The sequence below is a fragment of the Colius striatus genome, chromosome 25, assembly GCF_028858725.1.
Source record: "Colius striatus isolate bColStr4 chromosome 25, bColStr4.1.hap1, whole genome shotgun sequence".
Lineage (NCBI taxonomy): Eukaryota > Metazoa > Chordata > Aves > Coliiformes > Coliidae > Colius > Colius striatus.
In genome coordinates, this window is record NC_084783.1 from 1,869,817 (window position 1) to 1,988,051 (window position 118,235).

Below are 118,235 nucleotides of genomic sequence, written 5' to 3' on the forward strand. Positions count from 1 at the left end.
CCTCCGCCCCTCACTGCACAGCGTGAGCACATAACCACGGAGATTTGTTCATAGAAACCAAAGCAGAATTCAGCACTGAGGCTCACAGGGAAGGGGCCTGGCCCATCCCAACAGCTCAGAGCCTTACTAATCACTCTCACAAACAGCATCTGCCGGGGTTTCCAGACCTGCTGCTGCTCAGAGGGATCAGGCAGTGGGCAGCAGGGTCTCAGCACTCCGTCACCTCCAGCCCTGTGGTCACTTCTCTGCTCCTGCTTTGCAGCCCTGTGGCAATGGGACTGCAGTGAGTCCAGCACATGGAGACCTCATTCTGGGGACATTCCCCACAATTTGCTTTCATTGCATGGCATGACAGTCTCAATTAAGCTCAAAGCCACAGTGTGCAAGGTGCTGAACATCCTGCCCTGATGAAAGATTGGGTCCACTTCCCTCATCAGAAAAGATAAGGATCGAGAGGGCACAGAGCTACTGGTGTGATTGTCAAAGTCAGGAGCATACATCAGCTCTCCTGGATTCCATTAGCTCTCCTCCATCTCTCTATTAGTGCTACTGGAGTGACTGCAGAGCAACTGGAGGAAGGCCTCCCCTCATTGCCATGGAACAGCAAGCTCTGGGGCCACAGTAGCAGGGTTTCACTCTATGAGCTCCCCAAAAGTCCAGTCTGATTTTAAGCAGCTCAAACACTGAGGTTTCTTTACTTCCTTTAGGAAACTTTAAGGCCACATCTACATGATAGATTTTATAGTGCTTCTCATCCACTTGGGCTTTGACCTAGCTGAGACCACCTGGTGCCAATGGTTATCCTGAGGTTCCTGTTTCAGTTGACAGATCTGAGGTTTGCTCAGCCTCAACCATCCAGTGAGGCTGCAGTAGTTCAACCAACCAACCAAGGCCAGGATGAGATTGCATGGTGGACCCCTGAGCCCAAGCTTTTATCCATGAAAGCCTCAAGCAGACTTCATGGTGGTTCCCTTTCTTGAGGGTTGGACCCTTTATCATTTGGCCAAAATCAGAGGCTGCTTGCACAAGGGATCAACCTCTCCTCAGCTCTGCATTCCCTCTCCAGTCTTCTGTCCTTCTTCCATACCCAGAAGCTACTATGAATGTAACATGTCAACATCTCATCTGGTTTCTGGAGCACACAGCTGCCCAACTGAGGGGCAGAGCTGTTACCTGAGCAGTGCAAGAGCAGCCAGGTGACCTAGGGCCAGAGCCTTTGTGCAGATCTGTGCATCCAAGGCCTGTTTCCTAGCAGGGAGGCAAGGATCTAGCATTTATTCCCCATGGATGAATGAAATCTGCCTTGAATTTAAACACAATAATCTCAGCTCAGCCTTATAAACCACAACTGAAATTTTGCAGTGAAAGCCAGTGTGTTTTGAATAAGGCACTGCTAAAGGTTTCCCAGCTCACAGCACTCCCAAGCCAGTGCAAGATGCACAGACATTTGTGAGAGAGAAACACTGGGGAAGTGGAAGCACTGCTGAGACTGATTTGTAGTTACAGCCAGGCTGCAATGTCTGCAGAACAGGGCTGGAAGCATCTGCATCGTTTTTATCATCTCCCAGGACAACAGCAGAGATCCTCAGCAGGTATAAATTGCCAGAGGTTAGTTCCAGGGAAGAATCTGTGATTTATCTCACACTGAGGACTCAGTTTCATTGCTAGGACAGAAATGTCTACCTTAGAGCTACCTGTCCAGCTAGACTAACAGCAAACACAGTGCAGTGATGTTACTGGAGAGCTAACATCATCTCCAGGGAGATCTTTCTTGGTTCCAGTCATTCCTACCTGTTCCCAGACCAGGGTCATGGAGCTGTCATCCCAGGTCAATGTTTTCCCCACTTATGCACAGCACAAGAGAGGATCTTCAGCAGCATGGTGACAACCATGGACCTCCCAGTCAGGCTGCAAGGGTGGTGGGGAAATCTGGGACTGGAAAACTTTCTTCCACTTCCAATCAGCAGGGATAAATCTTTCCTCCAATCTTCACACATCTTGAAACCTTGTGCCTGGGCAGAAACAAATGGAGAGTGTTATGTTTTAGGCAACAGGCAATGAGAGGGAAAGGGAAGCAGGCAGCTCTGCAATGGCCAGATTCAGACCAGTACCCAGAGAAATGCCTCTGAGCTGCCTGAAAACATAGCTCTGTTGGCTTTGTTATGGGTTGGAGCCCATTAGCCATGCATCAGGTCCTATTGCTGTGATGGGGCTGTGTATGAGATGTTTTTCTCTCATAAACTGAACCACCAGAGCGAGGTCAAAGTCCCTGAGTGTTGAGCAGCACCTGGTCCAGGGCATCCCTCTGATCCCTGCTAAAAGTGGCACCCAGGAGCTTTGGAGCTACCTCTTCCTGGTTAAAACCACAGAACCTCCCTCTCCATCAGGAATGCTGCCTTCTTCACTACTCAATAGGGATGGAAGCTGGTTTCCTTCACCATGCAACTCACAAGAATGAGGTCATTTTATTTCCTGAGCAAGACAGTGGCCAAAGCCCCCCCAGCAGCTCACAAACACCCACTTAATGAAAACTTATATTCAAAATCTAAGTCACAGCTAATATCTGGCATGAAATACTCAAAAGAGAATGTGCAGATCCCAGCCCTGAGCAACAGAATATGAGTTGATTCCATTTGAGTCTATACACACACATGCACATCTATATAAAACATAAATATATGGATGTGAGGAGGTGTATTCATATATACAGAGAGCAAGAAGGCTTTTTACAGACCTGCTTGGATTCCTTAGATGTACAAAAGTCACAAACCAGCAGGCATTCATTGTAAAACTTCACCTCAGCCACGTGTAGGAAGATGAAGTGCTTCAAGAAGAGAAAGGAAGACCCCAGAGTTTGCTGGCACCGCCAGAGAGAACGGGCAAAGACATCAATCTTCCTTCTCATTAGTGCTGGAAAGAGTGACTAACTGCATTTCTGATGGAGAGCAGCATCTCACAAGTTATGGGTTGTTTCCTTGATAATAAATCTAACATCACACTCTAAGGTATCTTGGATGTTTGCCTTTGCTGAGCCGTGCTTAAGAGATATTTTTGTAAGGCCAAACGTGGTTAATCCAAACAGAGGTGCCTCTGTTGATTTCCACTTGTTCCAGACAGGCCTGAAAGCAGATTTCAACATCCTAAACTGAGGGAAGAAAGGAGTAAATCAATACAGGGTGCTGTGAAAGAGAGGAGGATTAGCTCTGTACATAGGGAGGGACAGATGGAGAGCAACTGGGCACTAACAGGGTGCTGAGCCCCTTTTCTTCAGTGCAATGATTCCTGATGGGTAACACAGTGAGGGATGCTGGTGCCAGGGCCTGGCAAAGCTCATGGGGACACAGCAGTGCTGGGGCCACGTCACACTACCAGCTCCTTTGCTCCACAAATGCTCTCCCACACCAGAAAGAGGCTCTTTGACACGTTGCAGTGAGCTGTGCTGGGGCAGCTTCACTTCCAGCCCTGGGGACAGCTCCCAGCACACTGTGCCCTCAGCTCATGAAACAGATGAAATGTCTGGCTGAAAAAAAAGTATTCATCATAATAATAACAATAACAACCATCATCATCATCAGGCCTCTTTCTAACCTTGGGTGGCTTTGCCTTCTGCTTTTGCCATTCTCCTCTTAATGACTCCCAGAGCTGAGGTGCCAAGAGAAGGATTGATATCCAGCCTTGCTCCTTCAGGGATATTGAGTTGATTTTTTTATTGGAGCCAGGAGTAAAGATTTCTATTTTTCCAAGACCAGAGAAAGCCATGTTCAGGCTGATAAATACCTGTCAGCAAAAACCATTAGCTGATTAAGTGAACTACACAGGGAAAATAAAAACCAAAAGCCCTGTGGTTCCCAGGGGAACAGCTCCATGGCTTTTGCTTCCATGCAGGATTTCTAAGACATTTCTTAGAGTGTTTTCTGCACATGTGTTGGTCTATTAAAGGGATGTAAAATGAACCCCATTCTCAGAGATCACAATTAAGTAGTTGCTCTGCCATCAGCTTCTCCTTTTGGTTCTTCCTAGCACCAAGTATGGGCTCACCTTTGCTGTCAGTCCTGCAGCAGGAACTGTCAGCATCCCCTCCAACACTGGTCAGATTAGGGTCAGACCTTATGGGCCAAACATCACATGAAGCCCCAGAAATCCTCACTTCTGGCAGGAAGGAACATCATTCTTCTGTGCCCCAGTTTCCTCCTCTGTAAGTCAAAAATGAAGGCAACTCTGTCCAAAGTAAATCCTTCAAGCCCTGCAATGGAGAGTCCATGGTGGTAGGTCTCGTGGCCTGTAGGTCTCCTGAGTTTGAGTGCCAATCTCAGAGGCTCAGTTCCTAGAGTGACCACACACCTCTAGATGTTCAGACACCTTGGGGTCAGAGAAAAACCTCAGAAACATCACCTCAAAAACCCCAGAATGAGAAAGCAATGAAAGAGGATGCTTGTTATTTCCTCTTTAACCTGCTTGAGCTTTAGTCCAACGCAGCAGTTTATGACAGATCAGGGAGAGCTGGTGGTTTATCACTTGGAAATAATTGGGGTCAGCAATGCTGCCCTGGGGAACACCAGGCTACACTGTCTCTCCTCTCTGCATAGTTGGCAGCAGTGAAAACCATGATTTACAGCAGCAGCAAAGGTTTGTATCTAATCCTCTCTGTAACCTCTTACTCTAGGAAACTTCAGGATACTGTGGGTGGGAAGCAGGCTCAACCTTAATCTCAGGACTTGCAGGAGAGCAACAGGTCATGGCAGGACTGATCCTCCATTGCATCAGAGCTCGTGGGGGATTACTTGGGTTCTGTGCAGGCACAAGGCACAGAGCAGCAATGAGCACCAAGGAGAAGGGTGGATGCAAAGCTCAACTCAGCACCCTCGGGCCTTCCCTCCTTCCTTCCCAGATGTGGCTGGAGAACCAGCACAGCCCCACGGTGCCACACTCAATGAGCAAAGCCAGGCATGTCAGCAAACAGGAAACTAATTGCCCCCAGATGTCTCATTAAGGCCACGAGAAAATCCTTACAGGGTCAGGAAAGCACTTGTGGAAAGCACCAGGAGGTCACACTGCCAAAACCTTCCCTGGGGCTACAAACAATCTACAGCTTGGTGACACCTGAGCACAGAACCCTGAACACAGCAGAAGCCTGGCAAGCAGGATCAGCCTCCCATCAAGCAAAGCAGCAGCTCTGCCTGCTTCCTAGCAGCAGTATGCTTACTTTTACAGAGAAGAAGGCTCACAGATCTCAGGGTGGCTTGGGCTGCCCCTGCTGCCTTTTGCACTGCTGAAAGCAGGGCAGAGATTACAGCAGGAGAGCTACAACAACACTCCCCTGACCACCCTCTGGCATCTCTTTAACAGCTCACCAAGCCTGCATGTCCAATCTCTGCTAAAGCTGCTGTCACCAAAGCCAGCCTTCCAATACCCTGTCCCTGTGATACTAGGCAGGTTTCACTTCCACCCAATCAGTTCTGCTAAACGAGAGGCCACTGTGCACCCTGCAGCAGCCATTATCCCACGGGACAATGGCCTCACGTCCTGCTCGAGCAGCAGCAGGAAGCCTTGGGGTGACTGAGGTAACATTGCTCATGGAGGCTGCTCCATCTGCAACTTGTCCTGTGCCAGAACAGCAGCAGAGAGATAAGGAGTCTCAAAGGTCTCATGGAAAACTCCAAGAAGCAGGCTATTTTGAGCTGGTCTGGCTTGCTTTTCCTGCTGGCCCCGTGTGCAGGCATGGGATGAGCTGGACCTCGTGTCTCTGGAGGACAGGACAGGGGAGCAAGCTGCCTCCTTCAATAGGAGGCAAGTGAAGCCAGCAGCAGTGGGCTCTGATGTGTGTGGGAACATTTCCACAGAGGAAAAGCATCCAGAGCTGATGAGCAGCCGTGCACTGATGGCTCTGTGGCCTTCACCTGCACTTCAGGCTGCCTTTGAGTCACAGGTTCCCACTAGATCCACCCTGGCTGGACAGAAAGGGCTTCAAATGATGCAGTGTCCTGGTCTCCATCTGCAGAATTATTTCAGTTCAGATGCTTTTGCTTGGGGAAGGGGAGGAGGACTGAGTCACAGGCAGGCAAAGCACAGCAGTCAGGAAATTGAAACTCTGGGTGTACCTCTCTGGAGAGGAACAAACGGGCCTGAGCTCACTCAACCCACGCTCCACCTTGGTAGCAGAGATGCTCTCATCCAGAGCCCACCCAGAGCAAGAGGAGAGCTGTTCTCACCTCCCTGGACCTGTTTGGGTCCCATCACAGTGCCACCACCAAGGAGGGCTTCACTGCAGTGAGCCACCCCATCAGCCTCCCACCCCAGCCCCTGCCTCGCTGTTTGCACGCTCGCTGCTCCCTGCCCTTTGGCTGGCCTCGCTCCTGCTCCAGAGGCTTGGCACATACTGCATCCCTGGCTCCTTCCAGCCCCAGCCCTGCTCCATAGGGCTGGCCACATGACTCTCCTGCCTCTCCTCTCCACAAGTCCTGACTCGAGGCTGTGGGTCTGTCTCCCCGACATCCAGGCTCTGAGATTTGCTCTGACTCAGACCAAAGCACCTGAACGTCGGTTTCACTTCGCTTGTTGGGACACAAGAAAAAGAGGCCTGAAGCTTGAGTTCACTTAAAAACTAACATAAAGAACCTGGTGCAGGAGCTCTTGGAGGGGAACAGAGCTGGGATGTGGCCAGCACTTGTTCCTCACCACACCCTTGCAAAGATGGGAAGGGGCCATTTGTGCCTGAGGGCAGACCAGCCTATTTTGGGAAGAGACGAAGGGAAACCATGAGAAAAGCTGATATGGAGAAGTGGACACAGAGCAAGCTGATGACATTTACTCGGTGCCAAGGAGATAAGCCCAGTGCCAGCACGTGCCAGCCAGCACCAACTCAGCAGTTTCCAAAGCAGGTGGGGATGCTCTGAGCAACATTCATCCATCCTGCACAATGCCCCAGCCGTTGGGAGAGAGAAACTCTGCTCGAGGCATTTCCTAGCTCAGGAGGCTCCTGAGAGAGGCAAAGACATCTGCTGCTGACTCCAGAGAAAGCAAGTTTTAAGGGATGAGAAAGAGAAGGACTTTGTGACTGAACTGCTGCAGTGTCTGGGAACAGGGTTCCTGGGATATGGGAACTATGCAGCAGACAGCTGGGGACAGGGACTGTGATTCATCCTGGATACTCTGGAAGCAGAGAAAGGGAACAGGGAGCCAAGGCAGTTAAGCAGGGATATAAGGAGAATAAGCAATGGGCCCAAGGCTTTATGTATACTATAAACACTGCCATGGAGGAGCTTTGTATTCAAAATAAGCAAAGACAAATTAAAGGAGGGAATGAAGGGAAGGGAAAGACAGCAGAGAGGGGAAAGAAGACTGAGCAGAGATTTGCAACCAATGCCAGGTGAAGAGAAAGCTCTTCCCAGGTTCCTGATGGAGATGCAATAGCCTGAGCAAGTGTGGGGAAATGAATGAAGAACAGCAGAGCTGGTGTCAAAAAGAGGGGTCCTCAAGAGAGTCCTGGGATTCCTTTCAGAGCTTCCAAGCAGAAGTGAAAGAACAGATTTAAAGTAAGACAGGGATGAAGGCCCTGGAGCAAATTTGAGCCTGCCCCCAGGAGCCAATTTGAGAAGCTGGGTCTCGACTCCTGCCTGAGTTTATGTCAAAGGTCAGCTGGAACATGGCACTGAGATGAAATGACTCAATTACCACAAAGTCCTCACCACATTGATCCCAGTAGGCATGGAGGAAGGACAGAACCCCTTCCCTCAGAGGCTAGGAGCCTCAGGAATCCAGGCAAAGCAAGACAGAGAGCAGCCCTGCAGGGAAAGGATCCAATAGCCCTGTCCTGCTGGTAGAGGACAAGCCAGTTGTGTCAGCGGCCATGCTAGAACCAGGCTGCTGAAGCAAAGTTCCCAACCCCACAACATGTGCTGATGGGTGACCTGAGAGACTTGTCTTCTTTGACTCCAGGAAGACAACATGGATGCCCACAAGCCCCATCACAAGCACATATTCCCCTTTAGTGTATGAGGGTAAGAAAAGGAGGCAGCAGCTGGCCCAGCATCCAGGACAAAGGTCACTCGCATGGTATCGCTTGAGGTGCAGAGAAACCCGCTCTCATACGACCTGTTTTCCACTCTCTTGGCAACCTCAAGTGTGTTAGATGGCTTGGAGAAGTTTCCAAACTTTGCATCCCATACCAAACAGCAGCAGTCCATTTGCCTCTTTCCTCCAGGTCCCAGCTCCATCCAGAGCCCTCCTCAGACATTCCACCTATCACAATTCACCTCTTGGAGGGGAGAAGAGCACAAATAACATCAGATGCAGGAGGCACCAGCAATTCTTTGCAGTGCTGTGAAGCCTGGGAAAGTTTCATATAGTAAAGATATTAATCAGTGCCACAGTAATCTGCTGAGTCAGAAAAACAGCAGCTCAGGATTGATTTACAGGAAGCAAAGTGCCAGATGCCTTCACAAGTGCTGCACTCTCACCCAGCCCAACAGGTTTCATGACTGTTGGGACACATCCTTCTGGGGTCCTTGAGCTCTGGCACCTTCCCATGGCAGCCTCCTTCCCCCCAAGGCTTGGGTCTCTTTTATTAGTCAGTCCCACAAGCTCTCTGCAAGTCTTCATGATGGACCTGTATTGATCCACCCCAGCTCTTAGGTTTCTGTCTCCATTTATCAGGCCTTCACGTTCATTTAATCCCACTTCAGCCCTCCCCAAAGTAACGAGATAAGAAGCAGGCTGGAAAGGCTGATAAAAGAGAACTGAACAAATCCATTAATGCTGTTTCTGTGCCAGGAATTACAAACCCCAGCCCTTGCTAATTAAGCTTGCCAGCCAGAGTCCCAAGACAGCAAAGCCAAAGAAAGTCAGGCTCACTAATAACTTGTCCTGAGGAAAAAAGCAGCACCTGGAAGACCACGACTCTTTGGTTCTTACACCACGTGTGACATTGATTTGTTGTTTGGGCACAGAGGTAGGTCAAAGCAGGATGCTCAGAGCTGAGCAGCTACAACATTGATTCCACAGGAGCTCAAACCAGTGCAAGTGCTGGCTGCCCCAGCTCTGCTCCCTTGGCTGGACACCCGCCCCGGCCCACACACTCACACCCTGTGACGAACCATTTCAGCAGCTTCAACCTGCAAAACAATTCCCTTCAGCTTCTGTGCAGCTCAACACAAGCTTGATTCCCAAAAAGTACATTCTGCAGAGCCTGTATGGATCTGCTGACCTGCTCAGGGCTAACAGTGGTAGGAGCCTTGGCCAAGAGCTGATGAACAAGAGCAGAAAGATGTAGGAGAAGGTGGAGAGACCCTATCAGTACTGAGCTACCACATTTCCACTGTGATGGATACAATTGCCACCCTGAAAGATGTTTCAAGGTCTCTATAAAATCAAACCAACTCACCAAGCTTCAAATCACAATCAAAGTCATGAAAATCACCTTCTGCTTTAGCTCTCCCACATATGGGAGCAAGCTCCTGTGGGCAAACAAGGACTGAGCTCCTCCCTGCCAAATGCACTGCTGGCTCACCCTTTGCCTTGAGGCAGGTGCCACAGCTCCTGCTAAACACCACCTCACCGAACTATCCATCAGCATTTATCACATCTTAATCCACTGTCATCCCATCCTTCACAGGGAAAATGTGATGAGGCTGCAGAAAGCCTGCGGGAGGGAGATAAAGGTGCCTTCTGCAACCCCTGCCCAGGGCAAAGCCACATGCCAGGGTGGCCTCAGCAGGCTGAAACACACCACAAAGCTGCTGGATGCAGCTGGAGAGTGATGATGGTGAGAATGATGATGCTGATTCCTGACAGGACCTGTTCAGGCCACCCTGCCCTGAGCCACAGCACCCTCAGCACCCACTCCTCCTGGGCTCCTGCAGGCGCATAACCCCCTCTCGTGGCAAACTCACAGCCCGCTGCTCCCTGACCCCACACAGGAAGGAATTTTCCAGCATTGGATGCTGCTCCAGGCTCCCAGAGCCCTTTAGATGCAGCACATGAATATTGATGATTTGCAGAGATGCAGCAGCAAAAGCAGCTGCAGGGAGACAGAGTTGGGCAAAGGCTGCCTGGTGCAGAACGTCTCCTGGGGCAGGAGAAAGGAGGGACAAACGTGGAGGTTTGGTAAGGAGAAACAGATCAAGCTTTTTAACAGCACTGAAGGGACCACAATCCTACCTTCAACCTGGAAAGGGCACCTCCTTCCTTAAATTAAAGCTTTGGGAATAAAATCTTCACCTGTTCTGAAAGGAATGGCTCTGAGGGATGGCAGTTCACAGCTGCACAGATGGCGAGCCTGCCGTGGAAGTCAAGGCATGGACAGAGCATGAGCAGGCTCTGCCTCCCGACCCCTGACTCACTTCAGAGTGGTTTGGGGGCATTTATTTAAAGCAAGGTTATATCTTAGTGTTTCCACAGAGCCATTTGCATATTTTAACATGGAACTTGTCCTCTGCTGCTTTGCTGAGCAAGAGCTGTGGGAGGAGCCCTTATGGACTGATGTCCTACAGCTTCTGTATCTCTCCTCTCACATCAATAATCACAGCTCTGCCTGTGATTGTAGCCCCTGATGCCAGATCTCACACCTGTATATCTCCAACATATACACTCCCCTACTCTTCCCTTTGGTGCCTCCCATCACCCTATACCTGCTCCCCACTTTGCCATGCAGGGACTGGACTACTTTGCAGCTGGTTTTGGAGCTTTACATGCCAAGTGGCCACTGAGCCCCCACTCTGACAACTGGCCAAGTGCCCCAGACTTCCCTTTGAGGGGGCACAAACTTGGGTACTAAAACCAAACCCCTCACCCCTATGAACCTTGTAGGGATTAAATGCTTTTGAGATGGTTCCTCTATGCCAAACACTGCTGAAATTAGCTAAAGGGTTGAGCTGTTGTGAGCAGAGGGTAGGAGCACATACCAATACAGACATGCAAGCTCATGTCAGTACTAAGCCAGCCTAGAAAGCAAATGTGTCAGTCCCTGCTGGGATGAGATGTGGGGGCAGAGGGGAGAGAAACAAATGGGAAGGAAGTTTTCCAGTCCAAGAAGGGGACTGTCAAGGCTCACTGTAAGTATTGCAATCTCCTTGCTTCCCCACCAGTACAGAGAGTTCTGGTAGTGCAGCTCACATTCAGGCTCCAAGACCACAGCCAAAGCCCAATTGCTTTCTTCTGGACTTTTCACATCCCAGGGATTGCCAAGGTCTACTTGGAAAAGGCTAATGGCTGCTCACAGTGCTGCTATTCCCTCACCCTCCAACAGCAGCCAGAGCTGCCAGCAGCTGTATGAGTGCAGCAAAAAGCCAGAAGGGACAGTTTGTCCTGTATTAGCACCCTAAAGCTCACATGTGATGTTTATTAGGAGCTGGTTCACTTGTGCTGTGGGAGGGAAAGGGAAGTGACATCTTTCCATCTCTAAAGCAATACAATTTTCTGGGGACAACACAGCCTGTTTCTTTGCCTCTTTTCCCACTCATTTGCATGGGATCACATCCATGGTATAGGGATGGCTGCCTCTCTCTCACAAAAGTGCTGAGCTGGCCTTTAAGTTACAGTGATGCTGGCCAAGCACAGGCTCTGTGGCTGAGCTGAACACAGGAACACTGCAGTCACTGCACTCGTGGGATCCCTCTGAGCAGCCTGCAGTGGCACAGCTGTGCCACAGAATGAAACCACCTGGCTACAAATCCAGTCTGGACCAGGGCAGGGATTGTCCCCCTGTGCTGGGCCCTGGGGAGGCTGCAGCTCCAGGGCTGTGTCACTTGCTGGGCCCCTCACTCACTGCCACAGGGACACTGAGGGGCTGCAGCGTGGCCAGAGCCAGGCACAGAGCTGGGGAAGGGGCTGGAGCACAAGGGGCTGGGGAGGGGCTGAGGGAATGGGGGTGTTGAGGCTGGAGCAGAGGAGGCTGAGAGGAGACAGCAGCACTCTCTGACACTCCCTGGCAGGAGGCTGCAGGGAGCTGGGGGTTGGGCTCTGCTCCCCAGTAACAAGTGACAGGACAAGAGGAAAGGGGCTGGAGCTGCCCCAGGGGAGGTTGAGGTTGGAGCTGAGGCAGAACTGTTTCCCTGAGAGGGGTGTCAGCCCCTGTGCCAGGCTGCCCAGGGAGCTGGGGGAGTGCCCAGCCCTGGAGGGATCCCAAAGCCCTGGAGCTGAGGTGCTGAGGCTGTGGGTCAGTGCTGGGCTGGGCAGGGTGAGGGCAGGGCTGGGACTGCAGCAGCTTCAAGGGCTTTGCCAACCCAAATGATTCTAGGATTCTAAAGCAAAGAGGGGCTTCCCATCAGCTGGGCAAGGTCCTTGACACACACAGGAGATGCCTCACTCAAGGCAGGCAAAAAGCAACCACCTCCAACACTAATTTTTTAAGGTGTACAGAACACAGGGCAAAGGACTGGCACACCATCATCCCAGAGAAGAGAACCTGCTTTAGCCTTCTGTTTCTGAGCCTCAGTACCCACCACTGAAAGCAGCCATGTGTCAGTCACAGGCCATGCTATCACCATTAACACGCTAAACAAAGCCATCTGTGACCCTGGAGAAAAAAATCAGCAGATGTTGTTCCTCTCTGACTCATGCAGGCAGAGCAGGCACGAGGACAAACAGAGGCAACAGCAAAGATCTCAGCTTGCTCCCCATTCTTGGGTCTGCAAGTTCCCCAGCTCATTTCCAGGCCTGCTGCTGAGCTGCAGAGGCAACAGCCAGCTCCTGGGGAGAAAAACATCACTCACCTGGAATCCAACAAGTGTGTTGTGCCAGCAGCTGGGAAGAACTTGGCACAGAGGATCAGCCCAGGTAGCTCACAGCTTAGCATGGGGTTGGTCTTGCAAAAAAACCAACCATCTCCACGTAAAAGACACACAGATGTGCAACAGTTCTGTGGGCTGAGCATGCAACAGCACCCAACGTGCACACACGTGCGCTCTGACATCCCTCCAGCGTGGGAAATGGGGAGAGGCAGCCCCAGTCTGGCTGGGAGAAGGCAGGAAGCTGTGCAGGAGTCATGGTGCTGGGCTGCCAATGCAGGTGCCAGCAGCAAACCTGAAAGGAAAGCACCTGGGAGGGGAGTAGGAACACACAGGGCACTGGCAGGCAAAGAGGAGATCAAACCATTATTGACAGGAAAAAGGCACCAAAAAAAGGATTTCTGGAAGGTTCCAAAACTATTTGTGAAGTGGGGCCAAATTTGACTGATGGCTTCAGCCAGAGTGGAGAGAATAATTAGAAAAACATTGAAACATGTCCTTTTTAGTTCTTCATTTCTTTCTCTCTCTCTTTTTGGGGCATTATTTTTTCCTAACTGAATCATTTTGCTTGGGAAATGATGAAACATCTGAAGTCGCAGCAGGATCCTGGAGCCTTTGTCCCAGGGAAGCAGGAATGTTTGTTGGGCTTGTCACTTACTGACTGAGTTAAATGTCAGGAGGAAATCTCAGTGTTGCTTTTTCATGTGAAAATATAAAGTTAAAACGTACCAAAGATGTTGATCTGGTGGTACAGGGCGTTAGGAGAGGCCAGAGAAAGGGCTGAAGGCAAGTAGCTTTCCTGTCCTGGTTCCTCAACTCCCTTGAAGCCTCATCAGAGGACTGAGCCACAGAAGATTGGCCAGTCTGTGTGGCAACATGATGGGGTGATCTCAGGTGATAGGGGAGGTCAGAAGAGAAGGATGTCTCTCAGGAGCCTCTTCCCCTACAATGTTCTGGAGGTGCCACAAAATGGCCTAAGAAACAGCAGGATTGAGGGTGATAAAGGCAGGAAGGGGAATGACCTCAGCTGGTGTTAAAAGCCTCCCAAAGCTCCCAGAATGGGAAAATGGGGGTTGTCCCCCACTCCTGTGCCCAGGGGCACTGGGGAAAGCCACATCCTGCTGCTTCTGTCACACAGAGCTGCCTCTGCCAAGAAATCAGCCTCTCCCGTGACTGCTGCCTTGCTTTTGTCTTATTTTAAGGTCTGATGAAAAGACTTGGGGTCTTCTCCAAGCTTTGCTAATGCAGGGCTGAGTGCCACAGTCAAGAGACTTGGGATTCCACACTGCTCCCTCGCTCCCCTGTGAGCCCAGATGTCCTGTGTGGTCCCTTCCCTCACTCTCTCCTCCGTTATCCAAATCCCTGCCCACACACCACAGAGGATTTGCAGATCCCAGGGCTCACCACCACGGTTCACAGCTCCAGGAGCAATCGCTTCTGCCATAGGTGCTACAATATCCACCCCATATTTGATGATCTTAAAGGTCTTTTCCAACTTCAGAACCATTAGATGATTCTAACAGACCCTGAACTCCAGTCCACTGAGAGCTTGTCCCAAAACCACACAGGCCTTGCCCAGACAATGACCTTTAACTACTCCCTCCGTGGGCCAAAGGCTAACTCAGCGCTCTGAGCAGCTCTTAAACTAGTCAAGGACCACAGCAAGAGCTGTTTTTCTAAATGCCATTACACAGTTGCCTGCCCAAAGCCTGGCTCAGCCATTTTACAAGCACTGGAGAAGCACATCCCATTTCCAAGTTGTCCTACCACTGCTCTTCTTGGGGCAGACATGGCACAGTGGCTTTGGGGGGGTCTTGGTGTGGGGTATAGAAACCCCAATGTGTGTTTGTGTGAACCATCAGCTGCTTGGAGATGGAAACCTGATGATTACAGCAGGGAGGGAACTGGGAGCTGGGGCATGAAACTAGAGAGGGGAAACATTTAAGCTTTAATCTTGGAAACAGCTTCCTGATAGTAGATTTATGAGCAATGGGAATAGTCTCCTTTGCAGAAGGCTGGAAGTTCCTTTGCACGGGACTTTAAAAACAAGCCTGGATAAAAGAGGAGACAATAGACATGAGGAATGGATTTTGCTTTGACCAGAAGATGAATAGGACCCAGCAGTTCCCTTTCAGCTCTGGCTGCTGTGGCCATACATCAGCAGCAAATCTCACACCTGCCATTTGCCCATTTACACAATTCAGCAGCAAAGGCTGTCAGAACATCACTGCATTGCTATGTGACCAGCCTCAGTTTCTGCCCCTGCCCTCACCCCCCTGCAGCTGTGGAGGTAATTTCTTGGGGCTGCTCCAGAACCTCATTTTTCAGCTGATGCCTGGGTGTAGTAGCCAGAACCAGCGGCTTGACACATCTGACTTTCATGCAGGAGCCCATGGAAGAGGCAATCTCATTAATACATGTGTCTCGTTTAACTTGGACATTGAGGAAGCTGAACTTTTCCCCCTGTATATACATCACACTTCCCTGTAATCAACCTTTCCTCTTTTTTTTACCTCCTGACTTGGCCTTTCCCAGTTGAGTTCTTGGGTATTGCTTTTCCCCAAAGCTGCTTTTGTGCTGCTGAAAGATGCTGAAGTGACAGCTCTGGCAATCCAAGCACTATACTCACCCACAAAATCCATCCAGCTCAGGCAGCCACAATACAGGCTTCACAACTCCTCGCTCCCCTGGCCCCACTTCCAACCTCACGATGACCCAATTACAGTAAAAGAGTGAAAAAGCTAAAGCAGCCAACAAGAGCAGCAAAGGTTCAACTGACTTCTTACCCATCCTCTAGCCACCATGGGTGAACACTGAGCTGCTCAGCTAAGTCCCTATCACATCAGGCAGGAGCAGCACTGCTGACGCATGGCACAGCCTGCAGCTGGCTCCCATTCAGTGCCCAAGAGGCTGTGGCAGAGCTGCCAACCTCAGGGCCTTCGTGCTCCACTCTCAGAGCCTTCACCTGGGTTCTGTTGGGAAGCTCCCCTGAGGCTCAGCCTCATAAAACCACCGAGACAATGCCCTGAGAAGGGATTAGATGTGGAAGTCTGTGACCTCAGCTGAGTACACCGAGTCAAAAGCACTTTGACTTCAGGCTTATTGCCCCACAAAAACAACAGTGAAATCATTTCATTAATCCCCAGGGCCTCATTTCCTTCCTTCCTTCCCACAGCCAAGATGAAGCTTAAAATAGTATTTTGCATTCCTTGTATTTCACTCCAAAACTAATTAACACCCAATCAGCCAAAAGCTCTTCTCACAGCAGCCCATCTCGATCATGCAACCTGCCCACCCTTGGCAAAGGCAAAAGCACCCTGCCAAGCTCTCAGCTCCTCCCAAAAGACATTTCTGATGGAGCATCTGGAGACAGCTGCACTAAGGCAAGAGAAAACAGGAAAACACTGACATTCAGGTCCCACTTTCAATCTTACCTCTGTCCCACGTGCACACACGACTCTCACGTGCCCAGAAACAAACAACGCTGTAGAATTCCCCGATGCCACAGGCACTGTTGGTCTGCACCAGCTTCTAGCAGCCCCTGAAGGCAGAAACCACAAGTTACCTTCTGCCTCCCCTTATTGGTACCTGCATTACACTGCAGGGCTGAAAGCATCCTCCAGCCTGCCTTCCTGAGCTCATGGAAACAGCTAAAGAGTGCCAGCAAGGCCATGAGATTCACTGCAGAGTGGGGCACAGGAAAGAAGATGGAGCACAGGTTTTCTTCATCTGGATTTCACAGCTGTTCCTCACCCTCAGTAGCCCTGGCCAAGCATGAGTCAAACAACAAGGCTGTGCAGATGACAGTGTAACTATAAAGGAAGGGACCTAAGCTGGAAAAGAAACTTTATCCAGGAGAGCTCTGAACACGTCACCCCATGAGACACCAGTTTCCCCACTACTGCAATCAGAGACTCACAAACTGTTTGTGGCAAGCAGGGACTGGGGACCAGAAGTTGTCATCAGCATCCCAAACACATGGGGAAGACGTGGCAGCTACAGAGGAGAGCTCAGAACTTGGCATGTGCTGTCTCACACCAAATACCCCACGTGACATGCCAGTTTGCTTTTCAGCCCCTACTTCCACCACAGACCAAACACAAAAGCAGACAGTATGCTCCAGCCAGCTTCACATGCACCAGTCCTTGCTCACTGCACCACCAGCACAGTCTCATTAACAACCATCAGCAGCATGGGGCAACACCTCAGATCTGGAGTCAGAGAATAACCCCAGGAACAAGGTGAGCTTGTCTCATGGCCACACCATCCCATTCTGCACCCTGTCCACGGCAGGAGGAAGGCACAATGGCACACAGCCCACTGTGAGGAACAGACCAGTTCATCCCATGGGCCGTCAATGGTGCAAAGACAAAGCTCTCCTGTACCTCAGCTGGGTCGAGCTCAGAAGTGTTTCTAAAGGGTAATATGGAAAATCTTGTTGCTGGAGCAGCTTCACTGAAACTCTGCCTGTGGGACATCGTCAAGGCAGGTTTACAGCCCTGTGTGACAGGAGACGCTGCATCCCCTCAGCTTAGGTGAAGCTTTGTATTTACTGTCAACAGAAGTCCCAGATGTAAAACAAAACCCACACCTATTCCCCTGCCATCTCTGCAGAGGTCCGTTTATTCCAGCTGACAGCCACAAAGAGCCAGAAGAGTCAAAATCTCGTCCCCAAAGCAGAGAAATCCTCAGACCTCGAGATAAAACCCCTGAGGTGTTTGTTCCCGGTCCTTCAAGCCATAACTTTGGCCTGCTCAGGAGCACTGGGACTGCAGCTGGTGTTAACCCCTGCTCACCCCGCAGCCTCTCACAGGATAACATCCAGGAGATGCCTGAAGAGAGAGAGAGAAAGCCCTGAAAAGCCCCAACAAGGCCGGATCCGTCTCCCAGGTGCCCGGGCCGCGCTCTGACCTCCTCTCCCCTCAGGCAGCCCCTCAGGCGGCTCAGAGCTCCAGCACTCCCTGTGGCAGCGGAACTGGGGACAGACCTTTTCCGAGGGGCTCCCCCAGCGCAAGCGAGCCCGGAGAGCTCAGGGGGTGGCACTGCCGGTGGGCACAGCCCTCAGCAGCAGCCGGAGCTCGGACACCCGCAGTATAACCTCCCACCTCCATTCCCCTCCGCCCGCCACTGAGAGACTCGGCTCCCGCCGCCCCTTTTATCCCCGCCCCGCCCAGCCTCGCGCGCCGCCGGTCACGTGTTTCCGTCGCGGCCGCGTGCCGCAGTATGGCGGCTGCCGCGGGGGTGGCTCCGGTCCGCGCCCGGTGAGTGCGGGACCGCCCCGGCCCCTCCGTAACCCCCTCCACCCCCCTCCGGTACGTGCCCAGCTCCTCCTTCCCCCGCCCTGGTACGTGCTGGGATCCACCATCCCGTGCCCCGACTCCCTTCCCCGGTGTGTGCCCAGCTCCGCCCCGGGACGTGTCCGGCCCCATCGTTCCCTCCCGTTCGTTCCCAGTTATGCCACAACCCTCGTACGTGTCCGGAGCCTCCGTAACTCCCGGTGCGCCGCCCCCGTCCCCGGCAGCCCCCAGCACCCCCGTCCCCGGGGTCACCCGGCTGCTGTGTCTCCACAGGTTCCTCACCTCCAAGGAGCAGTTCCATGCCTACCTGCGGGCCAAGGGCGAGCCCGGCGCACAGGATGGTGCCAAGGGAGAGGAGGAGGAGGAGAGGGAGGACATCAAGGAAGAGAAAGAGGAGGCTGGCAGCTGCCAAAGCGAACCCCCAGCCAAACGGGTGAGGTCAGAGGATGTCACACAGGATGGGGAAAGCCAAGAGGATGCTGAGGCGGAGGAGAAGGAGCCTGTGGAGCGTAAACGGGCCCGTGGGCAGAACAAGAGCAGGCCCTGTATGAAACCCAACCACTACGAGCAGAGCAGGCTGTGCCCCTCCGTGACACAGGTTGGGAGCTTCAGGCTGCGGCAGGCAGGAAATTTGGGAGCCTGGTTATGGGCTCAAGTTGCCCCAGGGGAGGCTGAGGCTGGAGCTGAGGCAGAACTGTTTCCCTGAGAGGGGTGTCAGCCCCTGTGCCAGGCTGCCCAGGGAGCTGGGGCAGTGCCCAGCCCTGGAGGGATCCCAAAGCCCTGGAGCTGAGGTGCTGAGGGCTGTGGGTCAGTGCTGGGCTGGGCAGGGTGAGGGCAGGGCTGGGACTGCAGCAGCCTCAAGGGCTTTGCCAACCCAAATGATTCCATGATTCTATCTTTAAGGCTTGGAAAGCACATTGAAGATAGAGCCACAGAGGAAATTTCCAGCTGAGTGGGAATATTTGTGTGCTGATAAAAGCACCTCTGTGAGCTGGCTGGGAGAGGGTGAAGTGGGATGAGCTGGGTAAGGCAAAAACTTCCCTGAAGTGCTAGTGCTGAAATGCCCCCTTGGGTGAGTACATTGCTGCCCTGCTCTGGCATATTCTGGCAGTTGGCTTCCTGGGAGGGGTTTATGGCACCTGGAGAACAAAATGTGCTCAGGTCAGCTCTGACCTCTCTCTGGAAGGTCCAGGCATGCCTGGGTAGGCAAGTGGAGGGCAGAGGTTTCCACCTTCTCTTTGTTGCTTCAAGGGGTGTGCAGAGAAGTGCTACTTCGGGCCTCGGTGCCGCTTCCTTCACGACGTGGGCGAGTACCTGGCGCTGAAGCCGCCCGACCTGGGACGCAGCTGTGTGCTCTTCCAGACCTTTGGCAAGTGCCTTTACGGGGTCACTTGCCGCTTTGCCCAGGCCCACCTCGGGGATGGCTTCCAGAACATCACCAACCCTGACCTGGCCAAGCAGTGGGAAGGGAAGTTGCTGGTGAGGAACAACCTCTCCAAGGAGCTCCAGCAGCGGCTGCGCAAGAGGAAGTTTGACTTTAAGAAGGCTGAGGAGTATCTCCGTGGGCTGGGGAAGCCCCATGGCAGTGGTGGGAAGGGAGGCAAAGCCATGGGGCACTCTGCAGAGGAGCAAGAGGTGTCCAATTGCACAACAGTCCAGGAGGGTCTGGGAGACAGCTCTGAATGTCCTGTAATGGCAGAGCAGGCAGAAGATCCCAAAACAGATGCTCTGCAGGGTCCTGACCTCACGGGTGGTGAGGAGGCTTCCTCCATCAAAACAGTGGGCCCAGTGACAGATGAAGATGTTATAAAGCCAAGGTTGTGTGAGAAGAAGAAGGTGAGAGTTTGGTTAAGGGCTGCTGTCTCTCATGTCTGTCAAGTGGTTGAGATTTTGTGCTGGGGAAGACAGAGGAGACCTTTTAGCTGAGTGAGAGGCAGGCAGAGGACAGAGCTGCTGGGGAAGAATGCAGGAAGGTGAGCTCTTGGAGTTGTGCTGTTGACCTTGGGTTAGAACCCAAGTGAAGCTGCAGCACGTGGAGGAGGGCAGGCACTGAGCTGTCATTGAGGGTGGGAATGATCTGCAAGGAGAGCCAAGGCTGGGGCTGGTTGGTTTGTCTGTACTGCACAGTGGGTGCTTTCCTGGGGTGAGAGCTTTGTCTCCCTCCTCTCCTCCTCCTCACCTCTGCCTTTGCCTCCATTAGCCAGTCTGGCCAGCCTCTCTGTCTAGAACTGCTTTGAGTTTTCTCCAAGCTGAGCACTGAAAGCAAATTGAATGGTTCAAGTTTCTGGTTCTTTTATCCAAACAATATGTTCTTAGGAGGTAGCTGAGGTTCTTGTACAAAACCAGTGCTTTCCTGGCTTTCCCACTGAGTTTTGCCCAGGGCAAGTGACAGAATTCCCAACTGGAATATATTCCTGCTTAACCCCTTCTTGTTCATCTCTACTGATGTGCTCCTCCATCCTTGCTTTCCAGTTGGCAATCCAAGGCAAGCTCTACTTGGCTCCACTGACCACAGTAGGTAGATAATTTTGTCCTTTTGTCAATATTTGCCTTTGCCACGTTCACACCAGGGGAAATCCCCTGACAAACAGCCTCTGCTGTCTCTTCCAGTGTGGTAACCTCCCTTTCCGAAGGATATGCAAACGTTTTGGGGCAGATGTCACCTGTGGAGAGATGGCTGTGTGCACAAACCTGCTCCAGGGCCAGTCCTCCGAGTGGGCTCTCCTCAAACGGCACCACACCGAAGATCTTTTTGGGGTGCAGGTGAGTTGCTCTTGTCTTGATAAACTCCCTCCTGAGGGGAAAAGGTGCTTCTTGGACTCAGGCAACCTGTCTCCCTTTGGTAGCTGGAAGGAGCCTTTCCAGACACCATGACTAAATGTGCAGAGCTCCTGAATCAGACAATCGAAGTGGACTTTGTAGACATCAATGTTGGGTGTCCCATCGACCTGGTCTACAAGAAGGTGAGATGATGTTCTGCAGTGTGTTTTGCTTCCTTCAGTAGATCTTTTGTCTTTTGCCTCACCTCCTGCTACCTGATCTGCTCCTGTCAGTCTGATCCAGAGGTCCCAGGGGAGCTCCTGTGCCCCCTGAGCGAGGGGAACCTGCTTTAGCAGGGGCTTGGGCTGGAGCAGCTCTGCAGGGCCCTTCCAGCCCCAGCATTCGGGAATTCTCTGCCCCAAGTCTTACCTCCATTCCCTGAGTTAGAGGGGCTGCTGTTGAGCAGCTCCAGAAAGATTCTTCACTGTGCAAGGAAGCAGAAAGCCTTCACCATGCCACTCTTTCTCTCCCAGGGAGGTGGTTGTGCTCTGATGACTCGATCCAACAAGTTCGAACAGATCGTCCGAGGGATGAACTCGGTGAGTCAAAGCTCCTACTGGCAGTGGGAGGTGGGCTGATGGAGCTCCCTCCTGCCTCAGCATGGCCTCCCTCTCCCATTTGTGCAGGTGCTGGATGTCCCACTGACTGTGAAGATACGAACAGGGGTGCAAGAAAAGATTAACGTGGCTCACAAAATAATCCCCAGGATCCGGGAGTGGGGAGTGTCCATGGTCACGGTACAGAGATGTGGGATTGTTGGCTGGTGTCTGGGGAACTCTGCTTGCCTGTCAGCCTAGAGCATGATGGGGTTTGGTCTGACCCTTCACCACATCTGAGTAACTCTTTCAAACACCTTTGACTGCCTGTGTACTACACCTGCTTGTCTTTTCTGCTAAGAGCATAGAAAAACTCAACTGCAGAGAACATTTTCCTCGGTGCTCCTGAGCCTTGTATCCACTATAAAGGGAGAAAGTTCTTGCAGTGCTCTGGTATAAGATGTTACAGCTTATTAAGCCACATTCTAGCAGGGCTGGGAAAGCAATGAAATAATCTCATCTCACAGAATCCCTGAGTGCTGGGGCTGGAAGGGCCCTGCAGAGCTGCTGCAGCCCCAGCCCCTGCTCAAGCAGGTTCCCCTGGTTCAGGGGGCACAGGAACGTGTCCAGGTGGGGTTGGAAACCTCCTGAGAAGGAGCCTCCACACCCTCCCTGGGCAGCCTGGGCCATGGTCCCTCACCTCAGCACCAAAGGACTTTCTCCTCCTGTGCCAGGGGCATTGCCTGTGATCCAGAGGGATCCTTTAGCCCACTGGGCTCGTTGCCTTTGCTGCAGCCCTCGTTGTGCTCTGTCTCAGTTGCACTCAGGGAGGTCTCACAGCTGTTTCCTTCCTCAGCTTCACGGCAGATCCAGGGAGCAGCGCTACACGAGGAGTGCTGACTGGGACTACATAGCAGAGTGTGCCAAAATAGCAAGCCCCATGCCTCTTTTTGGTAAGGTGTTTCTGTTGGTTTGTCCTGTGGATTCAAAGTGTCACACCTGGGATTTGAAATACGTTCAAGAAAAGTTAACAGGCTCCCAAGGACAGAAAGAAAATGGGCTGCTAAGGACATGCAGTGTGAGAGAGGGCTTGGAGCATCCCTGCTGCTGCTGCTGAGGTGATGGAGTGAGTTACCAGCAGCTCCTGGGCAGCCCTAGATCTGCCTGTGTGCTTAGGGCCAGGAGTACTGGGATCTGAGAGGAGTAGGAGAGGAAGGGACAGGAAACACAAAACACTTGGGTTTTAGCAGGTGATTTCCCCCTTGGGCACTGTGGCTAAACCTTCAGGGTAAGAGGTGGAGGCAAAGAAGATTCCTTTTCCTTTTAAGAGGAACATTAATCAGCAACATCCCTGGGAGTCTAAACAGCAGCCCCAGGAGCCTCTTTGGACAAACTGTCTCTTGCAGCCTCTGTCCAGTTAGAATTTTATCCCATGTCTGGATTAACTCATTTTGACTTGCCCTTGTGTATCACTTTGACCTCTGGCTTCTCCCTTCCTCCTGGGCAGGAAATGGTGACATTTTGTCTTATGAAGATGCAAATCGAGCCATGCAGATGGGTGTGTCAGGAGTTATGGTTGCAAGGCAAGTGCTTCTGTTTCCCCCTTTGCTTCCAAACTCTGTGGGTGCCAGAGTGGGGGGAAAAAAGGGAATGAAAAAGCAAACTAAAGAAACCCAAACCATGAAAAGTTTGCTCTTGGTGAAACTGTTGTTTGAAAGTTGTTACAATCAGTTGGGGTCTGAGGGAAGTGACAGGAGCTTCCTGTTGAAACTGGGGAAAGAAACCCCATTGAAAGCAGAGCTGTGCTGGCAGATGGGTGCTGGGAAGCCTCTGAAGTTGTTTGGCATCTACAGAAGACTCAGTCATAGCAATAACACCACACATCTTGTTCTTGGCTGCAGAGGGGCACTCATCAAACCATGGCTTTTCACTGAAATCAAGGAACAGAGACACTGGGATATCTCCTCCAGTGAGAGGTTTGATATCCTCAAAGACTTCACCAACTATGGCCTTGAGCACTGGGGGTCAGATACTCAGGGAGTGGAGAAAACCAGGAAGTTCCTGCTGGAATGGCTCTCGTTCCTCTGCAGGTAATTCTTCCCCTCTGAGAAGATCCTGAAGGCAGTGAGCCTGTACCATTGGAAGGTCAGCACTCACACTACCATTCCATTGCATTGCAGGTATATTCCAGTTGGGTTATTGGAACAGCTACCTCAAAAGATTAATGAGCGGCCTCCCTACTACATGGGGAGGGACTATCTGGAGACACTGATGGCGAGTCAGAACGTGGATGATTGGATTAAAATAAGGTAAGAAAGCACTGAATCTCACTTCAATTGCTAGGAAGGGAAATCAGAGAGCCCCAGAAAGTCACTGTGCCTGCAGACGTCCTCCAGAGAGAGGGTGAAGACTCTTTCCTGTTAGACTGTGAGAAAGCAAGGGTTAACCAGTGCTTTGCTTTGAGGTTTTAGCTGAGTTTGAACTTGCTATATAGAGCTCTCAATCCTTGTAGGTCCTTCAGGAGATCATCCAAGACCTGCTGCAAATAGCTGACCTCTCTCATAGAATGGTTTTGTTTTGCAAAGCTCTTGAAGCTGCTGCAGTCCCAGCCCTGCCCTCACCCTGCCCAGCCCAGCACTGACCCCCGGCCCTCAGCACCTCAGCTCCAGGGCTTTGGGATCCCTCCAGGGCTGGGCACTCCCCCAGCTCCCTGGGCAGCCTGGCACAGGGGCTGACACCCCTCTCAGGGAAACAGTTCTTCCTGAACATGGCACTCAAGTTGCAGCCTCACTAGGGCTAAGCACAGGAGACAATCCTTGCTGCCACACCAGTGCTGATCCAAGCTGTGGCCCAAGGGCAGGACCCAGCCCTTTCCCTTGTTAAACCCCATCTCACTGGCCTCAGCTCATCACTCTATGACACACTGTTCATCCCACGACAGCCCCAGGAGCCAACAGAGAAAAGCAGCAAAGGGATGTCTCAGGTTTTCAGTATCAGATCCTTCCATGCTCTGCCCAGACAGTCCCACACTGCCAGGCCCATCCAGACACCAAGCAGGAAGAAAGATCCCAGCCCCAGGTGAAGAGAGCTGAGCGTTTTCCCCATTTTTCATTGCCTGATTTCTGAGTTCATGCAACAAAGTGCAGGGAACTGTTCCCCCCCCACACCTACAAGTCCACAGGCAGTGACTTGGAATGACTTTGCAAGCTCAGAGCCAGCTAAAACGAGAGCTGGAGCAGCCAGCTGCTGTTTCCCATCTCACAGAAACAGAGATTAGCAAAAAATAGAGCACAGCTACAGGCTTCTCTGGTTTTGCTAATCCTCCTCCCAGTTGTTAGTACTGGGAACAGCTGCCTCAAACCACGTTACAAGTACAGCAAGTTTGGATCAGTTTTTAGATGCAGTTTTTTTCCAGCAGCATTGTCCCACATGAGGCTGCACAGTGCTTTGTAACCTCTTCTCTTTTTGCAGTGCCATGTAAGAGATTTATAGCCATAAGAACTCAACATTTTAAAGCAATTAGGTTTCTTCATTAAAGCTCATTTTAAGGAGACATTAACCAGAAGCAGAGTTCTCTGAGCACATTCTATTTCTCCTTTGGTGCTGTAGATTCAGGCTCTTGCTCTGCAATTTATGCCCTGCTGGGATGCTCTCTCTGATATGTCTTCTGGAAAGTTTTAGTGATGCTGTATTGAACCAGCATCCAGGAAATAAGTTAAAACCTCTTTGTAAAGAAAATTACTCTGCACTGAAAATACAATGTGTGTGAAAATATGGAGTGTGAAACAGTTGAAGTCTTAAGTGAGGATCAATCTGCTCAGTGGAACTGGTTTACATCACTTTAGGGTCTGACCTTTTGACTCTGCACAAGCACAGCAAGGGGTGGGAAGGAGCATTTCAGAGGCTCATGAGGCATGTCATGGTCAGTGCTGAGCCTGCTATTCAGGTCACCAATGTAGGAACCCATTTTGGGGTTGGCTCTGGTTGTCTCCCCAGCAAGCATGGCATTGCCCAGATCTGGAGAGCTGCTTCACTCCTGTGCTATGGTTCAGAGTTAGATGAGATGGTTTACTGGGCAGGTAAAGGCTTATTTGGCACATCTGACTGCAGTCACCATCACTGCAGAGCCACAGGGCCATGGAAGACGTGGCTACAGGTGACTTGTAACTGAACACAAACCTCTTCATGGGTTTTGCTTTTCTTCTTTTCATTCTTTCTTCCAGTGAGCTGCTGCTGGGACCTGTACCTACCAGCTTCACCTTCCTGCCTAAACACAAGGCAAATTCCTACAGATAGTGCTGAGGGGGCCATTTCCAGTGGCACTGGGTCCAGAGGAGGTGGGAGGATGGGGGGGGTGTGTGTGTTGCTCAGCTGTGCTCTGAAATGAAATAAAAGTGGTATGTTTTTAGAAGCCTTCACACCCTCAGTCCCTGTCACAAGTTACACCACAAATGGCCTTGCACAATCCTGCAGCCAGAGCTGCCTCACTGACAGACAGTAACTCGCTTAATTAACAGGATAGAAGCCAGGAGGGATCTTTGGCCTCCAGTTCACAGCAGGAGTTGTCCCAACTCCTCCACGTTCACATGGCAGAAGAGAGAAGCCTCTGTTCCTACCAAGATATCCTTGGTAGTGCCAAAACCTCTCAAGTATGAGGAGAGGATGTACTAACCCAGTCCCTGAGGTCCCTTAGAGCGCAAACAGCCCCAGCAGCTCAGCATCAGATGTTTTGCAGAACCCAGTCCTTTCTGGGAGCACACAGCAGTGGGTTCCATCACCTCCTGGGGTGCCTCTTCCCCAATCAGGATCCTGCAAGACCTCACAGCACTATTTGAGAGAGGGCTAGGGGAAAAACATGCCACCAAGTCACCTTGAGGCCCTTTTTCCACTCTCTTCCGTGCCCCAGTCAATACAGTGAATAAGCACAGGCAAGAGTCACTCCCTTAACAGCACCTGATGAGTCCCAAAGGCTAGAAAACACCAAAAACCCAACCACAGAAAATAAAAGAGGCTTACATTTTTGGTGCTGTAGATTCAGGCTCAGAAAGTGTTCAAAGCCACCTAATTGACACCTCAGTAGTTAGAACACAAACTGCAAAACACAACAAAACAATACCCCAGGAGATATGTCAGTTAAAATAGATACAGGCTGTCCCCTTCTCTGAAGGAGTCAAGGGGAGACCTGAGCTGAGAATTGATGTGTTTGAGTGACCTGAAAACAATCAGAAACATGAGGTGGAAAACCAAAAGACTCCTCTGGAGCACAAAAATGGCTTTGGAAAAGGTTCCAGAGCATGAGAGTGGTCCTGAGGGCACCAGAGAGACCAGAGAAGTCCTGGGGGTGCAATGAGCTCCAAGGGGTGTGAACAAAGGAGAAAAGGGAGCAAACAGAGGCGTGTGGAGCGGGTGGGAGGACACAGAGGGACCTGGGTCATGGGCAAGGTCTGGGCGGGTTCTGAGGGGAAAAAGAGTTCAGAGTGCCCTCTTGAGCTAAAATGGAGCTCTAGAGTGTCGGGATGTGTCGTGACAGCCCAGCACAGGGAGCAGAGATGTTGTGAGAAGGTCGGAGAGACCAGAAAACGCCTCAGAGGCGGCAGCGAGGAGCGGGAGGGCTCCGGCCCGCGGGCGCCTCGGCACGGCGCATGCGCGGAACGGCGCCCCCGGCCGCCAGGGGCAGCAGCCGAGCCTGGAGGCGGGAGCGAGACACCGACACCGAGGGGCGGGAGCAGCAGAGGGCTGGGGAGGGGCTGGGGAACGGGGGGTCAGCCCGCAGGAGAGGAGGCTGAGAGGACACGGGAGCACTCTCTGACACTCCCTGACAGGAGGCTGCAGGGAGCTGAGGGCTGGTCTCTGCTCCCCAGTAACCAGTGACAGGACAAGAGGAAACAGCCTCAAGTTGCCCCAGGAGAGGCTGAGGCTGGAGCTGAGGCAGAACTGTTTCCCTGAGAGGGGTGTCAGCCCCTGTGCCAGGCTGCCCAGGGAGCTGGGGGAGTGCCCAGCCTTGGAGAGATCCCAAAGCCCTGGAGCTGAGGTGCTGAGGGCTGTGGGTCAGTGCTGGGCTGGGCAGGGTGAGGCCAGGGCTGGGACTGCAGCAGCTTCAAGGGCTTTGCCAACCAAAACCATTCTGTGATTATATGACAATAACACTTGGGGAGATGGTGAGAAGCACACAGATGGCCTCAGGGGACCAGGGCCTGAAGGAGAGATTTGGGTTCCACCAGACCTTCCAAGGCCTGAGGAGGCATCTGCTGCCCATGCTCCTGGGCCTTGTCTGGCTGCCCATCTCTCCCCCACAACATGACGGCCAGGGTAGAGGGACAGGAATAAAGAGGGATCAGGAGTAAGCTGTGATAGAGCAGTGAAGGGCACAGACTACAAAAGGCAGAGGCATTTAGACCAAGTTTCACTTTCAAGTGAACGCAAGACACGTGCATGGTTAGAAACTAAATTCACCTAAGGCATCATACCAGCACCATGAGGATCCAGCAGCTCTTTGGCTTGGGACAGCAGTGCTTCCTGCTTGTACTAACAGATAAGTGAGCAAACACGTTGATCTCTCCTGTGCAGGGAAGGACAGGGCCATCCACACAGCCACAGCTTCATCTCATCCTTTACAACCTCACCCTGCTGCACCGGGCCTGTCTCTCTCCTTTCCTGCCTTTCAGACCCTGCTGAGGGCGTGTTGCCAAAGACTCTAGAAACAAGAAATCAGCAGGCGTAAACTGACCTTTATTCTCTGAGAAATGGAATGTTCCACGGACAGAAACGCTGATGTTTGACCAAGAACACGTTTATTAAAAAACAAAAACGGAAGAAACCAAACCGACAAGTTGAATATTTGGCTACAATGCAGCAGCAGCCTCGCTGTTAATCACAAATTCAAAGTGACCCTTGGTTAATAAAATTCACCACCATTGTCATCTGGCATTAAAAAATAGTAATATATATATCTCTCTGTATGTCTCTAGTGCTTCAGTAACGGCGGGTGAAACGGGGCTCGGGCGCTCGGCTCGGCCGCTCCGGGCCTGCAAACACTCCTTGGATCCCGCTGCTCTGCAGCACCTGGCTCTGGTTTCCAACTTGGGTGAAGCCTCCACGCCTGAAAACAAGAGACAAAATGAGAACTGCCCAGAAGAGTTACTATTACTGCAACACAATGTTTGTGGAGGGCTTTTTCTCCCATCTGTAGTTCAGCACAAGCTCAAAGTACTATTTTTTGTATAACTGACACAGGAATTGCTTCTTTTACACAGATCAACTATTATAAAACCATGGTAAGCACCCTGACAAAGCCTCTTACCCTGACATCCCTCCTCGATTCATCACATGGCCTGGTCCTGACTGACCAGGCATGCTTCTATCACCACCTGATGGAAGAAAAACAGAAGAAAAAACAAAAAGCACATTCTTTTGTGGTTTCTATGCCAAAAGCCACCTTGTTCCCAGCATTTTATTGGCCTTCTCAGTAAGGCTGTTAAAGCTCCACAGGAATTTTAACTACTGTAGAAGTTCAGCAGCAGCAATGATAGAAAAAACCACGATCACACTGGTAAGCAGCAAGTGTACCTTGCCATCTCTCATGATCCCGTCCCATCATTCCTCCAGCCACATTTCCCTGCCATGAACGATCTTGATGCCCCTCTAACTTTCGACCATGATCTCCCCAGTCACGTCCATCTCTTAAAAAAATAAAAGAACATCTTCTAGGTGTGTCCCTTCTCCATTTAGCAGCACAGGGTAAAGCCAAGCACCGTACCCCATACAGAAAGAGTCTATTCAGTTGTTAATCAAGCTGTGCCTAATTGCCACCCAGTCACTGCAACCAAAACTGGCCAAAGAGAAGTGATGAGAACCTCGCTGAAGGGCGTCCTTCACACAACAAAGCTCCTCTCTTGCTCATCTACAGAGGCAAGAATCACTATTGCAGTGTACTGAAACACTTAAAAATGGAACAGTTCATTGACTGCTGTTCCTCTGGCTGGTGCAGTTTCGTCAGAACTGAACATGATGCAGCTGGAAGACAACCAGCTGGTTTAAAGAGGAATTGCTACGCTTCCAGAGGAGTCTCAGTTCCCCACCACCACTGAGACAGAGATGCTGACTCCATCTCCTTACAACCTGACCACTAGCCACAAATGAGACTTTTTTAGGTGTTACTGGAGCATCTGGTCCAGGACTGGATCTCATCTGTGGAAAAGAAAGTTATTTACAAGAGAACCACAGTTAGGAGCTGAGCTTGCTGAGCAGCATGTCTTTACTCACTACAACACTCCATTCTCCTGAGGCCAGGGGAGCTAGGTGTGTGAATTCCTTGCTTCTCCAGATGCTCGAAGAAACTATCTGGAGAGAGGATTCACACTTTTGTCAAACTGCTTCCTCTCTCACCCTTCAAAATGTTTACTGAGTGTTACAATTGTTAAGTACCAACAAATCACTTCCCTTATTCCAGGTGCACTAACCGGGTTTGTGGGGGTATCCCTCTCCCTTCACTCATTCTTCTGTCAGACCCGTAGCCACCCCAACTATCCCGGGAGTGACGATCGGGCCCTCCGTGCCGTTCCTCTGGGTAATGCTGCAAGGCAAATGGGACAGTGTTATGCTAACAACCAGTACAGCTTTTCTGCAGAAGTTTGGCTCTTTGGAGGCTGTGTTTCCATTAGCTGTCAGAGGACACAACAGTCCCTGTCTCGTGTGTTACTGGTTCCATTGTTGCTACTGTGTGTGGTTCGCTCTGGTTTCACAGCACCGATTCCACTCTGCTGGTTGGTGGCAGAAGGCTTTTCCTTGGGGTAAGGTGTTTTTAATGCTTACATTCTGGCTTCAGATGGCCAGCTTTTACAGAAAATATCTGCCTACTTCCTGTCTTTCTTGAGAAAGGGCTTGTGTAACACTGTGGTCTTCACACCTGTCCTGTTACAGTTAACTGCCTTGTTCCATTATGACAAGTTATTTTCTACAAAGCATTTAGATAAAGGTCAGAGAAGGGATCTCTCACCAGCTAAAGGCAAGACGCTACAGTAGCTACCTCTTAACATAACAGATACCTCAAATGAGTAACCAGAAGACTTTTACCACTATGTACCAGCCCTGATCTGTGACCACCACCCTGGCAAGTGGCCAACTTAGTAACTTACATTCTGCAAGTCAGTGCATAACATCAGTTGCCACTTGAACATCTACTCAGGTTAAACCAGTGGTGTTTAAGGACAAGGCAGCACATGCACTAGGTTCCTTCCATTTTAGGGTTGGTTGGCTTGGGTTTTTTTTAGTGGCAGAGTTCTCTGGGTACAACCCACCTGCCCATCTCGATCTGGTATTCCTCTCGAACCGTCTCTTCTGTAACAAGAGAGAGAAGTTTTAGCTGGCTCAACACAGTAATCACAGTTCCAATGTCAGCATGAAACAGTGCATGGAAGTTTTACCTTCTTCACGTTGTGAATCTGAATGCCAATGTTTTGTTTAGTGGTAAAATACTCAAATGAGGTTGTGTTTCACAGCACAGAAATGTATCAAAGCAGCATCTGTTACTGCAATGTGGGTAGGTAATGAAACACTGATGCACGGTCAGGTGCCCAGTGGTACCACGGAGAACACTGAGTGAGCCTACCAACATCAGAAATGAGTTACAGCAAATGCAGAGCAGTAGAGCTTTTGCCAAAGATCCCTCAAGATCAAAAGTGATGTCTCTATAGCACTATGCAGAAAGGATTTCTGCAGAACTAAGAAAACCTGTTAGGTTACAAAGATGAAAGTAGGGAAGTTTGAAAGCAAGAGGGAATGGCAAAATCTTAGGCTAACAAACAGACTAGTAAATCATATTTCCATACATCTTGGGACAAGCTGTAGGATCTCCCTTGGCATCACAGCAAGACTGCATTAGGACTTGGCTTAGAATATTTATGTGGCCTCTTTCAACTATCTCCATAAACAACGGAAACACAGGGTTGTGTTAGGTAAGAAATGCAGAATTCCCCCTTGACACCCTTCAAGCCATTTAATTTCCACAAATGCACAGCAGAAGACCACTCCTTGCTGACCTGTCCAAACAGTGATCTTGGTACCGGCCACGATCCCTGTGGTCGAAGTCGTGGAAGCGGTCTTGACGACTGAATTCAGAATGATACCTGTCATCCATGGCCATTCGCTTGGCCTCTGGCCAGTACGGGTCATCCCGCCTGCAAACGAGGTCAAGGTGAGTAGTGATCTCAAAACAAGCTTCCTCTCCTGCTCTCTTGCTATCAAACCTCATTCAATCCAGTTGTAAGTGAAAAATAATCATTTGGATAAGTGAAAACCCACATGACATTGTGCTTACAGGTACACGAGTGGGATGGGCTCTCTCGACATGTAAAAACTCTTCCAGCTGTGAGCTCCCACGACTACTTTAACAATCATGCTCACAATTCACATAGGCTTTAGAATGCTCTGTCTGTAACTGGATGTGGCCAAAAAGTCTGGAATGCTGCTGTGGTTACACTTACCTGCCATCAGGATCATAAGGCCTCCTCATGGCAGAGCGTCGCTCCTGTTCATAGCGCAGCTGCTCCTGCTGACGCCGCAGCTCTTCCCTCTCCCGCTGGATTCGCTCCTGCTCTCGTCTCCTCTCCTGCTCTATGTGCATTCTTTCTCTCTCCAGCCTCTCCCTCTCCAAACGCTCTCTGTCAAGACGCTGCCTTTGAAATTCAAGGCGCTCTCTCTCCCTCTGGAGCCTCTGTCTTTCGTCCCTCTCATGAATAGCTTGAAGGCGTTGTTCTCGCTCACGCCTCTCTCTCTCTCTAGTGGAATAAAAGATATTTTGTTGTCAAATTGAGAATCTGAAGTCTAAGCTCTGTTGCTTCTTTGTTTTGGGTGGTTTCCTCCTTGCTTCTTTGAAAACAGTCCACACAGATGAAAGAAATAAGGATAAGCATTCTGCAGAAGTAACACTGCATCTACTCTGAAAAAGCTTTCACAGAGCGCTGTGTGTCCTGTGACAGGAACCTGACACACGAACTTTAATGTCAGGAACCTGACACATGAACTTTAACGTCAGGAACCTGACAGGTGAAGTTCTAGGGTAAAACTAAGTACAGAAATTCAGATCTGATCAAGTGGAACACGAGACCTGAAGGCACTTACAGAACTTATTATTTAACAAGAACCTGCCGAAAAGCATAAGCTTCAAATGTGAAAACCTTTGTAATTTGGCATTAGGACATTGTACCAATCAATCTGAGGTACCAATGTTGGAAGGCCAGCATGACACTACTTTGCAACCTGCTCAAAACACAGAGAAGGGAAGTAAAACCAAGTGCAGAGCCGAGCTGGGCAGACTCACCGGCGTCTTTCCGTTTCCCTGATTTCTCGCTCCCTCTGTCGCTGTCGTTCCCGTTCCCGCTGCTCTTTGATTTTATCAAATGATAAGATGTCTTGCTTTTCTTTGCTCTCTGATTTACGATCCTGGCTTTTTGTACTCTTGAGTTAAATCAAAACAATACATTAGCAGCTAAAATTCCTAGGCCTACCTCATGCCAACCTGAACAACAGACTATCGTACTTTCCCAGAGGTAAATAAAGGTGCAGTTCCAGAGATAAGTAGGTCAGGGAAAAGTTCTCTGACTTTGGCTCCAGCTTCTAAGCAGTTTAAATATATTTAACTGCTAGGGGCACATGATCTGACTTGCACCAGTGGCAAATGATACACTGCTTTAAAGGTCACTGGTCACCACACTCCACACTTAGGGCAACACATCATCACCTTCACAACATGTTCATATTGCAACTCCAAGTAGGTCAGTAGTGATCAAAACTATAAAGAAGGTGAGTAAAAGCACTTAGAGTATCACTACCACCATGATGCTTTCTACTAAGTGATAAAAGGATAACTGCTTCAAATACTCATGTTGAAAAGACCCTTCAACTATAGACATATCAATCTATTTGACACCTATTTTTACACAGAGACTTCTCTGAAAGTTGTACTTACCCTCTCTTTTGATGTAGAAGTCTTCACGCTAATCACTGGTTCCCCTTTAGATTTATCCATCACCACTGTCCTTTCGGTCCCTCGACTCGCTACAAAACAAAATACATTTGAGAATAAACACAATTAAAGGCCTTCAAAAAGTCTTGCAAGATTTAAAGCCATGGAGACACTAAGCAGTAAATGTTATTTTATTGAGGTTTGGAATAAATCAGGGAAGAAAACATTTCAGATTTCAATAGCTAGCAAGATTTAGCCATGTTGGGGATGGGGTCAGTAAAGCTACTGCAAAATTAGTGTTTTCTGGCAGGGATGAGCTAGAAGAAAGCAAATTTAATGTCTTTCCTCTGCAAGATACATCCCTTTGGCACAGCTTAAACCAAAAGAAAAGACAAGCAGACTCACACTGTGTCAGGTCTTAACCCAGCAATACTTCCATAAAATTCAGAGCTGCCACTTGATGTATTTCAAGTCCAGTAATTACAAAAACTCTGTTGCTAACTCATTGGCATTCTAAGTCAGGAAAAAGTTTGCAAGGTATTTTGTGGTGGTGGGTTTTGTTCACTAGGAAAAGCTCCATGTTACTCATTACACTTCACAGTCTTTTCTACTGAATTATGAATCACATCCAATACCAACACTGAGGTTTGCAGAAGCTGAAGTCTTCTAACCACCCTTGATTCTGAAGTTTATGCTTGTTTTTCCATTTTCTACTTAGCTGATAAAGCAAATGTCTTTGTGTGCAAAGCAGAAGCTTTATCACAGTTGCTTTTATTCTCTGTACCATTTTTTAAATTAGTTTAAAACAAGTACTGGTGAAAACATTTCTGAAAGGCAGCTAGAATTACCTGATTTGCTTGCCCTAGATCTATCAGAGGATCCAGCTTTTTGGTCATCTTTGTCTTTTCCTTCTTTGTCATCTCTTCCATCTTTTTCTGATTTCTTAGCATCATCTTTTTTGTCACTCTTCTCCTCCTTCTTAATACCTGAAGACCTACAGGTAAACTTTGTTTTAATAGAGAATCTAATAACCAGTGTTGTGTAGCCACTCTGACAAAGTCAACCACATAAAAAACCCACCTCAAAAGAAAACAGAACCACCACAAACCACCCCAAAAACTCTCAAAACAAAGCTCTCAAAAACCTCACTCAATTGGCTCAAGACGATGCATACTTGTATGCAAACAATACTAATCTAAAGCTGACCAAAAGTGAGAAACACAATCCTCCTGAGTATTTGGAGACTACCAAGTCTTCTCTCTAAGTCAAGTTTGTGCTTAGGACAGGGGTAAAAAGGCTCACCCAGGTAGAGCTCTAATTTCTCTTCCAAAAGCAATAAACCACTTGAAAAACAAATGCTGAAATACCACTCACTAACTGTGCAAACAGGCTAAATCCTACAAACACTTGTCAGTTAGAGCAGACCAAGTCAGAGAAGGAATGGTTCTGATAACAATGGTTTAATCTAGAAACAAGTTGCTTGGGTATCTCCTGTTACAACTGACAAGTTTTGACAGTAAAACAAGAGCCCTGTATTTCTAAATAGGACAAATTAAGATGCACTTAAGGCTTTAGATGACCAATTTCAATTTTTCAAGCATCACTCCTACTTGAGATGCAGGATGAAGCAGCAAATTGAGAGTTATTAGTTAATGTTCACTCTGGTCCCGTGGTTGCATTTCAAAATAGTGGCCTCTAGACATATAAAAATAAGAAAAGACACTTTACTTCTCAGATTTGGACTCTGAAGAATGGTGCCTGTCTTTTTCCTTCCTTGCTTCACCTTCCTTTTTGTCTGAAGGCTTCTTCCCAGCTGGTTCATTCTTTGCCTGTAATTTTAGCCAGAAATATTTTTATAACAAGGAGACAGGCATTCAACTTGCAGACTTTTATTTCCCTTACACTGTCATGGAACAGCTGCTACTTACCTTTTCCACAGAAATCATTTTTCCATGCAGCTCTGTTCTGTGGAGATGATTAATGCACTTAGTGGCTTCTTCAGACGTTGACATAGTAACGAAGCCGTAGCAGCGAGAACCAGGACTGCGAGCATTTGTCACAACTTTCGCACCGACAACCTTTAGGGGACAGCAAGAAAACCAACCCCATTAAAACATGCCTGTGTTTGTGAATCTGTTGCCAAATAAATCCTAACTTCAGACAATCTTCTTTATGAAGTATTCTGCTTTCAAATACAGAGTTTCTGTATGAAATCTCCATGAAGCTGTCTCCTTTCTTCTGTATCCAGTAACTAATCTTCACATTTTAATGCCCTACAATACCTCTTTACTGCTTTCACTGCTCTGTACTTAGTAAGAGTTAAGGTGTGGGTGATATCACAAGATCTCTTTACAAGTAGGATCTTTGGCTTCTAAACTGGGATTAACCTCTCTAGATCCATTTATGTAGTTTAACAGGTTTTTAAACCATTCAACTTTCTTGTGTTGCTGGTGAAATGAAGTGCTCAGCACACTCAGTTACTCATCAGGAAAAATGTGAGCTAAAGCTAAGGTCACCCTTTTAAATGAGAAAGTGCCTTTACACATCCACTACATACCTTTCCATACTTGCTGAAAAGATTCTTCAAGTCTGTAGCCCTAGTAGAGGATGAAAGTCCACTAACCCACAGATTTCTGCCAGAACCACTACCAGCACGGCCTAAGGAACAGAGCAAAAACACCACCAAGATCCATAAAAGACTGTGCAGCACAAGAATGCAACACTGAAAGGAAATCAACTGCTCTAGAAACACTGTATTTATTCATAAACCTCCTCAAATGCAGTTTCAGTTCTGCCTCTTCCAATCACTCAAACTCAGACACACTGCAGTCTGTAAAATATGAACTTATGAACTCCACACGATGTGCATGAGTAGAGTCTTCCTAAGTTTTCATCTACATGTTGTCTCCCTACACTTCAATCACATTTTTGAGAATTACAAAGTATTAAAAGTCAATTCACAAGAGATTTCCCTTCTCTTAAATGTGGCTGGTTAATAAGGTTACAGAAGTTACACAAAATGAGATTTCCAACAACTGATTTTCACCAAATTACCACAGTGTAAACCTGCAGATTTAGGGACTGTTGGGATTTTGTAGATAAATCCTGGTCTTGCTGGTACTTATCACCATCCATGAAGCCAGTGGGACTCCAATGGAACTACTACAGTGAAGATATACATTTGCTTGCAAATTAAGTCATAAATGATATGGAATGCAAGAAAAGCAGGTTAAAAAGGGAGTAAACTATTACACCATTCACTCCTTTGTATGTTACTAAAACTGACTCACAAGTAATGATTGTATTTGCCCCAGTAACAATTTCTTTTTAAAAGAAACATACCTTTCTCATCTTTTGAAATGGTCTTTGCATCTCTGTCCTCCTCAACAGGGCTAAAGACAAAACACCACGTTATTCAACCGAGCACGTGCAAGAATGTTAATTCTAGATTGTGCACTAACATGGGAATACCTACCAGAAAATTAGTTCTGAAATAAACACTATCTTTGCAAATTTATAGAAGAGTGACAGGAAATATGGGATTCACATCCCTAAACGGACAATTCTGGTTTGCAGATGACAGAAATAAGAGTAATTTTAGAAAACAACCTTTGAAGGTTGAGGAAGGAAAGAAATGAAACCCTCTGTGGTTAAAAAAAAAAAGACAAAAAGAAAACAACTTATCTGCACATGGAGAAATAAAACAGGCTCTTTAGGAACAGGCTACAATTTCATCAGTCTCGGTGGCCAATTGAAGGAAACAGCTTATTCGCATCACTTAACGACCCATGAAAACAAGATAGCATCTGGTCTATAACGGAGAAAAAACAAACCTCTTTTTCTGATCAGCGCCCTCACTGGCTGAGGACTCTTTAGTGGCAGGGGATTCCTCTGAAATAGCTTTGTCTTCTGTTTGCTTGCCATCTTCTTTGCTATCTTGGCCTTCGGGACCCGCGCCTTTTTCCGCCGGTTCCCCACTAGAGGCTTCCAGGCCTTGGGAGCGTTTGCTACTCTGATCGCTTGGGCTCTCTACTACTAAAGAGTCAGAGTCCGGCTTCTCTTCCTCTATTGTCTGTTCACTTGTCTCCCCTCCTTTTGCTACAACTAAACGCTTTGCTTCCTTCCTTGCCATAGCTTGTGCCGATTTGCTGTCCAAATCTAAAGCCTCTTCCTCCAACTGAGCGGCAGCAAGAGCGTCCTCTTCCTCCGCCAGCCTCTTGCCTGGCACCACGTTACTTGCTTCCTGTGCATGCGGCCGCTCCGCTTCGGAAGTTTCTTCGTTAAGTACTTCAGATTTACAAGTTTCCCCCAAAATGTCGAGTATTTTCTCATTTTCTACGGATTTAACAGGAATAGAATGGCACAAGATTTAATCACCAGGGAAATACAGCAATCACAAATGTGGAACTGGCATGGCTGCCACACTAACACCAAGAGAACTTCTAAGCTACACAGAGATTGGAAAACCCTAGTGTACATCGTGTGAAAACTTTCACTACGCTAACTGCTGTCTCACAAACTACCAAACCAGCCCTACAATGGTAACAGGGAAGAAAAAGGGACCCCACAGATTTAACAACAACCTTCTGGCTGATCCTTCACATTCTTCATCAAATGGTTCAGCTCTGTTTCTTCTCTAGTTAGCTTCCAGAGTCCGAGATGCTTAACTGAACGTATCAAGGCATTGAGAGTTCATTTCCAAATTTCTGTGAAGTTCTTTTAGCAGACAGTCCAACATGAGAACTGGGCATCTTCTGATGGTGCACAAGTCTGTTTGCAGTCCAGAAAGTGAGTAAATTCTGTAGAACATTCCTGTGGTGACAGTGTGCTCCTTCTTCTGCAATCCAGCCGCTCTTTCTTTTCTGTACTGTACCAAAGCTTTGTATTACCTACGCTCCTGTATTTATATTCATACAACTAGGGTACAGTGTGATATCACAAGATCTGTTTTCAGAACCTTTACATCTTTAAGGCTCATTTCCTTACCTCCACTGTAGGCAATGGTTCTATGGAACCATTTCATCACATGAAATTCATGTTTTCAAAAAGCAGTTAATGACAGATCTGGTGATATGACTGGGTTTCCAATCTCTATGACCCTGCATGACCTGGACTGTGCACCATAAGAATGTACACTACAGTAATGCATTTAAAAAAACTAACAACCAGGGACACAAAAAAAATTCAGAAGTGTTTCAGCACACAGGACTTTTTCTTTTTCTTCAAACAAAATAAAAGCAACAAAACAAAAAAAGAACAAAAAGAACCAACAAAACCACAAAACAAAAAAACCTCAGTACCTGGCTCCAAAGGTAACTCTTCAAGTTCCTGCGGTGAAAAAGATGAAAAAAAGGAGAAATGTCAGTATTTATCAAGTCATGACACTATTCTGAATTACACTTCTCACCCCCCAAGCCCAAGAGGGGAGAATCTACAGGAAGAATTAATATACTCCAGCCTGCTTCAGCTTTTAAAACGTTGAATTTTAAGTATGTTTCTCCCAAGGTTTAACATTAATCTTCATGTTGCCCCATCTCTAGAGTTGAGTTTACACAGTCTGTTTTCTGAAAGTAGAATCAGAAACACCAGCTTCCCCTGGAGCTACAAGTGTCCTTAACTTACAACAAGTGATCTGGAAACAAGGCCAATACCTCAGGAATAGATCAGTTTCAGCTTTCTTGTCAACATGGGATACCTACACTTTCAATGGAAGTTAAATACAATGTAAGGCACTGAGTTGCTTTGTACAAAAGACATCCATTCTACCACCCAAAATCAGTTAGATGCATACAGATGACCAGACAGGTATCATTGTCCATATGATTAAATCAGAAAGGCTTATTATTTGCTGAATAAGAATGCAACTGTGTGCTACCTGTACATATACATCATACAGTTCAGATGGCATATATTATGCTCTTCTGTTTGAAAAGAAAAATTGGTTACCATTTACCTTTATTACAGTTAAATCAGATGAAGAAGCATCTAAACTGTTTCCAACATCTTCAACCTCCACCTTCAAAGTGTAAACAGAAGAGATTTTGTTATCTCTACAAGAATTGTCTTGTTAATGATACCTGAATGAGAAATCAAAGTTTTTATTACCACTAGCAACTGATATTAAGCAAAGAAATCTAGCATCCAAAAGAACCAGTAAGGGTGAAAACTGAACAGTGCTCCCCACGCCTCTTCCTGATCCCCACCAAGCAAATAAGCTTTTCCATTGCCTCTCAAAGGGCCAGCTCCAACAGCAAACTTTCCCTTACTCTTTCCCTCTCATTTATAGCAACAACACAGAGCCTAAAAGGCTTGTCAACTGTTTACCGATAAAACAAGATGACCTGGTCTCTGGATGTTCACTCACTGAAAGACACTGCTTTATGGGTATTTATATTTGACTTGTGGGAGGCTGTGACACGCTTAGGTTCAGGGAGTTAAGCTTAATTCTGCATCTCTAAGATTTGATGAGGCGAAACACCCAACTTTAGAAGTTTGTATCATCAATCTGGACTAAAACATGCACACAAAACAAAGAGCTGTACTTCCCTATTAAATGGGGAAGAAATAACTATCTTCATATGCTTTGTTGCACATTTCAGGAGATAAACACTTGACTCAGGGGAAAAAAAACATCTTCTGGCCCAAATGGACAATGTTATATAAGCAGTGAAACAGCCAGAGGAACACAGAAAGCCAACATACAAATACTTTCAACAACTGAGTAACTAAGAGATTCTATCTTAACAGGAAAATAATCTAGAATATAGTTCCCAGAAAGCTACTGCTCAACTGCAGAGAAGCAAATAAGGCTACAGCATTTACACACCTCACGTGTCCTCCTGAATAAAGATATGAGAATGGGAGTGTGAACATGAGATGAAGTAGAGAGTTCCAAGCATGATTAAAACAAGAGCTTTCTGAATTACTATTAACTAATGATGTGTGTACAAACAACATCTAAGCATTTCAAAATCAAGACTGCTATTTCCACAAACGTGTAAAAGAAAAAGCAATGACCATGAGAATTGGTAGAGCCCCAAGTTGATTCAAATGTTCTTTAGCTACTGTTTTGCTATTTAATTTAAAAAAAAAAGAATAAAGGAAAACTGCATCTGATGCCACACACGAGAGATGCATACCATCACTACTGGTATTTCTCTTGATTCTTCTTTAATTTCAGAAAATTGTGGGGATGCCTTCAAGTTACCTACAGCATATTCTGTAGGCTGATCTGGAAGTTCTTTCACTTCTGCATCAGCATTTTCTTTACTATCAGACAGTGAGTCAAGAATATTATCAGCACTGTAATCCTCTGTGCAATCTACCGCATTGCCATTATCTATTTCAGCTTCATCTAACACACTAATATCCATCATGTCAATATCTTGCAAGTTATCCAAACTTGCTTCAATATCCTCCTGTAAAAAGAAAAAAAGTATATATAATAGTCATTGTAACTTGGAGGCAATGCTATCATTACTTTGCTTCAAACACACAGTGTCATGTACCTGTCCATCTCCCGAATCCTCTTCCAGGCCGTTATCTTCTACTCCCTCTTCATCTGCTCTACGTCCTAACAACATTATGATCATTAGAATGAAAATGTAACCTTCAAGTTGTATGTTTTTTCATCAGAGCTGGTATTCCATTCAGTTTAGTTATCTGCTTCTTCCTTATTTTTTACAACTGAGTGTTCAAATACCATCCCAGTTTAGTAACTGACAAACATTGTTCAAGTAACATTGTGCCCAGAACACTTGGCTCAGCTGTGACTGCAGTAATTTATCATCTCAACCTTCCATTTTCCAGACATTTAGTAGAAGGAAAAAGAAAGAAAAATAGCAACCAGACAGAAAACCCAACACAAAACAATGAAAAATGCCCACTCTGCACATAAGCTCAGTGCTGCCTTCACCAGCTGCATTTACTGACAACTCACAGAGCTAAGTAGTTGCTTCATCTTTTATGAATGTTATTAACTCAAAAACTACAAAGGCATTACAATAAAAAAAAGGAGAAAGGGGTTCTAGAGCTAAAGGAATGTCTCATCTATTTCCATCTCAACATTAGAAGTGCTACGACACACAGAAGGTACTTTTCCAAGCCTTGAAAATGAGTGTGGCCACCAGAGCCCTCTTTTACCCACAGCTGTGACTTTTGTTCTCTTCCCAGTGAGGATCTCATATTTTAGTTTGCAAGGAAATGTAGTATCACTCCAAATTGGATGAAAGGACAAAAATCCGGGTCAAATGAATTAGTTGGAGAAATATTTGAGCTTCATCTCACAAATTTACATTTTAGGTAAATAAATCTTAATAATTTAAACCCTTTATCTAAACTAGTCATCCTGTTAATGAATAGAGAAGTATGTGTCAATGATATTTGATTACTAGACGATCAAACTGTGCTAATTAAGCAGTTTACTTTTCAAAAATAAGGATTATGTAAGATATCAGATATTCACCATTAGGAAAATCATGCACTGGGAAAGCCTTAAAAACATACTGACAGCTGGTCTTCAGGAGAGAAAATGGAAACTATGAGCTATGAAGCATAAGCCTAAAACACTACAGAGGTTACTCTGAATTTGCTAAAAACTCTGCACTTCTACCTCCATAAATCCCACTGTATTTTTCAAAAGTAAAGGTAGAGTCATGCAAAAACCCAACTATCTATTTTGAAAACAGGGCTTCAGCATTCCTTAGTAATTCCTGCTCCAAAACTCAGGGAACTCTGAGAACAAACCAACAGATCCTTTGAATAGACCAAACTCTGCCTTATTAATTCTTAATAGTTCTGTGAGTGGCTGGTAAGATTAATACTGTATCAACCACCCCTAGAAACCTGAGCATGAATGTGGGAAGAGTACGGCATTCAAATTCAGAACCACTGAACAGAAGATCCAAGTACACTTAATTTCTCCCAGAGAACCAGTTTTAGCCAAATCTGGCTCAGGGAAGTAATACCAGCTGTAGCTTTGGGACTAGAAAACTGTCAGCAACAGTTCCAAAATTAAACCAAGCATTTTTCTAAAAGGAAAAGCAGACTTCCTAAAAAAAGATTAGCAAGGTTCCATTTCATGGGTAGAAGTTGCTAGACAATGCAAGGGGGACAGGATGGAGATCCTCTCTAACCGCCCTGTACCTTTGCTGCTTCTTTTTGGAGTTTTCTTCATGATATTTTCTGAAATCACTGGAATTTCATCAGGATTCCCCCCTTCCTCCTCAATAGCCTATTAAAGGGAAAAGATAGACAGATATCAAGACAGACATAAATATTCCATTTGTGCATTTCTGATGAGTTTAAGGGCTAGACATCAGAGGCAGAAACGAGATTCTAGCACTTTGAATTAGACAGCAGCAACTTGAATACACCAATCAAATACCATCTGATCAAAGCAATAAGCACATAGGAAACATTAACACGTTGGTGTAAAGTTTCTGGAAAGCAGTCAGCAGCATAATCTAGACAAAGAAAGAAACCCAAACAAATAAAGTCGATCCTACAGCGTTTGCAACAATGCACGGATACCCGGGGCGCTGCAAGACTAAGAACCTCGGCTCTAGGACACAGCAAGGACCAGTTCAACTAAGGCGCTTCACATGCTACTAACATACCACACCTTTTGAGGAGGATGCAGTGCACAGGCTACCAGCTAGAAAGCCAGAATAAAAACATCAGTACGCAGCGAGAAGCCTCGTAGACAGTGTATAGAACCGTAAATCCAGGAGCTCAGTGCGTGGCGGAAAGCCCAGCGACGCATGAGCCCAGCGCATGAGACACTTCGGCCGAGTGCCACGGCGGACAGGCTGTGCCGGGCAAGGCTGGGAAACCCGAGCGGGGCTCGCTGCGTACATGGAATCGCCAAGCACTCACAAATACACGCCAGGGCTACTACATGAGACTGGCTACGTTACGGGCGAGCCAAGTGACGGCCAAATACGGGGCTGCTCTCGCCAGGCACCACGGAACGCTGGCGCCGGGCCCGGCGGGCTCCGCGGGACCCCTCTCAGCGCCCGGCCCCTGCTCCCCACAGCCCCGGCCCCTGCTCCCCACAGCCCCCGGCCCCTGCTCCCCACAGCCCCCGGCCCCTGCTCCCCACAGCCCCCGGCCCCTCCGCTCCACGGCCGTTTGGCGCCATTTTCCTCAGCGCTGCCTGAGGGGAGCTGGAACGGGGGGAGGGTGGCGGGGTCGCACACGCGACAGTTACAGCACCCCCTCAGGGCAGCCCCAGCGCGTCTCCCCGCTCACCTTCCTCAGCCGCTCCATCAGAACGCTCTTGTTGCCGCCGCTGTCTAAGTTACGGCGTTTGAGCTCGGCCCGCAGGTCGATGACTCGCAGCTCGCTCAGCCGCCGCCGGTTTTCTGACGACTCCGACCCGGACGCTCCCGCCGCAGCCAGAGACGCAGATTCTCCCTGCCCTGCCACCGACGGACTCTCAGCCATGGGGGCCGTCGCTTCGGCTGGCGAGCAAGGTTAAACAAACAACAGCGGAAAACCCGCAGCTGCAGTACAAAATGGTGGCAAACCCGAGACGCACTAAAGAGAACAGGGGGGAGGGGGGGGAAAGGCAAAGCCCCGCAGCCCGCACGCGCGCTGACCCCGCGTCCCGCAGCGCTCCCGCGCACGCGCACACCGACGGCCTCGCGCGGGGACGGGCCGGAGCCGCTGCGCACTCGCACTAAAATCCCTCCGCCCGCCTGAGGGAGGGACGGCTCCGCCGCACTCAGTCCCTTCGGCCGGACGCATGCGCCGGAGTCCGCGAGCCGTCCCCAGGCGCGGGACACGCCGCGTGCGCCTGCGCAGAACTTGTCATCCCCGGTCGGGTCCAGGCACCGCCTTCCCCCTCCCTCCTGCTCGTCGTCGCTTCTCTCTCCGAGCCTGCGCGTAGCTGGGTTTTATTTTGTTCCCCCCCCCTTCCCCTCGGTGCGTCTTGGCCTCCCCACCATTTTGTGCCGTGATCGCAAGGTTAGCTGCCTGATCGTGCCGCGTTCTTCCCGTGCGTCCGGGTTTGAGGCGGAATACCGAAGGGGCCTTGATGGCGGAGAGTCAATCAGCGGCCGGGCTGGGGGACTTCACATCCCTTGGTGGAGCCGCGGCTCTCGGCTTAGAACCCGAAACGCGGCGGCTGAGCGAGCTGCGAGTCATCGACCTGCGGGCCGAGCTCAAACGCCGTAACTTAGACAGCGGCGGCAACAAGAGCGTTCTGATGGAGCGGCTGAGGAAGGTGAGGCGCAAACCCGGCGGGAGAGGGGGCGGGGGAGGTGTCATACGGGTCCTTTGTCACCGGCCTCAGGGCCCTTGGCGCATGCGCGCTCGGCGCCCGGCCCGGCGGAGGCCCTGAGGGGAGCGCGGGCAGCGCGGCGCCGGCCCCTCACCGCTCCGCTCCTCAGCGCCGGCCCCGGGCAGCCGCCGCTCTCCGTCAGCACCAGCGCTCCCCGCTCCTCGCTCTGCGGTTGAGCCGTTGCCTTTGCGGGCCTCGCCGCTGCGCTGGGTCCTGCCGCCGCCCCGAAGCCTCCAGCGGAGAGCCGCGCCGCCGCCCGCACCTCAGCCGTTCTTTTGGAGTGCTCTGATTTTACCTGTTGATACACACCCGTCCTTACCCGATTGCCTCTCCCAGTCCTAAGCATATACACACACACTCCCCTCTCTCTTCTCTTGCCTCCTTTGTGTGCACTTTACCTGATTACATCTCTCCCGCTTGTCTGGGACATATTTTCACTGACTTCCCAGAGACCAGAACAGCATAGTCAGTCCTGAACCTTTTATGAGTTCTAATAGGACTGCACGGTGTTAAAAAAACAGTAGGATGTGCTTCCTATAGCAGTCTCATTTTTGTACAGTTATAGTGGGTCTCTCTCAGTTTTATCCAGTTAAAGTACTTACCCAATGTGTAGGGAGCCTTGTTCACAGATGAAGGGAACTTTGCTCCTCAATCATAGCTTCATTTGGGGTTGTGTTACAACACTGTGCCATGCAGTGTTTCTAAGAGCTGATGTGGCTGCCTGGCTGTATGACCTGAATTAAGGTGAGACACTAATGTTTCCATCTGACAGTTTAACCCTAGTAGGCAGCTAAGTGCCATGTGGCTGCTCACCTGCCTCCTTACACTCATCAGGATGTGAAGGGTAAAAATGAGAGAATACTCATGGATCAAGATTAAGACAGTTTAATACTTCTTTTAAAATAAAAGGGGAAAAAAAACCCAGACCAACAGAGAGGAGGGAAAGAGGAAAAAAACACCTAAGAAAAGCAAGTAATGTAAAAGAAAATAATTTCTCTCTGTCGACCAACTAATGCTCAGCCAGTCCCCATGGAATGTCAGCTCACCCCAAGTAATGTCAGCCCCACCAGCTTCAAGCCTCACTAGTTTTGTCGCTAGGCACAGCATCATATGGTAGAGAATATTCCTTTGGTCATTGGGGGTCAGCTGTCCCTGATGTGTCTTCTCCCAGCTTGTTGTACATCCCCAGCCTGCTCGCAGGCAGGCCTGGATGAGAAGCAGAAAAGACTTTGATGCTATGTAAGCTCTGCTCAGCAATAACTTGACAAAAAACCTAACACATCCTTATGTTATCAGTGCTGTTCTCAGCACAAATCCAAAACAAAACCCCATACAAGCTACTGTGAAGATATTTAATTCTGTCCCATCTAAACCCAGTACAAATGCCCAGCAAGCAACAGTGCAATAGATGTCATACTGCTGTCTCTGACAGGCCATTGAGGATGAAGGAGGAGATCCCGATGAAATTCCTGTGGCCTCAGAACTGACCAACAAGAGAACACCAAAAAGAACAGGCAAAGGTATGGAGTCTAGAAAAATACAGATAATTTGTTTCCATGTAGCTAGAACTTAGTATACAGTGTTGATTTCTTCTGTTTCTTTGGTTTAAAAAGAAGTGCTTTTTCACTCATGGAAAACAGTGAAACTGTTGCATTAGGGAATGATAACAAGTTTAAATAGTATGATGCCTTCAGTTAGCAAGTCTTGCATAGGAACCCTTGAACATCCATCATCATTGGGGTACCTTTTTAGACAGGAGAAGTTAGAGTGGGAATAACCAGAGCCATTGTTGTACAAATAACAAATGTGTATAACTTTTGTTAGTGTCCATTTTCATTTTATAACTGTTGTTTTGAAAATAAACCATTCTAAAGTAGTTCATTAGTGATTTAAGTCTATTTTGTTTCAAAACCATTAAATATTGTGAGGGCCCTGTTACATGTGGTTTATTTGAATTGCTCATAGCCAGTTCTTAAAAGATACTTTCTGAAACTTACTCTTAAGCTGCTTCCTTTAAAGTAATGGGGTAAAAATAGAGAAAGAGCAGTTGGGTTTGGGCAGTGATACAAGCTTGCTGGTAACAGATGGGCCTAAATGTGATCTGTGCGTCCAAGGTCTTAAAGATTAAATCAGTTTAATTGTTTCATTATTTAAAAGGTAAGAGGGGGGGTTTTTTGTAACAATGATAGAGTGTTTCTTTTGCACAGCACTCCTTCCTAGATAGTGTTATCTTTTTAGGTATTGAAGTGTTGTGCAATGAGAGGACTGTAGCTGTGCTACTTCTTGTTCATGCTCATTCTCTTTGCTTGTATGGAGTGGCCAGTTGTCCTCTGTTCAGACTTAGACTTCTGAATCAGGGTCTTAATGATTATTAGTTGGAACGAACTCAATGTTAAAGAGATAATTCAGCAAAGAATAGATGTGTTATGAAATTCACTTCCATTACAATATTTTTAGGAAGGAAACCAGAAGAAGAAGGTATTGAAGACAATGGACTAGAAGAAAACTCTAGGGATGGACAAGTGAGTGAAATTGTTTGCTGTTAGTAGGAATATGCATCATTTAAGCCAGAATAAATACACATCTGCCCTTTCTCTTTCTGTAGGAGGATATTGAGGCAAGTCTGGATACCTTGCAAGATATTGACATGATGGATATTAGTGTTTTAGATGAAGCTGAAATAGACAACGGCAGTGCTGTAGACTGTGGAGAAGACTATAGTCCAGATAATATTCTCGACTCTCTATCTGATAATAAAGACAGTGTTGAAGCAGAAATGAAAGAACTTCCAGATCAGCTAACAGAAAATGAGGTAAGCAGTGTTTGCACATTTTCAGAAGCTGTTTCATGAGTATACAGGCATGCAAACAGGTTTTATTTCAGTGTAACAGAGTCTAGGACATGAACGTGATATGGATTCTGTTTCACATTAACAGCTGTCCTGTCCTGCTCTTTAAGTGGTAAATGTTTTTGAACCAGTGAGAGTCTTGAAATGTTCACAGTGGACAGGTCACAGTTGTCTTTCCCTTGCAGTAACATTTTTGTTTGCTGTGAAGAAGCCTGAAATTCAAAGTAATGTATTAACAGCAGTGTTCTCCCTTCCCATTGATATGTGGTTTTTGTAATATACACCCAACTATGGAGAGAGAAAGAGAGAGAAAGAAACATATTTTCAACTTGCAGATAACTTGGAAATCTTTTCTGCAGAAATAAAGCTCTGGTTTAAAGAATTTACAACATTCAGTTTTCTCATAGAGACTAGTAAAACAAGAAAATCTTTACATATTGTGTATTGCCCTGCTCTGACATTGCCAGGCTGATTTAGTTTTGAGAACAACTTGCAATGTCTTTTACAGACAGAACAGTCGCCTGCTACTCAATGAACAGGGTAATTGATTATATTCCCTCCCCAAATATTATCCTTCCTTGGATCCTTGTGGTGGGGTTTTTTTTATGTTAGGCTTTTCACTCCCCAAACTGAATGTATTCTCCTTCCTTGCCTCTTTATGTGGTTTCTTTATTTTAGGCCTGTGGTGTCTGTCTCAACTTTTTATCATTTACTTTGTGAAAACAGAGGTATTGCAACAACATGCAGTTAACCTGAAAGGCAATTTTCTGGTGTTCTGTAAATTAGAGCTGTTATGAATCGTGTAACCAACTGAGCTTTGGTTGAGTCTTACCATCAGCTCTTAAGGAAGGAAGACTTTGTGGATATATTTTGGTTTTGGAAAAGTAGAAGCTTAAGTCAGCTTCATTTCTAACTCCTGTTTTTTCCAGTTAGAAACTAAAGTAGTTAATAAGTAGTAAAATTGAAAGGCATGTACTACAGAAATGTGAAATAAATTTCCTCTCTAAATAAGAGTAACTTTGAAAAAGAAAATGCATGTTGGAAGGAAAATGAAAGGTAACTGGAGAAGGATGCTTAACCATCAAGAATATTTCTGTGTTGCCCCTCGTTCTTGGGTCACAAGCTGAAGTAACAATTGAGATCTGTCAAAATACCAGGAAACATTTGTCATATCATTGCTAGGGGAAATGGAATACAGTTGTACTTGTCCATGAGCTGACATTACTTTTTGTAAGAAATGCTGTAATACCTTTTTTACTCTTTTAGGAAGATTATGATGAAATTGAAAACAGTTTAGATGCCTCTTCTTCTGATTTAATTGAAATGAAGGTAAATTGAAAATGTGGCTCTCTTTCAGACTGTTATTATTGGTATTTGCTCTGTGCTCATGCTACAGAAAGGAAAACATGACCATAATATTAAATTGAAACAGAATCCAACACATAAGTGATCTTGCTCAGAATACAGTCTGTCAAATGAGAATACCTTGTGTTTCTTCCCTGCTTTCCAGTCATCTGTCAAGACTTCATTTGCTTTTGTGGCAAATAAAAATTGCCTTGTAGTGTTGATTTCTTCTTTCTCCTGCTGATTATATCAAGTAGTAGCTGGGTTTGGATTTCACTTTGCAGTTGGTGTAGTACTCAAAGATACTCTTTAACATTCCAAGTTAGATACAAGAATGCAATTGAGGCTGATAATTTTGTTTGGCTTTAATGTGCCAGAAAAATTGCTTCTATGAAATACTCATTTCCAGTGGGGGGAAAAAAGTGCTAAATGTAGCAAATGAATTTGTGCAGTTTTCAGTCATGGGATGGGGTGGGGGGTTGCTGTTTTCTCTGCTCCAAAACTTTATAAAATCCTCATTTTGTGTTTATTTTCCCCAACAGAAAATGGAGAAGCTACACTTGGATCCAGGTACTGTTAAAGAAAAACATATTCTTGTCTTTTCAACTAATACTTTTTAAACCATTAACTATTAAAAAAGCCCAAGCAAACAAACATAATTTACATTATTTTGATGATGGAAAATCCAGATCATGCAGGGTCATAGAGATTGGAAACCCAATCATATCCCCAGATCTGTGAAGTGATGCTTGTCATCTTTGAAATATTTCCAGTGAAATGAAATGGTTTAAAAACCTGTTAAACAACATAAATGGATCTAGAGAAGTTAATCCCAGTTTAAAAACTAAAGATTCTACTTGTAAACAGATCTTGTGATATCACACACACCTTAACTCTGTTACAAAGAGAGAGCAGTGAAAGCAGTAAAGAGGTATTGTAGGGCATTAAGATGTAAAGATTAGTTACTGGATACAGAAGAAAGAAGACAGTTTCTTCATGGAAATTTCATACAGATACTTTTCACTTTCTGGACTGCAAAACACACTCATGCACCATCAGAAGATGCCCAGTTCTCATGTTGGACTGTCTGCTAAAAGAATTTCACAGAAAGTTAAAAATTGAACTCTCAGTGCCTTGATACGTTCAGTTAAGCATCTCGGACTCTGGAAGCTAACTAGAGAAGAAACAGAGCTGAACCATTTGATGAAGAATGTGAAGGATCAGCCAGAAGGTTGTTGTTAAATCTGTGGGGTCCCTTTTCTTCCCTGTTACCATTGTAGGGCTGGTTTGGTAGTTTGTGAGACAGCAGTTAGCGTAGTGAAAGTTTTCACACGGTGTACACTAGGGTTTTCCAATCTCTGTGTAGCTTAGAAGTTCTCTTGGTGTTAGTGTGGCAGCCATGCCAGTTCCACATTTGTGATTGCTGTATTTCCCTGGTGATTAAATCTTGTGCCATTCTATTCCTGTTAAATCCGTAGAAAATGAGAAAATACTCGACATTTTGGGGGAAACTTGTAAATCTGAAGTACTTAACGAAGAAACTTCCGAAGCGGAGCGGCCGCATGCACAGGAAGCAAGTAACGTGGTGCCAGGCAAGAGGCTGGCGGAGGAAGAGGACGCTCTTGCTGCCGCTCAGTTGGAGGAAGAGGCTTTAGATTTGGACAGCAAATCGGCACAAGCTATGGCAAGGAAGGAAGCAAAGCGTTTAGTTGTAGCAAAAGGAGGGGAGACAAGTGAACAGACAATAGAGGAAGAGAAGCCGGACTCTGACTCTTTAGTAGTAGAGAGCCCAAGCGATCAGAGTAGCAAACGCTCCCAAGGCCTGGAAGCCTCTAGTGGGGAACCGGCGGAAAAAGGCGCGGGTCCCGAAGGCCAAGATAGCAAAGAAGATGGCAAGCAAACAGAAGACAAAGCTAATTCAGAGGAATCCCCTGCCACTAAAGAGTCCTCAGCCAGTGAGGGCGCTGATCAGAAAAAGAGGTTTGTTTTTTCTCCGTTATAGACCAGATGCTATCTTGTTTTCATGGGTCGTTAAGTGATGCGAATAAGCTGTTTCCTTCAATTGGCCACCGAGACTGATGAAATTGTAGCCTGTTCCTAAAGAGCCTGTTTTATTTCTCCATGTGCAGATAAGTTGTTTTCTTTTTGTCTTTTTTTTTTAACCACAGAGGGTTTCATTTCTTTCCTTCCTCAACCTTCAAAGGTTGTTTTCTAAAATTACTCTTATTTGTAAACATCTTCCTACTATAAGTCTGTTTAAGAATCTGACTTCATTATTTCTTGTCAGATTTCTTAAATCAAGCATACAAAGGTGTGTTTTCATTTGCAACATATTTTCTGGTAGGTATTTCATTTTAGCATTTTTCATCATTTATAGTTTTGTCACTTTTCTTTCTGACTTGAATAACGTGGTGTTTTGTCTTTAGCCCTGTTGAGGAGGACAGAGATGCAAAGATAATCTCAAAGGATGAGAAAGGTATGTTTCTTTTAAAAAATACAACTTTAGTGAGTGATTGGAGAAAGTGCTTTTGTATTGGATGGATGGTATTTCAATGGAAAAGCATTGGAATCCCTGCAGATGTTCACATTTGTTTAAATTGTTTTCTGGCTTAGTGAACAACACAGGGGAGAGGCAGCTACTTGGTTATGTCACTTTCTGCATGCAGAGCAAAGCACTTGAGCCAGAAGAAAAGTACAGAACTATATACAAGTCACTTCTGACTCATACATTGCTATTTCTACACCTGTATGAAAGGGTGTTATTTAGGATGAGGAGTTTTCCATGTTCCATGCATTCATTACGAGAGCTGTATTAGTAAGAGTATACAAAAATAAATTGATGAGCTCTTGAGTCTGGTGGGTTTGACAGTAGATGTTTGCAGATCTGAAAGATGTCTCCATGTTGAGGGTTGACTCTCAACACCTCTATCACCTTAGTTTATAAGGTAGTGAAGATTTGATAGTCCCAGTCTTGGAAGTGCAGTACCACTGCAGAAGCAGGGAAGGCCAAAACTGGAGATGTTAAGATGGATCAAACTTTATTCAAAAAAGACATGAACATAGTTTAAATAATAAAAACATTGTCAGTAAAAGAGAAGAAAGTGCTCATTTTCCCCTTTCTCCAAGATGCTAGTGCCTGTGTAACTGCAGGCAGCTGTTTAAAAATCCTTGTGTGGAGCAAAAGCATCAAAGCTTATGGCTCAGCTCTTTGAAACACCAAGACAATGGTGTTCTCTCTTGTATCTCTCTTGTGTTTATACTTATGACACACCTTTGTCCATGCAGTTCTTGAGAGATGACAGGTACACATAGTCTGCTTCATACAAAAGACCTCTTTCTTTTTTAGAGATTGGCACAAATGATTGCAGGCTTCCCTAGGGAACTTGTAGAAATACTAACAACAACATTTGCAGTGCTAAGCTCATGGTTGAGACAATGACAAGAATCATCATCAAGTAAGAAATGGAAAGACACCCAGTTAAAGTAGCATTTTGTAAAGGTTCTAGAAGAAATAGCTCCTCTCAGTGAAAGCAGTTCTGAGAAATTCCATATAGTACCAAAAAACCCACCCTAAACCAAGGCAGATGGTTTGGAAACAGATATTTAAAATGAAAGCTGCATCAGTCCTTTCATTTAAGCCTTGGAATTGAACACTATGAATACTGGCAAAAAGGATGGTAAAAACATTTCAAAGGAGACTGGAAACAGTATCCCTGTGTAAGTTCTTCAGGCTGAAATGCAAACACTAAACCTTGGAGTTCGACTCAGACACTTTTTAATTAGAAATGTGGGGTTTTCAGACTTTATCATAGTCTGAAGACATTCATTTACAACATTACCTGTCCAGTTTAGATGCCATATCGGATGTGTGTGTTCTGTAGTACTGTATAGTTAAAGAGCACTAGTTTTTTCCTGACTTCTGTAACTGAAGTCACATGTTTTACACCTCAACTGTGGAATCTGTGTGGGCAGAAATAAGAGAGACATTTTTTGCTTTCTTTATGGTAAATGTCTTTCCTTGAGAGGTGCAGTTCATCTGCATGTCATCATCATTCCTGTAGAGTCAAGGAGATAAGGAGGGCAAGACATAAGCATACATGGGTACTAACAGTTCCCGCAGCTCTAGCAGGTCGTCTTTCTTCTCCTGTAAGTGCAGAGTCACTGGGATCTGTCCAGGCACATTCTGAAGAGCCACAGTTACTTCAGAGAGTCCCGAGTCCAGTCACTTTCTTGAAGAATGACATAACAGACCTGTTGCATGTATTAAAGCTTGTAGTTCCATCTGAAAGTTCTTAGACTTGTAATACTACTTGCCTTCAGAAATATCAGTTGTGTGGGGAGAGTGTTACACATTGCAATTTATTTGCTCTATGATTTAAGGAGATAAAAGATGTGTGTAAGTGCTCCTTCTAAATTCAAAAACAGTTGTTGAAATGATGAGGATTTGGGGTATGTTTTGGTTTTGTTTGTTTGTTTTCCTAATTAGGTCGCACAGCTAGCGGTTCTGGTAGGAACTTTTGGGTGAGTGGGCTGGCTTCCACTACCAGAGCTACAGATCTGAAGAATCTGTTCAGCAAATATGGGAAGGTAAGGGTTTGGTTGGGTTGGGCTGGGGTTTTTTTCACTTGAAACTCTCTTAATAAGATTTCTTAAGCTCCTGGCACTGAAAATACCAATGAAAGGAATCAAATTATCAAAAATATTGTGGCTTATCGAGGACAAAAATTGCTGAAGTACACGTTGAGTGATTACTGTTTTATCTGCCACTTGCTTCCAAACAAATAGACAAATCCTGTGCTGTGTTCACTCACTAGAAACCCACAGTCAGCAGTGAATTTAACACCATTTGGCTCCCATCTATTGATTCAGCTTTTGTAGTGCTGCATTAGCTACAGAAGCTTGGCTGGCTCCAAGCTATGCTCCTTTTTGATTTCTTAACCTTTTAAAAATAGAAGTTTCCTGAATGATGATGGACAGAAATAAAACAGGGTAGAAACAGAGCTTGTACTTTTTGCTGCTAGATGTCAGGCACTTGTTACAGTGAGTGTGATACCTCTTTGTTTTGGAAAGGTGGTGGGTGCAAAAGTGGTCACCAACGCTCGCAGTCCTGGTGCTCGCTGTTACGGCTTTGTGACAATGTCTACAGCTGAGGAAGCAACCAAATGTATTACTCATCTCCACAAAACAGAGTTGCATGGGAAAATAATCTCTGTTGAAAAAGTGAGTACTGATCCTCAAAGATATTCCATTACCACGACATTGTACAAAATGATTGAGACCACATTCTCAGCTGATGATGTGCAAAACAAATTTCAGGCAAAAAATGAACCTGCTGGGAAGAAGCCGGGGGAAAAAAAAGAGAACGAAGCAAGGAAAGAAACAGCCAGTGAGAGGTACTGTTCTCAAAGTGCTCTGTGCAAAGGTGTTTTGCTGTTCTTCAGTCTGTGTTGATTTGTCAGGAAAAACAAAATGGCAGAAAGGAATTCTTTAGCAAACATTCAGGAGTGATAGATGCATTTCCCCAACTCCCACTACAGATAAACTGCTGCTGATGTTGAGGTTCTGTTGTGTGCTTTAAGGGAGGCACTGGAACGTTGCATTTTCAAGCATACCTTTTAATTGAACTACACTTGGTTTTTAGTAAAGATTGTGGTGCTTTCAGGTCATAAATCTACAGAAAGGCCATTTGAGAATTTTCATCAGTGTGCCACTGTTTTGTTGTTCATTTTTTCTGTCATTGGCATAGGCCTTTCTCAGGTGGCTGTGGTCACAGACAGTTAAAGATCAGTTGTCCAAGCAGCTGTTTCCAGCACAGATTCCTCTTCAGCGCTGTGGCTTTCCTCTAGCATTACTGAAAGTAGCTGAAAAAGTCACTTAAGAGAATGAATAAGACACTAAGTCCTTTGCTTTTATTATGTTCTTGAGGCCTAACTCCTATTAGGTGCTATTTGCTGAGAAGTTTTTTGCCTTTATCTCACCTAATTGCCTAACAAAAATAGTTCACTTCATAATTGTCTCGTTGGGTAAGAAACTCAGTGGGCATTATGAGCATGGTGGTGTGAATTTTCTTTTTGCCTCCAGTTGAGATACCTGAATCATGGCCAAGTTTTTATAACAACTGCACAGAATGGTCTGATTGTCTTATTTTATGGTGTAGGAAGTTCTAGAAGGAAATCTAATTATGACTGTCTTACCACACCAGAATTGTACTTTGTTGCTGTGTTGCTAGCATTCTCCTTTACATTTTCTTCTCTCTTACTCTATATTAGTCTAATCTATGTCACTATCTACCTATAGATCTGGCAGTGCTAAAAGGGATGAGAAATCTGACCAAAAAGATGATCCTAAAAAGACAGAAGACAAAGATGAAAAGGAAAAAAAGGATAAAGATGAACTGAAGTCTGGTTCATCAGATCAATCTAAAACTAAGTCAGGTAACTTGGCTACTTTGCTTTTCAGAGAGTACAAGATATGGTGAAGTGTGAATAATTAATTGTAGGTAGTTCTTTCCAAAATAACTGCCAGTGTTCTGGAATTATTTCCAGTTCTAAGTTGAAACTCCAGAAGGTATAAAAAGGCAGAGGGGAGGGTGTTTAACACAACTGGGAAATGAGGGTTAAATGCCTGATGCCATGTTTTAGAGAATACAGCTTCTGGCACAGCAATGAATGATGGTATCTGCTTGGTTTTTACATCTCTTTCCGTCCAACCTCTAATTTGTTTAGGAAGTAAAGGATCAGAGAGAACAGTAGTAATGGATAAATCCAAAGGAGAACCCGTTATCAGCGTGAAAACATCAACTACATCAAAAGACAGAGTAAGTAATGTTTTCTGCATGGGGAACACAATGTGTTGTTTTTCCTCAGAAACAAAGACTGCATCCTGCCAAGCTACACATACCCCACCCATGTCTTGATTAGTAAAATACCTTTCACATGTTTGATACCACATTCAGCAATGAAATCTGCCACACAGCTGCAGCAGTGAAGTGTTGCTGTGGTCATGTGTTGTGTCTGTAACGTTCAAAATCAAACAGCTCTTCTGAACAGTACTGACACCAACCTTTGAGATGTGATCTGTTGGAATGGAAAGGGAGCTTACAGTATTGCTTGTGACAGTTGTCCTTTTATAAATGTACTCCATGAAGTTTCTCTATTTCAATGTTTAATACAGAGCATTAAGAGCCAGGACCGTAAATCAGAGAGCAGAGAGAGACAAGGCATTGTGCCCTTTGACAAAATTAAAGCGCAGCGCAAGCTGAGGGAGGCAGAGCAGCGCCGGTAAGAGCAGCAGTGACGTGCTTTGAATTGACTGTGGTTTTCCACGTTGACTATCATTTCCTTTTAACTAACATGAGTAAGATAAAGCAGAGTTTTGACTTGTTTTTTACTCGTTATTTCTTCTGTGTTTGTGGGTTGCATACCTGCTGAACTGGGAAAGCTCCAATGATTGATCTGTTAATACTAAGGTTGAAATTGTGTTTGAGGGGGAAAAAAAAGCAGTTTGGGATGGGTTTTATTGTTCCATTTTTGTGGTTTAGATGGATAGAAGTATGCTGCTGTGCTTAGCTGAGCATGCATTATAGTAGAGGTGAAATGATAAATCCAAATTTGCCACACGAAGACCAAGAGAAAAGTTGCCTTTTCTGAGATTAAGACCTTGTCCTTCTTGTCCTAGTATTCAAAGTCTCCATAGTCTTTGAAACAAAGCATGAATAGTATTGCTTTAAAATACATTGTGTCATAGAGAAACTTGAGGGGTTTCCAGCAACCCTTCAACGTTTCCACAATCCACCTTTTTAGTTAAGAACCTAATTCAAATATTAAATTGATACATGATAAAGGTAGTAATGGTCATCCTTCAAATGCCTTGTGAAAAATATGACCTGAATTCCATGTTAAAACATTTTCCACACATTACAAAACTTGTGGTGCTTATCTAAACTAGGCTGAATTGGACCTGAACCTTAGTGGGATCCTATTACCCAACAAACTGTTCTGGCTTCTTCAGAGCTGAGTGTTTTGTTTTGAGTTAGAAGAAATGAGCTTGAGGCATTTGGATTCAGATTCTCCTGAGCATACAGGGTTATTTGCCCCAAGAGGTGGGTTTTATGACAGTAGAATTAGCAGTCTCTAAACACAAGTAATTGATGTGCACCCTGAGTGTCTTCCCTCTGTGCCCTCCCTCCCATCTCACTCTTGGCTATAACTCCAAGGAGCCAATGCAAGTTGGCAGTCCCTGTGGTTTTAATTTGCAATACTTCTTTCTCATCTTCATTTTTTTTTCCTTTTTAACTTCCTTTCTTTGCTGAAGTCTTGGATTAATAACCTTTTGTGGCTGTTGCAATAGCACACGCGAGCGGCGGGAGAGACAGCAGCACCTGCAGACTATCCGGGAACGGGAAGAAAGGGAGAGGCTCGAGATTGCTCGGGAGAGGCTGGAAATCGAAAGGCAGCGTCTGGAAAGAGAACGGATGGAAAGAGAGAGGCTAGAAAGGGAACGAATGCACATAGAGCACGAGAGGAGAAGAGAACAGGATCGCATCCAGCGGGAGAGGGAAGAGCTGCGGCGTCAGCACGAGCAGCTGCGCTACGAGCAGGAGCGGCGCTCGGCGTTGAGAAGACCGTATGACATAGATGGCAGGTAAAGGCAGTTCCTGCACCCCCTGAGTGAGGGGAACCTGCTTTAGCAGGGGGTTGGGCTGGAGGAGCTCTGCAGGGCCCTTCCAACCCCCACCTTTCAGGGATTGTGTGATCATGTTTAGTAGCCCCAGTCAAACTAGCCTCTCCAATTTTTCAACTCCCTTTTGAACTTAATTACCCCTCTTCTGGTATGCACAGTTTGGAAGGAGGAAACAATAACAGAACTAACATTTTTTACTAAATTGGACTAAAATGAGTACGTTGTTTCTCCCAGGAGAGATGACCCTTACTGGCCAGAGGCAAAACGAATGGCAATGAACGACAGGTACCATTCAGATTTCAGTCGCCAGGATCGCTTCCATGACTTTGATCACAGAGACCGTGGCCGCTACCAAGACCATTCAATAGACAGGTTGGTATCTTACCTCCACTATCCTGCCTGAAATGGGAAGAGAAGAATGTGTCTGATGCCACCTTTTGCTAACTTCACCGTGTGCTTAGTTTGCATTTTGTGTTTTAAGTGTGGTTCAGTGGCTGTGGACTTTTCTCATGTACAACCATGAAGAGATGTGTACTGTGTTGTGAGTTAAACCTTCTGGCAGGCTTGTTCATACATTTATAGGATTCTGAGAAATCTCTGAATAATATGGTAGGCAACTTAGCATCTTAATGAGAAAATTCTGGCTTATACCTTAGGACTAACTGGGTTTTCCAGGAATCCAAACTATGTCATGGTTTCCATATGTTCCAGCTCTTTGTGCCTTTTGTATTCAATGTTGGCACTAGATGGATGTAGGACTTGTCATCTGTGTTGTTAAGTAAATGGATTTTTATTGACTGCTGTACATTTTACTACCACAGTCTGATTGTTAATTGTCTGCTTGTAGGAGAGATGGATCAAGGACAATGATGGGAGATCGGGATGGACAAGTGAGTTGCTTTGCAAAGCTACAGAAACACTTGAACTTCTTAAAACTTGTTTCTCTGTAAAATTTCAGTAGTTCAAAATGAAATGATGCCTCCCAAAATATGTATTGAAAACCAGACTGGAGTTCTCTTTAAGGTCTGGGCAGTTAAGTGTCCTTTGCCTTTCAGCACTACCCAGATGAACGCCATGGAGGCCCAGACCGTCACTCACGAGACTCTCGGGAAAGCTGGGGCAGCTATGGATCTGACAGAAGAATGAGTGAAAGCAGAGGGATCCCCCCCCAGTCACGGTCAGTGTGGTCACTGGAAATAGGGGTTTTCCTGTGTATCTAAGGAGTGTTTCCCCATGTGCAAGTGGGATGCAGCTTCTGGAAATACAACCCTTTTTTTATATCCAGCGTTCACCTATGAGTCTGTTCTCTGTTGGATGGACTATAAATAGCACTTTCACTTTGCTTTGTGCACCAAAACATGCATCTTGGCATGATTAATTTTTGTTAATGTCTCCATGTTTTCAATTAATTTTACCTGACATTACTATGAAAGCTTGATATTTTCCACTTAGTGTTTCTTCCCCACTTTGTAGTCATTGCAAACATTATCCTGTCAGTCCCTTGAAAGGAAAACAGGTTGCAGATTGGGGGTGTGGAGGAGGTGTGCTGAGGTTTTGTGTTGTGTTTTTGGTTTTTCCTAAGTCCTATGAGTAAGCCAGCCTACAGAAAACACCAAAAATAAATTGACTGGTCAAAACAACCAGCTGGGATGTTCAGAGTAAACCAGGATACCAATGTAGCATCAACCAGATTAAGAAAATATTCTTTTCTCATTTGTTGTGTTAGTTGAAAAGAAGGCTTACTGAAAAAACGCCCTGTGCTGGGCCCTGGGGAGGCTGCAGCTCCAGAGCTGTGTTCTGTGTTGGGCCCCTCACTGCCAGAGAGACACTGAGGGGCTGCAGCATGGCCAGAGCCAGGCAGTGGAGCTGGGGAAGGGGCTGGAGCACAAGGGGGCTGGGGAGGGGCTGAGGGAATGAGGGTGTTGAGCCTGGAGAAGAGGAGGCTGAGGGGAGCCAGCAGCACTCTCTGACACTCCCTCACAGGAGGTTGTAGCAAGTAAAAAATGACAGGACAAGAGGAAACGGGCTGGAGTTGCCTCAAGGGAGGCTGAGATTGGAGCTGAGGCAGAACTGTTTCCCTGAGAGGGGTGTCAGCCCCTGTGCCAGGCTGCCCAGGGAGCTGGGGGAGTGCCCAGCCCTGGAGGGATCCCAAAGCCCTGGAGCTGAGGTGCTGAGGCTGTGGGTCAGTGCTGGGCTGGGCAGGGTGAGGGGACTTGTTTCACTTGAACCTATTTTGTGTGCCCTAATGTGAGAAGGTCTGAATTTCATCTTTCTGCAGGGACGGACGTGACTGGGGAGACCACGGCCGGAAGTTTGAAGGGCATCAGGATCGCTCCTGGCAGAGCAGTGTGGATGGAGGAATGATGGGACGGGATCACGAGCGGTGGCAAGGTACACTTCTTGCACAGCAGTTCCTTGGTTGTGCTATGTAAAGCATAAAATACAGTCACCATCATCCTTGAAGATGAAGTAAAACTATTACTGTGGGTATAAAGAAAGCATTTGACCTTTTTTAGGTGGAGGTAGAGGCAGACCTGGCCACGTGATGCATCGGGGAGGCATGTCAGGGTAAGAACATGAAAAAGAGCAAAGTGTGTTTGTTTCCCTTTGAAGAGGCATCTCTTCTATTTAAATTGGCCAAAGAAACATTTTAAGGGAGCATCAGTTACCAGATTTGTTCTTTAAATGTCAATGAATAAAAGGTTGTGCATCTTACTGACGGGTGAAAAATCACCCCAAAAGCTTTAGAAGAACATCCATCGTATCACCCTGACACCAGAGTCACGAGAGACACTAATTAAACTGTCTGAATCACTTTCTAGGCGTGGAGGTTTCATACAAGGTGGCAACCAAAGTCAGATGATGCATGGAGGAGGAATGCAAGGAGAAGGATTTGCTGGCCAAGAGAGAGCAAACAGACCTAATGACCCTCGTTTTAACCGTCGTTACTGAATGGGGTTTAATTTTTAATGCAAGGTGGCAACTGAAATGAATCTGTTCCCCAGGGTTTGCCATTCATTGGAACTTACAGGCTACTGTAAGTCTAACTTTCTTTTTTTAAGCTGCTGCCATATTATGTCACTCAATCCAATGTGAACTCATTTGTTTTTGTAATGTGTTGTTCATATCCCACTGAAAATGTTTGTTAACGAAGCATTCCATTTTCCATAAATAAAAGCCAGTTTACAGTTAATTGCTTTGTTCCAGCACTTCCTGGAAAACTTCAGCTACCTGTTAAACCATGTCTCTTTCAAAGATGAAGTGTCAAAGTGCCTTACAGGAGTCCCTTTGCACAGCTCCCTGAAATACTGTGTTACTTCAGATATATCAAAGTTAACTACCAAAACGAGCCAGCAGGAGAGAATCACAGAATCTTAAGGGTTGGAAGGGACCACCTAGATCATGAAGTCCAGAGCAGGACCACCTAGAACAGGTCACACAGGAACTCATCCAGGTGGGTTTGGAATGTTTCCAGGGAAGGAGGATGTTAGTAGATTGCTGTTGTCAAAGTCTGAACACCTCCTACTGCAAAACTGCCTTAAGATCCTGTAGGACGAGTGGGTTTTTTTCATCTTGTCCATGTTGGTAGGGTCCAAGCAACAGGATACTGTTTAGTTTAAAAAACCAAAAGATGCTTTGTCTCCAATGGAATTTCCTGTGTTTCAGTCTCTCTTGCCCCTCTCTCTGGGCTCTGCTGAGCACAGCCTGGCTCCATCTTCTCCATCCTCTCCCTACAGACTGAGTTACCAGCAGACTCTGTGACAGAAAACGTGCAGGTACTTGAGACAGTGATGACTTCCAATCACTTTTGCTTAGCTTCTGATACATAAGGTTAGTCCAAACCTCCACCAGTTTCAGGTCAGTAATTATACCTGGCAATCCCAACTTCCCTGAAGTAGATTAGAACCAGCCATTGCCTGTCCTTTGGCATAATTTAGAATGTGAGAAGTAACACAATGAAGATTTGTACAAAGATTTGTCTCTTTGTTCTATCCAAATTATAGTTTGTGCATCTCTGGAACAACGTGGCCTTAAGAGTTACCCACCAGAGATGGCTTATGTGATGCCAAGAAGGATGAAAATGTGTTCTTTTTATTAGTAGGTCACTGTTGGGTTCGTCCCATCATCAGAGATGATTTTTTTCCCACAGTTGCCTGATTTTCATTCATTTCCTACAGCCTGCATTGTTACTGGAAGTGAAACTCCAGATCTTTTTCATCAGGGTTGAGACTTCCCACATTGGAAGAGGATCCCTGTGGACAAACCCTTTAAATTCTAAGAAGCTGCTGTGATTTACAGCAGGGGGTTGCCTCAGGCTGTCTGGATCACACAGACAACAGTGTAAAAGATTATTTTTTTGCTTTAATGGTGAATCTGAGGCCCAGAATGGTTTGAGTCATTTGTTCAAGAACACAGACTGGGAATGCAAACAGAACAAAGAGATTTTCAGATTGCTACACTCAGTAACTAGTAATTCTGTGGGTCTGGCTAGAATCCAGTGCCTTCTTGTGTTTAATCCTTTAGATGTTCACCTCTGATACAGAGAAAGAAAATACAAGAGTGGTGATACACCCAGACCTGCTCTGCTTTGTCTTTCCCACTTGAGATCATTGCCCTTTCAGCAGGAGGACAAGTAAATCATTCCCAGTAGATAGAGCCTGTTCCTGTCCCTGTTCCCTCTCTGCAGGAAAGGCATGGAAACATAAAGCTGCAGCACAACTGACCTACACAGATGCAGGCATCAGTCTTGATGCCAAAAGGAGAGGATTTTAACATGAGAGGAGATAATTAATTAAAGAACCTTTTCGACCACCTTGAGGTGGGGTAAAAAAAAACCCAACAAACCAAACCGGAGCCTCTTACCTCAGTGTTTACTGCATCTCAAAGTCGTCCTTCCTGCAGGCTGAAGGCTTTTTCCCCACCCACCCACCCCATCAGGTTTTAACCGAACTGCATTTCCTTCTAACCCCGCTAGATGGGAACACCGACTACAGGCCTCTGACACCGCGGCAGCCGATGGCTCGGACCAGACACCCACAGTGGCTGTGAGATCCACCCAGCCTTGAATGAACCCCGTGGGCGGAAATAATGGGACCAACTCAGGTTTGGGGGGTTTCTGGTTTCATTTGCTTTTTGCCTGGTGCAAAATGGGCTATCAAAAACCAATTTAAATCCACACAGCACGGGTGAAGACAAAGCTGAAGAGCTGCCTTCTGTTCCCTAATGCCACAGAAACTCCCATCTCCCTTTTCTTTTTTCTCCTCCCCTTGTGTAGTCCCAAACATTAAGGGCTTGAAAAGATAACAGTTAACTTCACAGGTGGGATGGGAGCATCCCAGAATCCTGCTCAGTGCCACAATGCTGGCATGTGTAAACTTTCTATCCTCCTGTAGGACATTGACTAGAGACAGCCAGAGTGCTTCACAACTGGTGACAGAAGAGGTAGCCTCTGAGTCATCATTACAAAACATCTGTGAGGTAAAAAGGCAAAAACTGGAAAGGAGGAATGGATATTTCTGTGAAAAGAAGACACAACTACCAAATGCACTGGGGATTTTTTAGAGCTACTAATGCCAGCTCATTTTATGATTGAGGAATTCCAGAACCATTTGGAGCAGTGACACCAGGCTGCTATGGCAGAATCACTGTGTTCAGAAAGAGAAAAGCTACTGGGGGAGCTGAACAAAAAAACCCAGTTTAGTCTGGCAGTCAAACATGGGTATAGGTCATCTAGAGAGATGGTGGAATCTGCATCCTTTAAGATGTTCAAAACATGGCTGGACTTGGTCCTGGGCAACTTGGTTTAACTGACCTTGCTTGAACATGGATGCTGAACTAGATTATCTTGAAATGTCCCTTCCAAACCCAACAATTCTATGAGTTGCAGCACAGGCACTATTTTAACAAGCCTGTTTCTGCACTGCCACTGAAGTCTGCTCAGCAAAGGAACCTGCTTTGCACCCTGTCTTACCTACAACTATTTCTAAAGGTCACAAACTAGACTTGGCAAAACAATTTGACTGAAATCCAGCAACTGTATGAAAGGAAGCAGCCCCTTAGTGAATGTACACATTACCATCGAGATGTAATTAGAGAACAGATGTGCTGGGTCAGATGAAAGTATCCTTCCCACTCTCTTCTTTAGAGGCAAGTGTGTAAAGAAAAATATGGTGGAACAGGGTGCATGTAGAGCTGATAAACTCCCAGTGTCTGGCACTCCAAGTTGTAGCTTCCATCTGGACCATTAGGTTTAAGAGTCACTGATGGACCCATCCTCCAGGAATTAACTTAATCTCTTTTTGAGGCTATTTATACCTTTGCCAAATCCTCTGAAATCTCTCAGCGTAAAGTTTCATCACAGAACTATTTGTTAAAAAAGGAAACAAAACCCCCACAAATCCTTCTGCCTCCTTGTGTTTTAAATCTGCTTCCTAATCTGAGTAAGCACTCATCCTACTCTCCCAACCTACCCCTGCCTAGTTCCTAGTGCCTCTTGGCTCATTCTGTAACTAGCACAGACTACAACTCCCATCAGTGTGGGAGAAACTTGCAACACAGACTTCAAAAATTGCCTTCTACTGCACACTCTCATCAAGTATTGCAACCCCAACTGGCTACTCCCAGCTGTGTGACAAGTCTCAGGGCACCTGGAAGCAGCTTTCACATCAATAATGTGCTCTTTGTCTGACAGAGGCACTCCTAGTGATAGTTGGCAGGTAATTGCTTTGCCTCTGCAAAACATCTACTGTTACCTTGGGTTTTTGTATTAAACTGTTGGCTTGTTTGGAATTAGATGGGATTCTCCTTCAAGGTTAATGCAGCTTCAGAATCATCTGTTTAATTAGCAAGCTTATCACAGAATCATTTTGGTTGGCAAAGCCCTTGAAGCTGCTCCCAGCCCTCCCCTCACCCTGCCCAGCCCAGCACTAACCCCTGGCCCTCAGCACCTCAGCTCCAGGGCTTTGGGATCCCTCCAGGGCTGGGCACTCCCCCAGCTCCCTGGGCAGCCTGGCACAGGGGCTGACACCCCTCTCAGGGAAACAGTTCTGCCCCAGCTCCAGCCTCAACCTCCCCTGGGGAAACTTGAGGCCGTTTCCTCTTGTCCTGTCACTTGTTACTTGGAACCAGAGCCCAACCCCCAACTCCCTGCAGCCTCCTGTCAGGGAGTGTCAGAGAGTGCTCCTGTCTCCCCTCAGCCTTCTTCAGACTAAACAGCTCCAGGTCCCTCAGCTTGAAGGGCTACACCTCTGCATACAGCTGATCTCTCTGAAGCCTCTGATCACTGCTAAGTCAGAGAGCAGTTACTGCAGCCTGTGTGCTAAAACCAACCCAAATACAAATGGAAGTTCCAAAGTCTTTTATTGTAGCCCTTGCCCGGCTGAGCTGCCCTGTGGAGGGACGGACTATGCATCATCCCACGGACAACACAGGATGGAGAACCATCAACCCTGGAGAACATGTTCATTTGACAAGATCCTTCACATACTTCCAGCCTTCCTCAGTGTATTCACAGGCCCTGGTGGGAGCTACAGACAAGGCAGACATGACTGTCTGCACTCCTGCAAGGAAAGCAGAGAAGAATTACCCCAAGAAGAGCATCATTCAAGCCAACTTTCCCACTGTTATTCTAGCACTGCAGATCCCTTTACACATGGAGAGAAAAATTTATCTCTAACAGAAGCTTTCAAACATAACTGAGGCCTGAATGATCCTTGGTTCAAGTACAGCTTTATTGTCTCAGCAGCATGTGTGACACGAAGGAATTCCAACTTCAGGACCAGTGTAAGGGACAGACAATTACAAGACTGAAACAAACAGCTCAGCTATGTTCCATTTTATTTCTGGTTCTGACACAGACTCCATGGCTGATGTTGGACATGCCACAATGTTTGTGGACTGTGTTTCCTCACTTTTGCACCATATAAACCCCTTCTGAATTAACTTACTAGGCTTCTACAACGTGCTTTGGCCTTCAAACAAGATCTCTACAATCCTAAAAATAATGGGAATGCTCATCCCTTCTGAAAAGTCAGAGGCTGAGCTCACACCTACCACCATCTTTAACCAAAGGTTCAGCTTTCTCAAGCTGTCATTTCTTTTTATGCTCTAGTTTCCCTGATGTGATGAACTCACTGGTGCTTAAACTCTGCTTATTTCTTGTGGGGGACACAGGACTCCCCAAACACTCCACTGACATACTCAGCCTTATTCTAGGCTAGTGTAGGCACAGCCTGTCTTGGGGCACAGGTAGACAGCAAGCTTTGTAGGTAAAAGAAACACCATCTCTTCCTGTTAGAAAAGGCAGACAGGTTTATGGCCACACACTCTTCTCCTCATTTCAGTTGGAACAAGAAGAAATTCAGTCAAAAGTCCCTCAGTTTGATAGTGGTAAAACCTGGAACTGAATACACTTCCTTAGTCCCAGTCCCAATGCTCCCTCTACCAGACTGTAACATCTACCACCTCCTTCTCCATCATGCAGTTTAAGAGGCTTTATTGAAACAAAATTGGTATAAGCTACAGTACTCTTGGCCCTTTGCTCCTTCCACAGTTTGCTGACAAGTTATTTTACCTTTATTCCAGGAATCAGAGAGAGAAAAGTCAAATTTTGGGGTGGGTGGGAGCTGGGAAGAGAGAGAGAGAAAACATCAGCATTTGAGGGGTTTCACTTACAACAAGATTCACATCACCTGGCCTCAGATCACCAAACCTCTTGACCACAGATCTCAAAGCACTTGGGTACCTGCTCTCTACAATTCTCAAAAGGGATCAGATATGGGGCTCAAAGTCTGGGCTTTGCTCCTTCCCCCAGTACAAAGCAGGGGCAGAAGGCAGTATTGATCATTTGGGTGCTCCTGAAGAATCATCTTCAGGCTGTTTCCTTACACTAATTAGTTTAGTCTCTAACACAAAACCTGCTTTTCAACCTTTCAGCAAAAGCTTCTCCTTTTCTGAAGAGTTTAAAACCTACAACTTACAGAGAATTCCACTTGACAAACTGTTGGCAGCTTCAGAAATCAGGAGGAGAATCTTTTCATTCACTTCTCAAAAGCACAGAGGAAAGCTTAGGAACACCACTACACAGGGACACATCTCTCAGAGCATGCTTGCCATCCCCCCTTCACCCTGCATGGCCTAGTTACTCCTTCTCCTTTGAAACAACATCTGTGAGCAACATCTCTCCCCTAAATATGAAATTTTATCCTCCTTCCATTTCAATCCTCTTCAAAACATTACCAATGCCAAGTCCAGTTTCAACAGCAAAACTCCTGTGAGCATCACTAGAACCACAATATCACCCCAGTGTTTTCTCCTCCTCATGCACACAGTGTGTTTGTTTTGCTGTGTTTCATCTGCACAGTCCTTACCTCCCAGCCTATGTAACTTGTCCACTCTTGGATAGCTGGAGGCAGTGCTTCTTGAGCTTTTTTGAGGGCTTCAGCACCTTGTGTGCCGCTGCCCAGCAGCCCCTGGTCGTATGCCACGTAGACAGCAGCTCCAGCCAGGCTGCCTTTGATGACAAACCTGCAAGAATCAAAAGAAGCAACAGTTCAGTTCATGTTATGATTACCAGTGTACCTCTCTTGGTAAGTTGGGACCCTGAAAGGGGTTCAGGTGAGGGAGTCCTGGCCCAGGCTGCCCAGGGAGGATGTGGAGGCTCCTTCTTGGGTTTCCAAACCCACCTGGACACGTTCCTGTACCCCTGAGCGAGGGGAACCTGCTTTAGCAGGGGGTTGGGCTGGAGCAGCTCCGCAGGACCCTTCCCACCCCCAGCATTCTGGGACTCTTGTGAAAATATCTGGCTACCTTTTCTTCTCAGGCCAACTATTCCCCATCCACCCCCTCAAAACATTCCCATTTCATCAGTCCCAGTTTTCAGGACACAATGTCAAACCCCTCAGAGGATCTGCCTCTTCTTAAAGTCTGGGAATTCCTGGCATATACCTTTGATAAAAAGAACTAAAGGATTTTGCAGTAGGTAAGACATCCATGTCAATGACGTGGCTCTTGCTGTCTTGTAATCTGCTTAGTTTGACAGGCTCCACCTTGTTAAGGTCATTACAGACCAGTTAGCATCTGGCCATGCCTGCTCCTGCATCCTCAGAAAGGGGATGAAAAATCCACCAGCAACCAACCAACCAAAACCTGCCAGAGAGCAGTACTGCAGTAGCAGAACATATGACAAGCAGAGCCCTTGAGAGGCAGGAGAATTAGTATCTAAACCCATCTATTCACAACTGTTTTGGCAAAAAGGGATTTCTATGTTACAGATTTATTACTGGGTCCCAAAAGCATCCTTCCACATCTTTTCCCTTCAAGTGGGCTTTATGTCCAGGTTTGAAAGTGTTATAGAATCACTGAATGGGTTTAATTCTCCACTGGTGCAACTTGAGGCCATTTCTTCACGTCCCATCATTTACTACTGGGGAACAGACACTGATCCCCAGCTCCCTGCAGCCTCCTGTCAGGGGAGTGCCAGAGAGTGCTCCTGCCTCCCCTCAGCCTCCTCTTCTCCAGGCTGAACACTGCCAGGTCCCTCAGGCCTCCCCCTGCACCCTTGTGCTTCTGGGGCTGTTGTGGCCCAGCTGCAGCACCTGGCACTTGGCCTTGTTGAACCTCATCCCATGGCTCCAGCCTGGCCAGGGCCCTCTGCAGAGCCTTCCTGCCCTCACGCAGAGCTTCGTGCCAGCAGCAAACTGCCTGAGATGCCCTCACCCAGATCATTGACAACGACGTTAACCAGAACGGGCCCAGCACCGAGCCCCGGGGAACACACCCGCGTTCCCTCAGCATACGAGCCCCCGGGGCAGCGTTCCCCGTTCCGCCACGAGCACACCGGCCGCCTCCCGCCTGTCCCGAGCAGGAGACGCCGGCCAGGCCCGGCGCGGGTGCGGACGAGGTCAAGGGCGCAGCGCTGCGAGGCCAGGAGCCGGCAGGACGGGCCGCAACGAGCTCGGGAGAGGCGGCGGCGGCGGCATGAGCGCGGGTGGGGTGGGGGGAATGGCGTCGGGGCGAAGGCGAATGGCTGCGGGCAGAGGGAGCGCGGCCGCGGGGACTCACTTGACGACGGGGAAGAGGCGGGCGGCCATGGCTCCAGCCGCGGGGAGCGCCGGGAGCCGCTGGCGTCAGCAGCGCCGCTCCGCCTCCCGCCTCCCGCCTCCCCGGTAACGCCGGCGGCGGCGCCGCGGCAACGCGCGGCCGGGGCGGGACGCGCGCGCCCCCTCAGCGCCCCTCAGCCCCCCTCAGCCCCCCTCAGCGCCCCTCAGCCCCCCTCAGCGCCCCTCAGCGCCCCCTCAGCCCCCCTCAGCGCCCCTCAGCCCCCCTCAGCCCCCCTCAGCGCCCCTCAGCGCCCCCTCAGCCCCTCTCAGCGCCCCCTCAGCCCCCCTCAGCGCCCCTCAGTGCCCCCTCAGACCCCCTCAGCGCCCCTCAGCGCCCCTCAGCGCCCCCTCAGCCCCCCTTCAGCGCCCCTCAGCGCCCCTCAGCGCCCCCTCAGCGCCCCCTCAGCCCCCCTCAGCGCCCCTCAGCGCCCCTCAGCGCCCCCTCAGCGCCCCTCAGCCCCCCTCAGCGCCCCTCAGCCCCCCTGAGCGCCCCTCAGCCCGTCCCGAGCTCCCAGCAACGCGGCTCCTGCGTCCTGCGGGGAGAGGTGCGGCTGACCCCCAGGTACCGCTGCTCGTGGTTGGTGTGGTGAGCTGTAGCTGTGTGCTGTAACCGTGTCAGCATCGTGGCTCTGGAGTGGATGGTGAAATAAACGTTCTGTGAGTGGAATCGTGAGGGGGTTTCTGTAGGCTGAGGGAGAAGTCTCGCTGTAGAGAGGCTGGTTTGGAGTTCGTAGAGCTGTGGGAGCCACCTTTGTCTTAGAATCGGACGTCAGATGTGTTCCCTTTGTCTCCTCAGCCTGGAGGAGGCTGAGGGGACACCTACTCGCGCTCCGCAGTTGCCTGGCAGGGGACTGTCGCCAGAGGTGCGAGTCTCTTCTCCCAAGTAATGAGCGATGGGACAAGAGGGAATGGCCTCAAGTTGCCCCAGGAGAGGTTGAGGTTGGAGCTGAGGCAGAACTGTTTCCCTGAGAGGGGTGTCAGCCCCTGTGCCAGGCTGCCCAGGGAGCTGGGGGAGTGCCCAGCCCTGGAGGGATCCCAGAGCCCTGGAGCTGAGGTGCTGAGGGCTGTGGGTCAGTGCTGGGCTGGGCAGGGTGAGGGCAGGGCTGGGACTGCAGCAGCTTCAAGGGCTTTGCCAACCCAGATGTCTGATTCTCTGGACCTTCCCTGCACAGACAGAGGAGAGCCCTTCCTCCCCATCTTTGCCTGATGCCAGCACCACCCTGCTACCAGTCAGACCAGTACCTGGGACTCCAGAACTTACAAGGCCAACCAATACATTTCTCTGATTCTTTTATTTCGCTGCCCTCTTCTTTTTTGTTTGTTTGTTTATTAATAGAGCTCTCAACCATTTTAGTCTTTGTATATGCTTCCACAAAATGTGGCCAAAAGAAGGACAAGCCCCTGCTGTGGCTTCCTACAGTGTGGCAACTGCTGCAATTCTCAGTGCAGGCATCTTTTTCTCACCTTTCTATTTTTCCTTAATCCTAAGTAAATCCTGACAGGTTGAAGACAGAATGTATTTGTTGGTTTATCCACCTTTAAGCAAATAGCAGCTGACCTGAAGTGCTGACAGACAGCTGACCTGGTTCCCCTGTTTGTAATAGGAGTGTAGAAATAGACACAGTGAACAGAAATAGAAAGTACCTGTGCTGTTGTCAAATCACATTATGCTGTTAACTTCAAATGCTCGAGCTCTAAGTCTGCCTGCTGCTTCCTCACCTTCAGGAATATCCAGTATATTATCTCAAAACCTTCCAGCTTCTTCCCATTTTACCTTCTCCAGGCCCCAATCCTGCCAAGACTTCTGTCCGTGATCACCTCTGTACCTTAGGTAAGACTCTTAATTTCATTACCTCTGTGAGTATCAGCATATCCTGACCTGCTGCCCCACCAAGAAAAATGAGACTTTCAGGTCATGGTTTAAATGGGAAATTGGTGCTGACTCCACAGGTTTCTGTGGAGTTTTCCTTCAGGGACAGACATTTAAAAACCATCTCTCCCTGAATGCCAGACTGGCTGTCCTGGAGCAAATGAAAGGCTGAGAAAAGGCAGGAAGATAGATGAGGGGACTTGTAGAACTTTCTCCAGAGCTGTTTTCTGCCCTCTTTGGATCTCTTCCTCTCATACAAGAGCAGGTTTCATTGTCTTCAGGCCTGCAGCTTTATAGTTTTCATCCTGCCAGAGTGAATTCCTCCAAACAGGGAGTTGCAGCCCTCACCAAAGCATTTGCAGGACCAACATTTTCCCTCCAACGGGGAAACAGAACTTCTCTGCAGCTTCTTATCAAAGTGTTGATTGTCCATGTCCTCCCTCTCTTTTATTCTCGACAAAGGTGACTTTGACTCCCCCTGGAGACACTTCTCAGGTGGTGCCTCAGTTCTACACAGCATTGCTGCATATGCAGGACAGAAAAGGACTTTACACACCTCTTGCAGGTTGGCTTCCAGCACCAGAGGAAGGAGATTACAGGGTTTTGGCTGCAGTACTCAGCATCAGAACTTCACTTTTCTTCTTCACAACTTGGAGAAATATGAAGCCAATTGGAAAAGTGCTTTGTGTTGCAGTGCTCATAGCTGGGCTCATAGATTTCTTCTGGAAAGACCCTTTTAACCCAGGTAGGCTCATTGGAGGGTCATTCCAAACTGGAACATAAGTCACTTAAGAGGTTGCATTTCAAAACTCTTGACTGGTGATCTCATTGCTGCCCAGAGTCCTCCCAGAGTTGGAGGCCCCAAAGCAATGCCTCATTCCCATATTTGGAATGACCAATGACCAGCTTGAAACAGAGGGAGAGAAACATTTACAAGGGATCCTGCTGTCTGTGTGCCATGTACTTCACCACTTCATCTGGTTTTGTTTTGATTTTAAATCCTTGGGGTCAGGAAGTTTGAAAAGCCATGAGGCTGTGGTGCTGAGGGACACGATTTAACGGTGCCCTTGGCAGTGTGAGGTGAGTGGTTGGACTTGATGAGCTTAAAGGTCTTTTGCAGCTGACACAATTCTCTGAACCCTGTCTATAGATGTGCAGTGCACAAGGGGGCTGACATGTCTCCAAAGTGATGGCAAAGAATAAATGGCATGCAGAAGGCAGGAGGCCTAAAGCTTGCTTTATGTTGTACAGCTTTTTATAATGTGAAAACCAGCTTCATCCTTGGAAGATATTGGTCTAGGAACTCAGACTTTTGAGCACTTGCACAAGTCTTTCGACTTCAGAGCCCTGCTGATAGTTAAGGGCAGTTCCTCCTCTGCATCCTTCACTTCTGTTCTCTTTCCCATACACAGAGAGCTTGTCTGGTGCCCGTGTTCTTCTGACTGGAGCCAGTGCTGGGATTGGAGAGCAGATGGCATATCATTATGCCAGATTTGGTGCTGAAATTGTTTTGACTGCCAGGAGGGAAGCTGTGCTGCAGAAGGTAAGAACCTCCTTGTATGAGGGAAGACATTCACCAAAAAACAACCACCATGAGGAATTAGCTGTCAGCATGAGAAGTTTTCCCTCAGAGCAACAGTTCTAATTGTAGCTGTTTTGTTAAAGACTCAAACTGGTTTGTAAGTCAAATAATTTTTGACCAGCTCAAATAGCTGACACAGCTCTCAGACTGTGGGGATGGGCAACTCACAAGGAAAGTTCTTCACTGTGAGGTGGCACAAAGAAGAGCTAATGACAGTGAGCATGAGACTGGTTCCTAGTGCCTGGAAAGCCTTATTTCATCAAACAACTAAGCTGCAGGTCATTACTGATCACCTTCACATACTCAACAGGGCAAAGGCATTGTAAAAGATGGATTCTGCTACAACATTGCCAGGTGTTTTAGAACAAAAAGGAATTTAAAGCATAACCCTTATTCTAAAAGAGTTGTCCTGAAGAAGATTGTCTTCTTCAGGTGAATCTTGATCCTTTTCCAAGATAGATTTAATCTGCAACCTGCTAAGAGTTACCTCAATTTAACTGTGTGCTTAAACAAACTCTGACAGCAAAATGGGCTGAATGGAATGAAGTTGTGTCCCTGCCCTGAATTGACTCTCACTGACTGTAGTAGGGGGAAAAAAATCATGCCTTACAGTGACCTTATTTCTATCCTTCCCCCCACACACCATATTGTTTCATCTTTGGGGGTGTGCTGTTTTTCAAGGTGATGGAGAAATGTCTGACACTTGGAGCAAAGAAGATCTTTTATATCCCTGCAGATATGTCCTCCCCTTCAGAGCCTGAAAAAGTGGTTCAGTTTGCTGTCCAAAAGCTGGGTAAGCATCTTGGGCATCTCTTTAGCTTTCAGGTACATAGACAGTTCTCATTCCAGTGGAGTTCTCATTCAGTTCCCCCATGTTCCTTAATGAGGGGAATGTTTAGGAGGGGAAAGTTAAGGAGGGGTTTGTAAGCACCAATCTGGATGTGGCCATCTTTTCAGCTGCCTTCCACAGGGAGGGAATGTCTTTTGCTAGAGGAGAAAAGTATGCAGGAAGCACTTGCTGGCAGTACTTCACCAAACCACAGCCCATAGCAACAGCATTTCAGAGTTCCTTGGTTACTGGGGAGGGGCTGGCCACTTTGGCTGACTGGCTTTTCTCCTGCCCTCAGGGGGACTGGATTACCTGGTGCTGAACCACATCGGCCTCACCCGTTTCCAGATGTGGGCTGGGGATGTGGAATACACCCGCTGGCTCATGCAGGTGAGGCTTCCCAGCAGGAAGAGCTCACCTGGAGCTGGGTGAGTCTGGCTTCTCTTGGGACAGCTTTGGGAAGCTCAAAGGCAAATTCAAGTCTATGGCAATGGTTGAGAACAAACCTTTAACTCATGGTTCAAGTCAGTTTGGAGGCTTTGTTACTAGACGGGTGTTTTACTCTGCTGTTGTCCATGTGGGCAGAGGAGTGTCTGGGAAGAACTTCACTTCTCTGTCTGCCTTAGCTCCCATTATCCCAGGACTGTTAGGGATTGATGAGTAGTTACCAGCAGTTGTGCAATCTATGTCTAGTTTAGGAAGGCCAATAGGTGGGGAGCAAGCACTCCTTAGTTCCATTTCAGAAGAGATGCTCAGTGTTGTGTTTTGCTGTAGCCTGAGCTCACTCAAGAGAAACTTTCAAAGGGGAGCAAATCGATTTACTCCTGGTGTCCTTGTTGCTGGGTAGGGACTGTGAGTGAAGAGTAGCACACAGAGAACCAGGGACAGCTAATTATCTCTTGTTGAGAAATCTGTATGTTAATTAAAGCCCAGCAATAACCTTTGCTCTGACTCTGTTGCTTTTGCTGGAATCTGAGACTCAGAGCTGCAATGTTTGTTCCCATCTTCACAGAGATGTTTCTTTTCACTTGATGTTTGAAAGGCAAGTCTAAGCCATGCTCCTTCCCATTTCTGACCACTGCATTGGCTTGCTGGCTCATGCTGACCTTCCCTCCAAGTCCTTTTGCTTCTTCAATGTCTACTTGTCTCATTCCAGGTGAATTTCTTCAGTTATGTGTCACTTGCAACAGCAGCTCTTCCCACCCTGGAGAAGAACACAGGCTCTCTGGTGGTTGTTTCCTCCCTCACAGGTGAGTGTCTTTAACTGGCATAAGTGCTGGCCTTGTACAAACAATGGTTCCCAGAAGATTGTGTTTCTCTGTGTCCTTAACACCTCTACACATTTTCAAGCTGTGCATTTTGTAGCAGTAAGCAGGGTGGTGTCTGGCTGGCCACAAATTCAGCCTCTGGCTCATCCCTGTCCTGTGACTCCACTCCTTGGTGTCAGGGACGTGTCATGGCTGGGTGCAGCAGCACTGAGCCAGGCTCTGTGTGTGCCTGGGATGGGGAGGAGGCTGCAGGTACACCATCACACTGGGCTTTTTATCCCAGCAGGTGACTTGATTATTGGTTAAGTTAAAAGCAATTTCCTCCCTTTATCAGTGTGTGTGGTGGCTCTCGTGCTGGGATGTGCTCACACAATGGGGGAGCACTTCCTAAGTGTCTGTGTCTGATAGAAACTCACCTGGACACCACTTGGGTTGAGGCAGGATGGGAAAGCAGAGATTCCTTCTCCATGGCTCCACCTTCCTTACAGCCACTTGTGTTTTCCATTCTCTCCTTTCCAGGGAAAGTACCAACTCCCTTCACCACTTCCTATTCTGCCACCAAGTTTGCACTGGATGGATTCTTCACCTCGCTGCGCCATGAACTGATCATGCAGAAGAGAAATGTCTCTGTCACCCTCTGCATCCTGGGCCTGATTGATACTGAAACAGCACTGGAGAATACCAGGTGTGTGTTTGAAGGAAGAGGAAGTAGAGTCTGGGAGGGAATGTGTCTGCAGGAAGCTCCTTGTTGAAAGCATGCACAAAATGCACCACAGCTGTGTTCAGCCTGGAGAAGAGAAGCCTGAGCTCAGGGGCACCTCAGCAATGCTGATCAATCCCTACAGGGTGGGTGTCAGGGGGATGGGGCCAGTGGTTGGTGTGTGGTGGCCAGTGGCAGGACAAGGACTAACAGGCACAGGCTGGCACACAGGCAGTGCCCCTGGCACAGGAGGAGAAAGTCCTTTGGTGCTGAGCTGAGGGAGCCCTGGCCCAGGCTGCCCAGGGAGGGTGTGGAGGCTCCTTCTCAGGAGGTTTCCAACCCCACCTGGACACATCCCTGTGCCCCCTGAGCCAGGGGAACCTGCTGTAGCAGGGGCTGGGGCTGGAGCAGCTCTGCAGGGCCCTTCCAGCCCTATTCTGAGGTTCTGTACGGGAAGAGTTCATCAGCTCGGGCCCACGATGGGGTTGTCCATGCAGCAGCAGACAGTCTGCACAGTTAAACCACACCAAGGGCTGCCTGGCTTTGAGTGATCCTCTGTTTCCTTTCAGGGGCAAAGTGTACCTGACAGCTTCTCCTGCAGCTGGAGCTGCCCTTGCCATCATCCAGGGCGGTGCCACACGGGCGCAGGAGATTTTCTACCCGTGGTGGCTGCAGCCCGTTTGCTGCCTCTGGGTTTTGTTCCCCTACAGCCGGAACCAGGTTTTACAGAGCTACTATAACTACAGCAGTCCTTAAGGGATGCCCAGCCTCCTCTCCCCTCCTTCTAACCACATTCCCATATCCCACTAAGAATCCCATTCAGCTCTTGCTGTTAAGCAGAGCTGGGCAGTGGTGGCAAAGCTCTTCATAAGACTCTTCCTGGCCATCCTTTTTTCCTGCTTCAGCCACTTCATTCTCCCCATCAGAGATTCTTCCCACTGTTCACACTGGTTTAGCCCTCCACCTCTCTCCCCTCCTTCACCTCTCTGCCTCCAGTCCAGCTTTAACCCCTCTGTACAGGATGTCCTGGAATGTCTGTCCATTCCTGTGGCATCCTGCTCCACTTTTTCACTGGTTTTTGGGATTCTGTGAACCTTCTTGCTCCCTATAAATAGAATTTTAATCTCTACTTTAATTAAACTACAGGTTTTTTTAAACAGTCTCTGCTTGAATCTTCCAGGGCTGGCGATGGAGAAAAGATCCTGTGTGGGCTCCTTGGTGTCTGAGAGGATGGTTGCTTCCTGTGTTGTTCCTATATGCAGTGCATGAGTCACAAAGTCATTTTAAGTAGCTTTGAAAGCTGAAACTGTTTGTCAGGTTTGGAGTTTATAGGAACAGCCAGGTGTTGCTTAAACCCCCCAAGTTTTTCTAGGGGATACAGAACCAGAGTGGAGTGTGCAGAGCCTTGTCAATCCCAATCTTTCTTCAAGCATAGCTGGTCCTATCAAAGGAGAGAAGAAAAAGCAAGATGTGGGGAACATTCCAGCCAGAGAGAGGCATCTTCCTGGGAAAGGGTCACTGCATCTTCTTTCCTCTGTTGACTAAGGTGCCAGACTAAGTGCACTCTTCTTCTGCACTAAATATAAACACTTGTGTGCCTGTGAGAACTGTCAGGGCAGCTCCAGCTCCTCTTCTGGTTACTGGGAATGATGTGTGAGAGTTGCAAGTCCATTTTATTCACATCAGAGGAACAGGCACCAGCTGAGTGGGTTTCTTCTTCTCTCTTTGCCATTGGCTGGATTTTTGATGTGACAAAGCTTTCTACAGAACTGTGTGGCAATAAGAACTCGCAGTTCCTGATGTTCTGCTCCCCCTCTGCTCTGCCCTGCTGAGGCCTCAGCTGGAGTCCTGTGTCCAGCTCTGGGCTCCCCAGCTCCAGAGAGACAGGGAACTGCTGGAGAGAGGCCAGTGCAGGGACAGCAAGATGCTGAGGGGATGGAACATGTGTGTGAGGAGGAAAGGCTGCAGCCCTGGGGCTGTTCAGCCTGGGGAAGAGAAGCCTGAGTTCAGGGGGCCCTTCTCAGTGCTGACAAATACCTGCAGGCTGCAAATACAGGCTGCCCAGGGAGGGTGTGGAGGCTCCTTCTCAGGAGGTTTCCAACCCCCCCTGGACACGTTCCTATGCCCCCTGAGCCAGGGGAAGCTGCTTGAGCAGGGGCTGGATGAGCTCTGCAGGGCCCTTCCAGCCCACACCATTCTGGATGAACTCTGGAATCCAAACTCATCCCTTCTAACACACCCCCCCCACCTGCCCACTCCTCATGGCAGTGTGAGCACACACCTTGGCTCAGCCCCTGCAGAATCCTTGGTGCAGGAACAAGGAGGCATCACATGTGGAAGTATTCTGAGACTTCATGCTCTGCTCATATTCTGCTGTTCTCTGGCACCACTAAACAGAGGTTTTGAAGCAGAAGAAAGGTCCCAGGGAAGCTGCTGCTCTTTGAGAAGAGGGGACTGAACCATGGGCATGCCAGAAGGAATTGGTTCTCTACCAACCCCAGGCATGTTCCTTACCTTCAGGGCAGAGGTGAGGAGTCTGCAGATTTGCTTTCCCTTTGGTTCTCTGCACAGCAGAGGGCTCTGCTTCTCGCTTGCTTTCCATCAAGGTGCTGTTGAAAGAGCCAGTTTTGTCCTCTCAGGGGTGAGCAGAGCACACAGGAGTCCTTTACTGGTGTCCAGCATTTGCCCCCACAAGCTGGGGCTGGTTTGTGCTGAGCTCTGGGGGAGCTGCACTCACTGGCTGCAGCTGGGCTGACACAACACTTGCATTTTGGAGCTCACACGCTGAAGAAGGCTGCAAGGAAAATGCCCAGAGAGCATTGAGAGACCCCAGGGACACTGTGTGGTGTTCAGAGGCAGGGCTGTGCTGGCCTGGAGCACTCAGGTTCTGAAATGCCTTTCACCTGCCTGCACACACCATTTGCTGAATGGAAACAGACTTGCCTTGCCCCAGGCCTCTGGTGACTGTCTCCAGGCACCAGCATTCCCCAGCAGCAGCTGCAGGTCACACAGGGAGCCAGAGCCCAGAGTACTCAGCAAGTAAAACTTTTATTAAATAAATTTAAGACTTCTTTTGTTTCTTTTTGAAACCAGAGGGAGGAGTTTGACACAGATGACTCTTGTATCACACCTTGTACCATTGCACAGTCACAGCAGCAACTGTGATGGCAGAAACTGCAAGTGCTTTGTTTTTAAACCAACCTCTAGTTCCCAAAGTCCCTTTGCTGCTGTTGGTGGTGTTGCTGTTGCTGCTGTTGTTGCTGTTGCTGTTTTTGTTGTTGCTGTTGTTGTTTTTCTTCCCATTTTGGCATTTCTTGGTCTTTTTTTTGGGCTTTTTTTTTTGTTTGTTTGTTTCCTTTTGTTCAAAATTAGATGAAGCTTCAACTTCAGGAAATTACTCGTAGCAGAAATAAAGTACATTATACAAATCACGTACAGAATAGATGTTAAGTATAAAAATGGTATTTACAATAAGTAAACATGGACTCTAGAAACAGCCAAACTCACACGGCTCCATCCACCGCTCAGCAGCTCTCAGCGCCAGGTACAGAGGGGTGGCCGAGGAGAGGGGGAGGTTGAAGGAGAAGGTGAAGGACTGTGCCACAAACATCTGAACAAAGGGAAACTGGAGGAGGGGGGGAAGAATTGGCTGAGGTTCTCTGAAGTCCCCCTGTAACTCCCTTCAGTAGCAATTGCATCAACCTTTCTCCGCCAGCCCTCTGTTCGTGTCTGAACGTCCACACACACACACACACACACACAGGAATGTTCTTGGTACTTATTGAACTCTGAAATACTGAAACTAATCCTTCAGAAGGTTTGTGGGGTTGGTTGGGTTTGTTTTGCTTCCCTTCCCTTATTTTGGCAGAAACATAAAGGTGTTTGGAGTTGCTCAAGAGCTTTGTCTTATCAGCATGACACCCCCAGGGCTCTTGGTCCAATCAAGCTCTGCCCTGTGGCCTGTGCTTACATGGATGTGGATGGAGCTGGGTCTAGATCTGCTGCATAATGGATAATCTGTTCCTTGGAAGGGGGTGGGGTGGGGGGGATAAACCCCCACCAGAATGGCAACCCATCTTTGATGATCCCATCCTTGTGTGAGAGCTTTGCAGAGGGTGTGAGGTGAGTCCTCTTGATCAGCTCGGGTGGAGAAAACGTCCTGTTTGGTGAGGGGATGGGAACTGCTCACTGACAGCATCAGGTGCCTTCCCATGGGGACAGGAGGCTCCTGTCACTCTGCTCTGCTCACACTCTCTCAGCTTCTCTTGCCTTGAGGTGTTGCCATGGAGCGCTGCGGCAGCGGGCTGTGCCGCGGGGCGGGGAGGCAGTAACGGTTCCTGTCCTAAAGGGACTCTTCTGTGCTTTCAGCCTAATGGAGGAGTAGCTCAGGACAGGCTTTGGCACCAAGTTCTGGGAGTTGGTTTTTTTTTCTGCAGAAGCCCTTGGAAAGATAAGACTGAGAGCTCTTGAGATGCTTCAGCAGGCTGGTGCTAAGGTCAGTGGATGAGTGACTGGAGCTGCGCAGCCGGCTGGGCCCTAATCCTGGAGGTATGTAGTTCTCCTTCTCCTTGCTAATGCTGAGCAGAGAGATGTGCTCTCTCTCTCTCTCTCTTTTTCTCTCTCTCTCTCTATCCAAACATCCTCTCAAAACGTTCAGGCCTATCTGAGAAGACACTGTTGCAAAGGTAAAAGCCTTCCTCTCCAGCCCCTCTGGCAAGGAGTCAGTCTCTGAATGGGAAAGTTTGGTCCTGTGAGCCACTTTAAAAAAAAATAGAGACTGTATATATATATATATATTTATATTTATCTATGAAAGGGCCAGGGGTCGAGGCAGGAGGGAGGGAGGAGGGGAGCTAAGTATCCATATATCACTGCAGTAACCTAGAGACACACCAGTGGGTTTTCTTGGTCCATGTACTCCAGGCACACCCCAAGAGGAAGAGCTTGGGGTCCCCTGGGGCTGCTGGTTTTCTGGTCCCTTTGCTATGCACCACATTAGCAGCAAATATGCAAGTCCATCCTGGCAAGAATCTTCCTGCTGGGCAGATCCTGAGCCTTTCTCTTGAATTGCATGTTTTGGGGAGGACAGGAGGAGGATGGGGTGGGGAGGTGGGGAGCAGAGGAGGGAAAGGGGTGGTGTCAAAAGAGTTGATACATTTACTGGCCTCTCTGTAAATCAACCTGAAGCAGAAATTCTTCCTCTGGACTTTCCTTTCACCTGAATAGAAAGGGAGGAGGGAGGGAATTGGGAGATTAGGAGGACACCTGTGCAAACCTCAGGCTTTGAGTTGCTGTTGCTTAAACGTGGAGGAAGATGATCCCAGGTAGAAGGGACCAACATCAGCCCTCCCTTGCTCCCAGCCTGGGGGCTGGCCAGGAGCCAGCTCTTGGACAGGCAGCTCTGGCTGGGAGTGGTCAGAAAGCAGATGGAAACCTTGCTGAGAGCACAGGCTGCCCTTGGCACCCATCTGCCTGCCAGAGCCCTGAGAGCACTAACGGGTCTTGACCTCCCCTGTGGCTCCATCCACAGTGTGCCCGTGGGCCCAGGAGCCTCCCTCCAGCCCAGACCTGGGCCTTCAGCCTTTGATCTGTGCCACAGAAGTGCCAGTCCCCACCTCTCCATGGATTTGGTGACCTGCACCCCCACCACTGTGAGATCTGGTTATTCTCTCAGTGCAGACCCACCTGGCAATCACTGCACTGTGTCTGACCCTCTTACCTTCACCAGACCCCATCCTGACCTTGGCCTGCAGACTGACCCCCTGACTTGGCCTTTGGGCCTCCCCTCATTGCCACAAACCTGGCTGATGATCTTGGCTGAATGTGGCTGCCCTCCCTCTCCAGGCCTGCCTGGGTGCCCTTCCTCAGGTGCTGGGGCTGTGTTACTGCATCCAGCTCCTGGCTCCCACCCCAGAGGGAGCAGCCAGCCCCTGCTGCCCCCTGCCCCTGGCCAGCACTCTGCAGGAGCTGTGCCACCTTTACCTGTGCTGCAGAAGTGCCTCCTGCTCTCTCACTGCTCTCAGTAGGGATGGGTTCCATCCTTGGGTCGTTTTAACTGGACCTTCAAACGTTTCATGCCAATCTGGAAGCCATTCATGGCCTGGATAGCAGTCTGTGCACTGGATGGGTTGTCAAAGCTTACAAAACCTGCAGGTGTGGATAACAACGTTGGTGCCATGCCCAGGGCATGAGTGTCCTCCTTAAACATCCTGCCTCCCTCACCCCCTGGCACCAGCACTCACCAAAACACTTGCTCTGGTTGGTGGCACGATCCATGAACACCTTGGAGGAAATGATGTTGCCAAAGGGCAGGAACATCTGCATCAACTCATTGTCCCCAAACTCCTGAGGGAGATGGTAGATGAAGAGATTGCAGCCTTCAGGACCTGTAGGCATGAGGGCAATGGGGAGGGACAAAACAGCCCCCAAAGGGAAGGGGAAGAAAAATGGGCTCAACTCAGAGCACAGCACTGAAGGAGAAGCCCAGCACTGCTCTGACCCCTCCCCTTGCAGACTGACTTTCACAGCTTGCCCAGTTTCCACGTGGACACAACTCTTGGAGTGTCTGGGTGCTGTTTGCTGGAAGGAAGTTGGCTGAGCCCCTTGTCCAAAGCTCCCCCAGTCCCAGGAGGGCAGCCGGCACTGCTGCTCTGGCAGCCCTTGCCCACAGCTGTGCAGTGGTTGTGTCCAGCCCATGAGCCACAGCCCCAGCTGGGAATCTCCTGGATTGCCACACATCCAATTCAGGGCTTGCCCTGGCTCTGCCAACTGCTTCACTTGCTCCCTGTGAGCCCCACGAGCACCAGCTGCTCCCTCACTGGCACTTGCTGTAGGAAGCAGGAGCAGACAGAGGATGCCTTTGCCTCCATACTCTGCCCAGGCCACTTTTGAAATATACTGAAAACAGAAAGCTCCAGGGCTTTGGGATCCCTCCAGGGCTGGGCACTGCCCCAGCTCCCTGGGCAGCCTGGCACAGGGGCTGACACCCCTCTCAGGGAAACAGTTCTGCCTCAGCTCCAACCTCAACCTCCCCTGGGGCAGCTGCAGCCCACTGACTCCATATCCTTTGGTGTACAAGCTTGGTTCTAGTGCTTGCCATCCCCTTTGTACTTGGCAACACCTGGCCAGGGATGAGCTCCAAAGTCTGCATGACAAACATCCTCTAAACCCTTCCAGTCCCCTCACTGCAGAGACATGGCTTGTTCCATAACCCAGATCCACTCCTAAAGATCTGAGAGGACAAGGATTAGTTCTGTCTCACTTCCCTGTGTTCTGTGGTGCAAAAGAGCTACACAAACCCCCCTCCCCACCCTGATCCTCACCTTCTCGCTGCTGCTGCTGCAGGATGGGAGGTGGCTGAGGGATGCTCTGAGCAATGGGGGTGATGGTGGTGGTTGGATACACGGCTGTATTCCAAGGAGACAGAACAAACTGTTTACCTGAGGGTCTGGGCAGCCCCAGGGGCCTGAGGGAGACAAGGGAAGCTGGTACCTGCATACTGCTGCACTCCTGTGAAGGCTGGGTGTAGAGTCTCTGCTACCGAAGGGCTCTGGGCTGCAGAGAACAACATCATCAGAAGCACAGCAAAGGGAATCACTCCTGTGTTCCCTCTGTCCCTCCTCCCCAACCCCCTCATCTCAGTGCCTGCCCACTACAGAGCTAGAGAAAGCATTCTGTGTGGGGAATCCCTGAATGCTGGGGCTGGAAGGGCCCTGCAGAGCTGCTGCAGCCCCAGCCCCTGCTCCAGCAGCTTCCCCTGGCTCAGGGGGCACAGGAACGGGTCCAGGTGGGGTTGGAAACCTCCTGAGAAGGAGCCTCCACACCCTCCCTGGGCAGCCTGTATTTGCAGCCTGCAGGTCCTGAGGCCTCTGGGTGGGTTTTGGGGTTTATTTCCCTGCTCTCTGTACCTGAGTATGGCACAAGGCCGTTGGTGTAAACTGTCTCCAAGGCTGGATGCCCATTTGGGAATGGCACCACCCCAGTGAATCCATTGGAAACGGGGGTCACCAGGCCCGGCATGGCAGCTGTTCCCAGCAGAGGTGGGGAGTGGAGCCCTGTGGAGCAAGAACAGAGGTCACCCCCTGAGAGTCCAGGTCCCACGAGGTCCCTTCCTTCCATGGGTGATGCTCCTGGCTCTTCTAGTTGGCACATGGAGGTGACAGAGCAGTGCTGGAGCCTTCAGATGAGGCAGCAGTAGGGGGAAGGGCTGTGTGCAGCGTGGCTGCTTCTGGCTCCTCTCACACCTTTGGGCTGGGACTTTTTCAGCCGGGTTTGTCCAGCACTTGCACCAACCAGCCCCATCCCTGCCTGGTGCTCAGCCCCCTGTGCACTGCTGCTGTGGGGTGCCGAGTGAGTGCTGTGCTCAGAGCCCAGCCCTGGCAACCCCACTCCACTCCATCAAAGGGGAAAAGCCCAGCAGCAGAGGGGAGCAGCAGCAGGATGTGTGTGAGGTGGCAGAACCAGGGAGAGAACGCCCCGAGCCAGCTGCTGAGCCCTGGGGGCCGTGGGCAGGGGCAGGGGGTCGCTGGCAGCCACAGCCCGCCGTGCTCTCACCTGACGCCGGTGCCATGGGGGCGGCTGGGAGCCCGTTGAGGCTGACGGCACCGATCTGCTGGATGTGGCAGGGGGAGAAGGCGACGCTGGGGCTCAGGTAGCTGCCGTGGGACGTGGACAGAACCGTCGTCTGCTGCTGCATCAGCTGCAAGGCACCAGAGGGGCTGTCAGGGCCCCGGCGGCTCACGGCCCCTTCCCATCGCTCTGCACCCTGAGCCTGCGGGAGGAGCTCGGAGGGGAGGGGGAAGGGGAAGGGGGAGGGGAAGGGGAAGGGGAAGGGGAAGGGGAAGGGGAAGGGGAAGGGGAAGGGGAGCTGTGGCCTCGTCACCTTCCCCGGTTGCCAGCGGGGGTTGCTGCTGCACCTCAGCCCCGCAGCGCCCTCCCCAGGCTGGGTGAGCATCCTCCACAGCCCCCACCAGCCCCCTCCCAGCCCCTCACCCGGCCTCAGGGGGGCTCTGGGCTCCCTCAGCACCGGCCCATCGTGCTCAGGGAGCTCCCGTGGTGGGGAAAGGGGCTGGGTAAGTGAGCCACAGCCCCTTCCCTCGCACAGCCGCAGCCCGGGCACTGCCAGCCATTGCCGTGGGGAACTGAGTCCGAATCCCTCCTGTTGCCCGGCCTCACCAAGGACACTGTGCTGTTGGAGCAAGTGTCCAGCCAAGCCTGGCTCTTACTCCCTTGGCCACCTGAGGTCTGCCCCCTGGCCTGTCCTCTGGCAGTGGTTTACACCCTGGGGCTGGGGGCTGGCAGCTCCTCTTGGTCCCAGAACACACCTGACTGAGCAGAGATGCACAATGCAAAGAAGAAGGGATGGGGAAGGGGGGACACAAGGCTGGGAGAAGGGTGAGGAGGAGGAGGAGGAGGAAGAAGAAGAAAACGATGCTTCTGGTCCTGTTTGGCCATCAGTCCGTGCTCTGGAGCACGAGATGAGACCAGACTCAGGGCAGTGGCAACCAAGACTCAGCTCTAGATACAGTTATCTGTCTCCTTTAGAAGCCCTGACTTCACCATCAAGCAAGAAGAGCAGGAGAGGCACAGGCACGGGGCTCTGGAAGCTCCAGTTGCACAGGAGGAGCTGGGAAGTGGCAGATGGCAAAGCCCAAGAAAAGCACAGTTCCTCCTCACATGAACTGCACCCAAATGGCACTGCCTGCAGCAGGAACCCTCCAGCACCACCCCACCTCATCCACAAACGGCTGAGGCAGCGAGCCCAGGTCACTGCAGGATGGGGTCACTCCACAGTTCATGGCTGCCTAAACCTTCTCTTAGTTTCTTCCACACAGAAGGTGTAAAAGAAGAGGAACTGCCTGATGTCCTTGGCCTTGTCTGTCAGCTGCCACGAGCAAAGCAACTGGGGTGGGACTGACCCTGCAGGCAGCACTGGGATGGGGAACAAGCTCTTTTTGGGGCAGAGGTAGATCACAAAGTCCCTGCAGACAGGCAGGACTGACAGACACCACAAGTGTTCATTACCACCTGGCTCCAGAAAGCAAGTGCCCTGAACTCACCTCATCTCTTCATCACCAGGTTGTGATTCCCCCCAGGCAGGACTCACACACACATGTGCTGGGCCCTGGGGCAGCACCTACAGCCAAACGGGGCTTTCCTGAGAGCACAAAACTCTGCTGAGGGCTGTGGCAAAGCAGCCTGCACCAGCTCTGCTCCTGTCCCCACACTGTGCCCACTTCAAGGGGTCAGAATCAATGCACTTCTGAATATTCATCTTCCTTTTGGCCTCCTTCCTGCCAGGCTGTGGCTGGACCCAGCTGCTCAGACACCAACCCTGAGCCTGGAATGGTTTTCATCACCTCACTACAACCCCCACCCTGAACCATAAGAGGAGAAAGAAAACTGTGTGTGTGTGTGTGAACAAACTATGGTTTGTGTTTAGAACTGACCTGTGAACTGCCAGAGAGGTTCAGGCACCAGCAGCAGTTACTACATGGCACTGGCTGCTGCTTTGAAGCCTCCAGGTCTCTTTTGTGTTGATAATGATTCTCTTTGTTCATCTCTCAATCAGTTCCCTGATTCCACCTCAGCTAATCGCTGAATTCAACTGGCTGAATGAAGGAAATTGGCACTTTTCACTTGCAGAAGAGGCACCTGGGATGAAAACCTGCTCGAAGCACTGGAAACACCCGCTTCCAGATGCCTCCCATTGCCCAGGTGGGCATGGGAATCCTCCTTAGGAACTGCAGCTGGTTTTCATGCCTTGTTCTGGATATTTGAGTAGATCAGAACAACTTCAGAGCCAACACAGTTTGTGCTTCTATTTGAGAGAGGTTTTCAAGGCAATTGCAATTAGTATCAATTTAAAACATCCCACTGAAAAGAACAAACCCTCCTCCAACCCCAGCCACAGCCAGACTCCAAACCTCCTCCCAGGCCAAGGCCTCTGGGATCAGATCCCATGGGGCCAGGGCCAGGAGGCTGGTGGTGGATCAGAGGATGCCCCAGTTCCCCACAGCAGCACTTGCTCCCCCCTCACTCGAGCACATCTGTAAGGGCTGGCTGCATCTCCTGAGCCTGTGAGGAACCTCAGGTGCAGCATCTCCTACTCCAAGCTCTGCCCCACAGGAACATGAATGATGATGAAGTTCCCCTGGGCTCAGAGGTCCCAGCTCCCATGGGAGGACATCTGGAGGTGCTGGAAGGAGGCTCAGCAAGGAAATCTCTCCCGTCTCTCCCCCCATTTCCAGGGATATTAGATGGCATTTCAAAGGGCTGGTGCCCTCTCCCTCTGATGGGGACACTGTGTGCATATGAGGCTAAGATCTCTGCTCCAGGCCGAGGGAGATCAAAGACTGAGGTGACAGCAAGAGAAGAAACAATGATGAGTGAGGTCAGTGCCTCAGAAAGAAGGGAGAGAGAGAGAACCAAGCCCATGGAAAAGGCAAGGAAGAAAAAACCTGAAGGGGTGGGAGACAGGCTGAGTCAAAGTCACAGAGCAGGGAGGCCAGTGGGGAATCAAAGGCAAAGCAACAAATTGAATCCACAGCTGAGGAGAAAGGAGATGCAGCTAAGAGAGCAGCACAGGCCTGACTGGCTGCTTGCCATCAGCAGGAGCCTCTGAAGACTGAAGTGAACTTAAGGACTAAGAAGCCTCACTGCCCTCCTTCCTTACACATCCTGGGCCAGAAGCTAACACAGTACTTTGTGTCATCACAGCCTCACTGTGTGGTCCATTCCTGCCTCCCTCCCCACCATACCATGACCAAGTGAACACCACCTCCACGCCAGCAGATGATACATCAGCATCATCACCTCAGGGTTCTCCTGGGGCTCCAAAACCACACACAACTGTGCCATCAACCTGGAGGAAGAGTTCACAAGTTGGCAGGCTGCCAGACATCACCCAGGCACGTGGCTCTGAGCTGTCCTCAAAACAAGACAGAAAGACACTGGGGCATGCTTGACCTGTTCCCAGACACCTCCCCCAGGCTCCAGCACATGAGGGAGACTCGGCTTTGCTTTGAGAAGGTCGCAGAGCTCTCTCCCGTTCCCCATCCACCACTCCAGGAGAGAAACAACGCCAAGCCTAAGCTGTTGCTTGCAGGAACTGAAGCCAGGAAGGAGTGTCAGGTGCTGGAAAGCTTTCAGGTGTTTGTTTAGAGTCCCCTTTGGTGGTGTCCCAGCGGCGCCCCCCGGCCCAGGGCAGCGTCTCCCCGCAGCCCCCGCGCGATACTCACAGCCTGCGCATAGGCGCTGTATGGGCTGAACGGGAAGGTGAGAGATGGAGTGAGTATCCCCAGCTGCCCCACCATTTGCTGCATACGGCGGAGGGTCCTCTCCTTATCTGTGTCAGCAAACTTCACCACTAGACTGGAGGAGGCACCCTAGGCACAGAGAGAAAGGAGACAGAGAGAGGAGGCAGGGGGGAGGAGAGGCCGTGGGACAGCCGGAGAGTCAGCAGTCAGGCAAGGTGGGACGGGGCAGAGCAGGCAGCAGAGAGGAGTGGGAAGAGGAGCAGAAGAGCAAATATTGGTGTGAAAGTGTTGAGGAGCTGCCTGGAACCTGGGGCTGTGCTGTTCTCCACACAGCCAACCCTTCCCCACACTGTCCCTGGGCCTTGCAAGGCTGCCCAGGTGGGTGCACACGTGCCTGGCTGCACTGGGGGTGAGGGTGCAGCCAGCGACACCCGGGACATCGACAGCCACAAGCACCATCTTCCCACCACTGTGAGCTTGGCTGGATGGGCAGAGCAGCTCCCAGCAGCTAGAAATACCCCTGCTGCAGTGATGCACTGTCCTGCTGATGAAGGTGCCCCAATCCAGGCTGGAGGTGGAGAGAGAGAGGAGGTCACGGCTGCAACTCCACTTGCACGAGAAGGCAAAGCTGCAGCTGCACAACCCCACACGCCAGCCAAAGTGTTCCCATCCACACCCAGACCAGCCCAGAGGCCTCCTCTGCTGCCTAAACAACAAAAGGTGGGGAGTGTGCTCAGTTCTGACTGCTCAGGTTGCTCAGCTGTCAGCTTTCACACCCTGCTTGGGTTTGAACTGCTCCAGGTAGCTGTCTCCAAGCCAAAGGCACGGGCTGGCTCTTGGCTCGCTGTTATTGAACCTTTATAGCTACTAAATGCTGTCACTGCCAGTCTGGAGAGACATTGATCCACACACACACACACTACAGCCCCCCACCAACAACCACACGAGCTGGAAGCTGCAGCTGAACCTGTTGTGGTTTTGGACAGTGAGGGGAAGTCCCTGTAGGAGGGTGATGGGAAGAGGATTTGGAGGGTGGGTCCCCTGGCCGCATACTCACGGGCATGGTCTGGCTGCCGTGGAGGGCGTGGATGGCTGCCTGAGCCTCTGTGTGAGATGAGAACTTTACAAAAGCACAGCCTGGAAAGGGACAGAAAGAGCACAGGAGATTGCAGTGACAGGACTGCTGCCAAAGTGCACACACAGCATCTGCATCTCAGGCAGGGTAAAGGAAAGCCACCCCAAGAAAGCAGGGAACAACAAGGATGACTCATCCCAAGCCTTCCATCCTGGATGAAACCCAGGAGGGGTCTCCAACTGTTACCTCATGACACACTCCAGAGATGATGTCACCACCTCCACCCTCACCCCTCATCACCTCTACCCCAACTGTGGGGTAGAAACATTTCCCAGTGCAGCCCCAGCTTGAGCCACTGGTGATGCTGAGTGATAACTCAGCTCCTCAGCATCCTCCTGTCCCTGCCTCCTTGCCCCTCTGTCTCTGCCCATCTTCCCCCAGCCTGTCCCTGCAGCAGCCAACTCCCTCTGCCTGCCTGTCACGGGGCTTCCCATGAAGATGGAGGAGGGGGAAGGAACAAGTGCCCCCCAGGAGGAAGGAGGCAGCGGTGGTGAGGCAGGTGAGCACTCCCTGAGGAGCAGGGGAGGAAGGACAGGACACACAGAGGGGTTCACACCTTTGCTGTTACCATCAGGTCCACGGAGCACTGTACATTCATCAATGACCCCAAAGGGTTCAAAGAGCCGGAGCACGTCGTCCTCAGACTGCTGCTTATTTAACATGCCCACAAAGAGCTTCCTGTCCCCTAAGGGCAAACACAGAGACATCAACCTTCTATGAGGCTTGCAGTCCAAAGCAGGAGGACAGGGACACTCAAAGCACAGAACAGCTCAGTGTTGAAAACATGCCTGGCATGGCAATGATTTGTTGTTGGCTGAAATGCTTCAAGGGGTGAGGATGCAGCTCCCACCGAGCTCCTCACACCTGCAAAGGTTTCTGTGGCTTCCCCTGTCCTGTCCTCCCCAAAGGAAAACAAAAGGTGAATCATTCCCTTCTATTCATCAGCCCTTTCCTTTCAGTGATGCAATACAACAAAACACCTGCCTGAGCATTTACACCCCTCTTGAACAACCTGTGAAGGCCAAGAGGTACCTGAGGAAACACAGCAGCTCAACCCAGGCAGGGTGGAGAGACTCCAGGACCTTTGGCTTCTGTTTCCTTCTCTCCACTGTTTCCACAGCTGCTATGGAACCAATCATCTTAGCTTCAATTTGTCCTCCCAGCCTAACCAGCCTGTCCTCTGAGGCCTGGAACAAGCCCTGGGATCCTGTGTCTCAATTTGCCCCACTGTAGGATCAGCCAAATGCAAGACAGTTGGGTGAGGATCAACAAAACAGCTCCATGGTCTCCACTCCTCTCTCTCCAGGGGCATTTTGTCACACTGCTGGGGGTGCTGGAAGGTTGATCAACACAGAGACATGGAGATCAGGGTCCCTCTGGGTTCTTCCATCACAGGGGAGAAGTGAGGATTTTGTTGGGATGGCCAAGGGTGGAGGTGGGAAGAAAAGTGCACAGTGCTTTCTGCCTCTCTCTACCCCCATCAGTACACACAGGAGCCCTTCACACAGCCTGATGCCATCCAGCCAAGCACAAACCCAGCAGTGGCTGGGGCAGCATCCTCCCCAGCTTGCTGTGAACAGCTGATAGTAAAGTCCCAGCCTAAACACCAGCCCCATCTCCATTGCTTTGCAAAGAGACAGTTAATGGTGGAGTTAACCCTCCCCTAGTGACCCAAACATGCAGGAGGAGACATGACCCACAGGACAGAAACGTGTCAGGATGGGCCTTGGCAGGAGCAGGGAGAGGATTCCTTATTGTCAGTGGCAGGAGCAGAGGGGCTGCCTGCAAACACAACCAGTGACACGTGATGCCCATCAGGGCTGATGGCAAAGGAGCTGAGAGCTGCCTGAGAGTGCAGTGACCTGGAAAACAACAGGTCTAGGGGCTACAGCAGCAGAGCAGGCTGCAGGGCTGCTGGGGGGTGTGTCAGGAGTGGATGACACATTGCACACACTGCTGGCAAAGCCCCTCACCAAGCCCCTTCCTTGTTCCCCGTGGCTCAGAGGATGGTCTCATCCAGGCAGGCAACCAAACTGCCTCCCCCCACACTGCTCTGCCACACACATCCTTTGCTGTGAGGGTGAGGGGGTCCTCGGAGGCTGTGGAGGCTCCTTCTCAGGAGGTTTCCAACCCCACCTGGACATGTTCCTGTGCCCCCTGAGCCAGGGGAACCTGCTTTAGCAGGGGCTGGGGCTGGAGCAGCTCTGCAGGGCCCTTCCAGCCCCAGCATGCTGGTTCTGTGACACAGCCACACATGCAGGAAAACATCTCCACATGCCATCTGTCCCTTGCAGAAAGGCTGAGGCAGGCACACAACATGAATGCACCAGCACACAGGCCCACACATGCACAGCAACATGCTTGACCAGAAGCAAACATCCTCAGTGAGCAAGAGGGATGTGCAGACAGATGCTCTCACCCCCCACCCTGACCCTCCAGAGAGCCTCTGTATGGCTGCACTCCCCCAGAGCCCCAGCACAGCCCATGCAGGCACAGCTCTGCACCACACACAGGTAACATGCAAGATCCACCACAGAGAGAGGCTTAAAAGTGCTGCAGCTAAGGCTCTTACCCAGTCCCAAAGAGACACTCCTGATTTATAGCACTGGAAATGGCTGAAACATATGGCCTTGTGTATTTTTTAAAGGCCAAATTCCCTGGCTTCCCTGTTTGCCTGATCCCCTGGACAACTAAACCTGGGGGAATTTCACCCATTCTCCTTGTGATTCTCCCTGCACCTGCACTTGGGAGCCACTCAATCAGCTGACTGACTCCATCCCAAATGTAGTGCTCTGGCAGTGCCCAATAATCCCCAGGCAAGGCAGAGGAGCTAATGGAACAGATGCTGTACAGATGCAAGGCAGCATTTGCCCCCACCCAAGGGCCAGCTCAGAAATGCTGGTGGGCAAAGCAGCCAAAAAATAGCACAGGGAGTGTGGGAAAAGGAATGGGATGGGTCAGGAACATACTCCCTGAGAATGGAAACTGAAGGAGCAAGAGCTTTGTGCTCCCATTAACATCATCTGGTGTCACATGTGATCCCAGTTTGGCTATGGGAGGGGACACTTGAGCTTTGTTGTGTCCCCCCTTCCTCTGCCCTGAGTCTCTACTGCAGCTGCAGCCAGGGAGGTGCATTGCAAACACCTCAGGAGCTCCCCAGACCCCACATCCACACAGTGGGAGGAGGGGAAACACACTGGGCAGTGCTTGTGCTGATTTGAGAAGCTGTAAATGAATCCTCTGCTCTTTGAACTGGTTAGAATTGTGGGCAGCAAATGCACTTGATGGCCTTGCCTTGCTCTTTGAGGAGCTGAGCAGGTCCTCTGGCTGTTGGGGTCAGGGTGGGAAAGAGCTGGGACTCTAGGTGGGAGGAACAAGCAGCTACCCAGATACAATGCTGCTTGTGTAACATCAGCCTTTTGCTTCTGGAGCTGATTTAGTGGAAAGGGAGGTCTGTGTAACAGAGCAGTGGGGAAGTGGTTCCAGTTTTGGCTGATGACTAATCCAGTGCAAAGACCTGCTGGTTACCACAGCTCCCCCCAAAGCTTAAAGCTCTGCCAAACAACAGCCTAATGAAGCAAGAGGCCACAGCTCTACAATGGAGACACTGAGTGAAAAGGAAGCTTGGACTTTACAGAGTCACAGAGTCATTTTTGTTGGAAAAGACCTTTAAGTCCATGAAGGCCCAGCCCAGCACTGACCCCTGGCCCTCAGCACCTCAGCTCCAGGGCTTTGGGATCCCTCAAGGGCTGGGGACTGCCCCACCACAGCCCTGGAGCTGCAGCCTCCCCAGGGCCCAGCACAGGGGACAATCCCTACCCTGCTCCTGCTGCCACCCCAGTGCTGAGCCCAGCCAGGGTGCCCTTGGCCTTCTTGCTCCCCTGGGCACGCTGCTGGCTCCAGTTCAGCCACTGACACCAACTCCCCCAGGCCCTTTCCCTCCAGCAGCTTCCCAGCCCCTCTGCCCCAGCCTGGAGCTGCCTGGGGTTGCTGTGGCCCAAGGGCTCACAGCTCCATACCCTCTTCTAGCTCTTTTTCCTTCACTTTCTCTCCTGCTCTTGTTTGTCACCCCCTGACTGGCAATTCCCCATGCTGTCCAGCAACTAGGAGAATTGTCTCTGATCTCTGACTGTTGAGTTCCCATGGAAACATGCTCTGGGCACAGTCAGTCACTCAGGCAGCAGGAGCAGTGCTGATAAAGACACCACAGGAACATGTGAGGGGTTAAGGCTGAATGCTTTGGCCATGAGAGGAAAGCACACAGGCACTGGACACTGCTCTGCTTTAAACCCAGTGGATTTAGGTCATCTGGCTAACAGCTGTCAGCAGCAAGGAGCAGGGAGAGGGAGGCAGCTCACTCCAGCAGTTGGCTGTGGGAGGGATGCAGGGAACCTCCCTGGGTACACACAGAGCTTCCCTGTCTCTAAGGCAGCACTAATGGGCTTGGGCTGGCTGTCCTAGCACATCAGTGCTACACAGTGCTCCAGGTCTCAAAAGCAGCACAGGCAAGCTCCTCTTCCCCCTCATTCCATCTCCTCCTGGCACTCCCAGGCTCCCAGAAGAGGCATGAGGGAAAGAGCTGACAAAGCCTGTGCCAGAGTCACAGGGCCCCCTCTGAGCTAACACAGGCAGCAGCATTTTCCCAGTGAATTCCTTCTGCAGGGTGCAGTAACACTGAACACCCAGATATCCCCATCCAGCCCCTGCAGGGCTTGGGCAAAACTGCCCCTGTGGCACAAAGAACGAGCATCTCTCAGACCAAGAAGCTTCATTTGTGAGATGTCATTCCCTGGAGAGGATAAAAGAGGTTCCCTCCAAGGATAATGTAGAGCAGAGCCTCACTGATGCAGGCAGCTGCTCCCTTGACAAATTCCTAGTGCAAGCAGCTCTTGCCTTGCCCCAAACCCTTCTTTTATCCCTGCTGCTACAGGGAATGGTCCTTTCCACATCTGCAAACTTGCTCATGCACTTCTGTGGCAGGTGGAGCCTCAGGACAGAAACCTTTGGGAAGAGGAACCTGATTCAGACAAAGTTCAGGGGCTGAAGTCAGGTGAGATGAAGTCAGCCCTGGCTGTCTCAGCCATGCTGGTTGCTTTGGAGCCTTTAAGCCATGGTTCATTGCAAAAGGAACATGTCCATAGGTGTCCCAGCTGGGATTCTCACTACAGCCCAAGGGAATAAAACTGTCCAGACTTCAGCTAAAGTCAGGTGTCTTAACCCTCAATAATGAAAGGTCAGAGATTCTCCTTGGAAAGATAATCTTAGGTAAAGATGGGGGCTGATAAAGGGAAGATCACACAAGCACAAATACAGAGCCCTAGAAAACGTATCTCATCTTCCTGCCAGCAACCAAAACTCACTACACACTGCTTGGAAGCGATCCCTTAACACTGAAACCAAAAGCCTTCCAAATCTAAACCCAGCATGCAGGAGCTGCTGCCCTGCAGCCCAGGCTCACACAGAGCCTCCCCTCCCCACCACAAATCTGCTTTCAGAGGCAGCAGCAACAGCACAAGGCATGGAGAGGCAGATGCAGGAATGGAGAGGGAAAGAAATGCATCAGCAAGACAAGGAAAAGCAGCAAAACCATTTCATGTATTTGGAAAGGGCTGGAGTTGCAAACTCTCTTCATCTGGAGAAGGCACCTGAGCTGCTGTGAGCTCCCCAGTAAATTAACAGAGATACTCCTGTTCCCAACCCCTCAGCTCTCAACTACTCAGTCTATGCTGCCCTCAGGGAGCTGCCTCCCTGCAGCCTGACAGCACCTCCATCTCAAGCCTGAGCCTGGGATCCTTTCTCTCCAGACACTCTTTCCCCATCACATGCTATTTTCTGCAACAGTGCTTAGGCCCTGGCAGCGTGGTGGGGGCTGCTGCAGGCCTGAGACAGTCCAACAGCCATGGGGGAGGCAGAGGAGGGAGCTGCAGGAAGAATCAGCTGCAGAGCAGTGAGCTGAGCAGGTTAAAAAGCCAGTGCTGCTGCAGGGGGCTGGCTGTTATTGGGCTGATTGAGTGTAAGGATGAAGAAACCTCTTCCCAAAGCTCTTACATGCTCCAGAACCTCTGGTGCCACACACCAAAGTGCACATCTGCTCCAGGAACCTGCTGGGGCAGACACTGGCAAGCTAAAAAGACTTTCCAAGGGCTGGGAAAGACAGTGGAGTGAGCAGCCCCATCGTTACCCCCAGCACTCGGGGCGCTGCCGGCTGTGCCACGCTGAAGGCTGCCCATCAACGTCCATCCCTACGCTCTCCTCCCACCTCCCCTCCCCAGATCACACACCAACATCCCTTTGTACAGACTGCAGGGAGAGGAAGGGCCAGGTGAGGACCCTGTCACTCTGTTTGGTTTCCCCCTGCCAAGCACAAAGCCACCAAAGGAGAAACAAGGAGAGATGACAACTACCTCCACGGCTCTCGCTGTCTGCGGGTTTCACTTGGATCGGACGCGCCATCTGCAACGACACAAACACACAGGGTTAGAGTTTGGCCCATCTCCCTGGCACACAGGGCTGATGCCAGTGGCACCAGGGTGCTCCCTTCTGCCTGCTGTGCAGAGGAGGAGAGAGGCAGAAGGAAAACAAGACGCTCTGATGGCAACCAGAACCCTCAGAGGAGGCACCACGTGGATTTCACACTCCCCAAAAAGGGAACTTGGGGTTTTTCTCTGCTCAGCTGCTCGTCTGCAGAGAAGCTGTCCTGGAAACAGCCACCATGCACAGAGCTTCACCTCCCCTGATACAGCAAGTGGCAAAGAAAGGACTCCAAGGAAGCAGCTCATCCAAGGAAGCAGCTCATCACTGTGAGGCTGGAGCCTGAACCGTGGTCAGTGTGGCCCGAGGTGAGGCTCTGCCTGGAAGCTCTTCCTCTGCCCACCCTGACTCAGTGCAGGTCACCTCACCTGACTCAGCCACTTACTCTCCTTGCAGAAGGGAAGAACAACTGGCTCTGCACTTGGCTAGGAGCAGTGCAGCAAGCAGGCATCTTGTGTTTCCCCTTCCCTATCCATCATGCAGTCAGAGCTCTGTGCCCCAGCGTGGCTCAGGGAGAAGGGCTGTGCTCCAGCAACATCCCCCGTCCACAAAGGCAATGCTCAGGTTGGCAGTGACAAAACTCCTCTCACTTGCTGTGGAGAAGAGCTGTTTACCTCTTTTGCAGCCATTTAATGTCACCAGCAATAACCCAACCACAAGCAACAAAGCCAGGGAGGCAGCTGAGCTCATGAGCTATGGGGATGCTCCAGGTAAGGCAGAACAGCTCTGCCCAGGAGCTGCACTGAGAACCCACAGCTTGAACTGCACAAAGCTGCAGAGGAAGGCAAAACTCTCATCTCTGCAAGGTCCAACTGAGGAATCTCCTCTGAGGAGCTGGTGTACAGGGCAGGTTTCCACATCACAGCACATCTCACTCCATGTGTCTCAGAATCGTTCACAGAGGCTGACGGTGACTTGAATCAGTGACATCCACAATAAAAACCAACCAGATATCACAGGTGAGACCTGCACACAAGCTGCAGGTCCAGGCAGAGCCTTCCCTGTCTCTCTCTAAGGAAACAGCCTCAGGAAAAGCAGCAACAATGACACTGAAGATGAAACCATGTCATAGAAGTCAGCTAAAATGTGTTTAGAAGCCAGGATGTGAAACGGGGGCTGAGCCAGACTGGCCAGAAAGCAGAGGTAGAGCCCATATAGGGCCCAGAGGTAGAGCCCAACAGCTGGAGAAAACCTGGGAAGGAACTTTGCAGTTCACAGTACAGAGATACCAAGCAGAAGGTGCCAGGCTGTCATAGCAAGGCAGGGGGAGAGTGCTTGTGGCAGCTCAGGGCTGTGGGGTAGATGGAAGGTCCCTGAATGGTGGGGCTGGAAGGGCCCTGCAGAGCTGCTCCAGCCCAAGCCCCTGCTCCAGCAGCTTCCCCTGGCTCAGGGGCACAGGAACGTGTCCAGCTGGGGTTGGAAACCTCCTGAGCAGGAGCCTCCACACCCTCCCTGGGCAGCCTGGGCCAGGGCTCCCTCAGCTCAGCACCAAAGGACTTGCTCCTCCTGTGCCAGGGGCACTGCCTGTGTGCCAGCCTGTGCCTGTTACCCCTTGTCCTGCCACTGGCCACCACACACCAACCACTGGCCTCATCCTCCTGACACCCACCCTGCAGGGATTGATCAGCACTGGGAAGGGCCCCCTGAGCTCAGGCTTCTCTCTCCAGGCTGAACAGCCCCAGGTCCTGCACCCCCTCACCACAGAGATGTTCCAGGCCTGGGCTGCTGCTCCCCCCAGGAGCTGCCAAGGACCAGACATCTGTCATCCTGCCAGCTGAGTGGGATGTGGGGCAGAGCTTCAGAAGGCTGCAGCCAGAGATTGCTCCAGAAAGCCTGATTTCCTCTTTGAGTGGCAGTGGCTGCTCACAGCCTTTGGCAACATGCCTGCACAAGCCAAAGCTACAGGGGGGTTTGGGCAGCATGCTGAGGGGGAGAGGACAGACACCCCAGATGTGTGCTCAGAAGTGAGGGCTCAGTGCAGAGCCAAAAAGGGCAGCTGGTCACCTCACTCCCCACTGCTCCCACAGCACTGAGAAATAGCTTTGTTTCTACCCAGGATGCAAAACCAGGATTAAGCTTAAACAGATGGGGAGGGAGATGGAGGGAGAGACTCAGATCTCAGCTTCTATGAGGAGCAAATCCATTTAGGGGAAAGAAGGGAGGGGGGAAGGAAGGGAGGGAGGGATGCTGTGGAAGCCAAAGGCATCACACCCCCGTGTGAGCACAGCCCCACGCAGGGATGCTGGGGCTGAGGCCTTGGGGTGAGGAGGGAAAGGAAGGAGGGGGAGTGAGGGAGGGGGTTAAGTACCTGAGGACATCTCCCTGTCCCCTCCCCCAACAAGGGCTGTCACTCCAGCTCCCAGCACCTAGGGTAAGGGAGGTGTTGTCATGGAAACAGTTATTCACCACATGGAACCTGACATTTGTGGTTGCCATGGAAACCAGCTCTTGGGGGCATTCCCTCTGCTTTGCACAAAAGAGACATTTTGATATCATCTCTGGGGAGGGGGCCCCCTCTCCCCATCTGTCCACCCCTTTCCTTCCCCCCATCCCAGGGGCTGGGACAAAGCTGAAGGTGGACCCTGAGCCATGGCTGCCCCTCTGTGATCTGCCCCATGGGGGGAGCACCCCCAGGGTGAGGCACCCACTGGCAGAGGTGTCAGCACCAGCACCCTGACACAGGTGAGCACTGGTGCACCACTGCAAATTGCATCTGGTCACAGTGACAAGAGGACTTGGGGCTGCTGAGGGGGAGATGAGGCTGCTCTGTACCCCACAGCTTCTCCTTTGCCTGGTAGAATCATAGAATCACAAAAGTGTTTTGGTTGGAAAAGACCTTTAGGAGCAGCAGGTCAACCCAGTCCCCTGCCCAGCCCAGCACTGACCCACAGCCTCAGCACCTCAGCTCCAGGGCTTTGGGATCCCTCCAGGGCTGGGCACTCCCCCAGCTCCCTGGGCAGCCTGGCACAGGGGCTGACACCCCTCTCAGGGAAAGAGTTCTGCCCCAGCTCCAACCTCAACCTCTCCTGGGGCAACTCCAGCCCATTCCCTCTTGTCCTGTCACTCCTTACCTGGGAGATGTGCCCTGAAGCACAGCAGCCACATCTCCTGCCCAGCCCTGGGGAGCTGCAAGGAGATCCCCAGCAGTTAGGAGTCACTGCAGCCCAGGGCAGTCAAGGTTAATAGGGCAGAGGCAGAGCTGACAGGCCTTGGTGGTGAGGGTCTAAACCACATCCCAACCCATCCCCAGCACCTGGTCAGCACAGAGAGAAGGGGAACTGTGCTGTGCCCTGCTTTCAGGGTGATGCTCCCTCACCCTGGTAACACAGATCTCAGGAAATCTCCTGGCCCTGCTAAAGTCAGAGAAAGCTTTGCCATTGCATCACCATTTCTCTCACCACACCCCAAAAATAACCCTTCTAGAGGTGAACTAGCTCCTCACATTGCCACAGGTGCCCAGCACAAGCCATCCTCCCTGCAGCCTGGCAGCCACATGTCCAAGGAGCAGCAGTGACCTCACAACACTTCCTCAGCTTTCAACCTGCAAAAGCTGGATGGAGGGAGAAAGTCCCCTGGGATGGCAGAGTGAGCCTTGCTATTAATTAGGAGTAAGTGATGTAAAATAGCCCCTCAGGTGCAATGCAGGAGAACCTCAGAGTGTTAAGAGGGTCAGAGGCAGACAGCATGAAACACACAAGGCAGGCTGGCTCCTCTGGCATGGGAGGAACCAAAAGGCATCCAGCTTTGCTTGGGGGCTGGTTCTCCTCTGGCCAGTTTAACATGCCCTGTGTGAAGGATCACAAGCCCCTGTAGCTGTATTCAAATGCTCATTTGTTCACTTGGACTGTGTTTCTGGCTGGGAACATGAGCAGTGAGGGATCAGGACCAGGCTCAGTGCTCAGCCTCCTGCTTGGCCACTGATGTCTCAGTGCACCTCAGTCCCATCCAGAAGCATCTTCCCCTGAGAAAGAGGAGTTGTCTCACACAGAAACATGAGCTATGTTACCACCAAGCACCATCCCAGCACAGCTCTGAAAGCTGCTTATGGAGTCACCCTCCATCCAAACCCAACATGAAAGGGAGAAGGATAATTATCAGCACTCTGCTGGTGGAGGAATTGAGGGATGTGACCACGAGGGTCCTGCTGGAAGTCTGGGCCAGAATGAAGTCCAGAGCCCAAACCTGCCCAGCTGAGGCCATTGCTTCTTGCATGAGCAAGGAAGATTGTAGGAAGATTTCACTCAACTCCTTTGCATCACCAAGATGAGGACTCATAACCCCAACTCCTCTTACAAGTTGCTTTGGGAGATATTTTCCCTACCCTCAGCACAGAGGGCAAGTCAGGCAGAGCAGGGAAGTTATTCCCCATGCCCCAGGGAAGCTGAGTGCATGCAGGGATCAGGAAACAGACCTGATCTTATGAATCCCTACAGGGTGGGTGTCAGGGGGATGGGGCCAGTGGCAGGACAAGGGGTAACAGGCACAGGCTGGCACACAGGCAGTGCCCCTGGCACAGGAGGAGAAAGAACTTTGGTGCTGAGGTGGGGGAGCCCTGGCCCAGGCTGCCCAGGGAGGGTGTGGAGGCTCCTTCTCAGGAGGTTTCCAACCCCACCTGGACACGTTCCTGTGCCCCCTGAGCCAGGGGAAGCTGCTGGAGCAGGGGCTGAGCAGTTCTACAAAGCCCTTCCCACCCCCAGCATTCAGGGATTGTGTGATTGTGGGGTCCCAGCAGTGTGCAGACCACAACACAGAGCTGGCTGCTTTGCCTCTTGGCCTCTCCGCTGCTCTGTGGTCTGTAACACAGTCAGACATCCCTGTCCCCACTGCAAAGCATGGCAAAGCAACTTATCTCCATGACTCAAAAAGCCTTTGGATGTCCCTGGTACCTCTGGGGAAGTGACAGCACCATGACAGTGCATTAAGATCAGAGCAGCAGCAGGAAAACCAACCCAACATACAAGCACAGCCCCGACCACGCCGGTGACTGCTCGGTGCACACACAGCTCGGTCCCTCAGGACTCCACGGCCACTCTGGCCTCAGGGGGCTCCTTCCAGCATGGTTCAGTGCACTACAGGGCCCTGCATCGAGGACATTAGATCATCTCCCTGGTACCTTCATCTCTTCTTGTCACTTGTGGTTAGTGGCACTGAAGGGCAAAGGAGCTTTTAGGTGAGAAGAGGAAAGTGGCAGCTTTCCCAATCCTCCTCCAGAGGTTTCCCACAGAGGCAACAGGAACCCCAAAGGTTCAAGCTGCAGAGGCTGCCTCCAGCTTCAACAGTTGGAGCCCTCAAGCAAACATTCAGGCCCCCTCCTCCACTCCTGCTGTGCCAGCTGCAATATCCTGTAGTGCTCATGTGAAGAAACTTTGAGCAGCACTGGTTCAGGCTGGCTTCAGGTGAGCAACAACAGGAGGGGAGGGGAGAAGGAGAAGCTTTGATGTCTCCACCAAAACCCTTCCAGTCACCTGAGTTCCTTTGTATCATCACAGGCTGTGGCTCCTGACAGATGGCCCACAGTGAGCCCTTGCTCCTGGCAGCACAGGACACAGCCTGCCCACAGGGATGCCCTCTGCTCCAGCTCAGCTGGGTCTCTGCATTAATCCTTGTGTCCAGCCATCTGAGTTAGTGCTGCAGCATCTCAACCCCTGGTGCATTCCCAGAGCCTCTCTCTGCTCTAATGCTGCTGCTCTCTGTAATTTTCCATTCCTGTGTCCCTGCCTTCCCAAGCCACCACTGCATCCATGAGTTCTCCCCCTGATGGAGCCACATTTCAGTACCCTCATCACTGCTCTTAAACTGCCCATATTCCCAGCTTGGATCAATACCAATTTCTGCCACTTACTTGCCTACCTTTCAGCAGGCCCTTCTTTGTTCTGCATAGAAATAAAACTCAAACTGTACCTTGCCAGAAGAATGACTTTTTTAAACCTTCATCCCCACCCCCCTCTGCTTCCTCCCTCTATTCTTCTTCCCCTTCTTCTTCAGGAGCAATTTGATGTAATTTGCAACTGTCTGGCTGCAAATGAAGAGAGACACAAAGCTTTTCTGTGCAACATTGAAAAGCTGGCTGCTTTTCCCTCCAATTTCACTTAGCAAGAGGCTTTAACTTGGTGTGTGATCACTGTGTGTCATTAATAACCCCTCCAATTCCTTTCAGAACTCAGCAAAGTGGAGGCACAATCAGGAATCAAAGGCAATGGGTTATTGAGATATAATATCGTTTCAGGGAGCGAGGGATGAGCGTGCCAGGGAGTGGGGAGAAGGTGAAGCACTGCAGTGTTGGGCTGGCTGACAAGGGACACTGAAGAGGACATGAGGTTTAAGAAGAAGCCTAGAGGCTTGATTCCTTCTCTGCTTTTCAGATCCAAAGATTTTTGCCTTCATGGGTTGTCTTTCCCCAAGCCCTGTGGACTCAGGTCACCAAGAGAGCTGGTTCTGTCATCCAGGGCCAGGACAAGGGGTAACAGGCACAGGCTGGCACACAGGCAGTGCTCCTGGCACAGGAGGAGCAAGTCCTTTGGTGCTGAGGTGAGGGAGCCCTGGCCCAGGCTGCCCAGGGAGGGTGTGGAGGCTCCTTCTCAGGAGGTTTCCAACCCCACCTGGACACGTTCCTGTGCCCCCTGAGCCAGGGGAACCTGCTTGAGCAGGGGCTGGAGCAGCTCTGCAGGGCCCTTCCAGCCCCAGCATTCAGGGATTCAGTGTGATTCTGAGTCTGATTTAATTGTGCAGCTCCCCAGCCTGTCCTCAGGGAGCAGAACTGAAGAGGAAACAGGATCTTCACACATGCAGGATGCAGAAAGCTCTGTGAAGGGCTGGGAGTGGGAGTGTGTCAGCCTGGCTCGGAGGTGGTGCTGGGCATGATGCTGGTTCTGGCTGGATGCCACACACCCAGTCACTGTGAGCAAGGTGTGATGTGCTTCCCACTTCTCACGTGTGAGCAGCCAGGATGTGAGGGACAAACCCACCTCACTGTGTGCCAGCCCTTGGGCTGTGCTGAGGTTCACAGGGTGCTGCCCACATCCGAGGGCTCACACCACAGTGTGTGGAAACAGACTCCCTGCCCACACAGCCACAAGGCAAAGCTTTCCTCCTCTTTACCCCAGCTGACAGCAAGGGCAGAGAGACTTGGCATCCTTTTCATCTCTTTAGTAAGCCTGGTTGATCAGACACTTCTGCTAGTTCACCAAGGGGGGACTTTACCTCCCTGTTCTAGCAAGCTCCATCTTTCCTTCCCTGAAGGAAGACTCATGTATGTGTTACCTCCAGACTGCTCTGAGAGTAATTCACCAGCTTTGAAGGCAACACAGGTCTTTTAATACCACAGTACACAGCTGCCAGCTGTCTCACTTTGCACCCTGAGCACTCTAGTCCTTACAAAGGAGGGTGAAAGGCACAACTCTATTCACCTCTGGCAAAAGATGCTAAGACAGACTGTCAAAAACCAAGCTTTCTTGAGTTTAAATCCTATTTAGCTGCCATCCCCCAAGGAAAACTTGTCAGAAATGCCATAAAAGCCACTAGAGACCAGGGTGATTCCTACTGACTGGTGTAGACAACCCAAAATATACCAAGAAACATAAAACCTCAGGAAAGCTACACTGCAGACATGGTCATGCAGGAACTGTGTGGCAACATTCTGAAGACAGGCTGACATTGGAGGGCATACCCAGTGACAGACTTGGAAGAGAAGTCCTGCTCCAGCTGTGTGACACACCACATCAAAGCATCCCCATCAATGTGTCCTTATGAAATCCCCAGTCTGGACTAAACAAAGTCATTTGTCTCTATTCAGGTTCTTGAAGTCTGGTCTCTGTGTTGAGATCAACAAAGGAAGGTAGTTGGGGCATCTGGGGTTGCTTTGCAGCACACTGGCCAGTGCAGGATTACCAACAGGATCCTTTCTGTGCCAGTTTGATCCCTTGCTGTCCCTAAACATGCTGATGCTTGGTCATGCATTCAGGTGACAGTTTGTGTCACTTTACACTGGTGTCACACACCCTTAAACTTTCTTCCTGCTATTGCTGTGTGCAATAAAGAGACAGTAAACAGGCAGAATGGGCAAAAATCCACTTGTTTACCTGATTATGGCCCATTTACTCAAATCCCAGTGGTGTGGGCCAGCACATTGTGTTCTCTGCCCTATGCTAGGCTCCTCACTGTATTCCTGGTGAGAGGCTTTGCCACAGAATTCATCAGAAGATGATCTAGACATGAATGCACACAGACAAAACTTCATGGCCTTGTTCCCAAAACAGAGGAACAATCAGTTACCTGTTACTCCTGCCTGAGACTCATTGCCAGAGTATTCTCTGTGAGCAGCTGGGTCAGAGAGGTGGGAGGTACTATACAGACACAAGCAAAGCAAGCTAGGGAAACAGAGCTGAAGGCTACCTCAGGTGACCTGGCCCATGGCCATGCATCAGGATAGAGGTTTGTTCCATTCTGGGAGTAACCACCTCTAACTGACTACTAAAATGACCAAAGAGAGAGAATCCTGCCTTCTTGGTCATTGAGAGGCTTTACAAAAGAGAAACTAAATGTGATGAAGTGGTGTATTGCCAGCCTGAAAATAGAGAGCTCCAAATGCAGCACAGCTCATCTTCATCTTAATCCTGAAGCTTAATTACACCACATTGCTCATTAACTGTCTCCAGACAAACATGTTCGAAAGTACTCAGCTAGCACAGACTTCTCAGTGTTCCCAAGCAGCTTCTTACACCTCCCTTCACATAAAAAGCCTTTGAATCACCACATCACAGATCAATTGCTGCTTTAAATACTACTCCGTGCAGCACTCCACAGCCACTGAAAGCACCAACAGCGAGAGCAGAGCCCAACACACCAAATCCCCAACCCAGAACTGCAGCAAAACCCAGGCTGTTTTGTATCCACTGAGCCTCACATGGCACTTCAGAGTCCCTCTACAGGTCCTAGGTACAGACAAGTCTGTCTTCTCCACTGTGTTGCAGCACTGCACTGTGGCTCCTCACAAGTGCTCCTCCATCCTCTGCCTTGTTCTTAGAGATGCTGTCAATACCCTGCCTTGGCCCCTTACACAGAGATGACTCCATTGCTCTCAGCCTGGAAGGCTGACTTTCCCCCTTCTCACACAAAACTGAACACCTGGTTATCTGCACTCCTTCCCCTTGCTGCCCCTGAGTTCACAGCATCTTTATTGTTTCAGGGTTAAGTGGCATTTCCCAGCCCTCGAATCCCAACACAGGCCCACGCAGACACAAAGGGGCACAGCTAAAGCAACATGGACAAGGATGTGTGCACAGGGAGGTCTCGAGGTGAGCTGCAAGAGGTGAGGGAAGCTGTTTGGATCTGTATGGGTTAAAGAGGAAATTTATGGTTAAGAATTCCTAACTCCTCTCCAGAGACCCCTGGTTTACATTAATTATTCTGTTGCCTTGAGCACTCAGGGCCTCCTGTGAGCTTCTGTCTATAAGTACCCAACTCCTCCGCCCACTCACCTCCAAATGAATCCTTTCAACGTGCTTGATCAACCCCCTCAGCACAGCAAGGGAACTGCCCAGCCAGAGCTCTCAAATCACACCAAAATGGGAACAGCAACACTTCAGAGCCCCTTTTTTCAGCTCACCAGCAGGTCCTGGGGAGGCAGAGCACTTCTCTGCAAGGAGGGACCTGTCCCACACAGCTTGGCCTCCTGTGATCTCCACTGCCCTTTGTTCCCCAAACCAGCTGCGGAGCCAGCAGGACCCAGGAACAGATCACAGCTCAGCAGTCTTGGTCTCAACCATGTAACCCATTTCTCTTCCAAACAATGGGATGTGGCAAGTGTGTGTGTTTGTTTTCTTTCCTTCTGAGAAGCTGAAGTCATTTCTGGGTCCTGCACAGAGCCACTCAGCACACTGCCCAGGCACCCTGCAGGGCAGTGGCAGACCAGGACCAGATGCACCAGAAGTTCTGCATGCCTGGAGGAAAAGGCTCTGGTGTCTTGTCTCCTGTCAGCTTTCCAGCATGCCCACTGTGCAGGCTGGGCCCACATGCTTCACCCCAAAGCCCACAACTCCTCAGTGACAGATAGCTGGAGATGTCACACCACAGAGACAGGCTTGGCTGGAGTTACATGGGGCAGCTTTGGCAAGGTGGAGAAAAGAGGAGTAGCTCTGAGAAGAGCAGAGCTGTGCTTTGGCTCTCATGTCCCAACCTCAGGCCACACTTCTCTTTCACAAGCAGGAAAATGAATCTAAGCCACTTCTCACCCTCCCTCCCTCCCCTGACAATCCCCCACAGCACCATTCCCTGGGACTTACCCCTGGCAAAGTCTTCTGCTCGTGCAGTGCTGTCTGGGCTTTGATGGCAGAGTCTCTGGCACAGTATGTGAGGAATGCACAACCTGCAGTGGATACAGCAAGTGACAAGTCAGACATGGCATTACAAGTGCACATGGGCACAATCTTCCTCTTGGGTAACAGCAGGTGACCAAAGCACAAGAAGTACAGGTGCTGTCCTGTTCCAGCAGATCTCTGCCCCAACCTTTCTGCTCTGGTACAGAGGAAGAGCACAGGACAGCCTTTGTGCAAGACCTGAATTTCTTAGGGAGGGGTGGGAGGGGACAGAGGGAGAGGTTTGCTAATCAAAGGTACAAATGTTCACTTGGATGTACCAAAGTCTCTAGGGAAAAAGACAAAGAAACATAATCAAAGGCCATGCAGGCCCCATCCAAGGTCTGTTAAAGGGGCCCAGTCAATCAACCAGGTCTGAAAGGGGTGTTGAAAGAGGGGAGAAACAAGAGAGCAAAAGCAAGCTCATGTTGCTTATGGGGTGAAACAGCTCCAAACACAAGGATCAGGAATTAGAGGCTCATATGAAAGCTCCCGAATGCAAATTGATGGAAAGCTGCAGGAGGAGAGGCCTGGCTTTCTGTGCCACACACACCCCCCATACAGTGTGCACAAACACACACAAACATACATCTGCACAAGGGAAATACAGAGGAGTGTGAAGCATAACACATTCTGCAAGGGCCAGCTTAAGAAGCAAGATGAAAAGCACAGAGAAAAGGCCAGATCCTGACATCCTCTGTCAAGACCTGACTCAACCTCTCAGCCTAACATAAGAGAGAAATTGCAGCCCCTCCAGGAAGAAGAAGGATCATCTTTGGGTGCTTTGATGCTGAGAATAATCAAATACAACTAAGCAAAGGAAAAAATTTGGCTGGTTATCAAGAAACATTTCCTAGCAGAGAGAGATTTATTAGACTGTGGGATGATCTCCCCAGGGAAGTGCCTGGAGCTCTGTCACTTGGGTTGTTTCAGATGAGGATGGGCAAAGGCACTGGAGAATAGACTCAAATGCTAGAATGCATCTGACCCCCTCACTCAGCCCCCTCCTGCTCAGAGTGGCATTTCACATCCTTCAGCTTGGTGCTAATGGCCATGTCTATGTTGGTGTGCTGGGGCTGCAGATGCAGTGTTATGGCCCAAAGAGAGAAGCCCATTCTTTCATCCCCACTCTCTCATGGCTGCCTTGGAGAAGTCCAAAGCTGTTTCAGCTTTCCATGGATCCAAAAGTAGCTGCAGAACAGGGGCTGCCTGCATCTCTCCCCTCCACCCCATAAGAGTGACTCCATGGTCCAAACCACTTCTAGGCTGCATGGCCACCAGCTGCTCAGGACAACCCCAATCCATGGCAGCAAGATTACACTGTTCTTCCATCACAGCTCCAATAAGTTGCTGCAGCTAAGCAAATCACACCTGTCCTTACAGCTCTCGCTCCACAAACAGCACACAAGCCTGAGATATCTCTCAACAGGTAATTAGAGCTCCTTATTGCACAGGTTTTGAACAAAGAATGCTGCACCAAGGCCAGATATGGGATCAGTGGATAAATGAACAATGCACGTAGGTAACCTTGACTGCTCATGGCAAAGGCAGCAAGGGGGGGAAGATGCACCCCTTTGCTTTTATTCCCCTCTCACAGGCTTCTGTGATGTCAAGCATCAGAAAAAGCCTCAAAAGCACCTGTACAACCAGAGAGCTCAAATCCTATTCCTAACAGCTTTGGAGGCCAAAGTCCCAAACACAGGTGCTTGCTCCATCCCACCTGATGCTCCATCTGCTGCTTTGCAGGTCACACCAGACTCATTCTCAAACAATTGGGGTCAGGTTTGGCACTCAAAACTCTGAAGTCAGGTGTTGGGAATAGCAATTTATTCCACTGAGAGCTTCAATGCATTGGTACCATGTCCACATGCAACAAAGCCAGCATCCTTGCCTCAGCACAATGACACAACCAGCCTAAGAAAACTAAGCAGAGGAGAGGAATAATTCTACAGGAAGCAAGCTGCTGAGTTAAGCACTCAAACCCAGTCCCTGAGTCCCAATTCCAGTGCTCAGAGCATCACAACACACTGGCAGGCTCAAAAACCCCCAGCCTGTGGGAGGACATGGATAAAATGAGGGCTGGGCAAAGGTGCACTGTTTAGTGGGGATAAAGGAGAGACACTCCTCACACGGGGATAAGACAGTTATTTTGCAAGGTACTGTTGTCATGCCAGATAAAGCCTACCAACCCCTCCATGCACCTGCACCAATGCACAATATGTGCCAAGAATCCCCTCCCTAGAACCCTTTGGTCCTGGTCTTCCTCACAGCAAAGGCAGCCCAAAAATACTGTTGATCTTTTAGGTGTTCAGGTATCTGTACCAAGAGGCAGCAGCTTGTGGAGACAGAAGCATCCTGCAGCTATGGAGCCTGAAGATGCCTGGCTCAAACCTCCTGCTGCTTCACTCCCAGGACAGTCCTTGCTGCTGCCCTGCTTTTTAAGGATGCAGATATTTGCTCAACAGGAGCCAAGTTGTACTCCCTGCCTGCACTCAAGCATGAAACAGCACTTGGGCAGCCTCTAACAACAGGCTGTGTCTTGGTTGCACTGGGATAAACACAGGAGAGCCCTGTCCACTGCTCTGTCCCTGAGCTCTTTGTGTCTCTCAGCTTTCAGGACACTCAGCTCATTCATTTCATCTCGTTCCTGCTTGCCCAATGACAGGTACCTGTGAGGCTGTAGTGGCTGTGGAAAAGAGGGAGCTAGAGAGGGCAGCTACAACCTTTGGAAAGCAAGAGTACTGTCCTTCACAGCCAGCTGTTTTGGAAGGCAGATGCAGGAATCAATTCTGTTCTCTTTGCAAAGTCTTGGTGAGAAACACAGAAAGGGCTTCTGCAGACACAGGACACCCTAAGCCTAACTGTGTAAACAAATAACCCTTCCATCCTGAAAGGACATTAACCCCTGCAAGCTAACTCTTCAGCTACTGCTTAGGATGCAACAAGTGAAGCAGCAGGCATTTCCCACAGCCTCTCCCTTGTTCCCTGCCTTTGCCCAGGTGCTGATGATTAGGAATACCAGAGGCTCAAGGAAAGCCAGGCTTGCCCACCTCAGAAGGGTTTCTATGCTGGAATCTGCTTACCACGTCTTTCATGGGTTCTTCAGGCTCCTCAAACTGACAGAGGCACCCAGAGACCTACTTGACAGTGAGGAGACATCCACAGAGGCACAAAAGGGCCCACCACTCTCACTAGATTTTCTCACTTCCACATTTCCTGCTTTGGTTAACAGCAAATTCAGGTTGACAGGCTCATGCCCCTTCAGGCACTTCTAACACCAAGTCAGTTATTCCTTCTGAGACATGGGACATGATGTTAAAAAATGCTCAGGCTGTTAAAAAGTGCTGGCCTTGAAGGTCCCAGGCACTTGGCCAACCAGCTGGTGATGATAATCCAGTTACAGCACAGGGAAGTGTAACAGCACCCAGAGCACTGGCTATAAAATCAAGCTGTAACAAGTCCTGAATGGGGGAACTTGGACCAGAGCTGCTGCTGGACAGTGAGAGCTGTAACCAGGGTCACTTTCCCCAGCATCTGCTTCCTCTGGGGACTCAGTGACTAGTCATCTTTGATATGATTTTGGAATCTAAGGCTATGATCATTACACTGATGCAGCAAACCATTTATTAAAGCCTGACCCAATCTTCAGGGGATCCAGGTGATTAGAAAGCATCCATTGCATTCTCAGTTCTGCATTACACCACTTAGAGATTGTACCACAGTGATTCTGCTTGTAGAAATCCTGTGCCATTCTAATCATTAACTCTGTGCTATACTAATCAAAACAACTCTGTCTGGAAAATGAAGCTTGAAGTGTAGCTGTGATTTAGTGTCAAGGATCCCTACAAGGATCTGGATGTGCCCTCACTGTTGGGTGACACCACCCTGCTCCCACTGTTTCCAGGAGCTCCCCATAAGAACCCAGCCTAGTTCCACCTGCAAGAAGCTGCAGCAAAATACCTGTATCTATAGAGATACATATATATTCTGTGCCTGGCCCTCCCTACAAACCTATACATTGATTTGGGGATTTAGAGTCCCTTCAGAGCCTAAACATTACTCCAGACAGCAACAGCCTAAAAGCCTTGAGTAAGAAAAGGCTGTCAGTTTGCAGAAGAGAGAGGTCTCTAGATTCAGCTTAGAAATCACATCAAATACTTCAGCAGGGGAAGGATGGAGTCAGCAGGGAGCTTATCTACAAGCCTGCAGAAGCTGAGTCAAAACTCAGCTGCCAGTGAGACAAGTCAGGCTGAGGTGGTTGCCTCCTTGCCCTTTGGGAAAGCCATCCACGCTTCCACAGGCTGCACACTTCCCCACACACCCTGTGAGGGTTGCTCCCATCCCTGCAGTTCAGCTTATCACCTCACCTTCCACAATCTCTTCACTTTCCCTGCCACAGGCACTGCTAAGAAGCCTGTCCAGGATAGCATGGTTGACACTCCTGGAGGAATTGCCCTCTGCCCAATCCTGGAACACAAAGCCAAAAATTTCCACTTGGTTCTCCCTGCTCAGTCTCCTCTGACCCATTCCTGACTGTTCAAATGCCTCCCTGCTCTTCTCATGAAAACATCAGCTTTAAGACAAACACTGCTATTAATATGCAAATGTATCTGTGATTAACATAAATAGGAAAAAAAAACCCTGCCTCATGACTAATATTAGGAGGCTGGAACTGTATCAACTACCAGTAGTCAGGTTGCTGAGACACGAACAGTCAGGCACTAACAAAACCATTTCATAACAGTGCTCATGTTGCTAGCAGGCCTGCAAGATCCTCCTCTGCCTCCACTGAACCCCTCAGTCCTCAGGATCTGTGCAGGACAGACCTGGCCAGCTCCTGGGCTCTTGGGCTCTGCAGCCCTATCATGCCCTCCAGCCCCTGGCAGGGCCTTTTCCACTTTTCCTTTACTCCCTGGGGGCAGAGGCAGCTGCTCAGCTCCATGTCGAGCTGCAAGGGATTGCAAGAGGAGCTTCTGAGCTCTACCAGCAGTGCTGGCTTCTCACACAACTGCTTCTCCCCGTTTAGAGAAAGGGAAGGGGAAAAGCAGATGGAAGCTGCATGTGAGCTGTCAACTGGATCTCACTGCAGATCGGGGAACGTGGGGAGAGAAAACTGAATCCGATGTTAAACTGCCCCAGAAAGATTCTGGCTTCTGGATGGCACAGGAGTGAGTGCACAGTTGTCCAGATTTGCCAAAGCCTTTCCCAGATCAGGGGCTGTGAAGCTCTGGCTCCTGTGACAGTGCTTTGGGCTACTGCTGCTTCTGGGTCAGGTCTGGCACCCTCTGGGCCTGCTGCTGCTAACAGGAGCTGTGGCTCCTGGCCAGGCTGGCCTTCTTGCACAGAGCCCAAGCCAATGCAGACAGACTTGATATGATGAGAGGTGAAGGCTGGGGTCAGGGTTGGATGGATTGGGGGACTAATTTCTTTGCTGCATGCTAAATGCCTCCCCCAACCCCAATCCTTGACTTCTTTGGAGAGATATATTGCCTATTCCCAGAAGAGATCGAGGGTCTACACGGGAACCCATGCCCACGGGAAAGGAATCCCAACCTTTCACTTGCTACAAAACCAGTTGGGTGGAGGAAACCAAAGGTGTGTGGAAATGACTGTGACAACAGCCACCAGAAAAAACACCTACACAGCTCAACAGCCCTTCCTGGCTAGAGCACAGCACCAACAACCTCTGACTAACACCTGCACCCGCTCCACAACGTCAAAACCAAAGGGATACATTTCTTTTGCTGCAGGAATCCTGCATTACCAAGTTAATGTCACACAGATCTAGCTAATATCCCTGCTGCCCCCTCTAATTTCTGTGTCTGTGGCAGATCCCCAGAATCTGTCTCCTGCCTGGAACCTGACTTCAGACCACACAGTCTATATTTAATATGTCAACTGAAATGAAATGTGCAATTGCCTCTTGCCTCAGGCCCATTCTGCTCCTCACTGGGTTTGAAACCTAGCAACCCAGTGTCAGATGGCAGCAGGTTTGGACTCAGCCCCTTGCACACACAGGCACACAAACACATGGCATTTTGGTAAGTCCCAACCAGACATGCTTCAGCTAAATTCAAGCCTGCCCAGCTCCCACAGGCTTCAATGAGGAAGTGTTTTCCTTTTGTGCTGTGCTTAGATTTGGCCTTCTGTTTGAAAAGGAATGTGTTTTGCTCTTATCCCCTTCCCTTTCTTGGTCAGTCTAGAGTGGTTTAGGGTGCCACAGCACTCAGTTTTATGTTTTCTCCTGAATCTGAAACCAGAGGCGTGGAGACTGAATGCAGCTCACACTCCCTCCAGTGTGCACCAACACACAACCCCGTCAGGAATTGTTCCAGGGCACAGAGGCTGAGGGCTGGCAGCTTTCTGTACAGGTACTTACTGTAGGTTCCCTGCAGGTTTGCTCTACCTGTGCCAGGGATTTGTGCTGTGGTCATCCTCCCAGATCCCACAGCAGCTCTGGGAATTCTCATTCATGGCTGGAGCCGTGGTGATCACCAGATCCCAAACACCTGCTGGGGGTGAGCTACAACGGCTTCAGGGAAGGGAGCTGACACCCTGAACGTGACAGCTTCTCAACACAACAATAAGTGCAGCTAAACCAGCCTCCTCAAACTTTTTAGCATCCACTCAGGGTCTTTCTATGAAGAAAGAACCCCCATCTATCCCAATTCATCATCACGAAGGCCCCTCACCTATCCCAAACGCCACTGGCCACAGACTTGCGGCCGATACTCTTTGTTAGGAGGATGTTAAAAGCTCAGCGCCGTATTCCTGCCAGGGAGGAGGGTCCGAGCCCACCGGGAGGGCAGCCGGCTGCTCGCCGAGGGCTCCCGTTTCAGCCCTGGCTGCCGCGACCCGCAGCAAGCCCGGGGCTGCACTCGCCGCCTTTGTCAAACACGACCCACGCACCGGCCACAGGCCCCGGGCTACCGGCGGGGCTTCCAGCCCAGCCCCGCCCGCGTCACGCCGCCGACCCCCCGCCCGTGGGCACCGCGGACCCTTCTCCCGGCCGGAGCAATCGGGGGCCAGAGGCATCGCATCGCGGCGGGTCACGCGTGGAGCGACCCGGGGGACGGCGGGACCCGCCGCCCTTTGTGCGCGCCCCGGGGTGCGGGGCCGCGGCGTGCGGGGCCGGGCTCACCCTTGTGCATGCCGGTGTAGCGGTCCTTGAGCACGGTGAGCTCGTAGATCTTGCCGAACTGCTCGAAGAGCGGCTTGAGGTCCTTCTCCTCCAGGTTGCGCGGGATCTGCCCCACGAAGAGCTTGATGGCATCCAGGTCCTTCATGCTGTCGGGCTGCGCGGGGGGCTCCGCGCCGCCGCTGCTGCTCATGGGGGAGGCTCGGCGCGGCGGGCGCGGCGGCTGCGGCGCTGGCGGGAGCGGCGGCGGCTGCCTCCTCGCCTCGCCCTCGGTGAGTCTGGCCATGCCCCGCGCCCGGCGCGGCTGCGGGCGGACGGGGGAGGCAGCGCGGCTGGACAACGGCCCCGAGGCTGGGAACGGCAACGGAACGGCAACGGAACGGCCCCGCGGCTGCGAACGGGAACGGCAACGGGAACGGCAACGGGAACGGCCCCGCCGCCGCCTCGCCACAAAGGGCCGCCCCGCAGCGCCCCCTGCGGGCCCGCCGCCGGCCGAGGCGGGGCACGGCGGCCCGGGGGAGGCAGCGCAGCGGGAGGAGGGGGCTCGAAGGAAGGGTACGGGGCTAGGGGAGAAAGGGCCCCCAAAGAGGGGCATAGAGACAGCAGTGGGAGGCCCGAAAGATGGGCGCTAAGACGGGGAGGGGTGCCCAAAAGAGAGCCCGGTGAGAGGGGCAGAGGGATTAGGAGGCAAAAGAGGGGCGGCGGGAGGGAGGGTCGAGCGGCATGAGGATGGAGGTGGCACCAAAAGATGGCATAAGGATAGGAGATCCCCATGAGATGGTCATAGGGATGGGAGGGAGCCCACAAGGTAGCCCCTTTGGCGAGGAGAGCCATGGAAGTGCTTGTAGCCACACACAGGGAGACAAGGCAGCATCATCTGCAGCCCAAGGAGACCCAACACCAGTTTGACTTGGGCAAGAGAGCCGTAGTTTTAGGGTCCAAATCCTGGAAACGCTGAGGCCCTGGGAGCAAAAGGGAGAGGTTTAAGCAGCCACAAACAGACCCCACGTGCTCAGCAGCAGTGGGAGGTATTGCTTGTAGGACCTGGTACTTATCTCAGAAGGACAAATTGTCATCAGCTGCCAGGAAATGAGGCATTAGAGCTTCTTCCCAAAGAGCCTGCTCCTGTTAACACTAACAAAGGACAAGGCAGAGGGGCCCTTCCACATCCATAGAGAAAAAAAAATAATCAGTGTTTGGCCCTTTTGTCTCAGCTCCAGGATCAGGGGGAAGAGAAATGACCCAAAGCAGCAAACGTTCTAACACAGCAACAGGGTGGTGAGCACAGCCCCAGCACTGGCTCTGCAGGGAGCTCAATGGGAAGCAATACGTGGGCTCAGGCAGACAACCCCAGGCAAGTCTCTCTGCCCCAGGCCCCTGTGGGCAAAGCCCCGTTGCTTTGCAGAAGCTCAGCTCCTTCCTAACTGTGGCTTGGCACTGAGGCTGTGCCAGATGGTGAGAAGCTGGTTGCATTTCCCCATGGAAGCAGCCATGACTGCTACCAGGGTGAGCTCTGACTCCTCTCCCACCAACACCTCCAGCCCTGACAGAGGATGTGAAGCAGCAGTGGATGGCAAACACTAAGGGAACCCAAGACTGCTTCATCTCTCCGTGTTCCACCTCTGTTAGGGCAGGGAGATGCTGAGGCACAGTGTAGCCATGAGGAGCAGCTGGAGGGAGGCAGCTCCTCAGCCCACAGCCACGCACCACCCCCGCATCCCATGGGGCATCTCCTCTGCAGCAGCAGCACGCACACGGCTCCTGTCCTCACGCCACACATTTCAGCCTGTCACCCTGCCCCAGCGTCCCTGAAGATGAATGGGCTTCTGCGCCCTCGTGCTGGGAGGGAGGAGGAGGAGGAGGGGGGTGTGTGTTTGCTGGATTGTTTGCAGAGACAGCTTTGGCAGAGCCAGGTGCTGGGCTCTGCTGAGCATGCCAGGCCAGAGGCTGTACAAAGGACTGCGGTGCATGCACAGCACGGCCTCTCTTCCCCTTGCTTAGTCTCTCCCTTAGGAGCTTTCTGCCATCTCTCACTACTCTTGCCCTGGATCCTGCAGATAGACTGAGTGGAGGAGGGGACCCTGCTATCCAACACACAGACCCAGTGCAACAACAGCTCAGTTCAGCAGCTTGCTCCCCAAATCTCATCCTCTTCCTTGCCCTCTCCCCACACCCTCGCTCATGGCCTCCCACAGCACTGGCTCAAATCCTACCCACATCCCTTACACTTGATTTTGCCCAGAAAGGCTGACTCCAGCCCCTTGCAACAGCACATACCTGCAGCAGGTTTCAGTGTTGATATCTGTGCAAGAAAGAGAGGGTGTTATCAGGGGAAGAAGAGGGGCCCCAGTCCTCAGGTACAGAGAGAGAATCTGAGAGCACCCATCTGCCTCCCAGGCTAAAGACACAGCAAGAATAACAGGTGCCCCTGCAGAATCAGAGGCACATTCTGGCCTCTCAGTATCAAAGCACTGTGGATTCTTTCCTCTTGTGCTCAGCAGAGAATCTCAACTCTTCTCCAGGCTACGGTTCTGCACCCTTCCCTCTTTCTCCATCCCTGGCTACTGTTCCCAGCTGTGTGTGGAGCTGCCAGAACACTTATTTAGGGCCAGAAGGTGCAAGAGCTTGGAATCTGCACCCAGGCTTTTCACTGAAATGAACTCACAAATGCCCTGAGCAGCCTGGCCTGAACCCAGGGGCATCTCAAGACTCTTGCTGTAGAGCTGCCTTGTGTTGGAGGGTGGTACCACTCCTAAAATCCACCCTAAAAGAAACAAAACACCCCTACCCTGGTCAGAATTTGTTTACATCCCTTGCAGACACTGCTAGTGTTCTGCCATCTCTTTGGAAGCCACAGATGCATCAGCTGGGAAGCCTACAAGTCAAGCTGTTCTCATTTTTAACAGCTGCAAACAGATAAGGCAATCTTAAACCCAAGAAATCTTTATCACAACAGCAGCAAACCTCACCTTGGATGAATCATGCCTAAGCAATGTTTTCAAGCACCTTTCCATGCCTAGCTTGGTTTTTTCATCTTGGCTGCTGAAGCATAAGCTGTTCTAGGCTTATGTTACAGCTCAAGGGACCCCATGCCTCAGGTAAAAAACGTCTATTTAGAAGGAAAGATACAGCCAGTATCTTTTGGAGTCCATGACTGGACATATTATGATCACCCTGACTGCAGCAGAGAAAAATCAGACATGAAAATACTGCTGGTAAATGAGAAGTAGAACAGCTGTCAATCAGCTCCTGGAAAGGGTTTTACAGAGGCAGACAGAGAATTATATGCCACAATAACAGAATTAAGGGGCAGATAAAAGATAGTCATAGCACCAAGAGAGAAAAAGGAAATGACAGGTCATCTCTGCAGATGAAGAAGAAACAGGTTGCATCTGTCACTGAGGAGGCTGCAAGGGGTGAGCTAGAAGGGGCACAGCAAAGCTCAGATAACAGTTCCCAGATGATGAAGGAACAGGTTCACCCCAAACCAGAGGTGCTGCTTCAAACAAACCACATTGTGTGCCCAGGGAATGTCTCTCCTGCTAGTGAAAAAAAACCCCAAGGTGTTTTCTTTAAACACAGGTGTGCTTTCCTGGCTTCTTGTGGCACATGAGGGTTTAGATTTAAACAGGGCCAGCTTAAGACAAGACATGGAGAGGTCCAGTCACCCAAATTTGTGAAGGGCTCAAAAGAACAGCAAGATACACTTTGCATTAGGAGTGCCTGCCCCTCCAGCTCCTAAAAGCATGAAGGAATGGAGAAAACACAAGCTGGAGCTCTGAATTTCTGCATCACCTAGGAGACAGCACTTGAGGCAGGAAATGCTCACAACAGCCCAGGAAAAAATAAAGCAGAGGGAGAAAAAAAACCCCTATATCTTTTTAAGATCCTTTAAAACAATCTGCCCTTACCTATTTGCTCCCCAGGCAGAAGAAGCCAAAGGACTAGTTAAGATAGTCCTGGCAGAAAATATCAAAGCAGCAATATAGTGTCTCTAGAAGACCAGAAGATACAAGTTCATTCCTGTTAAGGTGATCATTTCTGGTCTGGAGCAAAAGGTTCTGCAGAAAAACAACTGCTCCAAGAGCTTAAGAGAAAAACAGCCCTTCTGAGTAAGAGAGCACAACATGCTGGAGGCTCTCTTGTTTACCAAAACCTTGTTGTTTACCTTTCATTAGATATCTTTCAACCCCAACCCATTTAAAATCAGGTTGTTTTTCATATTTTAACTCTGCAACAAACCCCAAATTAACTCAGTTTTAAGGCTTGTGGGTTTTATGACTGGAAGTGGTCTGTAGCACTGGGGAGATTGGCAAGGAACATCAAAAGATTTCAGATGTCTTCTTGAAAAAGAGCAGCTGTGCTTTGAGGGTTTAACAAAGGCAAAGGGGATTTTGAAAAAAGCCTTGTTGCCTGTTACACAGAAAGTTTGGGTTGTTTGCAGGCTGGTTCTTCTAACACTTGAGAGAAAGCTACTTAGAAAATAATGGGACATGGCCTTCCTTTCCCAATTAAGAGGAGGTCACCCATCAGCTCGAGAACCATGCAACAGTCAGTTGAGCTGATCGGGTTCAGTTTAGACCCATTTTTAATGAAAGACATGAAGCTCTGCTGATTTGATCTGACTTTTCCCTCTCTGCTCCCCAGACACTCCTGGAGGATGCTCAGAGATGCTTTAGTCTGGGTACTCCAGGGCTGGGACTAAAAGGACTGAGCCCCCCTGTCACCTTGTGTTCATCCCTGCACCAACTGCTTCTCTTGCTTTTTTCCAAGTTCTTTATCTCCCCCTTACCTTTAGCCTCTCAACACTGTATTAAGACATTATAAATATGCCAAAGGAATAAGCTTGTAGCATGAGCAACCTGGCTTCAGGACACAGCCTGGGATCTTCATGCTCTCTCTCACTTGAGAGCAAGAAACGTGACACTTGAACAGAGAAGAGCTGAAGGCAGGATTAGAGGAGAATGCTTCAGTCACCCATCTCCACCCCTGCTCCAAGCAGCGACATCACTGACCCCTGCAACGTTTTTAAGGGAGTTTTATGAAGGTTCTTTTTTCTGCCCCCCTCCTGCTATCCCTAGTGGAAGGTTAATCCAACAGTTACAAACTCAGCACTCAGGAAAGCCCAATTTCCCCTTCAGCACTCCACCCCACATCTTCCACACAACCCCGAGCTGTCACAGCCCCAGCACCTCCACAGAGCAGAGGCCTCAGTACCTCCTACTTCACCAAGGTGTTGCAAGTGTCAGATATATTTTTAAGAGCATGAAGCATTTGGATACTATGGAAACCAGGGCAAGAGAAAAACCCAAAAATAGATGGCAGACGCAAGCTGTTGGAGAGTCTGGAAAAGTCTTGCTGAGGAAGGCTGTGCTTGCTGCAGCTGATCCCAGAATGGGATCCATTTAGAGCTCAAGCATGAGATATGTTGTCCCCACTCTTTCCATAGCTTGTCATTTTTCTCTGCCACAGGGAAAGGAATATTCTTCTTCTTCTTCCTCCTCAGGCCTTTAGTTTCCCCTCTAGTTAATAGGCCTCCTAATTACCAGTTTCTTTGAGTGATTCACATTCTTGCATGCCCTTCCCATGACCTGGAGTAGGCTGCTGTCTGCCTGCCTCTGTAGAGCAGGATGGTTGGGATAGATCATGAGAATAAATGCTATAGAGCACTCCCCTTCTGCAAGGGAAATCCAACAGCAGCCTACAAAGAAGGGTGTCAGAAACAAAGGGTTGAGGTGCCAGCCTGTGAAGCCTTTTAAACCTTTCTCCTTTTTATAATGCAAACACCTTTATTGTGCATATTCACCCTCTACAGACAAATTAGTTGCTGAAGTGTAATAAACTCAGAAAATAAACCAAGTAAAAACCACCAAACAATCCCCACCAACACAGGAAGTCCTTGAAACAGCCAGAGCATGTGGAGGAAACACAGAGGATGCCAACAACGAGGTATAAAACCCATCTTACTCAACAATTAAC

At 49.5% G+C, this 118,235-nt stretch overlaps 6 protein-coding genes across 15 annotated transcripts; 3 read left to right on the forward strand and 3 right to left on the reverse strand.

Moving 5' to 3' along the window:
- The first annotated feature begins 17,930 nt into the window (after positions 1 to 17,930).
- On the forward strand, positions 17,931 to 28,294 carry DUS3L (dihydrouridine synthase 3 like). Of its 3 annotated transcripts, none has more exons than XM_062014861.1 (13): positions 17,931 to 17,983; positions 18,293 to 18,617; positions 19,271 to 19,855; positions 20,492 to 20,533; positions 20,630 to 20,782; positions 20,866 to 20,982; positions 21,313 to 21,378; positions 21,466 to 21,576; positions 22,232 to 22,328; positions 22,883 to 22,958; positions 23,277 to 23,465; positions 23,556 to 23,684; positions 28,041 to 28,294. In XM_062014861.1, exons 1-13 carry the CDS (start codon positions 17,946 to 17,948, stop codon positions 28,048 to 28,050), a joined length of 1,938 nt encoding a protein of 645 aa, XP_061870845.1. In that variant the 5' UTR covers positions 17,931 to 17,945; the 3' UTR covers positions 28,051 to 28,294. The 3 variants fall into 3 exon arrangements, with proteins under 3 accessions (XP_061870845.1, XP_061870842.1, XP_061870843.1); XM_062014858.1 differs by lacking the exon at positions 28,041 to 28,294 and adding an exon at positions 25,599 to 25,746; XM_062014859.1 differs by lacking the exons at positions 17,931 to 17,983; positions 28,041 to 28,294 and adding exons at positions 18,047 to 18,190; positions 25,599 to 25,746.
- Positions 28,145 to 44,488, reverse strand: LOC104550923 (scaffold attachment factor B1). 4 transcript variants are annotated; one of them, XM_062014855.1, is made up of 21 exons: positions 43,589 to 44,486; positions 42,482 to 42,569; positions 40,846 to 40,910; positions 40,477 to 40,755; positions 39,291 to 39,353; positions 38,638 to 38,665; positions 37,171 to 37,672; positions 36,680 to 36,729; positions 35,895 to 35,995; positions 35,266 to 35,415; positions 35,066 to 35,166; positions 34,186 to 34,331; positions 33,341 to 33,429; positions 32,693 to 32,829; positions 31,857 to 32,150; positions 31,413 to 31,550; positions 30,672 to 30,711; positions 29,835 to 29,947; positions 28,942 to 29,054; positions 28,676 to 28,742; positions 28,145 to 28,474 (listed from the first exon to the last, which is right to left on the reverse strand). In XM_062014855.1, the coding sequence occupies exons 1-21, from the start codon at positions 43,781 to 43,783 to the stop codon at positions 28,348 to 28,350; spliced, it is 2,886 nt and encodes a 961-aa protein (XP_061870839.1). In that variant the 5' UTR covers positions 43,784 to 44,486; the 3' UTR covers positions 28,145 to 28,347. The 4 variants fall into 4 exon arrangements, 2 of the variants coding, with proteins under 2 accessions (XP_061870839.1, XP_061870840.1); XM_062014856.1 differs by lacking the exon at positions 28,676 to 28,742 and having other exon boundaries at positions 43,589 to 44,487; XR_009820388.1 differs by lacking the exon at positions 28,942 to 29,054 and having other exon boundaries at positions 28,442 to 28,474; positions 43,589 to 44,488.
- Positions 44,151 to 65,420, forward strand: LOC104561438 (scaffold attachment factor B1). 3 transcript variants are annotated; one of them, XR_009820391.1, is made up of 22 exons: positions 44,151 to 44,564; positions 46,054 to 46,141; positions 47,079 to 47,143; positions 47,227 to 47,433; positions 48,736 to 48,798; positions 49,356 to 49,383; positions 50,292 to 50,793; positions 51,240 to 51,289; positions 53,300 to 53,400; positions 53,884 to 54,033; positions 54,130 to 54,206; positions 55,111 to 55,247; positions 55,539 to 55,630; positions 55,987 to 56,093; positions 57,163 to 57,456; positions 57,730 to 57,867; positions 58,343 to 58,385; positions 58,551 to 58,672; positions 59,774 to 59,886; positions 60,012 to 60,063; positions 60,318 to 60,532; positions 62,471 to 65,420. XR_009820391.1 is itself a non-coding variant. In XM_062014857.1 (21 exons), exons 1-21 carry the CDS (start codon positions 44,376 to 44,378, stop codon positions 60,445 to 60,447), a joined length of 2,748 nt encoding a protein of 915 aa, XP_061870841.1. In that variant the 5' UTR covers positions 44,151 to 44,375; the 3' UTR covers positions 60,448 to 60,688. The 3 variants fall into 3 exon arrangements, 1 of the variants encoding a protein (XP_061870841.1); XR_009820390.1 differs by lacking the exon at positions 62,471 to 65,420 and adding an exon at positions 60,703 to 60,786; XM_062014857.1 differs by lacking the exon at positions 62,471 to 65,420 and having other exon boundaries at positions 60,318 to 60,688.
- On the reverse strand, positions 64,838 to 68,607 carry MICOS13 (mitochondrial contact site and cristae organizing system subunit 13). Its single transcript, XM_062014862.1, has 4 exons — positions 68,557 to 68,607; positions 66,864 to 67,020; positions 66,068 to 66,119; positions 64,838 to 65,054 (listed from the first exon to the last, which is right to left on the reverse strand). Exons 1-4 carry the CDS (start codon positions 68,583 to 68,585, stop codon positions 64,957 to 64,959), a joined length of 336 nt encoding a protein of 111 aa, XP_061870846.1. The 5' UTR covers positions 68,586 to 68,607; the 3' UTR covers positions 64,838 to 64,956.
- A 423-nt stretch (positions 68,608 to 69,030) lies between these two features.
- On the forward strand, positions 69,031 to 75,943 carry HSD11B1L (hydroxysteroid 11-beta dehydrogenase 1 like). 2 transcript variants are annotated; one of them, XM_062015017.1, is made up of 9 exons: positions 69,031 to 69,156; positions 70,378 to 70,425; positions 71,030 to 71,209; positions 71,877 to 72,007; positions 72,728 to 72,839; positions 73,174 to 73,265; positions 74,032 to 74,125; positions 74,663 to 74,828; positions 75,413 to 75,943. In XM_062015017.1, exons 3-9 carry the CDS (start codon positions 71,125 to 71,127, stop codon positions 75,597 to 75,599), a joined length of 867 nt encoding a protein of 288 aa, XP_061871001.1. In that variant the 5' UTR covers positions 69,031 to 69,156; positions 70,378 to 70,425; positions 71,030 to 71,124; the 3' UTR covers positions 75,600 to 75,943. The 2 variants fall into 2 exon arrangements, with proteins under 2 accessions (XP_061871001.1, XP_061871002.1); XM_062015018.1 differs by lacking the exons at positions 74,663 to 74,828; positions 75,413 to 75,943 and having other exon boundaries at positions 73,174 to 73,303; positions 74,032 to 74,096.
- Positions 75,944 to 79,136: 3,193 nt separating this feature from the next.
- On the reverse strand, positions 79,137 to 112,542 carry CELF5 (CUGBP Elav-like family member 5). Of its 2 annotated transcripts, XM_062015158.1 has the most exons (13): positions 112,260 to 112,542; positions 105,047 to 105,129; positions 94,640 to 94,688; positions 88,792 to 88,920; positions 88,158 to 88,237; positions 87,083 to 87,229; positions 83,397 to 83,541; positions 82,751 to 82,897; positions 82,335 to 82,397; positions 82,166 to 82,249; positions 81,086 to 81,229; positions 80,826 to 80,990; positions 79,137 to 80,061 (listed from the first exon to the last, which is right to left on the reverse strand). In XM_062015158.1, the coding sequence occupies exons 1-12, from the start codon at positions 112,540 to 112,542 to the stop codon at positions 80,863 to 80,865; spliced, it is 1,482 nt and encodes a 493-aa protein (XP_061871142.1). In that variant the 3' UTR covers positions 79,137 to 80,061; positions 80,826 to 80,862. The 2 variants fall into 2 exon arrangements, with proteins under 2 accessions (XP_061871142.1, XP_061871141.1); XM_062015157.1 differs by lacking the exons at positions 79,137 to 80,061; positions 80,826 to 80,990 and having other exon boundaries at positions 81,101 to 81,188; positions 82,751 to 82,825; positions 83,400 to 83,541; positions 94,637 to 94,688.
- Between the last annotated feature and the right edge of the window lie 5,693 nt (positions 112,543 to 118,235).

Bases quoted from the DNA above. Each gene is read 5' to 3' on its own strand.
- DUS3L (XM_062014858.1), top strand. From the start codon at position 17,946: ATGGCGGCTGCCGCGGGGGTGGCTCCGGTCCGCGCCCG. The intron at 20,534-20,629 runs GTAGGTAGATAA...TGTCTCTTCCAG, and splicing joins ACTTGGCTCCACTGACCACA to TGTGGTAACCTCCCTTTCCG. The intron at 21,379-21,465 runs GTGAGTCAAAGC...CCATTTGTGCAG, and splicing joins TCGTCCGAGGGATGAACTCG to GTGCTGGATGTCCCACTGAC.
- MICOS13 (XM_062014862.1), bottom strand. From the start codon at position 68,585: ATGGCCGCCCGCCTCTTCCCCGTCGTCAA. The intron at 67,021-68,556 runs GTGAGTCCCCGC...TGATTCTTGCAG, and splicing joins CGCCTCTTCCCCGTCGTCAA to GTTTGTCATCAAAGGCAGCC. The intron at 65,055-66,067 runs GTAAAATAACTT...CTTTCCTTGCAG, and splicing joins CTCTGATTCCTGGAATAAAG to GAGTGCAGACAGTCATGTCT.
- LOC104550923 (XM_062014855.1), bottom strand. From the start codon at position 43,783: ATGGCTGAGAGTCCGTCGGTGGCAGGGCAGGGAGAATCTGCGTCTCTG. The intron at 40,911-42,481 runs GTACAGGGCGGT...TAATGTTGTTAG, and splicing joins TCCAAAAAGAAGCAGCAAAG to GACGTAGAGCAGATGAAGAG. The intron at 31,551-31,856 runs GTAAGTGTAACC...CCTCGTTTGCAG, and splicing joins CCTTATGATCCTGATGGCAG to GCGGGATGACCCGTACTGGC.
- HSD11B1L (XM_062015017.1), top strand. From the start codon at position 71,125: ATGAAGCCAATTGGAAAAGTGCTTTGTGTTGCAGTGCTCATAGCTGGG. The intron at 73,266-74,031 runs GTGAGGCTTCCC...GTCTCATTCCAG, and splicing joins ACACCCGCTGGCTCATGCAG to GTGAATTTCTTCAGTTATGT. The intron at 74,829-75,412 runs GTGTGTGTTTGA...GTTTCCTTTCAG, and splicing joins ACAGCACTGGAGAATACCAG to GGGCAAAGTGTACCTGACAG.
- CELF5 (XM_062015158.1), bottom strand. From the start codon at position 112,542: ATGGCCAGACTCACCGAGGGCGAGGCGAGGAGGCAGCCGCCGCCGCTC. The intron at 83,542-87,082 runs GTGAGTATCGCG...GGTGCCTTGCAG, and splicing joins ACAGCGCCTATGCGCAGGCT to CTGATGCAGCAGCAGACGAC. The intron at 80,991-81,085 runs GTGAGTGCTGGT...CCACACCTGCAG, and splicing joins CAACCAGAGCAAGTGTTTTG to GTTTTGTAAGCTTTGACAAC.
- LOC104561438 (XM_062014857.1), top strand. From the start codon at position 44,376: ATGGCGGAGAGTCAATCAGCGGCCGGGCTGGGGGACTTCACATCCCTT. The intron at 47,434-48,735 runs GTAAGCAGTGTT...TTACTCTTTTAG, and splicing joins ATCAGCTAACAGAAAATGAG to GAAGATTATGATGAAATTGA. The intron at 54,207-55,110 runs GTACTGTTCTCA...ATCTACCTATAG, and splicing joins AAAGAAACAGCCAGTGAGAG to ATCTGGCAGTGCTAAAAGGG.